Source organism: Nelusetta ayraudi, unplaced genomic scaffold (genome assembly GCF_046127955.1).
Source record: "Nelusetta ayraudi isolate G7.1 ecotype Tasmania unplaced genomic scaffold, CSIRO-AGI_Nayr_v1 ptg000011l, whole genome shotgun sequence".
Taxonomy (NCBI): Eukaryota; Metazoa; Chordata; class Actinopteri; order Tetraodontiformes; family Monacanthidae; genus Nelusetta; species Nelusetta ayraudi.
The window spans coordinates 907,830-1,029,725 of record NW_027466061.1 but is presented as its reverse complement, the minus strand read 5'-3'; the positions used below and the strand labels follow the sequence as shown (position 1 = coordinate 1,029,725).

Sequence of the window (121,896 nt, the reverse complement as noted above, 5' to 3'; positions counted from 1 at the left end):
CAAAATCTTGGGATAAAAATAGGAAATGTAACTTGAGTGTATTTTAAAATGGCAGTCAGGTACAACAATAGACTAGAAATTAAAACACAAGCATTTCTATGTTATGTTGTTGTGTGTTCCGCTATTGTCATTCATATATAAATGAAAGCTCAAATAAAAAAAAGAACATAGCACTGAAGATAAACTTAAAAAAAAAAAATAATAATAATAATAAATCCAAGACCTGGAAGTAAAAGATTCTTCCATTCATTGCAAAACTGAAAATATAACCCACATATAACCCACTGACAGATTGGTGGCTCAACACTTCGGGGACAAGAACATTTGTCTTGGACTTGGGACTGGGATTGTTTGTTCTAAGAAATATGGCCACTGACTTTTTCCCCAGTGGAACTGCACTGTTCCTCAAAGGCACATGGAGAAAGAGGATCCCTGACGGAAATACTAGAGGAGATGACATACTGTGATCCCAGACAATGTAGCTACTTCAAAACATGTGCTCTGTCCCTGGTGCAATAGATACCGCACAAAAGCCATCCGGCTACATTCTACTATGTCTCTAGTTCTTGTGTACACCCTTTCATATTGTCTCTTTCTGTAGGATGTAGGAGTATTGTTGTATCCGACCATTGTTGTATGGGTAGTATTCCAAACTTGACTACGTCAGGTGACAGTTACATCATCCAGTTGTAATAAAGGGAATGACAGACAAGTAGATTTTTCTTCTTCTTGGCATTACCACTTGTATTACTAGATCGATGAAAATACTCACTGTAAATGTTCCTATTTATTATCAACATGTTTGTGCCCCGCAATTCAAAGTGACACAATCCAAAACACTCTGTGTATACAGTATATGCAGGGATTTTCCAAACAGATGTGTGGCTTATTTTATTACGCTGGACAGGCAGAGTCCAGTGGCAGGATTACAGCTCATAAGGGACACTTGCATTGACAAATGAGATGATGTGTGTGTGGGAAAAAGCTCAGTAATGGCGCTGGTGTATGGCGTATCACTGAGGCCTGACAGTGACAGCAACACGGTGAGTGTCTCTGACCCAAAGACACTCACAGTGAATGACATCTGGCTTGTGGATGAGGTGCTGACGGACTGCAGCGGTTGACCTGGCCTGCTCCCACCACTGCCAGTAACGGTTGCTGAGATGTGCACGACTCATATCTCAGGATAGACACTCCAATCAAACAGACGAGGACTGTTTGGCCGGATACTATTTACATTTGTGCTGGATGGAGAGTGTCAGGGTGAATTCAGATTTCTCAAACGTTGGTATCACACGTGGCAATGTCAAGGCCAAAGGCCCCGGCAACAGGGCCCGTGTTTATTTTGTGAGGTGCCTGTGATGACAAACAGCTGAGTGAAGCACGCTGCAGTGAAATTAACCTAAATTCATGGGTTCAAAAATATTGAGATGGCCCTTTAGTAGAAGTAGAGCGTGGACGTTCTCATCGCAGCAGTTCTTCTGCTCCCAAACTGTCAGTAATAATGATGGTTAATAATAATTAATAATGTTTGTTTTTTTTATGTGTGGGTTTTCAATGAAAGGCACGTGGGTCGTTCATCAAAGTTCAAATAAAGCTTGCACAAATGACAAAAAAATCTAGTTGTGTGAATTTAATTTGGCTTTTACTCAGATCTAAAAAACATTTGGAAGAAAAAAAATGGATACCAAATATCTCAGGCATGCCCCCTGAAATGCAATTTTTTTTCTTGTCCCACCACATTGATGACCACAATGAATCTCAGATAAAACAATCAAAATGAAGCCTGGGTGCAGTCTATGAGGTGAAAATGTATGTCTTCTTTTATATTTTTTGTAGTTTGAAAACATTGTCAATCAACATCTTGACTAAATAGCTCACTTTACCTTGCTCAACCCTGTTACACCTAAACACCAACCAGGACAAGACAAGACCGTTTGTTTCTTGACTTATTTTGCTCTCTACTGAACACTAATACTTGACTTGTATTCCTGAGAAAAAGATAGATTTGCTATAGATTTGCGACAAACCCCTTCAGTTTTCTCAGAATAGACAAGTTATTATTTCTAACCAAGTTGAAAACCAAAAAAGGTGAGTAACCTGTTACTATTTTGTGATACGTCCAGTATGTAAGGTAAATTATCAAATCATAATAGTCAGGGACACTAAATTATATTATTAAGTTGTTATTCTGTTACAACATAAATATACATATATATATATATATATACATATATATATATATATATATATATATATATATTTTTTTTTTTACACCGCACATGTGACTAAGAGATGGGAGAACCCATCTCTTAGGACCGACTGACCCATGTTCAACTGCTGTTCACATGGAACCCTTCTCCACTTTGGCCTTCAAAGTTCTCGTTTGAATATTTGCTCTCTCTCTCTCTCTCTATATATATATATATATATACATGTATATGTATATGTATATATATATACATATATATATATATATATATATATATATATATATATATATATATATATGTATGGAGAGAGAGCGAGAGCGAGCGGTGTTCAGAATGCTGTTGCTGCAAAATGGCAACATCTAAACATCCAGTATCTTGTGTGTGTATGTGAATCCTCATATATATATATTACAAAAGACACACACATATATTGTATATATATACATACACACACAACACATGAGGAGAGAGATGTTGCAATATGGCAACATCTGAAGTCCATTTAAAGGGAATTAGAGGTAAATGAAAGGCACAGTGTGGAAAAGGTGAATGAGATCCACTGCGGACCTCATTTGAGATTACCATCATTCCTCCACCACAGAATATTACATCATGCCAAGTGGCCATTACAAAAGACATATGGAATACTGTGGTCGGCCATAAAACAATGAAGTTCAATACTTGGGCATCAGTCTTCTGAAACAGATGCAATGTTCTTTTTGTTCAAGACAACCTAATAAATGTTCTCATTTGAGAAATGGTGAGAGCAGAATGTTCTTAAAAGTAAATAAAGGAATATTTCTGTCCTGAGCTTTCGTCGATGACTTTTGCAAAATAAACTTCGTCAAAAATAATCTCGAAGTCCAACCGTTTCTCCAATTTCAACCCAGTTATCACATCATTTTCATTTTCTGACAATCCATAAAGGTGCTACTTGTTTTGGTCCAAGCCTCAATGTGGTGGGTCTGTGTCTCTTCCTGGTCTCGATCAAGGCAGTGTTGACTACATCACGACCTCCTTAATGTCACAGAAGCCTAATTTCCAGCAAGAGGAACTGTTTTGCTCAAGGGGCAAAACCATAAAAGCTTCGATCAGGCAGCAAACTCTCCAGAGTGACACAAAGGGCTTTGAGGATCATAGAGCTCACAAGCTCCTGCAGTGGAAAGACCTGAGGGTAAAATTAGAAAACATGTCACAGACATTTAAAGAAAAATAAAAAAGCTTTAGCGAGCCTAAAATAAAGCATTACAGCAAGGTTTCACACACCTGAAAAATAATCAAGGTTGAAAACCGTAACCTGCCTTATTTCACTAGGCACAGACATTAATCACAATCACTGTGTATGTTTTAAATGTTTAAGTTACACTTTTCCACTACTTAATGATACTTGGATCCCAGACAATAAAGTGCCATGTCCCACAAGGTTGGACTTTCTCTAAGTGCATAATGAGGTATGCAGACAGGCTTATTTCATTAGAAGCGCTGACTTTAAACACAGACGGCCTGGTAGGAACAGTCACATGCCTGCCTGTCATGCCTCCTCTGTCCATCTATCCATCGATCAAAACTGCATGATGAAAGGATGAAAAGATCCCCATCGTGAAAAAGTGACTTTTTCCAGCTCTTCAACTTGTCATTTTGCCTTGGCAGCATGCCAAGTAACAAACCAAGTATGAAAAATAAAAATACTTGTGCACTTTAGGGCTGGCTTTTTCTGTGTGACTGCGCTGAAATGAGACTTGTCACAGTATTACAGTAACACCGCTGCAGAATACTTTTTGCTTTGTTTTGTTGTTTTATGTTGCCGAGGCCTCACTGCATGCGAGCTATAGCCATCTTTGCCGCTAGCTAGCACTATCAGTGAACTGCTGGCCAAACACTGGAACAACTCCGCAAGAAAGAGATTATGAAAATATGGACAAACCTTAACAGAGCCACGAGTAAATAGCCTCTGATGAGATGCTGCTGAAGGGAGCAGGAAACCCCTGGAGTAGCCCTGCTAACTCTGCCGCTCGGGCCACAGGACGGATTTATGCTAGTTTTGGGGTGGATGAAATGAGTCCTTTTCAATAATAAACAGCTGATTAGAGTTGTTTTTCTTTAGCTATGTCTGTCACCTTTCTATCATCCCACCTACAGTATATGAAGTGAAAACACACACACACACACACACAAAGCAATACTTAAGCCACCATTACGTTCTTGTATGGTTGCCACTTCCTGCTCCTTGGTCCAGGTCAGTGCCATACACAAAGTACTATCAATAAAATAATAAGTAGGATTTATGGAATATTTCAGCAGGTGGTTTTGAGATCTTCATCCAAGGGTGGTGACTGAAGCTTCTCCCATCCAAGGCCCCACGACTCCCAGTCAGCATTAATAAATGCCTCGCTAGAATATTTGGTCACTAACAATTAAAGAACACAACTTAAGTTATTGTTGATGTTAGCAGATCAATCTTTGTGTTTCATGGTTGCAGAGATACCTCTATTCACCCAATAGTGAGTTGTGACTCTAATACTGAGATTCAGCATAACTGTAGGTAATTTATTTAGAACAGCAGAGAAAAAAAAATATATTAAAATTCAAAAGGAAATGTTTTTGTTTACTTCAAGATTTGGAATGGAGCGCGGCTGTACTTTTCCAGGACCACATATTCAGCAGTGGTGGGTTGTTGTTTTTTTTTGGTGTTGTTGTTATTAAGATGCAGGAATCTACAAGAAAACCACAGGCTCAAGACTTAAATGGGGGTGACATACATCCATGCCATTGGACTGAAAGTCTTTAATAGCAAAAAACTTTCAAAAGCCTACAAAAGTATATGTACATGGTCACTTATTTAACTTGCAATATATGGAAATTATCCCAGATGTTTCATCTTTTCATCATATTAAATACAACATCTCTCAAAAGTAAGCCACTGCAGTGCTGGATCGGAAAAAAAGTGTTCAGTTGATATATAGAGTCCATCTTTGTCGTGGTGGGAGAAGCAAAGCCGTTGTCCACGTCGGAACCCAGACACTGCAAATCTTATCAGGCAAGCATTTAACAACAACATAACAGTGGGCAGTTTCCCATAGGAACAGGGAAAAATAAGACATGATACATGATCTTGTGATTTCCTTGGGAAGAACGAGCACACGGCAACCGACAGACACAAATAAAGCATTTCAATTAGTTAACAGTGCAAGAATAATTTAGCACATTGGATAAAATCACACAATCACACAGATTTGAAAGAGACAATTGTTATTGTTACTGTACAGCCTGAGTATGGCATTCCACCAGCGTAAAGACAGGATGAGACTCTTCATCTCACAATATGGACCTAATGGTAACATCAATGTAAAGACAGATTGGATCCAATGGAAAGGAAACAAAAGAATTGCACTGTATCCCTGCTGTGTTCTGAGCTCTGGCCAGCCATGATCAAGGGGCTCCAAGGACAAACCCTTCGTGGGGGAAAGATTTGTGGATTGAGACAACGTCTCACGTAGGAAGTCTCCGAATGGTTCCGGTTCCCAGCTTCACTTTGTAGTCGCGAAAAGAAAGAAAAAGAAGGAAAGAAAGAATGCTGCCATCCTCAAAGGCCGATGCTGGGACCAGTGACAACCGGCCTGTGGTTCAATGCTAACTTGAGACCCCCCCTGGAACACACTTGCACGCATCATACTCGCAACCTGCGCACACCTCTTTGCAGCCAAGATAGAAGCTGGAGAAGTAGCCAGACATCAACTGGTGGAAGTTCAAGGACAATAAAGAGGATTCAGTCTAAAACATCCGGTTCTCCATATTTTCTCTGCATGTGTCAATTGCTGTCATTTCATTCTACATTTGATAACACTGTCCTAACACAGGAGCAAGGACAGTCCTTTCCATTAGCATTAAAATGCTAATTTAAACCCCCCCCCCCCCAAAAAAAAAAAAGCATCAGTGGTTTAGACATTTTGACCCATGACTGCAGTGCACTTGTGACAATAAAGTGCAAGAAAACAATACAGCTCGTAAAAACACATTAATGGTCCCCTGTTGTGCAAATCACTGACGCCAATATTTGGTAATGAATGCGAGCGACACCCAAGGCCAGATAATATAGCAAATGGAAAATGCATGTTGTGAACGTGTACATGGCCTCACTGTGGCAACCCCTGAAGGACGCAGCTGAGAAAGATTTGCCTTCGCCTGCGGATCTTGAATCAATCTGTTCAAGATCTACTCGAACACAACTGCGCTGTCCTGCTTCCAAACGCTCCTGTCAGCACTCATGGAATGCCTCATGTCCAATCATACTGCTCGGTCAGAACTCACAATTGTATAACATACTTTGAACTGTGACCGGCGCTAGCATAACTCTTATCAACTGACACTAAACTTGCACTTTTTTATTTAAAAAAAAGAAAACCATACAATGGGGGAAAAAATTTCAGGTTAAGTGCAATTGGTCACGGTCGATGTATTCTTGAGAGTGGGGGTCCCCTCCCCCACCGCCGACCCCCCCCCCCCCCCCCCCCCCACTACTCCCCAGTACTGCTCTGTGTTGTCCAAACCCTGCGTGCAAGTGCTTTTCCCCACAGCTCCCTCCAACACCTGAAGCTCCTCTTGGCCCTCACTTATCGGAGCCCTTGCGCGGCCTCCGGAAGCTGGACATGTTCTCGTTCAAGGCGTAGATGCGCCTGGAGAACTCCTCGAAGCCGGCGGCGTCCAGCTCGCCCAGCACCTGCTCGTCCGACTCCACCGCCACCGCGTGCTCCACGGGGATGCAGTGGTCGTCGTCCAGCTGGGCCTGCTCTGCCGTACCCAGGCCCAGACCCAGACCCAGACACAGACCGGTGGCCTCCGTGCCCATGATCTCCTCGGCCTGCTCCACGGAGCAGTGCAGCGGCGCCGCCTGTCTCTGGAGCAGAGAGCCGTTCATGGCGCCCGTGTGTTCGCCGCACGAGTCCCTCTTCTCGCTGCACGCGTCGCCCTGCGCTTCGACCGCCTCGCTGCTGGCGTCGACCTCTCGGTGCCTCGCCATCTTCAACGGGCCCTGCTCGTCTTTCGCCTCCGCTTGGACGTCGACGTTGGCGCCCGCCGCCGGGTCGGGTGACGACTGTTTGGACGAAGGCGACGGCTCCGCCGGCCCGTCTTTCCGCTGCTCCTGCCACGCGGCGGTGCTGTAGCTGGGCGGGGGGGTGGTGCCGGCCTTTAGCTTGTCAGCATCGGAGCTGGCCCGCTTCCTGGGGCCTTTCTCCGGGGAGCTGGAGTGACAGGGGAGGCCGATGTCCATGGCGGCGGACACTCCAAACTGTGACTTGGTCGGCACCGGAATGGAGCTGGAAGGGTTGTGTCTGTCGCTGGGACAGAGAGAGAAGCATTGACAATCTGTGATGTATCAGGTAAATGGAAAAAACTTTAGAATGATTGGGCGACTGTAGCTCAGGAGGTCGAGTGGATTGTCCAATGACCGAAAGGTTGGCGGTTCAAATCCCGCTCCATCCCAGTCTGCCGTTGTGTCCTTGGGCAAGACACCTAACCCGCATTGAACCCTCATATGAACGTGAGTGAACGCTGGGTGGTTGCCGTGCTTCCCTCAGTCTGCCCCAGGGCAGCTGTGGCTACACATGTAGCTCACCACCACCTGTGTGAGTGTGGTGTGAATGAATAATGGGCTCAATGTATCTTGACTTGTCTTGCGAGGACCTAGAGTAGCCAATCCATTCAAGTAAATCCAATCCAAATATCGAGAACTTGAGGCAACACGACAAACAAGTGGAAACGGCCAGCAACACTCAACTGGCCATCATAAAAAATTGGATTCACCTCACTGGCGTCAAACACCAACGTATTTGGACAAAGTCTTCCTGAGTGTTTCAAACTATAATGTGTCGGAATTCGAATAAAGATCAACTTCAATCAATCAACTTTTATATGTGAAAAACGCCATAGAACAACCAAGAGCGTCTCGAAGCGCTTCGCACAACCAGGGGACAACCGACGGAGCCCTCCTGAAGAAAGATCTCCCTGGAGGAAGACACCTGGAGCAGCTCCGGACTGCGCAGGGATGATTGAAAGACGATTGAACTCAGACGACAGTGAAGCGCAGAAAAATCTGGGTGGTCAAACGAAAGGCCTGATGAACACGGATGAGTCGTCCGCCCTCACATCCAAGCACCCGACCCGCTCCCTTCCCTCCAGGAGAGAAACAGCTGTGCATCACAGCGGGCGTCCGCACAACTATGCAAGACATTTGCCTCTATAACAGATAACAGACTTTGGGCTGTGACACGGCATCTCACTTCGGCGCTACAGCTATAAATTTACTTAAACGGAGGCCTCACTGGCTCACGCGATAGCCAAGGCCAAGATGAGACGGAGGGCCACGCTAGCGCCATGCTAATTGTGCGCGCTCTCCTTTCTGTAGTAATTGAAGGGTCTCATCAAAAGTACGGAAAACCTCTGCATATTCAGTAGGACATTTAACTTCAGGTTGCAATGGAGCTTCCTTATTACAGTAGAAATGCCTGGAGATATACAAGCACCATTTATGTTCCATTTACTGTGGTAGAAGCTTTGTCGTGAGAAAACTGCATCTGGATAGTTTCTAACCTGAATGGGCTATATTAATATCTTTGGGAACCACCCATGTTGACCCGCAATGCAGTGCTGGGAAAAGGTCTCTTTACATCTGGCACTTCAGTGCTTTTTGGGTGGACTAAGAACATGTTAAACACCAGTCAGGAGAGCACAAAGGAATAAATTAAACATGCACTTCAGATTCAACAGCAGGCAGTGCATTAGGCTGCAAAAAGCTTCAAAGATTATTGGGGAATTTTAGGGGAACCTTAAAATTCCCATGATTCCGTAAATAAAAATGTAAGCTATAGTAAAAGGAGCCCAAGAACAAGAGAATAAAAGCCAAGAATAAAAAAGAAAAGGAAACAAAACCAAACAAATCTCATTTTAAAATCTTCCCTCAAGTAGTTTAGTATCTTGTTTCCTCAATTTAGCAACTCGTTCTTATGATTTAGAAGCTTGTTCTCTTGAAGAGCCTCATTATGAGCACCAATGGTGGAATTGCGAGTTACTAAATCAAGAGAAAGATAGAATAGAATGAATGCAGGGGAAAAGCCAGGCAAAAGGGCTATTTCCCTCACCTAAGAGAGTGTTTCTATGAAGTAGGACGAGCAGGTCATGGACTTTCCTTGGCAGTTCATCATACCCAACGTTTTCTGAGAATGGCTGCAGCTGCAGCCTTAGAAGCACGTGGCAAAAATCCATCTTTTCTTTGGGTGACACATGAAAATACGAATAACTCATGATCTGTGACTTATCGGCTACTTTGTTGCCTTCTAAATGTATTTTTCAAATTCTTCTGAAATTGTTCCAGGGAGAAAAAAGAAAACTGAAGTAGTGCTGGATGGCCTCAAATTTGTCTTGTCTGTTAAAGCTGCATATTTTTTTGAAGCAGGCATGACATCACATTTTCCGGAGACCAGGTCATTTGCACTGTGAGCAATCTAGTTAAGGAACTGCACACTTGCTTTTCTATGGAAGCCTGTGACAACGTAGCAATATCACCTCATAGCAACAAGGTCACAGGTCTAATTTCCCCCCGGGTCTTCCTATATGGAGTTTGCATGTTCTCACTATGAATGTGTGATTATCTCTGGGACTCTGGTTTCCTCCCTAAAAGCATGCATATTAGGTTGACTGGCAACTCCAATATATAAATGTGAGTCTGGATGACTGCGTGTCTCTCAGTGTTGGCCCCACAACGAAAGGTTGACATTTCCAGGGTGTAACCCAACTTCACCCTGAAATAGCTGAGATAGGCGCCACCAGCCCCGGCACCCTGAGCGCAAGATAAGCAAAACAAAAAATGGATGGATGGAATGTTCCTTTAAATAATTTTTAAATAAGAATAAATAAGCCTGAGTGTATCATTGGCCAGAGGTGGAAGTCATTTTTACATGGGAATCACAAACGTAGAAATATTCCACAAACCCTTCCAATCATTGCTACAACACTAACTGACGAGTTTATAAATGAAAAATATGACTAAATATTACAATTAAAACAAATCAATTAAATTTGCAATGATTCTTGTACGCTTCCTGAATGTTCTCTTTCTTTCTTTTTTACTGCTGATTGTAAACCTGGTATTTTTCAGACAGACTGGAATTCAGTCAGTCAGATCCCTCGATGGTCCAACCCCCACCGACGGACTTCAGCCCTATAAGGGAGCCACGAGTTTGGGCCAAAAGCAACAACAGCAGATACGATTTAGTCCTTTGATGTGGTTTAGGGAATTCCCGGTAGAATAACAATAGCACACCTCAAAAATCTGATCTGTGCCATGCTCGAGACTAAGCATTTGTTTTCACAATACTGTATGCAAGAACACTGTACAAGCATATCAGAAAACTTACAATATACGGTTGTTATCCTAGTATTACAGTACTTATGAAGTTAAAAGCATGAATGCATGACTAAGAAGGATTTAGGAAACAAAAACATTGATGACTGTGTATTAACTATGAATGAATGCAACAATAGTTAACATTACACTCTCAATGGCTCAACTGGGACATTCATATAGGACTGTTTGGCTTGAACCATAGGAGTGTCATTGCTGCTACTGATGCTGTGTGAAAATGGTTAAATATCAAGCAGCGGCATTTATTGTTTTAATTGATCTAAATATTAATATATCAACTGACTAATTAATTAATAACCTCCTTCACAGTGTTGTTATGATTCATGTCGTCATACGTCATAGCATGTACATGCTACAATAGGGTCAGTGCTCAATTTTACATTAGTTAATTCACCAATCTCTCATAAGTATCAGAAATATTGGAATCTTTCAGCAACCTAATAAATATTTCTTTGGATGTGGAAATTAGTTGAAACATTGATCCCTTGGATTAGGGGGTGTATTATTAAAATGATAACTAATTAATACAAATAATGAATAAATATTCTTTATGATCACATCACCAAAAACAGCCTCATTTAATTGAAAACATGTTGCCCGGCTCAGCCCCTCGCCGCCCCCCCTCCCTCTGATCCACGCCGCTCTCCCCTCTAAACTCCTCACTTAACTGCACCCCACTGGCTCCGGGTTTCCTCAACGCATCAACTTCAAGATAATACTCCCCACCCACGAAGCCCTCCAACCAAGGCCATTAAACAATTTGGAGCAAATAAATTTGGCTGAGCAAACTCTGCTAACGTCATAGGACAGCACTGCATGGCCGCAGGAAGAGAGAGGATAAACAAAACCACCAGATAACTGGCCAGAGGAATTACTGTCAAAAGTGAGTTTTCCTTCAAATTTTGCTGCTACCATGAAATTTTTTTTTTTCTTAAATGAAAAATTATTCAAAACTTGCATTCAAAAGCTTCATGGAAACTCACCAATTAGCAGGGGGGGAAATAATGGCCTAAGGCTTTTTGGTCACTTCCTTTGTTGCTGTGCTTTGTGCTGTGCTTTATCTTGTTAATACAGCAGTAAAAGTCAATGGCAAAGTGCCAAATTGAACACGGCGAACAATGTGTGTAGACTTAACTTTGGAATTTGGTGAGAGGGAGATAGAGACAGACAGAGACAGAGGGGGGTGGGTTTGGGGACATCCAGTAAAGGGCCGCAGCCAGAAAATGACTTTGGCAACTGCGAAACAGATCAGCTCCATCTCTCTGGTGTGATCTTACCAACGGACCAGCAGGCCACTTTCCAGGAAGTTCTTCAAGTTGGGTAGCGTCTGCTGCAGGTCCGGGGTGGTCAAGCCATGTTGATATCTTAGCTGCAAGAAGAGACACACTATAATTAACCCCGACCTCCTACAATTATGCTACAAATCTATGTATAGTGTGTGGTTAGCGAGAGACACTGCAAATGACTAAGACGCTTTCTCTTGCTGAAAGAAGAAGAAATACCACCTACAGAGAGGGTTGTTAAGTTCTTTCAACGTGATTTCCTTTTACTATCCCCATCACATTTTTGCTCATCCAGGCCTACAGTGCACCGCTTTGAAGGCAGCAGACAAATATAATGTAATGTGTGTGAAAAGATCATTGATGAGCTGTGGGTGGCAAGAGAACCAAATTAAGTGTTACAACATCTGGACGAAATGAGGCAGAAACAGAACTTAAGAACCCCTATTACATTCTCCCACCAGCTCTTCTTTGTGTATGGAATGCCCACAAAAAAATTTGGCAATGAATGTTTCCTTGTACCAGAGCTCTATATTTTAAAGTGACAGAATTAGATGACAGAACATATCAACAACAACAACTTCAAGTTCCAGCGCTGACAAGAAATATTTGCAACATTTATATGAACAGTAAGCCAACTCTGGTCTGACGGTCTGTTTATTTTTTAATCTACATCACGACACAGCAGTGGAGTATCCTGTCACACATCCAGTTATTCTATAAACACTGTCCTTATTGAGACAAGTCATTAGGGAGGGAAAAACAAGTAGGAGGAAGAATCAGGAAAGGGCTTCACCAACAGAGTTCAGACAAAGCAACGAGTCAAGGGGTATTGCCACAACGCCCAGCTGGTGATAGAATACCCCAAAATGCTACGAGAACAACAACACAGAGGTCCATTCATAGCTCAGAGTAAACCTGAGGGCGACCGAATGACGGAGCTACACTGTCCACACGCCTGGCCGAACGGAACTGGGTTTGTAATAGTAGGCCAAGATCAATAATGGCCTCAGTCAAGCAGGTCTTGCTTGTTCTGTGGCTAGGTGCTAAAAAAGGAAAACCACAGTCTCATGGAAATCTCAAGGTTACAGTCTAGGGAGTAGGAATGAGAAACAGGTACATGATATGCAGCTTAAAGAATAAATATTATGGCCTCACCAAAGGTAAAAATCCATTTGTTGGGTAGACGATATACTTCCCTTTGTCCCAAGGCAGAGGGTTTGACAAAAGATTTTCTTCACACACTATTGCCTAGCCTAAGCCCTGGAATTTCTGTGCAATAACTACATCGGGCTTCTGCGTGGTTGAAAGAAACCCTATATCAGACTTAAAGTCTACAAGCCCTGGAGTGGGTGGGGCAAGCAAACATCAAGTGGCCATGCAGTTTATATGAGCACCGTGTCCGGAACCCTTTTCCTTACAGAGAAAAATGTTGCCCTGTGTAACACACAAATTACACTGAGCACATACAAAGGTGTGACTGATATCAGTGATATCAGCTCCTGGCACACCTCTACACTACAACTACAATGAAAAAAAAACAAAAAAAAACACCCGCTACAGTTAGGCAGCCTGGTTACATCAATACTCAAACCGCTCAGGCCCTCCTTTGAGTAAAGTAGCATCCGTACAGTATTGTAGCCCAGTATCCATTTAGTCCTCGTAAGCCTGTTAATGTAAGAGGATTTATAACTGGCTACAGGGTTCACTGAAATAGGACTAACCCAACTGTGGGAAGAAAATCCCATAGTACACTGCGGATGGCTGAAAGGCAAGAGGAGAAGGAAAAGAGGGGGTGGTGTGGGGGCACCGCTAAAGCCCTTCACATGATGACAAAGTGAAACCGATCCAGCCAGAACTCCTTGTTGCTCCTCCGAACCTTAAGTCTGGAGACTTCCTTCCGTGTTTACATATTCAGCAAAACCCAGTCAGGGCTTGAGGTAAGCAGCAGCCTGTGTAATGGGATGCCAGTTTATGTGCCTAGGGTTGAGTAGAATGTGAGCAAAAGCTCAGAGAAGAGGCTCAACGGTCCTTTCAGGTCTCGATTTGGGTGACTTAAACAGTATCAATCAATATCAAAGAAAAAACAGTGTTATCCTAAAGAATGCAGCGGTGTTTCCAGCCCCAACATACCAATCTGCTAGAGCAATGACCACACGTAAACATATTCAAGCTGACTAGAGCTGACAGGAACCAGTCAGTTTACAATGCGTGCCACCCATCATTTGGCAAATCTTGTATGTTTTTCCAGAGCTCTGTGCAGCAGCTAAACAAACAGCCTGGCTTATGCCACATTTTACTGTTTCCCAATGTTTGTCAGTACTAATCACAATCAGATCACACCACACTCGTGGGCGGATGCAGAGAGGTTTGATGACTATTGCTGATGATGTGTTGGCGGAGGGTGGCCCAGGTAACAAAGTCGAGCCTCCTATGTCGTGTAACCATTGACCTTCTATCAACACTCGGGGTCGGGGTTAATAGTGGTGGTGGTAGTAGTGGGGTGGAGGGGGTGGGTAGGGGTTAGCATGCAGATTATTTTCTATATGAAAGCTCTGCTTCATGTATTGAGGTTGCGCCTCTCAAAATAAAACCCTAAGGGGGATTTTGGGGGACTTTGTACATCACAAGCCAACCTGATTATCATAGCCTCTTGAGACTTTTTTTTCCTTTTTTTAAAGGGTTACTAGCGCTCACCACATGAGCTCTAGCAGCCATCTACCACCCTAGAAGTGAGCATCTAGCCAATCACAAGGGAGTGAGTTGTTCCAAGGCGGAGTCACAGATGCAGCAGGGGAGAAGCAAGACTTTTTGCAAGCAACAAACATTTGGTAAAATATCCATCTAAGATGCTTTATGGCCTCAGGCAAAAATGTCTTCAACTGTGACACATTAGCGCCTTCAGCGTCCTCTCTAGTTTTTCGGAGACATTCACCGCTTTAATAACTAGATACGAGTTAGTGGAGTGCTGTATTGTATTTGAGTAACTTTTTGACTCTCAGAGCAGCCGTATCCATGCAATATGTTTAAGAGCCAAGGCAAATCCATCACTGACATGTCCATGGAAACTCAATGGTTCATATAACATGTTTAATTGTTTCCTTAAAGGTGAAATATAATATTCTTTTCACTTCCTGTCTTTGTTGCCATTTTAAACAAGCATGTAATAAGATCATATTTAATAATACATACAGCTCTTCCACTTCATTAAACATCTTCTGACACTCCTTTGACTTTTCTTTTTATTTCTGATACACTGTTGTAATATAATGCAGGTGTGGTGTACTGACTGTTTGGGTCTCATTCACATGCAGTCATAATTCAAACCAGACTCCTAAGCTGCATTACTTATTGCTGCTCACTGCCGAGTATCACGTTGCTGCCAAATTCAGTCAACAAATTTGCATAATGACAGGAAGGGATGTAGGAGACGAAAAGGAAATTCAGTTTGAGTGAACAACCAATGATGAAGGGGAGAGTTGGTCTCCTATGACCATCATAATTGCAGTAGGTGTAAGAGGTGTGTACTGTCACACCGAAGCTATATATGAGAACTCTTAGGGCCTGAGCATGTATGAGTGAGTCAGTGCATTTACATGGCACTAGAGAAATTCAAATTATTGCCTTAGTCCGATTATGATCGGAGTTTGAGAACTCCGATTGGAATCGGAGAACTCTGATTGAGACACCCAGATAATGCGATTGGAATTCGAGTGTCTGTGTGTGTGTGTGTGTGTGTGTGTGTGTGTGTGCGTGCATGAGTGTGGATATTAGTTTTTGTAAAGAACAGGGAAAAAAAATAAAACATACATTAACGAAAGCAACAATAATTGCTTCAGCTATCAGCTGTCGTAATGCATGATGTATTGTTGTAATACAGTGACAAAAAGACGTAATGATGATGTGTTATCATCTACCTGACTATCATGTGTTCGCAATGATAAGGAAAGTCTTCATTTACAATGACAACAATCCTTCCCCTGGTTATAAAGGACTTTATTAATAAAGCAGGAAAATAAAGTTTGGAAACAGTATTTTAAACCTGGAGTCTGATCACACTCATTTTATTATTCAAAATGGGTTGTGGTAGGACTCAAAAATAGAAGGCCACAGAGGGGAATGAATATATAGTTTGTGGGCAGGTGCCTGTTCTGGCTCTATGCTGCCCACAGTTTATCTCCCTTTCACTCCCTGTAAATACATATATTACTGTCTTTTAGTTTACTCTTTATTCCGTGGCTGGTTTTAAACATTTGGGGTCACAGGGAAGACTCCAGGCTGGCATACAAGTGCATTTCCTTCATTTGCTAGTTACAAAAGTGCTTTTCTTTGAAAATGATGGTTGCTGAGAAACACGTCAAAACTGTGTGCTTACTTTGTCCCGGTAGGTCAATGACTCAAATGTGTAACTGCGTTGTAACAAGTCATGCACAATAAATTGAGTTTGTTTCCCACTTTTTCTAATCATTTTGTCTGACGCGAAATTCGGCAGATAACATGAACCTAAATGTCCCAGAACTTACTACAAAGAAACACGATGCCAATGTGCACATCTTTGAACGCAGCCTCGATGACAGTAAAATCATCTTTTCTAGTCTAAAGTACAGCCAACTGGCCAAGTATTAAAATTATACCAAAAGAACATTCCCAGAATTCCACAGCTCACAGGAATATACAGTAGGTTCATGCCGTATACTGTCAGTCTTCTGTCTTTTTAAATGATATAAACTTACAGAATGTGAAACATGCAACTCAGGCATTTTAAATTTTGGAGGTTTTAGGCATCAAACCTAAAACCTGCCATTATAAGAAAAGTAGATGCTGTTTGAGTTTTATTTTGGAGAGAGACAAAGCAGTTTGTGTTCATGTGGGTCTGTTTAACGCGGACCCTTGATAACATTAAGGCTTTTATTCTTTTACTTTTTACATTTCTGTGTGCCAGTGAGCTGCAACGTTCTTTGAACTGTCACAATCCAGTATAAACGCACACACACGCAGAAAAGTTCTCTGAAAATCTGAGTAAGGGAATGGTCCTTGAATGAACTGCTGTATGCAATATTAGATTTTACAAAGCTCTGGAAGACTCATATCAGAAAAATCTCTTGTGGAATGTTTTCTGTATTATTTGTTTAAAATCAGATCAAGATGCGTAATCTGTGATTAGTCGGGTGGATTGTGGCTGATGGAAGTCCCTCGAGGGCTGTCCCGGGTTCGGCCTCCTCAACTTTGTCTCATCATACAAATAATAGCTCATACCTTCTTATTTATTTCCACATTGTTTCAAATCATTTGCCAGCTGCCATTCCATATTTGACCAGTACACAAGAAACCAACGTATTGAAGCATATTAAACTTATACGTTGATCTCAATTTAAACTGCACATAAAAAAAATGTAGTATGATCATCCTTAATGATTTTAAACTCATCTGCTCCAAAGTCTTTATCTGCCATATCTTGTCTTTTATTTTTAAAAGAGCACCAAATCAGTAGGCAATTGAAAAGGTACACCGTTTCCCCACATGTATTTTCTTCCATTTTTTGGTACGACCTGATTCTCAAAAAACAAAATAACACTTCAAAATACGGGGAAAGGCAATTGTAGAATGATGAACGGAAAACAAACCGCTATTGTGCGGTCATGACACCTTCCCTCCCCCTCCCTAAACCATTTTAGTAAAATTGTTCCACTAATTCAGCAGGAAAAGAGTGCGAGATTGAATGTGTGGTTTCCCTCGCTCTCTAACTCTCTAATGAGCAGGAGGAATGCCAACAGTGAAATGAATGGAAGGTTAAATGAAATACTGGGTCAATCTGGCTCTCTTCACAACAGTTAAAAAAAATAACCACCACTTTTGCATTAAGAACTTTCTTTCTTTTGCCACATCAATGGTTGTTGTAATATAATCATGTACAGAAATGTTTTGAAAGACACAATTTCCACCAAATTGTTACTATCCGGTGTTGCATGACTTCTAAGGTCAGGAATTTAAAAATTGTTTCAGCATTTCACTCAGGTCATATCTGACACCCAGATGCAGCAGGATTGTTTTTGCTTTACCAAGTTTGTGCAGATCACTAAAATATGTGGCTCATAGTCGCACTCAACACAGACTATGGTGATCATAAAGTTTAGCTTGGCTCAATATCAGGTGTGACATGAGTCTGTAACGAAAGTAATCAGGGGCACTAATGACTGCTGCAACTGGGCCACAGAGGTGTAATTGAGAATCATAAGGAAACGCTGGTTTTTACCGACGCCCACATGTCCATTTTCTATGACAATCGTAAACATGTCATCAACAGGGTGGAACTTCACCCATATCCAAGACAGACAGTAATTGCACCTTTTTTACTTTGCACTTGCCATTTAAAATGTACTGCATCAAAATGAAGATATATCAGTATGTGACAGATTAAAAGTAGACAAATAGATATAAAGAAGCAATAGAATAATGTCATCAACAACAATGCCAATGGCTGTTGAAGTCAGTGCAAGTATTAGTTCAATGGCCAAATGGTAGCGTTTCTGCCTTGAGACTGGGAGGTCACGGCTTTTATCATTGGTTGGTTCATACCACAGATTGTAAAAACAGACTCATTGTCTTCCTGCTTGGTGGTCAGATAACCCAATGATTCCTTAGCATGGCACTGCTGCTGCTCACCACTCCCTCAGGGTACAGGTCAAATGTGCAGAACAAATTTCACATGCTTAAATATGTGACGCATTACCTGGGTACCGGGACTTGAACTTTTTTTTTTTTTTCACTTCTCCAGTGCTTTCAACACCATGAGGCCAACTCTATTGGGGGAGAAGCTGACTGTCAGACCACAGTATATGCACACCTTCAAAGCTGCATGTCAGACAGGTCCAAGGTGAGTCGCACCGGGACCTCACATGGGACGGGTTCTCTCCCCCTTCCTATTGACTCTACACTGTGGACTTCAGAGTTCTCCGATGACACTGCCAATGTTAGATGGTATCACCGGGGGTAATTAGACTTGAGAACAGTGTGAGCAGAATTGTCTGCAAAAAAAAAAAAACCCACAGGAGTCAGGTCTCCTCAGCAAGGTCCTTCTGTAGGACTATGTATGAGACCAGGTGACGCAATGTCTGAACGCCTTGACGACGCGAATTGGCTGATACTTTCACTGTATTGGAAATGCAGGGGGGGAAAATAATCCAACTCCGTTGGAATAAGAAATGTGTCCCTTTCTCGCAACGGAATATTTGCATTGAGTATGTAATGTGTATGATGGTATCTGGAGTTCCAAGGGACAACAACCTCGTGTGGACTAGCGAGACCATCATGTTTAACGTCCCACTGACACAACATAGAAGCGCCAAATTTTCAAATAATTTTTCATGGTTTAATTTAATGGAGTAAGATCTTAGTTGCTAATCGATTGTCAACGTCCTCAGAACGAGCCAGAAAGAAAATTAAAATTCCTGATGCAGAGAAGTCATCACTGATAACAGCAATGGTGAAACAGATGCACATTTTGCTGGAGGAGACAACAGACTCAGTAGCATAAGCACGTTCAGTAGTCTGCAATTTTTATTGTTGTCATCTGGATTGCGTATGGCGAGAGCCAGAGTCATACGCATGCACACGGTGGAGCATTCTCAGGGAAAACTTCTGCTGGCCAGTTTTACATTGGAACAATGGTAGAGTGGGAGGATGAGATCTGTTGTAGGGCATCTAAAACACTCATTTACTAGCAAAATCTCATAATCTCATGCTTGAGAAATTGAAAAAGCAATTAATTATTTTTTAATAAGTGTACAACATTACATGAACTGATTACTATTCAAATAGCTGTATCTCTTATACAATCCCGTAAATTGTTATAATTATGCTATACGTCATCAGGCCACATGAAAGTGAATACTTCTCAAGTAGATACAAGACTTGTGGAGGAACAGATTTCAAGATCCCTAACAAAAACAAAAGCACAGAACTTCTTGTTTATTAGTTGCTGTTTACAAAACTGCCCAACTTTTGTTTAAAATCTCTTGAGATTAGTAGCCTCTGCAAAAAGTTTTAATGAAACATTCAAATAACAAAGGAGCTTTTGAAGTTGAGTTTGTGTTTATTTAACAGCTGCTTTCATGAGCCTCTAAGCCCCATTTATCCAATAACTGCGTATACAATAATTTTGCCTGAGATGGTGGACCCTGGTCACGTACGCTTCATTAATAGAGACAAAACTGTGGCTGAAAGGCACAGTTTATGCCATGACAGCGTTGATATCCACCCTCGTCCGCTCTTTCCAGAGTAATGAGGGGTGACATGGGGTAGTGGGAGACACTGCCCTAATGAGGTGAGGTGTTGCGGGAAGGGAAGAAGAGGTGAAAAGTGACATACCGTATAGAGAGAAAGACCTATCTTGAAAGGTAAATCAAGCAAAAGATAGTGATGGTACTAGTGACCTGCTTCGCCAAGACAAGTTACCACCGAAGGAATCTTGTGAAAGCTACTGTGTTAATTCTGCAGGAAAAAAAAAACTGCAAACTGGCCAGAGCCAAAGAACTTTAATGAAAGCCAGATGTGAGCTGAAGCAACATCATGGACAGAGGGCCCGAACAAAGCGGCAACGACTGATATTTTTTCAAATACTGACCAGATGGGGCCAGTATTGTTTTCTTCTAAGACCTGTTTAATGTCACGGAGCTGCAGTATGGCCTGCGCTCGTGATTGAATACCTTTACTCCCAAACACCCATTGACAGCACAAAGCGTTTGATGAATTAACAAGAAAAACAAGTTTCTCCAAACTTGCTGAGATAAAATATACGTGGTCTTTGCCCTCCATTCTCATGACAAGTCGGTGGTGGCCCGAGGACGGAAACTGAGCGCGGCTAAGAAAAAAAGGCCGTAGAGCAGAGGAGCAGAGAAAATGATTTTTTGTGTTTGTGCTTAGGTCAGGTCTCGTCACAGTTGGAGTTTTTCTACTTACTGCAACTACAAAGAGAAAAACTGAAAAGACCAAAGCAGCGCAGTAACATACTATAACTCTGATCAAAGGAAAGACCATAACTTTCCATCTTGAAAAATATTTTTGCTGAAGTTTGGCGACTCCATTGGAGTGTTTTCTGTCCTTTTATCTACTGGGCACTTAAATGTAGCTTTCTTAAGAGTTTAAAGAGGTGAAATATGCCAGTTAGGCAAGGCGACTCACCCATTCATGGCAAATACTGTGTATTCAGACAATAGCGCTGTCATTTAGAATGTCAAAGCAGTCCTAGAGCTTGAACGCTCTTACTGATAATCGTGCCTAAACTTATTCTAAAATGACAAAGTGCCTGCTGTCTGAAACGTCACATTTTCATGTCTGTTTCCTTCCAGATCAAAAGATACAGATATCCCAATACATTTTTATTCCATGGAAAACTGGTTTCAATTGATTCTTCATCAAACCCCTGGACGTTTATTAAAGTATCAATGCACTGAACTCAGTCCAAAGAAATAGTTACGTCTGAGGAAATACGCATCAAAAAAGTGGCAGAAGACTGTAGAAAAGAAAAGAAAAATCTGTCTTAGCAGCCAAGACAAGTTGAAGCCTGTGCTCAGAAGCTGCCTTTTTAAGACCAACCAAGACTCTAATAGAGTAAAATACAAGAATTTGGCTAATTTTCCATTTTTTCAAAAATCTTAAAATCAAAACTTCAATCCAGATTTCATCTCACAGCAAAAAAACAAACAAACTTACCTTTATATTTTTATATTTTTTCCTCTCAATGAAAAATTGATAATAAAATTATTTCTAGACAACCACTCTTTCACAGACTGTTACCTCACATAGACAAATACTTGCATACATAAACACAAAATGATAGGAATAGTGTTTACTTATATCTGGGTGGAACTAGGTTACTTGGTAGCTCTTTGCATCTTGCTGAACCTACTAGCCACAAAATGTGGAAATACAATTACACAAGTTTTAAGTGTTTCATAAAGTTATAGCCGGCCGGCCAAAGGAATTCACATAAAAATAAGGAGCTCAGGCATAATCACAGTGTAGTAACGGCCTCACCATGCACACACACCCAGAGCTGGGAACCACACAACAGTAACAGACAGAACTTGTGGTCTGAAAGCCGCTCAGAAATCGCAACCTCTGGATGACAGCAGGCCGACAGACTACAAAGACCTTTTGGCATTGTAATGGTTTGGAGTCTGGACAATGACATCCACACCACTTCCCTATCAAAAAAAATGTAATTTTCAGGCCAGTGATTACAAAGTCACCAGGCTTTCATGACACAAAATAACTTCTCCCACAATTGATCGGATGCAGTGGCACTCACTAGATAGCTGTTGGAAGAGGCTGTTCCGCCTGCTGGCTATAAAAAGGGTCCCACCAACACAGTCTCCTGAATGAGTTGCAAATGATGCAAGCTGTAGCTACCAACAAATGTTTGTTGTGGAAAATAGGGGAAAGGAGACCACAGAGTGAGGCTATGAAAAACCATGAATACAGGGGTTTTAGTTTATAGATAATTTTAAGATGGAACTTTGGAGAACCACAGGGCAACTTGACACCACAGGAGTAATTTCTCTTCCAGGTCTTATCTTTAGTGTCTAAAAACGTTTTTATACAAGTAGAATTCACATAATGGTGCATTATGCTGAGATGGGCCTGACAACACGACAAATCTTTCTTTCAAAAATATCTTGTAAATGTTACTATTAATTCAAGTTTAGATTTATGGTTTAGGACAACCAGTAGAGATAGATTGTTGGCAGTACTTAAAGGTGCAGTGTGTAAAATTTGGCATGATTTATTGGCAAAAACTGAATATACTACCCATAAATATATTTGTGTTAAATGTATGATTAAACTAAAAGTAGTTTGCTTTTCCTACCGTAAATGTATAACTAACGTTTACAATTTACAGTCCCATCCCCCTCCCATTCCCACCACCCCGCAATGTTTACTGTTCCTATTCTAAGCAGGCTTTCACTTCCACTTCATCCACGGCAATGAAGCGGAAGTCAACTTGTATTATTTGTCAACGATAGTTCGAAGCAATCATATTTAATTGCACGATTAATTGCATGACTTTTAGTATTTAATACTGCATGACTATGCGAGTAACACAGTTAACCAATACTTAAGACAATAGATTCTTCTCCTTTTTCAGGTAACTACTGTATATGGATGACTACTTTTTACTTCTACTTGAGTATTTCTTTTGAAGTAACATGACTCTTTACTCAAGTATATTTTTTGGCTACTCTACCCACCTCTAGTTACAAGGGGCCAAGAAAGAAAAATGGATTTCAGAAAATGTACATGGTTTTACTATTTAGTAACAACCCAAGAATCCCTTTATTTTATATGCTTACTACACAACAAGCAAAAAATGCAGCAGGAAGACAAAAATCTGTACAAATGTGTCTTTTACAGGAGCAAATTGATTTTCATGATAATCCGCTTTCTTTGATTTAAGACAGCACAAATGTGCCCTTCCATGTCTCTATGCTATATCTTACATTGATGATCTAATGTCAAGGAATGTGTGAGGGGGGTATGTATTCATGTGTGTTTAAATGTGTGTATGTGGGCCTTTGAGTGAATGTGTGTTTGGGGGAGGGGTTAACAGTTGTATTTTGTTTTATCTTGTGAAGCACTCTGTGTAGTCATCCATTTTTTGTGCATTTTAAATGTCTGAAAGGTGCGACAGAAATACAGTTTGTTTTTGCACAAAATAAAACCAGAGACAAAAACATTAGATCATCTTTTCTCGTGACCACTGACGTGCAGTATTATATAATAGCTTTGTTCAAATTGAGGCTCTAAAAGTCTGATCACATTAGTCAGAAATGAGAGAACCTGAGCTGATGCCTCCTTCTGACTTTATACTGTAGATTACAGAATGGACCTGAAATAATAATGTGGTTTTGTTCCAGAATCAAATAGTTACCAAAGTATGTTAAAACTGTGTTTTGCACCTAACAACCCAAACCTATTTATGGGACTCTATGGGAATTTAAGTGTGTGAATTCTAGTCTCATCATACATAGATGGTATCCTAATACATTGGTGCATTGCGCTACATTCATTCATTTTATCTGTCAAAGCCACCAATCAAAGTCAGTAGGCGGGGCTAATGATAATTTGGTTCATTGCTTTGGTCATAAGTGTACAAAAAAATGGCGGCTACATTGAGGAATTTCAAAATTTATAAAATATTAAAGTGCAATAAATGTACCTTTGCATATTTGTGGAAATCTTAAATGCAGTGTTTCTTTTATATCATTTGCAATTCAAAACACTTTTAAGGTGTTGTAACATTCAAATATGAACATTTTTATATTTGTTCATACATTACCTGAGCAATGTTCTTGTTTAGCAAGTAAACTCCATACTCAAAATGAAAACGTTCTCCTCTGGAGTACAACGGGAATCTGTAAATCACAAGAAAGAAAATAAAAGCAGAGTGTTAAAGGATGGGTTTGAGCTCTCTTCATCAAATGCAAACAACAAAAGGTAAAACCTTGACAGAGACTAAATTGTAAAATATATCACCACAGTATTGTTTACAACAGAATAAATACAACAGAATATATACACCCACAGACATACATGTATATATACATATATACGTGTTTGTGCAAGCTTGTGTGATATAAGGGTGTATATCAAGTACGATGAAAAAGAAAGCTTTATCGTAACATTTGTGGGTTAAGTTGGAGAGGCGGGCATCTAGAGGGGGAAAAAAATCTATTTTCTATGGGGACTTGAGGCTGGACTCATTCCTTCCACTCATTATGAGCTTACGTCGACTCGTCTCCCATTGAGCAGGCAGAAGAAATTTGTGAATCCAGCCCCATGAGGAGAGCAGGGTTTTTGTCTGGTCTTGCATCAACACACTTGGAAGGTGACCTTCATTATCTATCCTCATATCTCATCTCTGTCTGGACCTCTGAATGGATTCACCTTCACCCTCAGAGTAACCTTAAGTCTAACCTAATCCCTTTTACCTCTTAGCCAAATACTCAGACAATTTCAATGTGAGTGTGATAGATAGATAGATAGATAGATAGATAGATAGATAGATAGATAGATAGATAGATAGATAGATAGATAGATAGATAGATAGATAGATAGATAGATAGATAGATAGATAGATAGATAGATAGATAGATAGATAGATAGATAGATAGATAGATAGATAGATAGATAGATAGACAGACAGACAGACAGACAGACAAAGAACAAAAAACAAAATTATTTGACTTGACAGTAAAGTGGCAAGTTGTTCCCAGAATTGTGTCCCAAAACATATTGAACAGACAACTGAATAAAAAAGGTTGCACCAGGGACAACTGGAGCCTTGGTGGGATTGTCAAGCAAAGCTGATTCATGTGTGTGGGACCCTCACAGAAAGTGGACTGTGGCTGGAGCCAGCGCATCAACAACCACCACGCACATGTCCAGGAAATGGGCTACACATGTTGCATTCCTTGTGTCAAGACGCTCATAATCAATGATAATATCATAAGCAATCATTCCTCAGGACACCAAAGTCCTCTTTGGAGGCTGAAGCAACCCATGTTTCCCGAGAGAAGCGTGCAGAGGCGCAGACTGCAAGTTGCTTGAAGTGCAGGGTGACATTTGCTGCATAGTCTGATGATTTGGGGCATCTGCCATTCGCCACAGTTACTAGGGTGAATTTCATCAAGTCCACATTTAATGGATATGGGTACGTTGAGCACCTCATGCATCTTTGTGTTGACAAGCTTTGTTGAGATGCTGATTTCCACTGGGACTTTGCATCTGTCCACAGTACCGAAACATCCAATAATTCCCTCGCTGACCACGGTTAATGGATTTGCTTGAGTAGCCATACTTGCTTGATCTAACCCCTACAGACAATGCATGGGGCATTATTAAGAGGAAGCTCAGAGACACTAGACTCAACAGTAGGGACGAGCTGATACAGTTGTTTTTTTATATGTTGAAAAAAGCTGTGTGTGTGTGTGTGTGTGTGTGTGTGTGTGTGTGTGTGTGTGTGTGTGTGTGTGTGTGTAATATCAGGGCGGGGGTGGGGGGGCGGGCTTAGGGACTGGGTCATGCTCTTTAGCTAATCTAGTGTGACAGCAGCTATGGGGCTATTCAGTCCCCTCATTCTCTGACCTATAAGTGCCTGTAGCTATAGGAGCACGAGGTAGAGAGCTTTCCTAGCAATGGAACAGTCCTGGCATTTTTGAGTCCTGACTTTACTTTGTCAGTGAAAAAAAAGACCAGTTTATAGGGCACTTCAATCAAACTTTTAGATGTATTGTTATTATTATTATAAGTTTTTGCCCGTGATAACAGGAACTGGAGGGGACAGGAAGGGAACTTCTGTGTGTGTGTGTGTGTGTGTGTGTGTGTGTGTGTGTGTGTGTGTGTGTGTGCGCCTGCATGCTTTAAATCAATTTCTTACTATTATTTCCTCTTTTCCAATTTTCTGAAAATCTAATACAATGTTTCCTTCTCAAGTGTGCAATACACACCGCTCCTTACGTGCACATTGCACCACAATAAGGGAACCAAAGGTAGTAAACCCATACCAGATGGGGTTGCCGCTATAAGGCTGGTAAGTTAAATGCAAAACATTTTAGCTTTGGGGCAACATATTCAACCACTGTTCTACCACAAGCAAAACGCGCAGCCCAGTCCCCTGACAGAGAGGGACATGCCAGAGGTCACATCTCAGCTATTGGAAATAAACAAGACAGAGAAGAAGAAGAAGAGCAGCAAACGTGGCATTCACTTGCGCCTGTGGCATTTCCAATATTACTTTCCTGTGAATTGATGGGATTTGTTCGCCAGTGGACGAACAGAACTACTGCCAACACATACATTCAGCCACATGGACATACATCACAGAAAAGTGATTAATGACCAACACGCGGCATGTCTGAAATCACACCAGAAAGAGTCTGGTTCACCAAACACCAGGAATCCCTTGTGGGCGTGTCCAGTAAAGTTAAAAAATATGATTACATTCCAGGGGGGGGGGGGGTTGAAAGAAGCCAATCTTAGGGCAAAGACAAAGCCGGATGTACCACTTTTAAAAAATTATATGATTAACTTTGCTTTTCATTTATTGTATTGTGGCAAAGTATGTCCACAATACTTTACTGTGAGACTGTTTCTAAAAAGAAACTTTAAGAGAAAGAGACAGACACCTGTTGTAAATCATTATTTACCAAGAACAAAGGCCAGCTCTAAAAAGGCTGCCGTTATCATTTCCACTCAAAAGGTAAGGAGACAAGGATGTCTAGAAAAGCAGAAGGCTAACCAATTACATTTACCTATTTTCAAGAGAATGGGAGGCTTTTCAAACCACTGTCCCTAAGAAATGACGTTTTCTAATAAACACACAGAAACAAGCTCAAGTGTAAAACCAGAAAGTTGGTGGGCACGGGTTGAGCATGCACGCATTGCAGTATTGCATTTTTCCTTCCCCTTCGCCCCAAAACAAACTGCTTTTGCGTTTATTCCAAACACGTCAATGCTTATTTCAAATTTAGCATTTCACACGCAATGCCCGTGGATTTTCTGCAATTGTTGAAATACAGGCAAATTATACAATCTCATCAAATTATCTCTTTCTCAGATGGCATGCAGCGATTTCTCATCTTTCAGTTTAATCAAGCTGGCTCTGCCATGTGATGACTTCTGTCATGATTCCCCACAGAGGCAGTTTCTGTTCAAGCTTCATGTCCTTTAAACTAGTGCAGGTCCACAATGTGTGCGTGCTCCAGATCGTGGTTGGGCACACAGAGAGGAGGCTGCTTAAGGGTCTAACATTGGTCAATTCTGCGATTAACTCCTTCCAGCCTTGTTTAATGCAGTGGCAAACAGGAACATGCAGGAACACTGGCTCTGCTAATTTCCTCCAGGGAACAATTATCAAACATTTTGCTTGCCAACTTCTCTCTCACTCATACGCGCATGCACGTGCACAACCACTCTCCTGTTCACACTGCTACACACCTTGCAGCCCAGAGCAGAGCCGGCACTTGCACAATATGACGCTTGCGATTAATCGTTCCCTTTTGAAAATGTGTCGACAATCTGGGAGTGACCCACCATCATCCAGCCACTGGGCTAGTCGGCCCAAAGGTTTAAACCGTGTATGTACGTGTATGTATATATGTGATATTCACAACTTTATGAGTTAAGGAGCATAAGTTTGTCATAACAGTGGGCTAAACAATTCACTGGGGCAAGATGAAGTGGGGCGAGAAGGAGCATGACGCGCAGCACATAGGCAGCCATGGTGAGTCTGCACAACAAGCATGTGAACAGGTCGAGCCGCAGGAGTTCTTGCAAGATCATGCAGACAACATCTGAGGGTGACGCAAACAGCCGCCATGCATGCACGGCATAACTGTGATCATGACCAGCAATGCAGCAGAGCAGTTTGGCAAAGTGGAAAAAGGGAAAACCTGAAGCTTACGACACACACAAAAAGACTTAAGCTACAGGAGGGTCACAGAAGGAAGGAGAGCCAAGAAATGAGGAGCATTCATGTCAAACCCTTTTGGCTTGGTTGAACAAATACTAGGAGAGAAGCTCAGTGGTCAACTCTCATACTTTAAAAATGGAGGTCAACTAGTTCCTCAAAAAACCACTTGCAAACTGAAGGACTAGCTGCTTGGATCCAGTCTAAATGAGATCCAGGAGGCAGTCAAAGGAGCATGGACAGCTTCTGCTGTAGGAACCAACCGTGTTCCATACATTTTACACCAAGAAAGACATTTCTATGACTCTTCGGGGAGCTGTGGAAAGGGTTGGTGGTAATTTGGAGAGGAGCGAGGGTATGGATGTATGAATTCCAAAGGAGGAGCACTCAAAGAACGTCGTCATTGGGTCTGTACCATCTCCCAGCTCAGCATGGAGGGCAAGGTTTCCTTTAGTATCTTGTCTCAGTATCAGCGTCAGTATTTACTCCAGAATGAGTACATGGATGCAGCTAGGTTGTGTCTTGTATGGGTTAGGAAGTTCCAGCATGTATGGAAGGATGGTGGGCATAAGGCAGCAAGGGACACAGAGTAGGAATCTGCAGAGCAACATAGGGTCGTCAGGGATTACATCATGCCAGCAGACTACTATAGAGTCTGCTTCTTGATCATAGATGTGCATGATGGTCTACTAAGCTTGTGTATGTCTGGGGTAAGAGCAAGACCAAGTCTTGCACTCTGGAAGATGATCTCTTGAAAACATATTGAGCAGTTGCCCAAAGGCACTTGCAAATGGCCACTACCGCTGGTGGTATGATCAAGCGCAGAAGGCAATAGCAGAGGTACTAACCACGGCCACAACAAACAATGCCACGTAAGTGGGATACTTCATAAAAGCTAGAGAGAGACCTAACCCAAAAGCAAAATTAGTGCCTCCTCCTCACCTCAGCAGAAGACTGGCAGCTGAGAGTTGATCTGGTAAAGCAGCTGAGCTTTGCAGATCACATTGCCCTAACAACACTGCATCCAGACATGGCCATCATCTTCAACTCCACCAAAAAGAGGTCAAGGCAGAGCTTACAGTACCCTGGGAGCAGTGCATGCAAATTACCAGGAGCTGACTGCGTGTTGCTGGAGGAAAGGTTGGACCACCCACGATGACCATGTCAAGGTGGGTTTCCAAGGCTTTGCTTGAAAATGACATTGCAAGTTCACTCACCAAACTAGGGATAGTGGGCCTAGCTAAGAAGAGGGCCATCAAATCAACATTGCATTCTGACAAACAAGGCTGTGGCACAATGGAAGCCTAGTGGTCAACTGCTGGGGACTGATGACCCCTGGTTGATTCATCTGTGCGAAGGCTTTATAATTCAATTTCCTTCATCATTTCTCTTGTGCAAACTATGGTTTATGTGCATGTGTATTGCTACACTATACGTTATGCAGAGACAACTTGCCGTTCCCCCTGGGCCCATCTTAAATGTTGGACTGCCAGAGAGGACAGCTATGCGGTTGGGTGGTCAGTCTACATTTTCTCTGCTGTATCAGAGAATGGTAGGAAGACTCCTGGCGAGTGGTTGACCTGCAGAAATGTACACACAGACCGAGGTATGCACGTGTTGGCCTGCCTGTTTAGACACCCTAATTAATGCTCCAAATGTGAGGGGAAAAAATGTTCAGGCTCAGATGTCTGAAAGGAGGCTTGGCCAGTACTTGCACTCTCTTTAATAATGTGAAGGCTTGAGGGTTTAAAGTGTCTTTAAAATGTGATTTAAGAGGACAGGGGACAATAAATCACATGGGCTTGCAATCTGGAAAAAAGCAATAACCAAAAAAAAAAAAAAAAAAAAAAACGCGTGCCGTGAAATTATGACGGCTGTATTGGCAATGCTCACTGTATAAATCCAGCTGAGCTGTAATCTTCAATATATGAAAACTGATTACGAAAAGCAACTGTTGTTAAATGCTATTTTAATGATCACTAATGGACTTGAGATTTAGGGTAAAACAGTTTTGGCATTTTGTCTTCAGGGTGTTGTGGAGGTTCCTTCCCCTGTCATCCTAAATCTTTATTATTTTGCTTAAAAATATATCCATCTGATTCCCGACCATTTCAAGCTTTACTCGCATCTTATTATCTGCATTTTTCTACAGCTTTAACCAAAAGTAAAACTAAGATGAAAGACAAAACTAAAATAAAACCTGACTCTTATTTACAGCTGATGATGACCACTATATCATCCATATTGTGTAGTTTCCCAATTTGGGATCAATAAAGTTCAATCTAATCCAGGCCCAATTGGAAAAAAGAAGAAAAACAGAATCTTAGACCTATTTCGGACTACAAAACTAATTACCTTGCCTGTCTTTAGTTAAAACCAATTATAATGGTGAGTGAAACACTAAAAGAAAGGCACACAAATCTAAACATTGTTTTACACTCTATTTAGAATCACACAATACCACAACTGCGCAGCAAAAGCACTGATCGCCACTGAGCATTTATCATTTTCTATCTTCAATATCTATACATGTATCTATGTAACACATTTTCTGTCGGTCTGTCTTCTTTTCAGTAGGAATTTGTTGATCATATATATATATATAAATAAAGATGATCTTTAATACATTTGTGCAAATGATATTTAAAGCAGTGCTTGCAGTTTAATGGCTGGGTTCTGGTCTCAATCAGACACTAGACATCTGGATCACATCTCCGAGTTCTCCCCCATGCAATCACTAACACTGGAACTGCACTTTTTGCAGGACAAAATGTGGGCGCAACATGTCGTCAGAGCGTACTGATTTCAGAGAGCTGCTCTGACTGGGATAGCAAAACGGCCAATTCACACAAACAGATCAGTCATATTCCACACCTTACTTTCAAACATTCTGACAAGGACAGTTTCCAATTTTGGCTTGTGCCAAAGTACGGCAGGGTAACACAGTTCAGAAAAGCACATGGCTTCGCTAGTTTTTCTTCTGGAGAAATATATGATAATATGTCAAAGAAAGCTGTCCAATACTGTACCCTTTAGCTGGACAAGAAAGAGCTGGGTTTAAAATACATTTGAATTGTTTTATTTTTTTTACATTAGATTATTTGATTGAAAACAAATCTTGATCCAGATGGAGAGTTCTGAAAAGAACACATTGCCTCATTTAACAACATATGAAAACAGTTTCCAACACCCAATGACACAAAATAAAAGATATAGACCAATATTAAATGTGACTTAGGGACTACAGTGAGTAGTAAGAAAAACATAAAAAGCAAGAAGGTTCACAAAACTACAATAGGATGGTTAAAACTATAGTTTTTAACAAGAATTTCCATGGCATCGTTGCACAGCTTGTTATTCAAATGCTGTCATTCATAAAGCATTGGAATAAGTGGCTTTAAACAACTGATCACATGCCACCTCACATATCACCACTGGCTGCCTCTTTCCGACACTTTAATCACCCTACTTTGTACACTTCTAGAGCTCCACTTCCATCTCCCCACACATCATTTCACTGCATGTCGAGTCTGCCGGGACCTTTGGGTTCATAAACATGTGGACTTGGAATTAAAGTGTAGGCTCACTCTGGGATCCTGACTGTTGTGCCTGTTTAACTCAAAGGTTTATTTTTGCGTAGCTCTCCGCCGTGGCTGATTTCCGGCATGCCAGGTCTCAAAATGGGTGAAGTGCCTGTCTCTGAGCCACTCCAGCTGTTGCCATGATGTATCACTCTCACAAATAGATGACTGCTCAATCACTGCATTGTCTTACTTTTCCGCACACACTTTCTTCCAGATGTTTTGGATGTTTATAATAGTGGGATGTAAAACATTTCCATGCCTGTCTTTAGGAAAAAGTAGCCACCACACAGCAAAAAAGAAATAACGGTCTTAACAGAAGTTGGCATGCGGCCATGGTTGTTTAATGTTTGCGGTGATGTTCAACAAGAGGTAAACATCAAAAAATTTCAAAAAGTTTCGGGCAGAAGCTAAAGAAGCGTCAGCTCTGTGGGTCTGAAATCCTGTTGGAATGACCTGATTTAACATGTGCCCTGCATTTGTTCTCCTATCATTACTATCATTACATATTTTCTATTGATTATAGATATAATATAAATAGTATTTACATATAGAAAAGGAACTTTCCAAACCTAGTGCCTGTTTTTTGTGAAGGTTTGAATGCGCAAAGGTGTGTGGAAACTTCATATCACATCCAAACCAATGTGCACAATGATCCATCACCATGCGCTGAAGACAAGGTCACACAAACACAATGGGCTGAGGCGAAACACATTCTCTTTGCTTATCAGTACAATGGACCTCAGCAGAGAGAAAAAAAAAAAAACTTCTTTGGAATTTCTTTGTCAAGTACAACATATAGCAGCAGCAAAAGCTGACTCCTGCAAAAATGTCCGAGGCTACATACAGGAAGTAGGAATGTACTTTTTTGTCATTAAGGAAACGCGGGCTGGCTGTGTAACACTATCCGTTAACTTGCCAGGAATCCTGTGACATGGTTGAGAGTGTAGCAGCACATTGAAACTGGAGGAGCATGTTGAGCGACGCTGCTACTATGCCGCCATCGACTGTTGAAACCGTTTTACATAATTCTAACACTCAGCCGACTACACTCGACTGTTTACCACAGAGCAAACAAATGACTGTTTCCTGACGCATCAGTTGGATTTTCCTCCATTAATCAAATAAGATTTCAAACACAATTGATTTGTTGTATTCGGTGATCCATGACTGCTGGCGTTTCCTTGAACACACACACACACACACACACACACACACACACACACACACACACACACACACACACACACACACACACACACACACACACACACACACACACACACACACACACACACACACAGAAGAAGATAATTGAGAGCTACTTACTCTCTCTCTCTTTCAGAGAGTCTGTCAGTGATGGTGTCCTTGATCGAGGAGCGGGAGCCCTTATGCATCACCGGATACCTAAGAGGGACTTGCAGGAGGCACGACACCATCAGGACCAAATGCGATGTGTAACCCAGGGCAACTGCCACACTCCCATCATCCTTTGCTGCAGGAAACGAAGCAAAGGAAAAGCTGAAATAATCAGACGTTCATGTCCATGTGATTAAAACCAGAAAGCCAATGACTTGGCTTGACTGATGATACACTTGCCAATTTTGTATTTGAGAAGGCAAAGCACACGAGAGCAACACGTGTACTTTGAGAGAAACTCCATTGAAACACAAGAATTCAACATTTTAATAAGAGAAGGTGCAAACATTGCAACAAGGCAATTCCAGCAAATTCCACAAAGTCCACCACACCTCACTCTCACACTGAACGTTGAGTGCAGCTGAGATGCCAAATTCCTATTCAATACAATATGCTTCTTAGAAGCAAAGGCACAAAACTGATTGAGTCAAAGTGGGACAAATACATCTTTGTCCTGCTTTTAGTGCGAGAACTTTTCCTAAAAAATGCCAGTTTGTATTTTTCCGCACTCTGAAAGTCCAAAGAAATAAGGAGCATGGAGATACCTTGGACTCACACTGTGACCAACAGGGGCGCCAGGTCAACTGAAGGACATGCAACCATGAGCGGCACCTCAGGGTGCAAGTGGAGACTGCGGATGTCAGGCTGACAAGAAAGGTTTGGCTCCATTTAAAGCACTTAAGGGCCTCAGTAGAGTGCTTCCATACTCCCGTTTGCTGCACAGTAGGATTAGGAGCTCCAACTAATCTTGACCCTGTTCTCTAATGTGGAACATCCTCCCCTATAGGCCCGTTCAACCAACTCTTGACATGCATCTGGACAGCTCCAGACATTGTGCATTTTTTCCTTCTTAATTTGTTTTGTTGTCTTTCCCTGGGGCAAGACCTCACACGTCTGACAACGGGTGTCAGCAACAGGACGTAATTACAGGGTAAAACTCGCGTTTCAAATCAGTGCTTTGAAAAGTTTTTATACGTCCGGGGCTTCACGCGGTGTCTAAAATAAAATAAACATCACTCTCACAAAGTCCAGTCAGGCTAACTAGCAACGCGGCTGTGCGTCAATAATGTGACATTGTGTTCCTGAGAAACCTGTTTGGAAAAATATACATCGTACCTGTAATCACGTTTGGAAAAAACAGCTTAGCAAGATCAAGTTTTGACCTTGTCGGGATGACATAATAAAAATCAACAACTGGCTAAAGGAAAATATTTTCTTGATTCTCCCTGAAATCATTCATTGTACATCATTTTTTCAGATTTTCTCACAAGTTGTATGACATGTACATACAATTGACATTGCTTCATAGTTAATGCAAAATATCTATCCACTCTGCCCTGATACAGCCTCTTCTTCTGAGCCGAGTACATGTTGCTGACGGACACCTCTGACAAGCGATGGGCCGACAGGGCGGCGACCACCTTCAAGGACACTGATCATCCCGCTCATGCCTTTCCACCATGCTGCCATCTGGAAACAGACTGAGGAGCATCCGCTGCTGCAGGACGAGCAGATGCTTGGAAAGCTTTTTCCCCCCAGGCTGCAAGAGGCCTGAACTCGACTCTGCTGCACTTCCGCACTTCTTACTAACCAATGTGGCTGATTTTGGCTCGATCTAGTCTACTTATTTTCTTCTTGTAGCTTCAAAGCTAATTGTTTAATTTTGGATTGATTCGACCTCATAATGACAAATAAAAACCTTTAACCGTTTTCAACCTTTGATGTTAGATTACCTTGAAAGTCCTCAGAATTTGGCAGCTTCACTCCACAGATGACGTAATCTGATTGGTTAGCCTAAGGGTTAGACAGGTTTTCATGAAAAAAAAAAAAGAAGCAATTTACCATTGAAAAGAGACTCAATATACTGTAAGTTGAAACAATAAGACCTCGGCACCAAAAAAGACACAACAAACATCAAATCTTGATTTACATCAAGAAAATGTTGTGCCGTTAACTTTCAAACGTGTTGCGCAGCACAGTCCGTGCAGCTCAAACTCACCACGTCAATGGGGTAAATGTAGGAGAGCTCAGAAAGGAGTTGACGACAGCGGAAGGTGAGCTGAGCATTGGACTTGAGGAACTGCTCTCTGAAGAAAAAAAGACAGAAGACAGAGCATGACGGCACAAATAGCAACCTGGCACAAGGAGACAAAAGTCGTGGTTAAGAGAGGTTAAAATAGAACAGTGACCAAAAATGATTCAAATTTGGCATTTAAAGCGCTTCTCATTTTTCCCCACTGCTTGTATTTTGGAAGTCCTTCAACTCTGCCGATGACGCTGCAAAAAGGACTTCAATCTCTGAACTGGTGAAGTTCTACTTCTTCATCAGCTTTAATAATTATAATCATTGGGCCGATAATTATGCAGATGCACAATTCTCATGAACACGGGCTCACTGACGCACAGGTGGAATTCATTGTGTTAAGAGTAATTTACACGTATATCTGAGGATAAGCGTTAGTTGGATCTGATGAGGCTCACTGCACAGCCAATTGCAGGGGTGGGGGGGGTGGGGGGGGGGGGGATAAGGCAAAGTTACGACAAGAACACAAAAATGTTCTTGCATGAGGCCCACTGTGTCTAATATTACTACATATTCCTATGGAACTGGTCAGTAAGCATACATAAGAGACATATGGATTTGTAAAAGCATTGAATACAACAATCGTGGTAAACTTCATCTAGGGCAAATCCTGTGTTCAAAATCCTATTTGACAAAAAGTACAGAAGTATTTAAGTATTATCACCACTAAGAGCTTAGCATAGCTTAGCACAAAGAGTTGTTGTAAGGGATTAAATGAACAAAGTAAATGTGAGTGTGCGGGTGACCAAGCTTTCAAGGCACTGATGGATTGGAATTGGATCGTCGTCATTGTTTTATTCCGTTTTTCATTTGACAAGTCGAGTTCTCCATCTTCATTATTAGTGCAAATGGAACCAAATGGCGTCAGCATTGAATTCATCATTTTAAAACATAGCAATGGACTGAACTATTTGGCCGCTACACCTTTTCAACTGTACTAGTGTCACATCAGACAATCATAGGGCAAATCATTTACTCAGTATATTCAGACATGGTCAAGAACACTGATTTAAGTTCAAATTAGACACAAAAATTGAGAACAGAGGCGTTTCAAGTAACTCTGAACACAGCAGAGTTGCTGTTGAAAGTATTTTTCTTTTACATATTACCACCACCATCTTTTTTTATGTCCACTGAAGGAATAAAAATACTTTGAAATACTTTGAGACTGAATAGTCTGGTAGCACTCAGCTATTTTCAGGGCTAAAAAAGAAGGCAGTGTGTGCAACCTTTCACTGGCAATTAAAAAGATAATTAAGCAAACAGAGGCTGAGAGACGTTTCCAGTCAGTAAATTTTAGGCAGATGTGCAAGTGTCCACGTTCATTTCCTGTTTGTTGGCTCTCTTGGCCCAAAGTGGCGTTCCTGGGGCTCAGGTTTACCCCAAAGCTGCCAGGTACTTCTCAGGTAAACAAAGCTGCATCCAAGATCGGCACTAACCACACATACCTCCACAGACCAAGGCAGACACAAGCCAGCGGGCTTTTAGCACAATGTGTAAGCTTTCAATAAAATACATAAACAGGCAGCGCACATTGAAACAGCGTGCGCTCTCCGGAGAGAGAGGAGGGAATCACAGCACAGCACGGTGCTGTTTCCTCAAGATTTATCAGTCGTATCTTTGTAAAGAGCTCTGAACAATGTCAAGGAGTGGATTTTATTTCCTCATGGTATATCAGCACTGCACTGCACAGCATTGACCTGCGCCAGTGGTCGACACTCGCTGCGGACCGCCAGGCTTGGCGTCGCACCGCGGACCAGGCCGTCTCCTCCTTTGAAGACTCCCGCAGGGCGCAACCTGAAGGAGAAACTCCGCAGGAGGGAAGGATCGGGACACTTCAGCAGCTGGACCAGACCAGACTTTTGACTGCACCCGCTGCGGCAGGATCTGCTTGTCCCGCATCGGACTAGTGGGCCACCAACGTGCCTGCAGCCGACGCGGACAGCCCCACTTTATAGATCTTGGCTCCCGAAGCCACGCCAACAGTATATCAGCACAGGTTAACACTTACCTCTTGGCAGTGCATTCCTTCTGTAGTTTGGCTAAGAACTCCTTTTCCTCCTTTAGGTTATTTTGCTGCATGGAAAATGCTTCCTCTAGCAGATACAAAAAGCAAAATGGGAGAAAACCATCAGGTAAAAGTTATGCAAGATCAAACAGTCCCTTAAATGAAAGAATATCACTTAGTTTTCACACAAGGTAAAACCAAACAATACATACATTCAACACCGGGTGCATACGTGTGTGTGTGTGTGTGTGTGTGTGTGTGTGTGTGTGTGTGTGTGTGTGTGTGTGTAATGAAGTTAATCATTGACATCCTGAATAATCACAATTTTTAAATACTATCCATAAAGGGGTCTTATTATCAAAAACTGAAAAATGACACACGTCTGAAGTGCTTTTCCCGTGTTGCTGTGCTGAAAGCAGCCATTTGGATTTTGGGCGGCTTTGGACACCAGGAGTCAAGGCAGAGCCACGGGTGGAGCTGACGGAGGGGAAAAGCCAAAATAGCCTCTTCAGGTTGAGTAATAGAAACACTTGTTTTGCAAGGCCTCTCCAGCTCAAACTAGGAGCTGATGGATCAAACAAACCTTGTTTACTTTTTATTATGAGTGCCCCACCAAAATAAATGTCTTAATTCTGGAAACGGTCATAATAGGGTTCCTTTATATAAGTTTGATAAACTGTTGTGGTGTTATTGGTGCAGAAATCAATGCATGAAACACTAGCACGTAAAGCCAAACAAAAAGAAATTCCCGCTTGCTCTTCTCTGATTTCCAGTCTCGTCTGAGAAGCAACAAACAACCACTGAGCAAGCAAGGAAACAAATCAAAAAAAACTAAATAAATAAATAAATAAATATTGACACTCTACCTTTCTTCTGAAGCTGCGACTTCTCCTTCTGCTGCAGGTCAATCTCCCTGCCGAGCGCTTTCCTCTGCCGCTGCAGTTCACTGCGCAGCACTGCAATGCGTAGCTGCATGCATTCCCGCTCTTTCTTCTGTTCACAGTACAGAAAACAGATGAAGGAAGGCGTCAAAGCAGCATCATTTAAAAATATCCCCAAAATGAGAACAAACTTGAGTAGACACATGCAGTGATCAATAATAAGGTGGGATGGGGGAGGGATCAACGTCAGAAGAAGGTCCAGTGTGTAAAATGTGGCTTTATTTAAGATTTCCATCATGGTAAAAGCTTAATATATTGTCCATTAATGCATGAATAAAAGTGTGTACTCGCAGTATAATAAGTCATTTGGTTTTCCTACCCTTAGACAGGTTCTCATATATTTAAGAATATAAACAAAGCTCCGACCCCACCTACTTTAGATGACTGGACCATTTCAGAGATATTTAGGATGGAAAAACTGACCTTTAAACTGAGATTCCTGAGATTCTGGATTTTTTTTTATATGTATATGTATATATATGTGTGTGTATATATATATATATATATATATATATATATATATATATATATATATATATATATATATATATATATATATATGTGTGTGTGTATATATATACATATATACATATATATATACATATATACATATATATATACATATATACATATATATATACATATACATATATATATACATATACATATATATATACATATATACATATACATATGTATATATATATATACATATATATACACGTATATATATATATATATATATATACACGTATATATATATATATATATATACACGTATATATATATATATATATATATATATATATATACACGTATATATATATATATATATATATATATATATATATATATATATATATATATATATATATATATATACATATATACATATATATGTATATATATATATATATATATATATATATATATATATATATATACATATATATATATATACACATATATATATATATATGCATATACTCCCATGAGAGCAGATTTTTTTTTTTTAAACGATTTCACTGGCAATACTTCATTGGTAATACTTTTTTTTTTTTTTTTTTCCAATTTATTGATTCAGCGGGTGACCCTTAGGTTTTTATTTGTTTGCTCATTGTTAATTGGAATTGTTCAACTCGTAATTAAGTTGTATCAGAGTTCTATACAAGTAGTCAACACATCTAACCGGTGCATGCTTCAGGAGGAGGACTCAAACAAAAAATGGAAGGACTTTTATTTTCATTACTTTTAATCTAATTAGATAATTAAAAAAAAAAAGAAAAAAAAAAAGGGATATTTGGGGTCCCAGTTCGCTGCCATGTTGCACTGCCATTTCTTAATGGTATTTAAGGAAGCCCACCTGGCAGTGACTTCCTTATAATATTTGCACACTGGACCTTTAAGAAGTAGTGATTATAGATGCTACATGATGACACGTCGATGTACGGCAATTTGTGAAAGTGAAAAAATGTGGTACGGCAACAGTGAATTATGTGAACATAACGCTTGGCACAAGAACAGAGCCTTCCACAGCCTGGTTTATCTGGAGGCTCCCGCGTAGCGACTCTTGGAAAAAAAAAAAGAAGAAAGAAACGGACTGGTACCGTGTGATAGCGATCAAAGGCTGGATCTGAGAAAATACAGACATGTAGATATCCCCCGTACTCAAGACTTCTTAGAGCCTTGCAGCAAAACATGGAGGGGCATTAGTGGCACGGAGACAACAGATAGCCGCTTCATCTCCTCTTCCAATCGTAGCCCTGATGTTTGCGCGTAAGGGGGAAAAAAAAAACCTCCAGCGTTGGCACGAACGGCGAGAAGCTTCTCGACTTTCACGCAGCGACGCCGTTGACGAGTGGCGCGCAGCCGCGTCATGTGTTTGTGAGCGAGCGTTAAGGCCGTGGCCCAGGGGGTTAACGCCGGGGCCTGTCTGAGTCCGACGGAACATCAAACAGGTCAGCTGAGTAAATAAGCAGCAGCCAAGCATGGGTTGGGGGGGTCGGGGGGGGAGTGGAAGGGTGGGAGAATTAACCCAACAGATTAATGCCTGGGCGTGAGTGAGAGGGTGAAAGGGTCCATGTGCTGAGGTTGGTGGCCCGCGCTCCCCCCCCCCCCTCCTCCTTTGATCCAGGCTCAGTAGGATGCACACAGAGGAACAGTAGAAAGCTCTTTAAAGGGGAAAAAACAGGGGGGGTGGGGGGTGGGGGGGCTTGGAGGGGCCAAACAATGATCCACTCACTGCAAGTTGCCTCGTTTTACAGAAAGGTAGAGGACAAGGATTATATGATTTATTAGCTGACGAGAGCTTTGAAAAGGGTATTAAGGAGTGTTTGACTCGGGGGAAATATCACAGGCAGCTTTTTGAAAGAGATCTTTTGTGGCAAAAGAATGGAGCCTCAGTGTTTAGTGGGGAAGGCTGGGGGGCGGGGGGGGGAGTTATGCAGCAGATATGGTATGGAGTTGAAATCATTTCTGGCAAAATGAACACAACGAGATGCGTATTTAAAGCTTGCGGTCAAACAACAGCGACTCGATCGCGTATTTTGAATGGATCGTTTTGAATTTCAAATGTTGGCTTTGGTGTAAAAGTCCACATTAAATGTGAAAAAAGGTAATCAGGCTGCATTTATGTAGCGCTTTCCAGCACCCCAAACTGCTTTACAATGGCCTCTCAGTCACCTTCTCACACACCAATGGGTGGCTGCTGTCATGCAAGGCGCTGCCCTTACATACACACAAAGCTGATTTTAAAAACTTGTAGGGATTAGTTCCCTGCCGACATTGAAACAATGAGCCAACTTAGTCTCACGGCAGTGGAGTTTCTTGATCATTCCAACACAGAATCCATTTTAAATGTATTGTACTCGAAGCTCCTGCAAGATGTTACATTGAATATAAGCAACTGTGGAGCGAGCACCTCACTTTAATAGTTGTACTGCACACGTTATCATGATGACACAGAGCTGCTGTACTCACCCGCTCTGTGCACGCTGCTGTAGTCCTGAGCTTCTCCTCGATCTCCTTCCCAATCTTCTGCACCGTCACCTGGTTCTGCTTGATGGCTCTCTGGGCCGTGTGGAGTCTACAGGTGGAGCGTTACACAAGGAAGCTCATCACAACATTCTCAGGACCAATTCTGGGGATTCCAATAAGCAATAAGCCATGCTGAAAGCTAGTCTATATTAATAACACACGCTCTCAGGCAGGATCTTCAATACCGGCTGCCTCACAAACAAGGCCACCCCCTTTGAACAAGACCCTTGTTATGTATACACATGTAAAATAACCATTCAACTATTATTTTTACTGCAATTCAACACTCAGATATTTATGGGTAGTTTAATAACATTGCCGATAAGTCTTAGTAAAATGATGACAGTTTTAATAATGGTACTGGTATGTATCATGTTTCATAACAATATGTTGAATAAGAGGAATCACTTCAAGCTATGATCAAATTGAGGCTGAAAACGCAAAACACACACTGGAGTTATTGAATTGTGATAATGTGTAATGTTAATTATTCTATGTACACATCAAAGTGAATCCCTGTGCTATTTGTCAGTGGTTTAATGCTGCAAACATTGTCACATGCAGTCATCGCTGAACTAGCAACACGGGTGCAGAAATGACAGATTTATTACATCTGCTTATGGTCTAAAATTAATATTTGCTTTGGTTTACTTTTCAACTGTTTTTCCCTTTTAATGGGGACACCTTTGAAATTCAAGAGATTTTTTATTAAATCAAACAATGTTTGTTCCCACCACCAATTACCAACTGGAATTACGTGATGAGAGTAAAAGCTGTGGCGGATTCTTGAAAAGTTTCAGATTTTTTCCCCCTTTTCTCGTCAGGTGGTGGCTACAGCAGCCAGAGATAATCCAATGCATCATGTTTTGACAGCCTCATCTTCGTGTGATAACAGCAGCAGAATCTGATACAGGATTCCCCCCAGGTGAGAAGTGTTATCTCTCTTTTCCTTTTCACGCATGTCTGCATCCTTAGATCAAGTCTGGGTCTAACGCCTGCCCTTCAGGCTTCTGTGAGCCGCTGGTCTCGCAGAGGCACCACACACCCTCATGACTGCAACGGTTAAATCGCTGGGCAACTGTCCAGAAAACACCTTGTCACGAGCAGCGAAAGCTTCCCGTTTGCAAAGCATGAGGGGTAACTTGACACGTTGCCAGAGGGGATGTGCAGGAAGTTATGACTGAAGCCTGTGCACTCAACCCTTGATAGCGATTAACATCAACAAAACAATAACATTTTCCCTTTTGGACCCCGATCTTGCTGGGGTGTCAAACACAAGTTGGTGTTTTAGAAAACACAGATTCCTTCTGAAAAAGAAGGTCGCTTTCTACATTTTCTCATGATAAAGGTTTTGAAGTTTTCGTCATTAAAAAATAAAACGGCCACCTGTTGGGATGCACAGTTGCCTAGGTTTAAATTGCGCAAGTGGAGGGTGAAAGCCAACAAAAAGGTGTGTTTCTCTCTTTATTTCTGAGGTCATCCAAAAACGACGGTCAGGATTTCTCTTATCGCACTGGATAAACCCTGAGGTCTGACATCTGGGAGATCCGGTGAACACAACGTATCACAACGATTTCACTACCCTAATGATGTCACCCAGAGGAAGGGCTCTTTGTTCTTGTGCAACCTTAAAGAGGAGAACGTTGCCAACTACTAGAACAGAGTCAGACCGACGAGTCAATAAAGTTTTGCAAAGTATGTCCGTCACGTCTGATGCTGCCACGTGCTGTCTGTCTGACAAGACTTTTGATACCGTGACAAGGCAGGATTTACAATACCGTGACATCCCTGCAATAAACCACATGTTCCAATGGCAGAGGTAGCCAGCAACAAAAATAGAAAATCATAGACCACTTTGCTTTCAGCACTTTTCATAGAAACAAAAAATGTATGAAAATCAAGTGATGGCATCTGTGTTATTTTGTCCAATGCATTTTATCTGGACGAGGAAAGATGCTTCATTAAAGTGGTTGTTGAATTGTAATTGCATTATAAGCTTTTCAATTCAAGCGGCAAAAGGTAACGGCGGCATCGTTACAAAAAACATTGATGTATTGCTGCACGGTATAGTTAGTGATTGGGATATCTACAATCCCACCAGCTTGATTAATATAAATAAATCTTGACAAAGTTGTTGGCTGGTCTTGTTGCCAAACTTGCAGTTATTTTTATTCACAACTGCAGTTATGTATTCGTTTTTTGTGTGTTTGAATTGTGATGTTTTCAATTATGAGACACTTCAAATAATTTCTTGCGTGTGAGAGGGTCTTGCCACTTTCACTTTGTTTTTCCTGCCTGCACTCTAGCTCAAGGGGCAAACTCCAGTTTCACAAACACATGCATGCCTGCACGCACACACATAGGCACACAGCTAAAATTGATATTAAAATAATACACCCCAGGTTTTCAGAGCACCCGGCTCCTTTTCACCATGTGCACATTGTTAATCTGATTCCGTTTCCAAAACTGATCTGACTTGTACTTGATTACCATCGTCTGAGACTCTGCAGTCTGGAACTAGTTAATCTGAAGTTGGGTAATACTTCAGAAAGACACTGGATTTGTGCGGATTCATTTAAACTCAATTAGCTTTGTCCGGGTTTTCACTTAAGCCATAAACGGGAAATCAAAATCCGTGAAGTGGGGGCCTTCATAAAACACATAAACCCCGTGGAGCGCAACATTAAGTTCACTCGAGAAGACAACACCAACAATTTACCATTCTGGACTGCGCTGGCCTCACAGAGGAGGGCAGAAGTTTCACTGCTTGAGGTTTACAGAAAATCCACCCACATAGACCAGTACTTACAGTTTGACTCCTACCACCTTCTGGAGCAAAAACTGGAAGTCATTGGAACCTGACACAACCGGGCAGAGAACATCCTTTCCATAGCACATGCATGAGGTCTTTCAGAAAAGCAAAGGAGGAGTTTGATCAAACCCAGCAGGCAGAAACAGGTTTATCAAACCCCGAGATAAAGAACTTAGCAACGCAGTCGCAGTCCAATGCAGTAAAGACTGCCCTTATCTACATATTGGTGAGACAGAGCAACCTCTTCATGAACACAGATGGGCTAGCTAGCACCTCAGGACAGCACGCAGAGGTACAGCTACATCTCTACACTCATCAAACCAAATGACTTGGATTGGGCGTGGGGTCGTCATCACTCCAAGTGTTTTACTTTATATAATCAGAGAATTGCCTTACTCCGTATGATGAGAGATGGACCAATACCACTTCTTCACCGAAGGATGAGAGTACAAGTACTTGCATTTTAGTACTCACCGACACTGAGTACTTCATAAGGCCATTGCACATTATAAAATTATTTTGATTTTTTTTTCTCCACAGACGTTTTTGAAGAACATGCCTGGGAATGTTTTTCTACAACACGTTTCACTTCTTCTGGCTGGAAATCATCAAAATCAGAGATGTCAAAATGACAGAAAGGGACCCAGATAATTTGATCATACTCCAATATCTCCTGCCGTGTATACAGCGGCCTTCCATAGTCTGCACTCACTCCAAAACTGTTACGCTAGTACAACGCCTTAAATCTATACAGCTCATTAACTGCTGTGTTGACTGTTATTTGGTTAATCTGACCAAACCAACTGAAATGTCATTACTGACTATTATGTGGAAAAATATGTGTCGACTGCATTGTTGGCATACTTTTTTTTTAATGCAGACATCTAAAAGAGCAGTCTGCACAGAGGGAAGTTGGCACTCAAATGATCTGTGATCCTCTTTGATCCTCTGACCACTGGAATGCCGAGGTGCATTATACCCGCATGCAGCACGGCTGCTTCTTTATAGTCGAGAGGCTACGACGCCAAGCAGCAAACTGGCGCTCGCTGTGGCTCGCTGTCAACAGCAACACGAATTGCAGGTGCGAAACATCACCACGATCAACATCCCCGTACACGGCGTTTTCCGTCTTTCGTGCAAAAGGTCGACCAGGGGTGTCGTGTGACGGCCGCAAAATGGGAGTACGGCGCCACCTAGCGCTGCGGAGGCACGCATACTTTAGTCAATAATCCGATTATGTCCTTAGCATATGAACGTGGAGCACGGACAGGTCTCCAAACTGATCCTTAATCGGAGAATGGCAGTAATCCGATTAAGCTGTGCATGTAAACGCACTGGCTGAGTAGGCTGCCTTGAGAACACAACCCCAGCCGCTTTGACCACCTTTCACTCCTCGGCACAGGTGAGCCTGACGACTCACATGATGGCAGGGTGGGTGGCAGGGCGGGGGGACGGCCTGCGGCCATTGGGTTTTTACAGGAACAACTCACATGGGTGAGTCAACGTAGCAAAGACCCCACGTTGATCGTGTGGGACAACCCTCGGGACCACCTCAAGGGTTGATTCCCAGAGGTGGATAAATACACGGGACTCTAACCAATTTTTTTAGTGTTTTATTATTGATAATAATAATAATAATAATAATAATAATAATAACTTCCATTTTTCGCGGCTTTCAGGAAACCCAAGGTTAATATCTGGGTTTGTTTGTCCATCAAAGTTTTTTCATTTTATTGGCCGGTCTGAGATATGGCTTTTGCTTTTCCAGCATTCTGAAGCCACCGCTCTACCATTGAAGTCAATGCATGTATTTGTTCAGTAGTGTGAGCAGTAGTCTACATCCATTACCCATATAAGCACTTTATAGTGGGAAAACAAGGTTTAAGGCTTCTTTAAAGTCAGACCAAAATTTGGCCTATATTAATAATGCATTGATTACAAAAGGATTTCTAATGTATTGTCTTGCCAGTACTTAGAAATGGCTGAAATATGTGTATTTACAGGAGCCTCATAATTAGATAGAAAACTCCACATGCTTTTTGATGTACGACCGCCGTTATTTTGATGGTGAGCAAATGAGGCTGTAATCCAAGATCTGATCACTAGATGACACAATTTTACACAGTGTACCTGAGGAGGATGATCCATATTGGAATGTACAGTATGTGAACAATTACACTATCGTACAATATAATAATGCAGATGGATTTGAGGGCAGAGCCAAAGGGAAAGGAAGGGTAAGAAACTCTAGGCAGAAAACGTTGAGGGAGGAGAAGAATCACTGAAGCTGCATTAAAGACAGCAGGGGCCACGTGGATGTGCACAGAAAGAGTGGATGTGGAATAAAATGCAATGATGTAATAAGCCAGGGCAAAAGTCATGTAAGTTATACAGTACTTAAGAGTGGCCTCTTTCTTTTACAAAGTATAAACCATTATCATAACTTATGGAAGGAGTTTTGGTTAAATTTGCTTTTTTTTTCCCCCCAGCAAAGAGCGTAAATTTAATTATATCACCATATTTAATTCTTAAAGTTTCAATAAAAGCCATGATAAAGCACATAATACAATGCTTTCAAAGATTTACAACTTAAACCTTCCAAATATACTTGTATTCAGCTGGAACAGGATGCAGTGACACTGTTAGGTGTGCGGCTATGACCAGCAGAGAGTTCCCTGGTCTGCTGGGAATGAAGGCAGCATTTACCTCCGACCTCATTTCATTTTAAATAGGGCACAGACTGGGAAACCCTGTCTTTCCCCCCCAACCCTTAATTGCTATCCCACACGTGCCCTTTCAGTCTGTCCGACGATCAATGTCTCCCCCTTGTGGTGTACACTGGCAGTGCAACCCTTTCAACAGTAAAAACGTGATCTGCTTGATTCCGATGCCAAATCTAATGGCGTCCAAACCAGCAATTGACTCTGCAGTCTCATTCCATGTCATTCCAGCACTTATAAGGGCAGGAGATGTTTTGACATTGTTATTTAGACATTAAACAATAAATTAAATATAGAAAGAATTTTATGAGATTTAGGCTAAACAGAAAATACACAGCAAACTTTTAAAGTCGTTAAAATCCATCACATCAGAGCACTTGAGCAGCCAATAACTTATAAAAAATATCTTTAAAAGTGCATTGCTGAATACCACAGGACTTAATTCTTACCTTAGCAAGGAGAAAACACTGTAGGAGTTCCTGACTGAACTCTGGTCGACCTGAAGCAAACTGTTTTTCTTCAGCTCTGACTGATCCTGGGAAAGCCACAGATATATGTTTAGAAAACAAAACAGAAGACAAACAGACCTAACAATGCAGTTCATATATGAAACCATTACGAAGCAAACAGAAGGCTGTACCTTTTGATCAAAGTCAGCTGCATAGTAGCCGTCGTTTAGTCCAAATATGATCTCATTTGGATTCCTGGATCGGATCTGGGAGAAGCGGATTCCAGTTAAGTCTCAGGTTACGTGCATAAGCCATGCAAACTGTATAGGTTTACTTTGCTGACCTGCTGTCCTGTGTATCTGAGACCATCCAAGTTGACCTTCCACTCTATCAGGAGCTGATACTGCTCCTCCTGTCCCCCCCATATCCTCACCACGAAGCAGGAAACGGAGGTGTCGAGGAGGTCTGGCAACATGCCAAAGTCCAGGCTCCTCCAAGTTGGATTCTGAACACACACGGTGACGCGAGTAAGGTTACCATGACTTATTAAAAGTAAAGAAACAGCTCGGTTAAGTTTCACATCATAATGTGACAGGGTCACAGAATTATTCTGTCAGGTGGGACCGAGACACCTCTGGATATGATTCAGTGCTTCATAAGGAGGAAAAATTGACCGACTGATTCATCTTGATCCCTGATTCTTGAGCTTTTTTATATATAAATGATGGACAATTTTCTTTTTTTTTTTTTAAACACAGAAAATCTTGCATCTCAACCTCACAAGTGAAAGTAGCAGCAAAAAGGAAATGACACAGTCGTCTGAAGGAAAACAGGAAGAAGAGTAAGAGGAAATGTTCCTCAAGACAACTGACAGTAGCAAACACAAATTACTACTACAGAACACACTTGAGCATATATGTTTGATTCACCAAAACACAGAAGGCAATGTGTTTGCATTATAGTGTAAGTAAAGTGCAAAGCAGCCCAGGTCAGCTCATGACTCGGCAGAAAGGCCGGACATAATGGCTCGCTAGCGCTGCTGGCAGCTTCGAAAGCTTTGCACACCACTCTGAAGCAGGGCTGGGCACTGATGTGCAGACCACGCTGCGTTTTTGGCTGTACGATATTACATTCGTTTCATGCTGGAAAGAGCACTTTCTTAAAAAAACAAAGAAACACCATAGCATTTTCTCCAACAAAGCACATTTTGAATTTGAATTTGAAATTGGTTAAAATAGATGAAAATAGTCACTGAAAGCAGCAATGCCTGTAGCATTATACTGATATACTGATGCACTGTGCTGATGACTTTCAAGGACTTACGGGTCCTCTTTAAAATGGCAGTCCACCAACCTTGCAATGCAACCAAAGGGAATGTGTCCTCCTTAATAATGAATACAATTCCCTCAAAAAAGATCCTTCAAAACATCCGCCTTGAAAGCAAACCAAAGGAAGTCCTTGACAAACAGGGCGGCTCATCACATCCCTTCTGGCTCCGCTGTTGTACGGAGCAAAGAGCCTTGGATAACCTTGCTACCTCAGCTGCAGCGCAGGGAAATGTCAAGCCCAACGGTCAGCTTAAAACAGCCTCAATCACTGTCAATCTTAGGAAGTCGCTGCCAGCGGACACTGTTTTGTTGATTAGCTCAGCACTGCAGCTAGATTTTTTAGTAAGGCTCCATCAGCAATCGCGTGGGGGCGAACAGGACCGAGTCTTCCCCAAGATTTCTGGCAGTCACATAAAAGCTGCCCAGCGAGTTTGACAAGAAAAAATTAAAATCATGATGCACGGGAACACAAAAGCCATGAAATAATTGCACATGTTTGGTCAGTGTCAAGTGTCAAGTCTCTTAATTGATAGAAGCAACAACAGGGCCTCCAGCCCTGCTCAAAGAAAATTCATAAAGACTGTTGAATTTTCCCTTTTAGCACTGACTTTTGTAAAGGCCAGCGCTCACACATTCCAAAGGAAAGCAAATTAGGACAACATTATTCAAACATCTCCCAGTAGGTTTAGGTGTTCAGTTGGAGTACTCACCAGAGAGTCTCTGATGACCTCACTCTTGTAAAAATCTAGAATGCAATCAGAGAATGATCATTAGAAGAAGTGACAACATTTTCACCTCTGAAGCACAGAGTGGTTGAAAAGACAGTTAGCCTGCCAATCAAAAACTTGATATTAAATGTCTCATAGTGCAAATTAGTCTTAAAATGAAGAGAGGTGTGCTGAAGCAAAACGGCACTGTTAAAAACAATGGAATGTCAATGGGGAGAAAGAAATTAACCATGGATTAAAGAATGCATGGCCTGTACAGCACTATTAGAGTGCGTTAAATCGGAAGGTGTTGACACAAACCTCTAGATATGCGGTCTCCTATACACAGGTGCAGCGTGAAGTAAGTGTCCAGCAGTGGGATGCCATTCTTGTTTACAATGTTTCTGGCCGCGATGCTCCGGAGGTGGCGCAATCGCCTCTGTTAAGTAGAGTGTAAGGGTCAGTCAAAATCAAGCAATCATACCAATGGTGTCAGTGACAAAAAAAAAAAATCTACTAATGTCTAATTTATATATAGCTTCAAAAAAAAATCTAATTGTCATTTAAATCCAGCCATTTAAATAATGAACAGTTTTGTTTGAAAGTTTTGTTTTAAAAAAAATGGGCCATTTAAATAAAGTATTATCATTATGTAGGAAACAACTTTTTTGCTTTTTCTGGTAATACATGTACTAATACACTGTGAAACCCATTAACATAATGATATGTATTTCTTCAAGGATTATGGCACAACAAAAATGTCTGACGTCTCTCTCACAGATGGTTGTGGAGGACAAGCTCAATCAAAGTTGAATGAAACTGCAATATAAATACATTTCAATCTGTTTTTAATTAGAGTATAATGCATAGATGAATAATACATAATACATGGTCAGCTGTGGTATTAGGTATAGTATTATATTACCACAATGTATGTGGAGCCCCTTTTACATGAGTTTAGTCACAGCCTTGTGCTGTCCATGTGGCTGATGATCCCAAACGTTCCGTGAGTTAAGCATGACAACAAATAGTGTTTCACAGTCGGTCATTTAATTTACTCTGAAGTGCTGGCTATATATATATACCACAGTACAGACAGTCCAGACTCAGTCAGATATTTTGAGGGACAGCCATAAACTGGAGTAGCACCATTTATTCAATGTGGGGATTAATCTGCTTCTCATCAAAACACGCTCACTGGATATTTTTCTCACTCGAACGAAGCTCAGAGCGTTGGGGCAGTTTGCTGCAAATAGTCATTTTTGATGTATATGTTGCAAGGTTTGAACATACCACTGGATTTCTCTCCCTTCTTGTTATTGTTCTCTTCTGTACCTGCTGCTGTTCAGACCTTTTGTGCCACCAAGCTTAATATTATAAATATGAGTGTATGTTTCTTTTTATTTCTGATTATCAACTGGGTTGATTGTGATGGTGTTGTGCAGTTTTCCCCTCTGATGAACGAGGTCCGACATGTCTTTGACCTCCATTTCTGCCAATGGTTGACCATGTGACTGCTTACCTGCTCGCACTTACCTGATTTCCTATTTTAACAATGAATGAAATAAACCGACAAACAATTTTTGTTCTAGCCCTGACAAAGCTCCTCTTTGTACGAAGAATATGACATTTTTTTTTTTTTTTTATGACAATAGCCATGGATTAGAAAAGACCTTTTAATTTAACCAGTGCAGTGCTGAAAACGTGCTCTGACGTTGACACTTTGATTCCCAGCAGGCTGAGTTGGGCTGGTACACTGAACGAAAATGGGCGTTTGTGTCAAAAGACAGTGTGTAAACCAAATGTCATACCACACGTCATTTTTTGAGACGCTTTGTTGTCCTAAATATGAATAAGACAGGTTTGAAAACAATCAAATAAGTGATGCAGCCTTGGCTGGTAAACTTTTCTTCCCAGTGCACCACCACAACGACAACTTGCTTCTCCAGTAAACCGGTGGATGGTCTGAATACTGACATGCATTTTTACGACACTAAAAGATGCTGTAAAAAGCCACGGAATTTACTCTTTTTTTTTTCTTTTCTTTTTTAATGTTTATTTATTTTATTGACCAAAACATTTTCAGAACGCGTTGCACCAGTTATTCCATATGCTGTGCAAGTTTACGCTGCACAGAGCTCGGACCTGCCGGTAGTAAAGAAGAAGAAAAACACACACACACACACACACACACACACACACACACACACACACACACACACACAGCTGTGAACCACATGACTTGAAATCAAGCACACACCGCCCAATGTCCCTCAACCTATTAAACGTGACGAGCGACTCATTTGTCTTTCATTTATTTTCTATTGCATTAGCACAGCAAGCGAGCTAACCAGCTAAGTCGCTGGGCTAACTACTAGCTGGCTAGCCCGACGGGCCCTGGCGGCTTGTACTTTTACCAGCAGTTGCAACTCGTGCTATGACCCGGCACATGACCGGCTGGGGCGGATTTCCTGCGTCTTAACGACGACTTCTCGGATATTCGAGTGTTTTCACTTGCCTGCTGGGACGTGAGCTCGACATGCAGAGCCCGTGAGGATGAAGCTCCAGAGTTGGTGACAGAAGCGGTGGGGAGAGCCCGACCGCTGATGGAGTTCATCCTCCCGTAGAAACCTTAGCGGCTCCGCTTCATTCAAATTAAAAGAAACAAACAGACAAAAACACGACACCCAAAGAGGCTCCCTTAAAGTTTACGAAGCTCCGCACAAGCGTACATTTGTGTTGGTTCGCGGCTGTTTGCGCGGTTAAAGTATTGAACCAGCTGTCAGCTACGCCGGGACGTAAACAAAGTAGAAGCTATTTCGCTGCTACATTTGCTTCGGAAATCCGTTTCCGGTGGGGGCGGGCGAGACGGAGGAAACGGATTGGTCCGAGTCGACGTCCATCACCGGAAGGCGGCGGCCTTTGCTGTAGGAAGGCGAGGTGATTGGTCAGAAGACGCGTTAATCTGCTTGGGCTGTTAGTCGGACGCTGTCAAAACTGCGAAACATGAGGAAGTTGCATTGCAGCACAGCAGCAGCATGACATTCAGGTGACAGCCGAGCCGTGGTTGCAGTGGGGACATGGAGTGGTTAAAAGTTACGTTGAATTACAGTTACAGTTTGCGGCTCTAATATATTGTTGGATTATATGCTGTAATATGTAGACTATATCCGTTTGTTGTTCAACCTTTGGGGGGGGGGGGGGGGGGGGGGGCACGTATTTTACATTGAAATTCCCACGGCACACCACCAACCAAATATCTTATAAAATTAAACTTTTTAGATAGTCTTTTAATTATTTTTAATACTCACTCAGTGTGAAACCTGGGCATGTTTAGATGCTCACAAAGATGAATTCCATGGAGGAATTGAGGGAAGAAACTTGGCTTAAGTTCCTTTTAAAGCACCATCACTGAAAATTGGAATAAAATAAATTGGACAATTTTTCACGGCACACCTGACATTATCTTACGGCACAGTGTTTGAAAAACACTACACTACACTATATAATCATACTATGTGGTACCGTGTACCTGCTACTGAACATTTAGTTGTTGTTGTTTTTGTTGTGTGTTATATTCTATTCTATTTCATTTGATACCTTTTCTTTGAACTAATAGACAAATTATCTAATCTGAATTGATTCTGTAAACCAAAAAATAATCAGCACATAAGTGAAATAAAATCAGGAATGTAATGTTTTAACAGCCCACAAATACAGGTCCACACATTTGGACACTGATGCAATCTTTATCAGTTTGGCTCTGGACACCACCATAATCGATTTGAAATCAAACACGCATGACGTGCTTTAAGTGCCAACTTTTCACTTTAGTTTGAAATTATCTTTCAAATTTGGCAAACATTGTAGGAATTTCAAAATGAATTGGACAAATGGGTGTCCTGCTGTTCTAGGGTCAAGTGTGTTCTATTTCCTCATTGTTTTATTTCCAAGGAGTAGAGTTTAAGTGCAGGACACTCATTTTGACATTGACCTAAAGCATTCTGCAAAAACAACCAAAGAGTTTTTCTTTAAGGCAAACAACTAAATGTTCTGCAATGGCCAAGTCAAACACTGAAACGTAATCCAATTGAGCATGCAACTGAGGCAAAACTGACGGGAAAATGCCGGAAGGACAAACAGGAAGGACAGTTGCAGTAGGAGCCTGTGAGACCATCACCAAGAACAAACCCCAGCATCTAGTGATGTCTATGGCTTGCAGACTCCAGGCTGTCATTGACTGCAAAAGATTTTCAATCAAATATTAAAAAAGTGACCATTTGACATATGATTGCATACGTTTCCAATTACTTTTGGTCCCTTACAAAGGTAAAGAGCACATATAACATCTGTTGTAATTTTTATACTGGTCCCCAGATTTAGATTTAAATGCCCTGGAATTAAAACTGGAAGTCTACACCTAGCGCATTCAGCAGTGTTAAAATGCATTGAGTTGGTGTAACTGTAGGTAAATGCTGATGAGGACATTGACACGATGCTGAAAATTGTGCCAATGTCCAAATAGTTAAGGACCCAACTGTGCATTGGAAAAACAACAGGGGGAACTTCCCCATCAGCCCTGTGCCCATTAGGGGGCAGCATTGCACATACCAGGGAATTCTCTCAGGACTTTATATCGGGTGTTACTCTCTCTGTGTTGTGTAGGACTCTTGAGTTTCCACCACATCTACTTCCTCTTAACGCTTCTTCTGAGCCTGTCCCAGCTGACAAAGGTAGGGTTACGCACAGAGCAAGTCGCCAGTTTATTGCAGGGCCACATAGAAATACCAACAACCATTCAAACTCACATTCACCCCCATGACCAATTTAGAGTTCCGCCTCACATGAATTTTTTGGACTGTGGGAGGAAGCCGGAGAACGCAGAGAGAACAGGGACAACAGGCAAGGCAAACACATGTCAAAGGCCTAGTCGTGACCACTCCACCACTGTGAGTCTCAAACTGTGTTGCCCAACTGAGTTTCAAATGTCAAAATACTTCTGTATGATATACCTGAATGTTTATGTTGCAGATCACAAAACATTTTACTGAAATTCTCCATCTCCAATTTTGAAAAAGTTGAGCACATTATAGCCACTAATCTTTCATTACCCTATATTGATAAGTCACATTTATTGAGGGCAACATTCGTCACATTTGTGACGTGTGATCACGTTGGCTTTACATTCACTGCACTGCTACCAGGCTGATATGGCAAACGCTTTAGCTTGATGAAGGGCACATCAGAAGAACGTTGTTTTCACTCTTCCATTTTATCAGTTTTTTATTGGTAGTGTAACACAAGAATAAAACAAAGATAAATAATTTAGGTTCGGTTTTGTATTTCCAAATACTAAACGCTTGTGTGGACGGAAAAGTAGTAATTTCTTGCATTGCAAGTATAAAAAACGAATAAAAACAAAAAACAAAAATCTTCTGAAAACATAAAAAAAAGTTTTATTTAAATACCAGCAGGCAGATGATTCCCCTTATCACAGACATGTCTCAGAGTATATTACTTGCAATTTCATGCGCAAAGATTACACAACTCCTTGTAAGAAGTCACTTTGGTGAAACCACAGGACACTGTGCTCCCAGTGACGATTTTAGACTTTAACGCCTATCAAATAGCAGATTTCTTTTACTTACTTTTGATAATCCTCAGAAATACCCCCCCTCTTCAATCTTACTTTCAAAATAACTGTCAAACCCTGATTTCAGAAATAACGAATAAAAATAAAAAGTAGTAGTAATCACCGATGACGTTGGACTGTGGACTGGAACAATAGAGACATTTGGGAATTTCACAAAGAAATCCAAATGGTTTGAAAATAAAGACATTTAGAATTCTGCTTTTGATTTCTTGTTTTTGTTTTTTGCTGCCACTGCAGCTGTTGAGTTTGTCCTGAGATGAGAAAACACTTGTCCAGCATTAGTACCAGTAGTATATCAAGAGAAATCAAACAACTGTTCAGTCTTGGAAAAATAATAACGTCTAAGGCATTTTTTTGAAGACACAAACCCCAGTCAGTAATCTGGAATACAAAAAGTGCCAAAGAAACATTCATTGATTGAGGCACTGGAATAGACTTCTCTCAGACCTGTTCACTGAATGCAATTAATACTTAATGGCGCTAAACACTTGCATGTTCTGTACATTGATAAAATAAAATCCACATTAGAGCTTGTCCACTCCTGGCTTTGCATACATCTAATCAGGAAATAGCTCTTTGGTTGAATTAATCTCGAGGCTTATTATGCCAAAGGCGGTAGTGGTGTCCTCCATCTGCATTGTCTGTGCATATCGTATTTGGTAAAATCTTAAAAAACTAAGGAATCATATGACATGAATTAGAGAAAATGTTGGCACTTGGTTTAAGTTCATCGTGTTCACATCCTGCTTCATCCCTTGAACTGGTCCCTTCTTAACTGAAAAGATAGTTCAAATGAGTCTATTTTATATAAAGGTACAATGGTTCATTTGGTATAACTTGGTCCAACTGAAACCTTTTAGCCCAAGGACAAACAATAAATTGTCACTTGAGAGAACCACGCCGGTCTGACTCTGAAAAAAGTGTGTTTTTTTGTTGTGTTTTGTTTTTTGTTTTTTGAGGTCCAGTCATTAACAAAATCCAGTGGCAGCGTTACAAGATAAGGAGGACATCGCTCTCTTTCAAGCCAAACCGAGTCTTGTACTTTTCAAAAAGGCACTGGAGGGATTTGATGTACATTTCGTGGTAGAGATTTACCATCTCTTCACTTGGGTTCTCAATTTTTGGCACAGTGATTGGTTCTCCAACTGAAACACAACAGAACACACATTGGCAGCCAAGTTAACCATTTTGGTGCATCTTTCACTATGTTGTTAGTTGTTGTTTCTACAGCACCCAGTCTTACCTATGGTAGTGATAGGATTGCAGTAAGGCACGATTCCCCAGGAGTTTCCAAAGAAGAGGCCACATCCATGAAAAAGGCAGGGGGCAAAGCCCAGGATCTTCTGAAACCTCTTCTGCAAGCTTCTCCAGTAGCTTCCCTCTTCAAAGATCACTTGCTTGTAGGCGTCATTCTCTCCGAAAGAATAGACTGGAACCAGGTCAGACCTGATGAACCACAGCAGGGGAATCCAAGTAGGAGTCAGAAAAATGACATGGCTCTTCTCATAATTAACACATTTAGTTTTGTTTATTTAGTTGATGCTGTTTTCATTATTCACACAGATATTCCTGGTTTAATTTGGCAATAGGATTGTGCAGGAGCACCAAAATGATTGGATCACCTCTGCCACGGGCACAGAAACTGACACAAATAGAGGATGTGACACTCTACCATACAGTTTATCCTTTCCAAACATTTCCAGAGCATCAGGACCCGCTCGAGGGCCATTTTAATTGGACGGCAAAATAGCAAGAATGTGTTTTATTTCACAACTTTAAATTACTTACTTATTGATTTGTTCAAACTCACCATTATTTGGGGGTTGTCTAAACCAAAAATCATTAATTTGTGTAAAATAACCCTATGCCATTTTATGACTCATATTGCTTATCTTAAAATCCTACAAATGCTTGTACAATAATGCTAATTTTATAGAGAGTTAGTAACAACAGTTGGTGTTTCACCTCAACTATAGCACATTGTCTGCAAAGATATCTTCTTTAAATATCTGGAAAAAAGACATTTATGAGCACTTCAGAGAATTTCTGTGCAATTGTTAAAAACAATAAAATATTAACCATTAAGAAGAAGAAAAAAGCCTCTGCAGCAAATTGTATTGCTTGAGCAGCTGCAATTGACTGTGCATACACAGGACTAACAGGACTCATAAGCATGCTATTGGACCTCAAAGTATTTACAAGTATACACAAAGTATACAAATTTGATGTTTAGCTCAAAAAAATTTGCATGTAGTTCAAAAGAGGGAAGCATTTGAAGCTACATCAAATGAAAGGTCTCAAAAATTCACTACTCTAGTAAGTCAGTCGAGCTGGAACACAGAACCATTTGTAACAAACTGTGGTATGCAAACATGTAGGTCAAGTTCTAAGCTTATTTGAATTGTCACCGCTCAGCTTTTGCTACCACTGGGGGTTGTTGAACCAGGGTTGTTTAGTTTATAAAGACAAACTGTGACCAATGAACGTGGCTTAACCTCCTTCCAAAGTTTAATAAAGGCCAAAAGGACTTCTGAGGAGTGAGAACTGTTGAAGAAATATCACACCAAGGTTGTTTTTGCCTTTAGCGACTAATAAATGTTAATAAATCACTGTCATTTACTGAATGAAACATTTGCAATCCAAAGCAACATGTCTTGTGCACTCACCCTTTCTGTAGCGCCAGTCTCACAAAACCTTTACGGTTCTTCAGAGTAACAGAATTCATGCCAGAAGTGCACTGCAGAGACTCCGCGGCACCTCCGATCACAATTATCACAGCATTCCCAGTCCCATTCTGTGACAAAAGGTAGTCTATGGTGTTCTTGTTGACTGGGCAGATACCTGAGAGTGTCAGAAAGGACAAGGCAACATAGAAAAGGGTTTGTTTAGAACGTTCATATTGGTCATTTTGCATATTCAGAGATTCCACTGGTGCTTTGGGGTCCGAGCACCCAGAGCGATCCCTGAGCAACATGTGCTGGTTATTTGGATTAGGAACAGTGTTGACCTGTACCACAATTTATACATAAGCCTTGCAGCAAAGGTAAAAGCATTTATTCATCCTCAGATGTTTGTTCATTTTTCTTCGAAAGTCCAGAGACACCTAGAAAGTCCTAACAGCACTGATTACAGCGTACAATAAAATGTCAAAACCCGAGTACGTATGTACACTATCTGTAGACAAAAAGATAAGGGACAGTATAGCAAGCAACAGACAAACAGAATCTCTACCAATCCAAGGTGAACTGACAAAACAAACGTCTGCTTCACATGTAAAGACTGACAGAAGACAACATGAGTCAAATGCCCTCACCTCCAGACATGAGGTAGTCACGGAGGACGGGCATGCGGAAGTTGCCCGCCAGGGTGGCGAGAGAAGGCTTGATCCCTGGGAATTTCTTGGAGAAGCCCGTGGCTTCAGTTCCAAAGTTGCAGAATGCGCCGAAGCAAAATATGCCGTGCGGATGGTAGCCGAATATGTAGTTCCGGCTTGGCAGCAGGTTGTGGGTTTTAATTAGCTGCAAGACATGGCCATAAAAGTGGGGCAGTGTGAGACAGCTTTCACATAAAGGCGCAATAAGAGACACACATCTGGTGGAACAAGTGGAATTAGAAGTTCCATATTATATCATTTTATAAACTTAAATCCTGTGCAATGTATTACTTCATTTACCAACTGTCCTGAGTTTGAGTTACATGATTTACTTTTTCATTGCCATCTATTTGGTAATTAGAGCTATTAAATTAATGTCTAGAGTTTTGCAGTTTTTGTATGCAGTTATTTTTTTCCATTGATGAGTATATTTTCTTCAAATGTGAGGCAAAGTTAAGTTTCGGCACACAGAGTTGGAATTTGAGTAGGTAGGTTTCAGTAGGATAATGGAAGAATCGTAAAATAATGACAGTATTCAATTTGGTCATCTGTGCAATCAATAGACAATATTGCAGTGTAGTGATGAAATATTTAAAAAGACAATACTTTAAAAAAAATGATTATTTAAAAAACAAAAAACAAAAAAACACTTGTTCAGAATCTTACATAGCAGCTTATTTTGTGTTCTGTCCAAAGTGTGGACTTAGATCCTTCACAATGTGTACATAGAACTCCCTCAGCAGTTGGCCTAACAACTGTTGCATAACCTCATTAGCAAAAGGAGATCACATCCCAGATCTCCACAGTACCATGCCAGGATTGCATCTGGCTGGCAAGTTACAATGGGACAGAAAACTGAACGCAACATTTGCTGTCTTCTATCACCAGAGGCTGAACAAAACACCCATTAGCGCTCAAAAATACTTTTAAAGTACAGAGATAAATTGCATTGATGCTCACATAACCATTTTCATATCAGTTCCACTTCTCCTGACTTGACTTCAAGACTGTTTTGGACTTTGAACCATTTGCTTCCAACTCACATTAATAACAAGTCATACGTGCAGCTATTGCTGAGAACACTGAGGCCAATATGACGGACTTGTGCCAAGTTAGAATATAGTAGCATAAAATTAATATGCACAAGACAAGTGGCTACTTTTTTAAGAATATAATTAACATCTAATATGGTACCTATTGTCATTTCATTGGAAAGTAATGTGTGCAAATTGTAAAATATATACGTATTGAGTAAAAATATTCAGTCACTTGGAATATAAATGTAAAAAAAAAAAACTGCCAGCTGCTATCAGGTATTTAAAGAATTATCTCAAACTGTTGAGACAAACAAGTGGCTGCGTGATACACACAGTACAAATCAATGTGATGGGCAAAGTTCAGCTGTAGACAAGAGACAAACTCTCCTCCTGTTGGCGGTTTAGCTCGTCCACTCTTGTTGGCTACCTTTCCAAGATACTAAACACACAGTCACAAATGTAATTGCAGCAACAGAACACAAGGCTCAGTTTAGTCCGATTAAAATTATTCAAACTGACTGACTGACTGCCAAAAGAACAGCTTAGCATTTCTGTAGAAATGTGTCGACTCCTGAATCTGGCACCTTGATTGACTGATACAAAAAAAAATGCATAAAATCACATGACTGCCTTATTATGGAGAGGAGCTCCCTATCAAGCTTTCTTTTAAACAGCCTCTTAACTGTTTGCCAGCTGACCCACTGATACCGTGCCTGCTTTGCAGTGGCGTGCGTGTGTGACTGATATGGTGGATGGATACAGGAGACAATATGACCTTAGCACTGCACCGCAGCTCAGACTTTAGATCGGACAAAGTCTGGAACTCTGAGCTGATGTCAAGTCACCTTCACAACCAGCCACAGCAAATTCATAGTCGACCTTCAGATAAGACTATTCAGTGTCAGCGTAACGTATGTATGGACGTTGATGGATAATAAATATTACATAATCATATATGTATCTAAATATATATATGTATATGTCAAATGTTCTCACAGAAGGTAGCAGCTGTTATACCCCAGAGATCAGAAAACAAATTTGTTATTTGTCTATTGTGTTTACACAAACCAAAACAGAATTACCCACCCGTATTGGGAAGTAGTCTCTGAAATACGTCCACACCGTCCAGCTTCGCACCCAGCTGGACCTTCTTCCTCCTGTGGAGAACATGTCAGGTTATTTTTGTCATTAATACTATGTAGAAATTGCTCACTCTGGTTACCACGCTGAACGTTTTTCGAAATTTCAAGATCACGTCGATATTTTTTTTTATTTAGACGTGGACAAAAATGACACATATGATGGGATGTACTTTATTGGCTTACCTCTTTTCGGAGTGTTCCAGTCAATAATAAGCCAAGCAGTGTAGATGGCAGCAATGAGCCAGCAGTCGGTCCAAAACATGTAGATAAGCAGCAATGTGCAGGCAGCACCTAGAGCGAGACGTTATAATCCATTAGGGGCAAGAAACAAGATCAGCTGGCTAACCTGGCCTACTTATGACACTAATAAGACTATGGGCTGAGTATCAGAGGTTTTCTTTTGCTTGTTACAGCTCAAGTACAATGCTAAACCACAGTCAACACACTCCCGGCCTCACTTACCCATGGCTAAGAAGGTAATTACCCACTGCAGGACAGAAATGACCTGCAGATGCTTTTCCATCTTGGATCTGCAAGGCCACAATGCCACGGGCAAGTCCTGCAGGGCTGAGAGGATGCTGGAGCCGGTTCCTGGATATCACGAGAAGACACACAGTGCATTTCCATTTAAACAGAAGTCGTGCCGTTATCCTGGTTCCAGCCGAAAACAACCTTGAAATGGGACGTCACCCTGAACACAAAGATGCAAATGTCTTGAAATGCAGCCGTAGGACTTCTACAAGGGTTCCAACAACGAGCTCACTCACCGGCTCAATCGAGTCACATGCCTGTAAAAGTGGGGCCACGCAGCGACAAGTGACAGTGAGAAAGAGCATGCAGACGGATCATGAAATAACAAGAAGCAGTCAAGGTTACACCAGGCAGCCAAGATCGCGCCACCAGGAAGCCAATGAGGAGGAAGATCTAACCAGCGAAACGCTGTCCACTAATCCCATCAGTTCACACTGAAAATAACCCAGCAGCACTTGAGGTGCTGCCTGCACAAGCAGTACTTTACGCCAGGACTCCGCAGAGAGTCGAGCTATCGCCACCTTAATCACAACTGGGAGAGATGGACGGGCATGGCGAGGGTTTAAAATAAATAAATAAATAAATAAAAATACACTGAGAAGTTGTTGAAACGCAATTTTGCAGAGAATAATTCTGCCCGCTAAATTCCAGTGCGATCCTCGAAGCCTCACTGCGAGACCAGATTAGACTGGTTAGCAGAGAGGAGGAGTGAGGACAGACACACTCAAACACAAGACATGAATATCACAGATGATGCAAAGAGTGAAGCAATCTTCAAGAGTTAAAATTAAAGTTGAAGTCCCACTGATTGTCACATCCCGAAGAATGCAAAATTTCTTCTCTGCATTTCAAACCTGTCCTTTAAGATACAAATTAACGCCAGGTCACTTCTCTCCCTTGAGGAGAATTTCACTGCTCTCCTCTTAATTCTCTTTTAAACTGCAGACTCCTCTCATGGTCCCCCAAAATCTACAAAAATCTGAAGTGGTTGAGGAGAAAACTTTCTGTACACTCATTTGGTAATGCTGTCCATCCCGAGGACAGGAGGTTTTCTCACCGCTCTCCCTTCCCCCTCATTGTTAAAATATATTTTAGGGTTATGAACTTTTCCTCACCACACGCAGCCAAGGAAGCCAACTGGATGGGGAGACAGCGAAGCCATGATGCCCTCAGCAAATTTGAAGGCATTTAACCTGATCGGCAGGCTGTGTCACAGACAGTCAGGGGACTAGCAGACGATCAATCAATCAATCAATCAATCAATCAATCAATCAATCGTGTGTTTGGAAGTTTCACGAACTACCATTTAATTACTGGCCGAAAATAAAATAAAACATGTTCTGCCCTTCACCTGTCGGGCGAACAACACCTGGAGAGTGCTCTGTCACTTTTCAAAAAAATAAAATAAAATAAAAAATAGATAAATTCAATCAACGTACCTTTGAGGACGCCAGAGTACGCAGCAAGAATGGTCTTCATAGCTGTTGCTTTACTGGGAGCCGAATGGAGCCGCGACACAAGAAAACACAACGATGTACGCTTCAGCCTGGCCTCGCGGCCGCTCCGTCCCTGCTTCTGGCTGTCTGTCCTTCCGTCTGTCTGTCTGTCAGCCCCGAGCCTCCGCCGATGCCACGGCCTTTAAACCAGACCGGGGAGGAGCCACCGAGCTGACGCTGAAGCGCGGAGAGGGATTAATAACGAACCCTGCAGCGGCTCGGACCTTCGACGAAACGAAGGCACGTACAGCTCTGCGTGACGGTGCGGCGCCTGCTTCGCGTCGCTCTCTATATATGACTCAAGTCACGTGAGCATCCGAATCGATCAGCTGGTCCTCCACCTGGTCCACACTGAGGTGCTGCATTTCCAGCACCTCCAGAGGAAGCCAGCAGAACCCCCACAACTGCCATGTGGCCCCAATGGAACTCTCTCTCTCTCTCTCTCTCTCTCTCTCTCTCTCTCTCTCCCTCTCTCTCTCTCTCTCTCTCTCTCTCTCTTTCTCTCTCTCCCTCCATCCCTCTCTCTTGCTCTTTCTCTCCCTCCATCCCTCTCTCTAACTCTCTATCCCTCCCTCTCTCTCCCTCCATCCCTCTCTTTCCCTCCACCCCCTCTCTCTCTCTCTGTCCCTCCATCTCTCTCTCCCTCCACCCCCTCTCTCTCTCTGTCCCTCCATCCCTCTCTCTCTCTCTCCCTCCATCCCTCTCTCTCTCCATCTCTCTCTCTCTAACTATCTCCCTCCATCCCTCTCTCTCTCTCCCTCCCTCCATCCCTCTCTCTCTCTCTCTCTCTCTCTCACCATCCCTCTGTCTCTCTCTCTCTCTCTCTAACTCTCCCTCCCTCCATCCCTCTGTCTCTCTCTCTCTCTCTCTCTAACTCTCTCTCCCTCCATCCCTGTCTCTCTCTCGCTCTCTCTCTCTCTCTTTTTAGTATTTCTTTACCAACTGGTTGCTCCTACTCATGTTTGGCATAAGAAAGAGATTATGGCCGTTTGCACTTTTCTTGATAATACAAAATATGCCGTCTCAAGAACTCCAAATGAATCATTACTGAATTCCTGCATAATGAAAAACAATACTTTTTTATATGTGAATCAAACTTATTCATGCTGCTTAATCTATGAATGTAGGCATGTTTATCTCTTTTCAGTGATGGTGAAGATACAGTAGAGTTTAGCTGAAAATGCCTGTGTAGCCAGCCAGGGAATTGGACCCAGGACCCTCTTGCTGTGTGCCTGCCGATGGGCTCCTGTATACTGTATGTACTGAAAGTGATTTCTACCCAAAACCACTGGCAGGCATGTTGGCATGGTTTGTTGTGGGAGTTTTTCCTGTCTTGGCATTTTGACGACCGAAGTGAAGTTTCATCATATTAATTTGGGTAGCAGGGATACATACTGCAATATTTGTTTTAGATCATTTCTGGTGTACGGGGTCTTTTATCAAGCTTATCATGCCCAGGTTATCTTCGTAAAGTAAAGAATTAAAGTCCATTTTTATGTTTAAAAAAATAACTTTTGCATCACATTCCTGCATCTGGTTTTCCTGTAGTCAGCATATTTAGTGGCCCAAACTATGATGAAATACACAGTTCAATGCCAGCCATTTCATTTGGAAATATCAGAATCCTCCAATCATATCCAAAATCTGCCAAAGTTCACAGACAATCTTATCATTTGGGCATAATCCACAAATGGACTTTTGCATGTGGAATTTAGACTTATGACTACGTGCATTTTGTTGAACCAAAGAAAAGGTCTAGACACTGAACAAACAATGTGAAAATGATTTTATTGTAATGTAAAAGTATGTTAGTAATAAAAAGCTCCAAAAATATTGTGAGTATTACACACATGATTTCATTCCATGGTGTTCCAGGGACTTTTAAGCAATAGCATTTAATGTATTCTTTGTGTGATGTTTGGTTTGCTTACTATTTAAATTATGATAAATTCATTCATTTTTCCAGGCCTCTTTTACATTGTATCTTTTGCAATATTGTATCACAAGTAAATGTGTTATTTGTAATATTACATATTTATTTTTTATTAATTATTTATCAAGTTACAAAAGGACAGTGTATTGGGTTGAATATGATTTTTATTTTTTCCTGTTGATTCCCAGAATAACAAATATTACATGACATGCCATTTTTGAGGGTAAGTTAATGTTGATATTTAAACTGAATATTTTTCAGATCTCTTTATATTATCACAGACTTGCATCTTATTAAGAAAATGTTATTAAAGTGGCTAAAAGCTATTTTTGACTGCTAGAGAGGGCAGCTGAGCACTTGATTTAAAGAAGAAAAAAACTAGGAAAAAAAACCCGCACAGCCTTGGGACCCACCTTTTCTCACATAGCGACCAGTCGCTGAGCAAGCAAGGGAAATTTTGAGTGGCTAATCAAGTATACAGTATGATGCCACAAGCATCATAATTTTGGGTGAACAAGCTGGAAGTGCTAATGTTAGCTAAATAACGCTGGATAATTTCGTCAGGTTGCTATACAGCTCCCTCGTGGGTAAATCCAGAGGGTCACCTTCGACGGAAAACTTCTTTCTGCTTTCTGCCGTCTCATTTTCATGAAAGGCGCAGTTGCTTTTTGGCATTTATAACAGTGGTGAGGCAAGTGATACCATGAGTAGGAGAAGGCGGAGATTCACAGGCGCTAACATGGACATGCTTTCCTGAAAGGATGTGTAAACAAGGGAACAGAAAACGCTGGAAATAAACAGTGAGGGATTTGATATCCCTCACTGTTTATTTCCATGATAAACATGATGCTCTGCCCCAGAAGAAATAAAGCCACCAGACCTTCACAAATTAATTTTGTATTTTGTTAAATTTGACATTAACAATATTTTTAGCTTTTGTGACGATACTACTATCACAGAGGGCAGAAAGAGGTTCATTGTAGTGTACAGTAAAGGTATAAAGCAGACTATCAGACTATTAGCGTTTATGTAAATTCCCCATATAATGTACTTCCTCCAGTACAACAGCAGAGACCCCTTACATCAACAAGTCCTATAGAGTCAATTAACTCAGTTAAAGTGTAAAACCGTTCAACAATCTTAGAGTTCCCAATTCGACTCACACTGTTTTTGGACTGTGGGAGGAAGCCGGAGAACCTGTTGAGAACCCACGCAGACGCAGGGAGAACAAGCTAAGTCGACACAACTGAACACAACCTTTCAAAGTTGTTCTTTACAAGGTTTGCACAGGTCTTCTGAGGGACTTTGGCCCATTCTTCCGTTGAAAATTGTTCCAGCTGGTTGAAATAACGTGGTTTCCAAGCATGGACATTCACTTTGAGCATCTGCCACAGATTGTCAATCTGATTGAGGTCTGGGCTTCAGGATCTTGGTTTTGGTATCCTTCAGGAACTGTCGGACTAATTTCAATGTATCCTTTGGGTTATTCTTTTGTTGGAAGGCTCAGCGACGGAATACGGATAGACAATGAGCTGATTTCGGCATATTAAACCCTCAAAATGTCATCTTTTTTTTTCATGATGTCATGCACCCAAAGAAGGATGAAAAACAGCCCCACACCATGATGCTCTCAACCTAATGTTTAACTGGGCACTGTGTTGTTGGGGTTAAAGCACTCTCCCTTTCTTCGCCAAACATAGGCTACCAAGGTCAAAGTGCCCAAACACTTCCAGTTTAGTATCGTCAGACCAAAGACTTCCAGAACTCATCTTTACCTTAAAAAAATATATATGTGTATATGCATGGATGCATACATACATCTAAAAGCTGGAACTAAAGCATATTAATATACAAACCATGTTTTTTTCACAGACTTTATTATGATAAACCATTGAGTCAAAACAATAACATTCATTAAGCAAAATCACCTGACTGAAATACTTTATTGATATGTAACTTCACGTGATAAGCCAATCAAAATTAGTATACACACTATAAGTACACGCCATTGGGCAATTTTAAAGAATTTCCTTTTGTCTTATTTTAAAACACTGTCTTTTAGCACAACAGCGATCACAAACATCTTCGTTGGGAAAAAGCCATGCTTGAGGAGTCCAACAAAAGATACAACTATCTAACCGTGCAGTCTTCGAGTGGTACAAATAAATAGGCATCGACATTTCCGCAGGTTTCTGTCCACTTTAGACAAAGTTCAGATGTGTGTCCTTGTCGATTCCATAGTTGCCTTTGTGCTCGTCAAACAGATCGCTGAGCTCCTCCATGTAGAACTGATGGAGCACGTCCAGTTCCTCTGCTGTCGGCTCCTTGTTTTTCTTCACACGGATTGGCCGCCCAACTGGAAAGAGGGCCGCCCATTGTCAGTGTATTAACGCACTGAACTAAGAATTGTACTTCTCAAATGTAAACCCAACTTTCCTCTAGTAAGTATATATAGATATACTATATATATGTGTGTGTATATATGTATATATATATATATATATATATATGTATATATATATATATATATATATATATATATATATATATATATATATATATATATATATATATATATACATATACATATATATAGACCATGCTGTATATACATTACATCTCCGTGGTAACTCACCAATAGTATGGATGGGTTTTCTGTAGGGCATGAGACCAAAGGAGTACTGAAAAATACCACGTGCGTGGAAGAGAGGCAGGGAGATGCCCATTAAGCCTCGAAGCTTTTCCTGGGTCCATCGCAGCCAAGTTCCTCGAGTGTTTGCCACTTGATCAAATACCTCATTCTCCCCAAAAGAGAAGGCTGGTACTAGATGAGCTCTGCAAGACAGACAGACAGACCAACAGACAGACAGACAGACAGACAGACAGACAGAAAGAGAATGTTATCTCATAACGGCTTCTCTGATATTCCCACCCACAAAAGTCAGCGAGATGCTCAATAGGCTTCTGTTGCTGCCTCCCTTGGGGCCAAATGTATGATAGATTATTTTTTTGTTCCAGAAAACAAGCTGTATTTCCCTGAAAATCCTCACATGACCCCCCTCTCCACCTCCCCCGCAGGTATCATTGCTCTTACCCATGCACCATGGCCATTTTAATAAAGCCTTTCTTCTGGGCCAAAAGCACATTGAATGTTCCAGGATGAGCATCAAGGGCCTCTGGTGCCCCACCCACTGCAATTACGACGGCATTCCCTCCTCCTTTTTTGGAAAGTGGATAGATGGCACTCTCCTTGTCAGAAGGTATAAGCCCTGCATTTTTTATGGGGAAAATTAATAGTGATAAGGATGTTGTACAATTTTTGGAAATAATATAAAAAATTAGGAAAGCAATTCCATGGAATTCATAAAAGGTACATTTCTGCAGGTACATGTATATAAAGCATTGTTGTAAAACATATCTTGCGCATATGTGGCTTTAATTAAAAAAGACACAAAGATAAAGAGTAATCCAATAGAAGAGAAATTAAAGTGTTTTGGCCCACACCTGCACACATAATGTAATCTCTGAAAAATGGAGCCCTAAACCAGAGGGGCAGCATGAGCAGGTAGCTGGTCAGGCCGGGGAATAGCTGGTTGAAGCCTGTTGCATTGGTACAAAAATTGGTAAACCCTCCTGCCACCAGCACCCCATGGGGATGAAAGCCAACAACATAGTTTTGTCTGGGATCCAGGTCAGCTGTCTTCACCAGCTGGGGGAAGAAAAGAAAAGATCAGATCACCTCAACAAAAACAAACACGTACTTTGATTTTCAATAGTATTTTTGACCCATTCAAATATATCTCAAATCTCGTGTCTAAATCTCGTGTCCAAAGTATTTGGAACCATCCAACCCTAATGGCCATATATTTTGGTGCACATGCTGGAATTGCGCATTTTTAAGAATGTAGGACAATTACATTTAATGTTTCTGTTCTAGTCTCTGCTATTTTAGCTCAATTCATGCCATTTTGCCAAACAACAAGCAACCTGTAAAGTGACATGTGTCATCAGCCTCCCTCTCAACATTTTGGTATGTTGAGTTTTGAATGTCAGTCAAAGCGTTCTTAGTTGTGTCCAATATCAGACAGCAACATTTAGACAGCTATTAAGCCAAATGATGATGTACAGTGTACTGCAAATGCCACATTGTTGTTGTATTTGTTTTTAATTAAAGGCAAGATTTTTAAAAAGAAGCTGAAATACAATGGATTGCAAAATATTTTTGCTTCTTATTGTATTAGAAGTCAAATGAAAATGTACTAACTAAATGGAGATTCAGATGTACAGTAGTGGCAGCAGTTCTTTAGTTTCAGTATTTCTGCTGGGGGTTTGTATCAGCATTTGGTATCTCATCGAAAGAAACAAGTCTGCGACCTCTTGAACAAAAACACCACAATTTACGGTGAACAGTGAGGTTCTGGATGCGTTTCTGGATCAGCTGTAAGTTTTTTGAGTAAAGGTTTAGATAACGTATCACACCTACGGAGGGTGTTTGTATGTTTGCAGAGATAGCGAGAAGCACTAAAGGTCACTGTAAAGAGTTGCCTGCCTCTCATTTGCTGTAGTTTGTTTTGCTGCTAACGGACAAATCACTGTGTGCTCTTTACTATTTCAAGGTCCAACTGCTCTCTAGCAAGCAGCGCTGAAATTGTGGATTCTTTTTTTTCTATTTCTCGTTATTTTCACCAGGTGATATATTATAACTATTTCAACTGTTCACCTTCGCGAAATGGATAATATGTTTTGACCACTTTGTTTGTGTCGTTGGCCCCTCCCAACATGTGCTAAAGGGGCCCTAGTTCAGGTAATCATTGGCTAGGTATACAAGAATGTTCAGATCTTTACAAACAGCTGTCCATTGGTGGACAGTCAGTGCCCCAGATAGACGTTTTTGAAAGATAAATGTATTTTATAACAATCCATCTTAACTGCGGACTGCAACAAATGCAGGCATCAAGTTGGTTGTGTCATGATATAATACAGAAGTCACGTAGCCCCTCCAGGTTCTCTGTTTGCCTCATCGTGCTGCTCAAATACCTTGTGTCCTTTACAGGACAAATCAGCTGCTGGATTTTTGGTCTGAACTGGTGATAGTGTAATTAGAAATGGTGGGATAAGATCCAGCAATGAAAGGGATTTTATGACAGGGCTTCTTTTTGTCCCAACACTGACACTCTGTTTCAGCCTTAATGTGGCATACAGTCAGATGCTGAATGGAAAAGTTCACATCAAAATTTTCTCCATGAGGGTTTTCCTGTTTTTACATTTGTGTATATTGGATCAAATACCTTTAAGGTTTTATCATTGATGTCTGTTTCACTTAATGTCACCACGGGGACTATGTTTTTGGTATATTTCAGTCTTTTAAGTGCTGACTGGTGATTGCATAATTGTACATTGTACAACTGATATGAAATACTGAAATAGTGATATTCTTATAGCTCATGATATTCCACACTGAATGCCATATTATGAAGATATATTAAATGAAAATAATATGGGTATAAAGCTTCATAAATGAAGTACATGCACTGAGGGGAAAATAGGACCCTACTATCACTAACTGGTAGTGTAAGCAGATCTTGGGTATATCTGTCCATGATTCATAAGGTATAAACTAGTTAAAATCAAACAAATAGCATTAACGCCGATGCGTCTTCATTGTTAAGGTAGGTCCAAAATTACAGTCTGACTTGGAGCCAACATGTGAATTCATGGTGCAGTTTCTCATCAATGCAATCATTTTCTGTTTTTCTCTTTTCTTCTATTCAATTCCTGCACAAGCATACATCATAGCAACAAGCATTATTTTTGTAGTACAAAATCTAATGAATTCATTTTGCGTCACTTCTGCTTGACCACAAGAGGGAGGCTATGAGCTGTAACGAATTATGTTTTATCTCACGGTCAAGAATTTATCTCCTCTCGCAAACTACAATTAAAATGACGTGTAAGTAGCTTGTTTGGGGGACCTTAGAGAATCCTGAGTCATTGGGTCATGTGGTCTTTGACAGTAACCAGGCTAGACCAAGCGTCACATGGACTTAAAATTTTCATCCTGGGCAGTGAATGCTGGATGTGTTTCTTCATGGTGGTGAGCTCTCGGTTCATGGATATGACTGGTAACAAAGTGGTGACTTATTTATTTATTTATTTATTTATTTATTTATCGTAATGCTTTTGGACTGTAAAACCATGTGGCAAGGAGGGTAATCTTAAACCACAGAAGTTACTTTATTTTGGGGGGAAACACGTTTCTGTTTTCTTGCTAAGCATTTCATACAACATGGATAAATGTTACATTTTCACAATGGTATGTGGAAGCCTTTTTGTGCTGTGATTTTAATATCCCTTCTTTATGTATACAGATTTGTTGTTTTTTTTCAGTTTTTCAAAAAATCACATATTTTTTGGGGGGTTTTTTTGCACATTAAACCTCACAATTTCCTGTGTGTATTCTCCAGGGTGTAAATTAAGCGTACTTAGTTAGTTAGCTAGCTAGCTAGTTACACTAAAATCTAAAAACAGGGACAGGGATTTTTTTATTTATTTATTATTATTTTTTTAATACAGCCACACAGGAATAAGTGGCGTATTTGATCAGACAACAGTAGGGGGCATGTGTTCCCTGAAGTCATGTACATACATGACACCAGAGAACACGCAGATAAATGAACTGCAGATTATTTGTATTTTTTTAGTTAGGATGAGTAACACAGCTAGGCTGACTTTCAGTCGACTGTCTTGCAGATGTCAATCTAACCATAACGCACATATACTTCAAGGTTCCATGTTGGTAATGATCTGAGAGTGCAGTACACAGTACATACGGTAAACAGTACATACAGTACATTGTTAGAGTGAAATGTTATCGAATGACAACAAGTGACATAAAGTTTTCTCACCTTGACGGGAAAGTAATCCCGCATGTACTCCCATACTTTGAGTCTGCACAAGTAGGACACCCTCCGGCCACCCCGGGAGGGAGTGTCATAGTCAAAAAACCACCAGATAGAGTAGAGCACGCTTATCACCCAGAAGCGTGTAAACAGCAAATAAAAGTACAGGAAGATGCATGTCGGTGCTGAGGAAAAGAGATTTGAATTTAGGTTTCTGTCTCCCTCTATTAGCTTGCCACACATCATAAAAGAGCATTTTCCTTTTTATTTCAATAGTGCCATTCACTGCGAATAGATGGCTGCTGTCCTGACATGCAAAAGAAAGAATTCACCCAATAATACAGCACCATACTGCAAGCATTACCCTATAAAAGTACCATGATACTGCAGATATATATATTCACGCAAGTTTTAAGTCAAGAGTTCTCTTACCTAGGCCAAGAAAAGAGAAGACCCACTGCAGCACAGCAGCTGTCTGCAGTCTCCGATGTATAGGCACGTCCAGTGGGGCAAAATCAATCATAGCTCGCATCATGGAAGACAGACAAATCAAAGTGTTTGAAGCCACAAGTAAAGAAGAACTAGTGAAGTGGGTTCAAAGTTTGCAGTTCTTTCCTCTCCTATCAAAAGCCTTATCTGTCAAAGCCGGGACTAAACCGGGCTGTGTTAGGCAATCCCTATCTGACACAATCTATCTAACTTTAACCCAGCAAGAAGGAAACTGCTGACACGCAGACAACGATGTGAATGATGTGAGTAACATACCTTGATGTGTACAAACCATAATCAGTGCTGAAGGGGGGGCATGGTGTTTTGTTGTTGTTTCTTTAAAGGGGCTTTAAGCAATTCTTCACCACTAGAGAGCGCAGCTGAGCATAGCAGCTAAATGAAAACAAGGAGGTTTTGGTTGAGGCGCTCATGCTCTTTTCAACACCCACTGAGCAGTCAAGGAAAATGTGGAGTCATACTGTATTTCAGTATTGAATGCCGCAAGCACATGAATGTCTGTATAAATAAACATTGTTGTGTAATTATACCCCAAATCATTTTAATATTTAAATAGACTTAAATGTATAATAGTGGACTGTTTTTGCCACTGTCCATACAGAAAGTATTTGTCCGTGATGGGAAGGCAAAGAATTCAGTCAGAGGGAAGCAGAACCAGGGAGGGACGTCTGAGTGCACTGAACCCTCCCCCACCGGATTGGGATGTACGTTCTCCCATTGAGTGTCCGTGTTATCTGTAGTTGTTGTTTGTTTTTGTTTTTTGGATTTTTTTTTTTTGTTTTTTTTTTAATTGTAAGTGGAGCCAAAGAGAACTCATCAGCAATGTAGACTGTAGATTGCATGATTTATACAAAGATAACATGAACATATGTCAAGCCTTTTACAAATTATCACAGCATTACTGTGTACATAAAGAGAATTTACTGCTGAATTTGTACCATATCTTTACTTTAGTTTGATGTAGATTTAATTATACGTACAGCAGATCTACATTAGGCGACACGGTGGCGCAGAGGTAAGCGCTGTCGCCTCACAGCAAGAAGGTTTCTGGCCCTGGTGCTTTACCGGTGTCTGAGTGGGTTCTCCGGCTTCCTCCCACAGTCCAAAAACATGCATGTGAGGTGAACTGGAAACTCTAAATTGACCATAGATGAGTGAGTGCAAAGTTGTTTGTCTTTCTGTGTGGCCCTGCGATGAACTGGGCCGACTTGTCCAGGATGTCACCCTGCCTTCAAACTATGACAGCTGGGATAAGCTCCAGCAGACCCCTTGCAACTCTGAGTGCAAGAGGAAGCATAGATTGAAGCCAGAAGATGGATCACACACTTTTTTCAAAAAAGTGGTCTGGAAAGTGGGATCCCAGATTATGAGATTACATCGGATTATGTAGGATAAATATAAGTAATTAGATTTTAGAAATGTTTATCAAATTCCCTGTCAATGATAACTGATCATTAGTTTGGCTTGTATTTTAACATAATAAATAACAGTGTAATTTGTTTAAAAGAAATGGGTTATGTTGTAGCAACTGTGAAAGGGATGAGGGGTTTATTCAATGTGAGGAAATTGACAGCAAGACACTTTTATCTGCATACGTTCAGTTTATTTTAGCTGCAGAAACAACATGCATACAAGTATTATGTGATGCATTCTAATAGCTGTTTCGCAGACTGCCATTCATTAAGTTGTGTTATTCCATGGCCCCTCCACTACCTCTGTTGCCTCACCACTGCCTTGAATTTAGCTGAAATCCCAGAGAACGTCCATCTACAATTTGAGTGTCTGTTAATAAGGATAAGAGCATTTTGATATTATTGTAAGGTTTTGAATGTGCCTTACGAACGTTGACCCTGGAACACAGAATGTCAATAAAATGGTCGTAAAATAACAGATGCACAGCATTTGCGAATATCAAGACTAAGCAGGGACGAACAAGAATGTTCACATTTCAAAATCAAAGCTTATTATCGAGCTTTGTTGCTACATAAGACGACTATTGGAGAGTTTTTTTTATTTATTTTTTAGATTTGTTTCCCTTCATGTAATTAATCAGTACTTGGCTTGCTTTTAGCATTTCGTTGGCTTGTTCGCTTGTTTTTGGGATGTCAACGTTTGACAGGAGGACACTCCAGGCTGGAGGGTGCACCGGAAATGGCCAGTGCCCCCCTCATTGCTGGGTGCTTGACGTTGTTTTTGTACGCCCCTGCTGGCTTGGTATCTCCGGGATGCTGAGCAGAGGGCGGGGCCGTTTTCCTGCCTTACAGTGATGTAGCAAGAAGACCGAGCAAACGTTGACACGGAATTTTTCCGGGAGGAGAAAAATAGCACAACATTCGGACGTTTTGCCAACGCAATGGATCCATTTGCAGGGTGATTTCAAGATAGCAGAACCACTCGCACAACCTGGAACTCAGACATTTTGTTTCCCATTTGCAGGAGCGTAGCTACAGATCCCTCCATCACCACCAGCACCTCCCCTTCGTCTTGGAGGTTGTAGCAGAGGGCTCCAGGAAGCGCTGCGCTGCAATTGACCTTTAATTACCTTCACCATGGCGTGGCCCTGCATCACCAGGGCGTGCTGCATGGCCCGCTTCTGGAACCAGCTGGACAAGGCCGACATCGCGGTGCCTTTGGTCTTCACCAAGTACACCGACGTCTCCGAGATGCAGCACGTCCAGCTGCAGCCGCCTCACCACCCATCATCCCAGGCCCGGGTCGCCATAGAAACGCAGCCGTCCGCTGCGGGAAGCTGCGCAGCGGCGGCGAGGCGAACCCCGCGCCGGTGCGTGTCCGAGGAGCGAGTGTGCAGCTCGGTGATGCGCGAGGACTTCAAGCACTGGAAAGTGCGACCCGAACCGAGCTGTAAGCCCAAACACGAATACCACGGACCGGAAGTGCCGTTCAACACCGAGACTCAGTACCAGAAGGACTTCAAGCCGTGGCCCATTCCGAAAAGGTACGACCATCCCTGGATACAGAAGCCGCTTCAGGCCGACGACCGGACGAGGTCGAAGCACGCCAAACATCAGGCCAAGGCGGTGGCGGGGGACAGCGGCGTGGAGAAGTGCGCTATTGCCGACAAAGTGCAGGAGAAAGACCTCGGCAGGGGCCAGGAGAAGAGCAGGTCCGCCAAGCAGGAAGGCGTGAAGAAAGTGGTGTTGAAGGTGGACGGGGAGGGGAAAGGCAGAGCAGCAGCCGATGTCGTCAACAGGCAGATTAAAGAGGAAATTACCGACAGCTCCTACAAGTGAGTTCTCTGTCCCGTAATGCTGTTCCTTGAATTAATGGGGGGTGTAAGAATATCTCTGAAGGGTTAACAAGCACCCAAACATTCAGTAGCTATTACTATTACTATTATTATTCATTACCAGTAACTACCACAACTGCAACATGGATCTAACAAACCTGCATGTGTGCACAGGTTACCCCACATTTCCAACACTTGGATCTTCATAACAGGTTCTTTGACTAAAATGATGCTTGAATTGGTCTCACAGTGTAATTTAGGACCCCAGTTTTAGAGGCCAGTCCAAAGAAACTGCCAGATTTGCAAATTGCCAAATGAAATGGCACTGTGGGTAGCTGGCCTAGCTTGGCTCAATGTTGAAATTTGGTCAAACACAGTATGTAGGTTTTGGGAACCGGTGGGGTTCTTGAAAGGGAGCCCCAAGAAGATCATTCTCACAAACGTCGTACAAAACATAGCAAAAATCCCAAAACATTGTACGCACAATTTCCACCTCCAAACACAATTGCGATGATGGTTCCCAGCAAAGGCTTGAATCGAAATAGGTAGTTATCTACCTATTTCCATCTGTCTGTTGGTAAAACTTTCAAAACTTGAAAAATGACTTGCTGTCTGCGTTTTCTCACAATGTCTTGAAGACAGCAATATGTGAGGTACTTGTCAGTTAGGACTTTCCATTTGAAATTTGCATGACAAAACAACTACCAACAATTTTGTTCATCACATTTAAAGCTTTCCTGCCCTACAGTGCTAAACTTCTGAATAGTTCAGTGTTTTAAGCAGTAGCTCATACAATATCTTGCCAGATTCTGCACAGTGCATCTTTAGGTCAAGGCTCTGCCAGCTAAAGCAAACCATCTTATGTAACTCACGTTATCAAGTTTGACTGCAATTAACTCAGAAGGAATATCTTCAGAACATGAATGTGTTGCATAAGATAATCTAGTTCCGTATCTCAGTGTCTCATACAGTTCACTTGTAACTGAAATCTGACCGCTGCAAATCAGTGTAAATCAGCGTAATCACAAAACAAACTTTGTGGGAAAGTAGCTCTCTAGTGCTTAAATCAACATTCAGCAATTTTCTCCTGAAAGGTCTTGATTAGCACACCTGTAGAAAATTATTGTTGCAATTGTAATGCACGTGTGTGTGTGTGTTTTTTTTTCACTGTGTACATCTACTGATTCAACAAAGAATTCCCATATTTTTATTGTTTTTTGTGAAGTGTTCCGTCGTGGTTCTTAGAATCAGCAGATCTATTGTGATAGAGAAGTTACCCCTTTGAAAGTCGCAGGTATTGACCAGAAGCCAAACTCTGTTTCGCCAAGGAACCGTGTGGTGTAGCTGCCTTATAGCGTTTGAACAGACTGCGTCCTTGGAAGAGGGCCAACATCTGTGTAGCATTAGAGCCCGAATCTCGTTTGTCTCAGCAGTGAACAGACCTATTTATGGCTCACTCGATTTCAAAGAGCTTTCTCACTGTCCATTTTGACCTGCATCCATATTTAGACTTATAAGATGTAGTTCTTTTCACTCTCAGAGGGCAGTAGCAATGGAGCAATCAGCTATACTTTGAAATAAATCTGTCCGAATATCCGGGGTTCAGTCTCGATATTTGTCTTTGCACGATAATTGTTTTTGTTTGCACATGAAAGAAAAAGATATTCTCCATAACACACACAGGTGAGTGCACTCCCAACAGCTGACTTGGTCAGAAAGTATCTTGCATCAACAAACACTTTGAATTCTGACAAAAATTCTGTGTGGTCTCTTCAAAAAGCATGGGTTCCAAACTGATAAATTAATGAAGTTGGGTGGAAAAAATGAAGAAAAGGCAGCATATGAAGACTTTAAGGTGATATTCAGTATGTTAGGTGCTTGTATTCTTTATTTTCTGTATTTGCGGCTGATAAGACAAGATGCAGGACAGGTATCCCACTGGAGGGGAAGTCTGTTAGAGCAGTAGTATGTTTCTGCAGACCCAGACACTGGAGATTCAGAACCACCGTTCGGCCAATGCATTTCTAACCCCTTGTTTTTCCTGTTCTTCACGACAGTGCCATCTACTTGTCAAACATAAAACTGCAACTACATCACTGCATACTTTTTTGAAATTCATTTTCCGTTTTCAATTACATTAGTTTTGTCGTTATTTTCTATCAAACAGTGTTTTTTAATCTATCTGTGAAATTAACTGCATTTAACCTGCCCCTGAAATAGTACTGGTGTAAGTTTTCTCTGTGCCACTGTAAGATGGACCTGAAACAGGCACACACTCAGCACCTGCTACAATTTATTTTCCAGATAAATACCTGTTGTTCCTCTGTTTTTAGTGATAAGCTTACGGTTTACGATTATGTTTTAAGGTTTGTTTTCATTATTTATTGAAGGCAATAGATATTATTTATTGTGCTAGGCTCTACAGTGCTGCATATCCTAACATATTTCTTCTTTCAACACAGAGCTGAGTACAAGGCTTATAGAGATGTTAAACCTACCAAAATGATACGGGCTAAATCCCAGTACCTTCCGCCGGTTGGAAAGACCAGCCGAGAAACCAGCTACAGCGCCACCTACAATAGTCATGCACCACTGCAGCCTGCTGACAACAAGGCCCCTGAGAGGAGAAGGATGCGTAGTTGGTACTGTGAGCCTTACGTCGAGCCTATCAAACAGGTGAGACCGACTGCTCTGACCTCTAATCATCAGAGCCAAACCAATTTTTGATGTTGTTCTCATGTTTTTATGCTCATCTTAAGCCTGGTTTTTGCTTCTGCGTCATGCACAAGTTGTTCTTTGGCACAGGTTTCTTCACTCCACAGACCCTGCCAACACCCTATAGTCCTGACCAAAGTGTTTCAGCAAGGCTCACTGCAACATATGAGTTGCAATCTGAGTACATCTGGATTCCTTAAATAACAGCATGAAGCAGGTTGATGGCTGATCACCTCTGAAACTAAAACTGAGAATGATTTGATTAATGTTTGACACCTACTGTGCACAGACTGATAAAATAAGAAAGGAAGATTGATAACTAGCCTCACCATCAGTCTCGACACATACCATCACACAATATGAATTCTCAGTTAACTTTAACTTTGCAACACTTTTTGAAAAGCACACAAGTAGCGCATTTAAAAGCATTGCTAATAGCATGTCCAGCTAGCCAGCTGCGTCTAGCGAGAGAAGCTCCTTGTTTGAGTTCTTCCTCAGTCACGGGTCTGTCGTTTGGTTTGCAACTATGGTCTTACAGGTCCATATTCCTCAACCTTTTTATATCTTTTCCTGAACATCATCCCAAAAAGTGTTTTTGGAGAGAAATAAAGTTAAAGTCCCAGTGATTGTCACATCCCGAAGGATGCAACATTAGTCCTCCGCATTTGACCCATCGCTCCCTCATGAGGGAGCGGTGGGCAGCAGCCCACCTGCGCCCAGGAATCATTGGGTGATCTAACCCCCCAATCCCAACCCTGAATACTGAGTGCCAAGCAGGGAGGCAATGGGTACCGTTTATACAGTCTTTGGTATGACTCAGCCGGGGATCGAACCCACAACCTACCAGTCTTAGGGCAGACACTCTACCACTAGAGCACTGAGCATGGCTATCTCACTCTGAGCTTCCATGCAATGATGGCACACCACGAGCTAGCTACACAAACCTCCAGCTTGATTTGTGCTTTGTCATCGCAGGGATCCCAATATGTACACGATAACGTGAGTGGGCCTGTGTTGGGCACAAAGAGTTAACCGATGAGAGTGCAGGCTCAGGTCACCTGTTAGTCTAGACCAGGGGTCACCAAGCTATTTGAACCTGAGAGCTCATTCACGAGTGCTGAGTCATACGAAGGGCAAGCAGTTTGCTACACTCTCCTGAAATAGCACTTTTTCTCAGTTAGCCTTTAGTTATATATGATTATTTAAGAAACTCATGCATGTAATGACAATGATTACATGAATGATCATCAACAATGACATCACAAGGTTGGATAAAATTACACTTTAGACGCAGCTCACCGAGTTGTGCTATTTTTAGAACAGGCTTGTTGCCAACTCATGTGGGGGAAACCTGGTGGTGCCCTTGTCGCAAATAAATCCAATGACATTTATTTGAACCTGAGCATTAAATACGAACAAACTGAGTAGAATGGTTGGAGATGTTTTTATTTTATAATTATGTTTGCATCATTTATTTAGTTATTTTTAAATGTCGGAGCAGAACTTACCTTTTTTCAGAGGTTGGGAGGAGCCGTGCTGTGTGCTAGCACCCTGGTCGGCTTTTACTAAGACCTACCATCTCCCGTGGTGGCGTCTCTCTCTCACAACGCGTCATCCAGACTTCACATCTCTAGTCCAGTGAGCCGAGCCGACTCACCCATTCAGACGGACATTGATGGGCCTCGGACGCCACCTCTGAAACTAACTGGCTGATCAGCTGCCACTCCACAAGCTGCCTTGCTGTGATTTAGAACATTTAACAGAACAGCCTAGCTGGAAAATAGGCTTCCGTGTGTCCAGCTTCAGCTTAGGACTTTGTTTTTACAGAACTGACGCAGAAGTATAAATCTGGTTTTATTGCACAACCCAGAGCGAGCCGTCATTCACCTCCAGAATCTAATTTTTGCTGTTCGACATTCCTAGGTTGACAGGTATAGTGCCCCTCACACTAAAGCCAAAAAATCTGGAGCGACAGCATCAGGCCAGGGCAAGCCCGTGAAGAGAGCCAAAGATAAGCAGGGCGGCGTGCCAAAGGGCTCCAGGAAGTCGACCGCAGAGAACCAGCTGGAGATCAAGCCAGCGGTGGGGGACAAGGAGAAAAGTAAAGAGATGAACAACAAACTGGCTGAGGCAAAAGAGTAAAAAACATTTAGCACTACTTTTTTTTCACTTCTTCATTTTTTGGGGGGGGTGGTATACGAAGCGCGGAGGCTGCAAAATTGATATTTTTCTTTATGTTTCTTTTGTTGACTTTTCTCCTTTTGCCTCTCTCTGCTGATTATTCTTCTTATTGATTATTTTCCTGGTATCCACACATCCTTTCTGTTTGCTCATTGTTTTATTAGAAGTTGCTGGGGTTTTGACATGGTATGTCAGCAATTCTTCCATCTCATGCTATGTAACGCTATGACATTTCTGTCTGCTTTCAATGCTAAATACCACCTGCTCACTTATGTTTGCCTGAGTGTCCAGGATGCCATGGCTACTGGAAACTAGGAAGGCTTTCACTAACTGAGCAGATTGCTTTGTTAACTGAATGATTGAACGGTTTTTCTTTTGTCTTCATTTATTTATTCATTCATTTATTTATTTATGAAAAGATAAGGCAGATTTGTTTCTTGGATGTTGCCTAAATTAAGAACAAATCTGAAATCTGTGCTTCTTGTCCTGCCTGATCACTAGTCACTAGTGTCTGAACCATAGTTTGCTTTGTCCCTGCTCTGTCTCACCCTCGAAAGCTTGTCTTGGCTGACATCGCTGTGCATTGCTTGATCATCGAAAGTGAACTCTGTTGAAGGTGAAAGGCCAAATATTCTCTCAGTTAATTCTTTTTTCCTCCCGTTTACTAATGTTAATGATTAATACGAAGATACTTTTTAACATCCAAATTCCTGCCTACTAATTACCACTAAACCCAGAACAGCAAACATGCCTGCGACGTGGTGTTCAAGAGTTAGCTTCCAACATCTCACCACTGATTTCTGTTTTTGTTTTTGTTTTTTATTTGGAGTTGGACTGTGTTATTTGCAGAGGTACAATTTCTAAACGGATTAAGATGTCACAGTCTCATGATTGGAATAAGTCAGTACAGTTCACAGCCACTTTGAAATTCTGACCCACGCTAGAATTGTTTTTATTTTTTAGAGAAATAACCTAATTTTGTCAGTGCTGTTACTTTTATGATAGAGTGATGTAATTCACCCAACCCCCCCACCCCCCCCCCACACACACACACACACACACACGCACACAGTCTTGCATTGCTTGCTATTGCTGGATTTTTGTCATTTTGTTTTGTTTGATCTGTGAAAGTGAGACCAGGTTGATGATGGTTTTTAATGAAACAATCATAATAATTTATTGAATAAACTGATTAATCTTTGTTACGTTCATGACAGTGCTACCTTTATAATGGTACTACTTTATATTTGTAAAAGTATGTAGTAAAGATAGCCAAAACAAAGCAAATACAAAAGAATTCAACACTAAAAAACTATATAGACAAAAGTGGACAAAAATTACGTGGCATTATTGCTGTTATTTCCGTAATTAGGATCAGAATTTTTGTGTATATATATTAATATAGTACCAATATGTGTTTGTTGGCTGGGTCATCCTTCTTTAGACGTACATGTACAGAGAGAGGCCCATTTGAAGTGTTGGTTTGTACTTGAAGTTGCGTCACCCTCACACGCGCTCCACTATGTTCATGAAGCCCACCATGTACGGCATTCTTCACTGCCTTTTGGTGCTGTCGCCTGGTTTTCGGGTGGCGTCTGATGGCGGCCAATCACCACCGCTATGTCAGTCTACACTGTGCATGCACCATCAGGCATGAGGGTCCTGCTCATTCACATTTTGCAGCCTTTGTTTGAGGGTTCTTGAGGGTAACTGGAAAATGATACTTGGCACGCCACGCGCAGTTTGTGCTAGTTTGGTGCTTGTTCGGTAACTGTTTGAAAGTATGGTGGAGAAAGTTATGTCTCGGGTAGAAATAACTGTTACGTGCTTGTGATTTTAATTGCTTGCTCATCTTGAATTATTCAAATAAACACTTAAAAAAAGAGGGGGAAAGCAGTGTCTTTTTGCTTTTTGTGAAAATAGATATAATTAGAAGATGCAGGTATCTGTCAGTGTTCCTCCTGTCTTAGTTGTCTGTTCATATGAGGTAGATAACAAATAAATCCATATGGAAGACAAGTTTTTTTTTTGTTTGTTTTGTTGTTGTTGTTGTTGTTGTTGTTGTTGTTGTTTTTGGGGGGGGCGTCGCCAGGGAAAATAAATTCTGTGTTCTGGCATGAGCTGTGACGTCTTCAACAGGCTATGCATGTCTTGAGAATGACAGAATATAGAATATTTGCATCATGTCCCAATATATTTTACACAAAATTCCATCATTTGCAGAGCAACATGCATGTAAATGGGACGACTAAAGACATATTCCAAAATAAGATGTCATTCTCAGACTCATAGCTATAGTATGATGTTAAGTATGCTTTAGGATGACGTGCTGTCTAGTTTGCTGTGTGCTAATGAGTGACCCTCTGATTCATTTGAAGGGTTGTGCTAAAACAGCACCACTACATACAACTCTGCCAGCCAATCCGAGATATTGGCTGGATGCAGACTCTAAAGCAACACCTGTGGGGCTGTGCTCTACCAGATCCCAGGTAGGCAAGTCATCAAGAATAACTTGGAAAATGAATGATTTGATTAATTAAGCAAGCAATTGATTAATTAAATCAGAGATCAGAAGTGCTACTTCAGATCAGCATTTTATGTACTCGTGATTTGCTTTTGCTTTCCGCTACTATGACGCCATTAGTTTTTTGGGTTTCGTTTTTTTTTTTTTCAGTTAATCATCACAGGTTTTCTGGGGTCCAGTCCTTCACAGCACTGAATTTCTCTACCATGGATTGGTGCTGAATTGGGTTGTGACCGCCAGCTGAAGCGTCCTACATGTACACTACATTAAGGGTCACCTTTAGCCTTTTATAATGGATGTTGTAATCCTAATTTTCATGGTCATTGTACATTTCACGTTCACTTAGAGCCAACATCCTAGCAGTTCACTTTTTAGATACCTAGAAGTTCCTACACCTTCTCTTGTTGCTAATGCTAATGTATCATTTAGCTTTATTGTTTCCTAAGTCATGAAAGCATGCTGCATTTTTTTTCCTGTTTGATCTGCATATGATTTTACATTTTGTAGTTAAGTCTAGATTCTGCACATATGGCTAATGTTGTTATTACTACATTGTAAGTGCATATTACTGATGTCCACTCAAACGTGTCAAGTATCCTCTTAAAATCTTACTTGTTGCCGCATTCTTTACAGAACATCCAAAGACTCCCACAGCGTACTGGATTTTTGCATTGTCTACAAATACAGTATTTAAATAATAATAATAATAATAGTAATAATAATAATAATAATAATAATAATAATAATAATAATAATAATAATAATAACAATAACAATAATAATAATAATAATAACAATAACAATAATAATAATAATAATAAATAAATAAATACATAAGCAGTACTGGTGTAGTATCAGTATGTCATTGGCTGTAGCCCATTTTCATTAACAGAAAATTGACGTGTGACAAGAAAAAAATACGAAAGCCCTGCTAATGCTAATGCTACAGTTTTGTTACTTTTTCAGTTTCTTCATCTCGCCAGCAAAGACCTTTAGAATATTCGGATGTTCAGCTTAACTGCAGGCAGTGACTACTGGCCGTTTGCACAAGACAAGTGCCTTATTGTGCTTTTCTCTGTGTCTTTTCCTTCTGGTTTCTTACCCGTGCTGCATCTTAGAGATGCTAAAGACGAGCGTCTGCGACCCGATAATCATCATTCCAAGGGTGCTGCTGGCGGAGAAGCAGCGCAGCTGCTGGACAGAAGCAAACCACGGAAGAGTGGTGGAGTCGTCCGCTTTTCCCTAGAAACAAATGAGACTGAGTAGCTCTTCACGTGGAAGCACTGTTTGGAACAGGGAACACTGCTTTATAATACAGACTCTGTATTTTTCTAGCAATGTAAATACTTAGTATTTGCAAACCCACCGTCCATAAAATAAAATAAAAACATGACATATTTATATCATGCATGCTCGGAACAGCTTTTGGCTCTAAGTTCACAGCTGTGTAAATCATGCCATTAATCAAAGGTGCTATATAATTTCTTCCCCCCCCCCCACACATGCACTCAAGCACGCGCGCGCTCAAGCACGCACACACACACAAGGACAGAATAGTATGTATATATATCAATATATCAGGCCGAAAACTGCTTACACAACATTTACTATAAGTACTGTACGCTTAACAGTTTAACTGTAAATAAACGAATGCAACCTGAAGATGTGTTTTCTGGACTTTTATTTATTTTTTTTTAATAATACTTCCTTAAGAAGTTACAGTGGAGGTTTGATTCTTTGAAGGGGTGGGGAATTTGATATGCACAAGATAGCTCTGATTCTGTGGCTCTATTAATTTCAGAGTACATACATGTAAAGAAAATTGGATACATAGTATATATATGGGTGCTTATAGATAACAGACACACACGCACGCACACACACACACACACACACACACACACACACACACACACACACACACACACACACACACACACACATATGGGTGAGTAGTGATATAGAAATGCTCACAACAGTGACAAATAAATCTTTATTTTCATTATTGTACTGGCAGATTCAGACTTTCACTATGAATACCGTGACAGTTTCAGTCTTTCCTTTTTTTCAAGTTATTGATCCTGGAAGTTCAAATGTGTCTTTGTCGAAGTCATAAACACACAGTTAAGAGTGACAATATGATCGGAGTGGTATGTATAATGCATCATTCATGGCAGAGTAGAAAAGACTTCCAAATCATTGCAGATTTGGGAGGATATTAGATGACACGGTTAGAGAGAGAATAGTGTCTGTGGTATACATGATGAGCATATTCTGAGAGTTACCTGTGAGGGCCGGGAGAGTAAACTAACACTGGGAGGAGCAGTAGGAACAACTATGGAAGCAGCTTCCGAAGATACAGAGCAGCACGTTCTGAATCTATAGTTGTAGTTTGCCACAAGTGCCAGAAGAGGGGGTACTTAGCAGGCACCAAGGAACGCCTACGTGCTGGGCAAGGCAGCCCAGAGAGTACTACAGACGATGAGGAAGAGGAGTACACTCTCATGCTTTACAATCTGGATGATGAAGAGATAGTGGATGTCACGATTGGCAAGGCTAATGTGAATAAGGACAAATGAATGGAAGGGTCCACCCCATCGCACACAGACAGAGTTGGAGAGCATTGGCCCCTGAGGTACAACACAAACAATGCTCAAGCGTGATGGAAAAATTATTTGCCAGTTTTAGAAACTGGTGTTGTTCACTAGAATAACTTCCAATTTTGTGGAGTTTCCATATGTGGACTTGACATATGGTTCCATTTTGTTTAAATAGATATCGTGCTTAATAAAGTCACATGCCTTTTTTGGATTTATAAAGAAGGTTCAAAAGGTTTTGAGTCTTTGCCTTATAAGCCGAAAGCATTCAGGCAAATGTACCTGCTATGCAAAAACCATGATTGTTATGACCTAAATCTGACTTGTTGGTGCTCAGCAGCTTTATGCATTAAAGACAAGGAAGGTACGGTTGTCCTGTTTAGGTGTGATAGTAAAGTTGTAGTGTCCGATGCGGTTTCTCTGACAGTATAAAAGACATATAAAACTAACCAAGAAGCACAGCGTCACACTGATTCCAAGACAGGATAGTCCAGCAATTTGAAGATCAGTGTATTTCTCATCGAAAGACTCTGCAGGAAAATAAAAAAGAAAACAACATGCTTAATGGAAACTGATATTACTCAGCATTGAAAACCCTTGAATCAACCTATGCATGGGTCTCTGCAAGAAAATCTTTCACTGCATGATCCCAGAGTTTGAAGCTGCTTTAAAATGTTTTTCACATTGCTTTTTAACAGGTATTGAAGACGTAATAGGCTGTCCAGGTCAGTGATCGTGAAATATCTATTTTGACTGCTCAGAGGGGTAGCAAAAGCAAATAAAACAAAACAAAACAAACACACTATATTAAAATAAAATAAAATCTTGCCTTCATCTGATTTTAGGAGTGGCCCAGAAGAAAGAAAAGCACTTCTAACTATGTTGCGAGAAGCCCTCCTTGTCCTTTGTAGACAGTCCTGAAGAAACAAACAAGGATGAGCAACTATCCATCATCAATATATTTAGTGTATGCATAGTTTTGTTTTTTTTTAGCCTTCTATACTCACTGGCACACAACTGTCCTCTCCTATCTGTACGCATATGTGGACCTGACAGTGCAGATAGATCACATTCATGTTGACGATGGAGAAAATCTGTACTGACACGCGAGATGTGCTAGAGTTCCCGTTCATCAATGCTTTGGCATATACGTTTGTAGGACAGCTGAAAGATAAATGGCAATTTGGTGACTGATTTATTACAAAACAGCGTGTTCACAACAACTCGTGAATGGCATCAGTTTACAGTACTTATAGTAAATCACCACTTTGAGACAAATTGACCTGCCATGTCTCGAGACACACCGTACGAGCAGTGCGGAGAAATGTTTTTCTACTTTTTCATTTTAAACATTGTGTGATGAAAAACAATTTCATTTTGGTAAAAAATATCAGTCATGTTTCAAAAACAGAGTCAATTAATTAGGTGCGGGATAGTTAAAGTTAGCAATAGAAAAGGTGGTGCAGACCTGCTTTCCAAGAAAGTGTGGCTGTAAGTGTCTTCGGGGTTGTGGGTGGGGGTGGCCCAGCATTTGCCGACAACTACTTTAATCTGTTCTGAGGACGTGTTGAGGCTGACATCCATCACTACAGCCTCTTTGGGAGACAAGGTGGAGTTGTGAGGAAGCGGTGCTGTGCCATTCATCAGCTGCAGTGTCATTGGGAATGAGCCTGAGCCAGTGATGACCTCTTTGATTATGTCATACCTGAATGACAAAAACATATACTTTCATCTAGGGAATACAAGCAATTCAAAAATATATATATAAACATGTACACATTCTTAGTAGTATTGAGTAGGATATACATTTCTTAGGATTTATGTACGATTGCGGTGCCAATACTAGAAAAATCTACTATCTCTCCATTTCCTATCACTGCTCACTCGACAGACAGGGTGGCAGGGTGCTGAAGCTTATCCCCATCAGTATTTCCAGTAAATTTGTGTAGCTGTAGCTGTGTTTTTTATCCTTAACTATTTTCACGAGTTTAGTCGTAACCCTGGTTATCCCTGGCACACCTGTGGCATGTTCGCAGCCTTTGTCTGGTGACCTGGCTGCAATTCTGTCAGGTGCAATATAAGTATCTGCTTGCATTATTTTGTGGATCTTGCCCAAATTTGACTTGATCCTGGACGCTTTCCAGTAATTGACCTCCTGCCTGAAAGACTCAATTTGCACCGAATTGACGCAGTTTTCAAGTGTCAACCCCCGGGTGCGTCATTGATGATGTGTCCAGGTGGCACCATAAGGTGGTGAAGGACATTTTTGTGTATTTTGCTTGTCGACGTCAAATAATGTGGGACTGTCAGAAAAGAAGACAAGGTATGCTAAATATGAATACAAATGAGGAGTACCCCATGGAACTGAAGTCAGCAGAGATAACCATGTTCTTCATGTAACCACACGATATTGGAAGCTCTAAACGTATTCTGGGCGTCTCTGCTGTTCCACCAGGTGAAATGTACTGATCCATTGTGCTGAACAGAGTTACAGATGCTGTGTAGTGAGTTTCATTCTGAAATACATATCACAAACAAAGGACAATGAGTCAGCTCATCAAATGTAACAACAAATGTATACAGTGTATAAGAAACGCTTACATGCACAAGCCTTGTGGAACATTCATTCCAGGCCACTGTCAGCTGGACATGAGTTGCGTTCCCTCCATCAACGCCACACTCTCGGAAGCCTAGATAAAGGGCGCTTTCTTGGATTTTGGTTTCCACAAGAAAATTCTGGGAAATTGTGACAGTGATGGCAGCAACCCTGCATTGAACAGAGATTCCGCCCAGCACAGAGGCTTTGGTTGCAGCTCTCAGGGCAGTAGTATTGGTGGTAAAAACTGAAATAGTATTTATTGGGACAGCACCAGCGGTTACAAGGTCAGTGTTGCTGCTTCCGACAGCAGTCGTGGTGGTTGTTGAGTCAGCGGTGGTGGTTACATGGGAACTTTTGGTATCCGTTGCAATGGCAGTGGCAGGTGGTGAGTCAATAGTTCTAACTGTAACTGCCGGGATGCTGCTGGGAGAAACATCAGTGTCTGAAGTTGTGGTATTTGTGGTAGTTTTCAGAACAGTGCTGGTAATTTGTGAAGCGGAAATGGCTGGTGTCGGAGTATTTGGAGTGATTGCTGGGGTTGCTGTGCTACTTGCAGAAAGAATGGCGACCGTTTTCAGGGCCTTTGTGGTGGTTTCCAAGGCAGTGGGTGTAATGCTTGTTAAAAGGGTAATGTGTGAAGATGAGAGGGTTTGGGGTGTTGACTGTGTGATTGTTACAGAACTTGAAGGGGTGGTAGCTTGAGCATTAAATTGATCTGCTGGTGTGACAAAGGGTACGAATGTAACGAGTGGGGTAGATGAGGCTTCAGCTTCAGTAACCATTTTCCTTGGCAGTGTAATGCCTTGGCTTGGCGATGCTGGTCGAGAAGAGGTAGTGCCAAATGTGTCTCTCGTTGACTCCAAGGTATGGATTGCTACAAATACAAAATAGTTTAGCTACAAACGGAATATTGTCTCTGTATTGTGCATCACAAAGTAAAAGCTAGCTACACATTGTGCAGTTATATATTTTTACTCTCAAATGTCAGGTCCCTCCTTCGGCAGACTCGTCCAGGCCTCTCTGGGTTGTTGTCCACAAATCCTTCCAGACAGGCACAAGTGTAGGAGGCAAAGGTGTTTGAACATGTTGCCCATGGAGAGCAATCATTTTCACCAGTGGCACATCCATTAAAATCTGCAGAAAGCAAAAATCTGTTTTAACAAGTGAAGCTGAAGAACAAATGACGACGACGAGTGAGACGGTGAGTGATCGCCATGGCAAGTGGCTTTGACTCAGATTGCTTGTGTCTGCAACCCAGTCAGCATCGGGTGTTTAGCTGAAGTTGATATCTGCCTCTCAAAGGTGCTAAATAACACACTAAAATTGCACTGGCAATCAGTTTCTCCTTTGATAAATCGCATTGTGTGCACACTAAAGTTTCAGTATTTTGTCCGTTCTGTCAGAAATGCCTGCATCTACATGAAGCCAAACACGCTGACTGAACGGCGCTCACTATTTTGCCTGTTTGGCAGACGCAACCGTCATTGCACCCGATTAGCACATCAGCTTTGTCATTAGTTGTGCAATATTGTACTTTTTGTGTGTCTTATAACATCTGTAAATCAGGCCTTAAATGCACATTCACAATGATTCGTAGGTGACTCAACAGTAGAGCTCAATCTGAAACATGGTGAGGAACTTGTACTTGTTGTGCATGTAATGAACTCTATGTAATAGAGGCTGTGTTCATTGGAGCTGTAGCGATGCTTATTGATTGGGGTTAAAGGGAGTCCTGATGCTGTTGCACTGATGCTCTGTTGTGTTTGCAGCAGGGCTTTGCTTTGGCTTCAAAGGTGTTCCAGAGATGAGCTGGAACATAGTTTCTTTTTCAATTTGCTCTGATTCATTATTTTTTGACAACACAAATAAAAAAAGATTGAAAAGGACAAAGTATTTACATAACCCACCCACGCACACACACTAACCTGCACAATTTGTTCCAGGGTTGCTGGGGTCAACATCAGTATATCCTTGATGGCAGGTGCAGTGGTATGAGCCCACTGTGTTGTTACAACGAGCCTGAGAAGAACACTGGTGGAGTACAGACTCTTGACACTCATCGACATCTGACATAAGCGAGACGTGTGAGAAGAATTGAAGGATAGGATAGAAAAGGTGAAGAATTTTTAAGTTTGAGAATATTTTTTTTTTAACATGAAAGAGCATTTGTACAATTTATTCAAGTTTATTCTAAAATACAAATAGACTTCATTCAGACATTGTTACACATTTATTTATTTATTATTTAGTGTAAGCAAGTTGCATGTGGCCAAAAACAATCTAATTCTTAAGTGAAAAATAATCCTCATCACATCATCATGTGTGTGTGTTGTGTGTGTGTGTGTGTGTGCGCGCGTGAGTGTGTGTGTCTGTTATTTTCCATGTTTGCAGGAAACATCCCTCAGATGACTGTCACTCAAACAAAAGTCGTGGGAGAAGGAAAACGGTGCGTCTGAGTCATTTTTTCCTGTACACTGTGTTCTGTGCAAGATGAATCATTGTCAAAAAATCACACAAAAGCACATTTTCCTCACCTTCCACTCGTAGGAACGAGACCTGTACGCATTTGAGGAGAAGATGCAGCTTTGCTGTGACGTTGTACATTGACAGAGGAGAATTACTGTCAATCAGCACAGAGGTGGCAGTTCCATATGGATACACAGGCCAAGAGTTGAGGTAATACACTGAGACGTCAAAATGCAAAGCTCCAGTCACCTATTGGAAAAATCCCAAGACAAAAACTTTGATGAGCATGAATCTTTCTATGTGGCAAAGAGAACAGATAGAATAAATGTAAGAAGAGACCATTGGTCTTGTCCTAATGGAATCACTGATATTACCATTGTTTGAAGTAATTTTGTATGATTCACAAGACTTTTGTCATTTGACATCAGTTGCGTAAAATCCATCCTCATTGTCATTGTTACATTAAATCTGTATCCTCTATTCTGAGTGAATCTGGCTGAGCCTGAAATGCAAGTGGACAGTTTAAAAATCAGTTAGAACATTATGTCATAGTTATGGAATGTGGAAAGGGATCTTATGACTACTTTTAGGAGGCATATGTTCTCACATTTATAGTATTTGCTACTATTATAGTAGGCAATCAGAAAAGAGTGAAAAGACCTTGGCCTTCACAGAGTTGGGACAAAAAAAGAACGAGCCAGAATCTGCTTCAAAACAATAAACAAATCAGTATATTCACTCTCTGATGTGCAAAAAAAAAAAAAAATGTAAAAAGAATAAGTGCTTAGTAGTTTGTTTGGTTTGGTTTGGTTTGGTTTTGTTAGTTTTAAAAAAAAAGGTTTAAAATGGGTTTGCTATGACTAGGCCGGATGGATTGACAAAAGAGCATGAATTATTGGAGTCTTATATTTGTGCTCAAGTATTTGTTCGTGGCTGACTGGCACTGTGTTAAACTTCACCCACGTGGTAAGATATTCTTATGGAGTTCACAGTTGGCCAGAAAAAAAACTGACATTACCTGAAGAAACCAATGTTTCTAAACAAACAAACAAATGTTTTCAACTCTACTTAACTGGCTACAGCCCAAATGTGTTTCAAGAAAATACAATTTTTAAATTAAACCCAACTAAGTCTCCAATTTATTACAAATGTCAGAGAAGATGTCCACTAACTTGCGTGACTGCAGACAGACTGATGTGATCTTTGGCAGCATTTTTGCCAGCCTGGACAGTCTAGGTCCCATTCACAGTTCTCTAAACCAGGATACAGTTTACCAATTGTCGGGCACGTCCCCGGCTTGGCAATGAACTGCTCACTACTGTCCACAGCTTCAGTCAAAGAAAAAAAGCACATTAAAAGCAACATATTAGTATTAGCAGATGGTATATGTAGATAAGCAGTTTCATCTCTTTGAAAATCTATTAAAGTTTGTTAGCGGTCTGTCTAAAGACACATCATCTGATTTTATATTTACTAACAGAAACAACAACTAAACAAGCAATAACTAACAGAACACTCTCATTTTTAATCTTTCTGACAGATGAATGCTGTGCAGTAGACGCACCCAGGGCACTGTAACGACCAACTTGTACGTATTATAGCAGCACCTGGTCACCTGTTGCATACAGTGTGACTCTATAGGACTTGCAGAACAGCCGCCCCAACACAAGGCTGTGTCACAGTATATGGAACCTGATGCAGTGTCAGGAAATTCACAGTCCTCCCTTCATTAATATAAGAGAGACAGTAGTCGTATGCTGACAGGCTACTTACTAGTATAAAATAATATTTTGATATTGATTTATCTGACTGTATGACAGCATCATCCCCAGACTGTACAACTGAATGCATAGCAAATCTTAAAAATTGAAATAGTAGAAGCTGACGTATCGACTTAACACTGTCGATACGTTAAGGTATAAACTGCATACAGGCTTACCTTCATGCAGAATGTCTTGCCTTTCACTGAGGACCAGCACGGCCGCAGCAACCTGGATAAGGAGCATCCGGCTCATTTTCCAGGGATCAAGATTCCGACCAAACATTTACCAACCATATTACAGTTGATGTTTTATCCTTGAGATGATGTTCAATTATTGTTGGGGGTGTTCTAAAAGAGTAAATCCGCCGTGACTCTGACTTAGTCCTCCCCTCGCTGCAGCAACAGTCCCAGAGGGAACTCATAATCAGAGCAGTCGGCAGGCTGGGAGTGTTTCACGAATCTGGGTCTGTGTGTTAGAAATGTGATTCCAGAAAAACTATTGTTATACTTACATAGATTAGTACAATGTGGTGAATGAAACGTGGTGAATGGTTGAATAACAGGCACATCACATCATTAGTTGCGCTACTGTATATACTGTAATTTTACTGGACTTATTACCCACTACTTCCTTGCATCACTGACAATAACCTCCCTGCACTCATGTACATACTGCAAACATCAAAATCACTGTATATTACTAAATTCAGACAAATCCGATCTGTATATTTTCAACCTGTTATATTCTGTGCATACTTATTCCGATATATACTACTAATTTTTCATGACTTCATACCTGCACTTTATAGGAACAGTTCCATTGTACATTTGTACTATATATATATATATATATATATATATATATATAATATATATATATATATATATATATATATATATATATATATATATATATATATATATATATATATATATATATATACATATATATATATATATATACATATATATATATATATATATATATATATATATATATATATATGTATATACATATATATGTATATATAAATATATATATATATATACATATATATATATATATATATATATATATATATATATATATATGTATATGTATATGTATATATATATACACACACACACACACACACACACACACACACACACACACACACACACACATATAGTATTGTATTTAGTTGGATGCTAACTGCATTTCGTTGCAGTGTGTTTGTGACATGTGCAATGACAATAAAGTTGAATCTAATCGAATCTTATCTAATCAATCGTTCAGTACAACCTCAGAAAAATATCTCACCCTGATTGGATATTGCATAAGGTGCTCAAATAATCGAATCAGGTCATCTTTATTTGATGACGTTTTCCTCTTCATCTCAGGTGGAGACAGTAAACATGTTTACCGAGTCAGTGACAGAGCTGAGGTATGGGAGGAGGTGAAGTCCCTGATGACTTGATGTCTACACTGGTAACCATGGCGCTGGCTGCTGTGTTGCCATTTTTAACAGCCCGTGTCGGGTGGTTTCTTTGGGGCGTGGGTTGTGAGAATTTCCCAGCCATTTCACGCGTCTGCGTTCCTCCTGAACGAGGAAAAACACTGTTGTTGTTTTCAAAAGACACGTTCCACGGAAAAACTAAACAAAGCAAAAATAATAATAAATAATAATAATAATAATAATAAAAACATGACGTATCTCTTTAAATTAGCCACCGTGTCGGATGCGCCGTATGCCACGCCTCCTCCGCTCCTCCACCAGCCTATGAGAGCGCGGCGCACGTGACGAGCGTTCTTTGCGATGACCTCATCCCTACTGTGGGATGACGTCAAATTCAAGATGGATGGAATCACGACCAGCGCGAGAAACCCTTTACAACACGCGCGAAAAGTCGCGGCCGTGTGGTGAGAAAGAGCTGCGAAGACCAAAAAAAACGAGATGGTAAGTGTCGCACGCGCTGCGAAAAACATTTCCTCGCTAGCCTTAAATCGTCTCGACGCCGGGAGCAGAAGACACTTGGCCAAGTGCGAGGAAAGAGCAGCTTTTTCCACCCTTTCCTGCCTGACGTAACTCTTAAGGGGTGATACTGTGCTGCCATCAAGCACGAGCAGCCCAAGGCTGTGTTTTATTTAAAGCTAACAACCGCGCCGGCACAGGCCACATTGGAACGTTTACACACCTAAAAAAAAAAAACAAAAAAAAAAACAGCACATTCTATCAATTATAACGGCTCCAGTTCACTAGGCTACATATCCGCTTTCCCGTCCGCATACTGTTTTCATTCCGGATTAGCATAGCTAAGTCCAATTACAACAACGCGCAACTTTTTACTTTTCAGTTAATTATAAACCGCTGTATTCTGACGCATAGGTGGCCGTTGCAACGGTTTGCTTATGTCACATAGAAAAAATACGCACAGCTATTTATAAAAGCACATTATGTGAACTGTCATGACGGACTCAGCCACGTCTCACGCATGACCCGATGCTGTAAAAACCTCAGGGGAAATTCCTCCAACCCGACGAGGAGGTCTTCCAGCCCTTGCTCGGGTGTTTTTTATTGAATGAATGAAGCGACTTCCAAGGAGCATATTATATCAAGCGGCCGTTTTGTTAACCATTTGTTTTCCGGTCATTTTCGTTTTCAAATTAAACGCCCTGAAGAGCGACGTCTGTTGTGACTGTGAATTACTAATAGTAAATATTGCATTAAAACAATCTGGAAAAACCATAACACAATTTTAAGAGGAAATCCGCAGGAACTTTAAAAAAAAAAAATGTTTTGTTTGATTTTGGAAAAGTAACTCAAGGCAAGACTTTCTAATGAGATTTTTTTTTTTGTTTAAAATAATTTTGTGATTGTGGTAGAGGCAACCAAACAATTCAACAGATTCTCTAAAACCAGCCATATATGCCATATTATATTAGCCCAGTAGCTGATGACTGTCATCTAACTCCTCTTGGGAGGCAATGTCTTCCAAGTCTGTTTTTTTTTCCTCTTCAAAATGGACACAGTTATTTGCATAATCACTTCAGAGTCCTGATACTGGTGATAATTTGATGCTCATGGCTCAGTAGCTTTGTGAAACCGATACTAAAGTGTAGCTTCAAAAGTTGCTCAATACTGCTCATTTAAACACAGGCAGCAGACTGTTCAAGCAGCACAGTATTTTACCCCAAAACAATGGAAGATGTACAGAAATAGCTTAACGGGATATACAGTGTGTTGGATGGCAGGGTGAGTCATGTACTTCCTTAAACATACAAACATAAACTGCATTGACTTTGACTTTGATAATGTTCCTGAGGAGCATGCACCAGGCATTTCACAGATGAAGTGTTTGAATGTGGCAAAGAAATGCGTTTGTCAAATACATACAGAATCCATAAAGTTGCAGAATAACTTCATTGTTATAGAGTTATTTTATTACAAAATAGTATACTGGTAGTAGTATAATAGTATAATAACAAGATTATATTTAAAGTAAATAGTTAATACACAAACCTAGCAGATATGTACAGATGTAACCTCCCACTCCCTTCCATCCATCCATCCATTTTCAATACTCCCATATTCCTGAGCTCAGGGTCATGGGGTCTGCTGGAGCCTATCCCAGCTGTCATAGGGTGAAGGCAGGGTGACACCCTGGACAAGTCGCCAGTTCATCGCAGGGCCACATAGAGACAAACAACCATTCACACTCACATGCACACCTACGGACAATTTAGAGTTTCCAATTCACCTCACATGCATGTTTTTTGGACTGCGAGAGGAAGCCGGAGAACCCGGAGAGAACCCATGCAGGCAGACACAGGGAGAACATGCAAACTCCCACTCCCTCTTTCTCACCATCACCTCACACATGATATGGTGCATCATTTACTCTTCCAAATAATTGAACTTGTATAAATACAAATCAAATTGTGAATCCCTTTGCAGACTTGAGGTAATCATCACCACATCGGCGTCAGGGCTATTTATGAGCACAATTTGATGGTCTTGTGCATGCAAAAACACCCTGTTGGTACATTCCTCGTGATCACGTGCCATATCAGTAACAGGTTGGTTGACAATTAGCCTTACTTGATTGTTTCACAGAAGAACCAATGTGGAAGGTTGCTTCATTTCCATAAGAACAGTTAGATGTGCAGACAAACACGTGATTTTGGCCCATATGCCTAAAAGGTTTGTCCACCCCTGAACTAATGGCATACAATATACAATTCTGTATTGTTGTATAGTGCTGTACTTTCTAAATGGGCAATGTCAGTAAATTGACAATGCTATGCGGGTCCCAATACTACAGTCGCCTTGGTCAAGAACCTGGTATACTGTTTGTAGCAGGACTTGTGGTACTACATTGCCAGATTTCTGCAACTGACCTTTATACAAAAAGTGTAAGTAAATGTGTTTTGTCTGCCTATTGATAACGTTTCTGCTTGACAGTGGCATTACCTCCACCTTTTATGCAAATAATGCACAAGGCAGGAAATACTGTGCTAGGAGGTAGTGGCAGAACCGTTCCAGACCAAAGTGTTGTTCTGGAACTTTACCGCTAGAGCCTTACCTTGTACAGAGCACACTTTTACTCCCCTGAGCTTCTTCAGCTGCTGTCCTTGTGACATGTGATTTGGGCACAGTCAAACGCTTTATGTCTGCGGAATGGCTGTAGCATGTTCAGTGATATCCAGCGTCCCCAGGAAGTTATCAAAGTCCAAATCAAGACTATGTTTGGCAAGTACATGGCTCACATAATCTCACCCTGCAATCCAAGCAATGGCCACCCTGTTGCATGTCATTCCTAAGCATATTCATTTATACATGTATATATGTGTATGTGTTGAAAAGCACTTTGTGGTACCATGGAGGTTCTAGAAAGCACTATGCAAGTGTAGTCCATTTACCATCACTAGACTGTTGAGGTGTTTTAGAACCATTGAAAATGTTGCTTGTGGTTCGTATGAGCTATACCATACCAACCCCTACACTGCAACCCCTGTGCAGGTAATTAGAGCAAGGAGGGTGGTTTGTATCAGGAAGCAATGATTGAAAATAAATGGTGCTCATGTCGTTACAAAGGGGTTCAAGACTTTTGTCTTAGTGGTGATTCTACATGCCAACAATACCAATTCACTTTTTAAGAGAGCCGGTAGCATACTTGTGGTGACACATGGCAATAACACATTAGAAACCATTGACCGTTTCTTTCCTGCTGCACCCCTCATTGATTCAGCCATTTGTATTGATGTTTAGTTGCTGTTTAGAGTCTTTAAGTGTTTTGTGTAACTTAAGCTGTGATTTAAAAACTAATAATTGACTCCAATTTACCATGTCAGTGAATTTAACTCCTTTGGTGTTAGCACCAACATTTTAAAAATCTTTTTATGTGCTTTTGTTGCTCACCTGTATGATTGGCATTATTGTAGTTAATTGTAATGTTTTTGTTTTTCAGCTATGGAGAATCTAGTGCATTACAGCAACCCTTTGCATGCCCTGTCAATGCTTGGCACTCTGAATGAGCAACGTCTGCGAGGACAGATGTGTGATGTTGTCCTGGTTGTGGCGGACCAGAGGTACCAAGCCCATAAGAGTGTCTTGGCTGCAAGCAGTGAGTATTTCCAGAGCTTGTTCACAAGGATGGATGCAGAGACACTGAAAGTTGTAAACCTGGACTTCTGTGAGCCTGATGCCTTTGAAATAGTCCTAAATTACATATACTCCTCTTCACTGTTTGTGGACAAAGGCAGCCTGGCTGCCATTCAAGAACTGGGCTACAGCCTTGGGATTCCTTTCCTCACTAACATTGCATCAACACGGGCACATGCATCCTACTGTGTGTCGAGGAAAAGGCTTTTATTCTCGGACGGAGATGAGAATGATGTCCAGACGAGGAGCGTCATTATGTATCGTGTAAATAATGATACAACCCACCCTTCTTGCTCCAATTACCAGAGAAAACCGGAAATACCATTGGCTCATCCCCCTTCAGCAAACAACTTGTATGAATCATCCAAAAATTCTGAGTCTATCAGCAGGAAACCTTCTGTACCGAGTGCAACTGCAGAAAAGAAGTCCACCTTCCCTTATGCCACTGTTTTGAAGGGAAATCTATCAAGCATCACATCTGTCAGACCCCAGCTGACATCCTCGGTATCTTTCAGTGATGCTGAAGTGCAGCACAACAGGTTGCAGTCTGGAACCGGTCTAGACACTAAAGATGAAAATGAAGAGCAGGTGCCCTACTATCACACTGAAATGGGTCAAGTCAGTGTGCCAAGCAAGACTATTGACAGGAGTGGGCCACTCATAAAAAGCCTTCTCCGGAGATCGTTATCTATGGATAGCCCAGTTCCAGTCTTCTCTCCAACGCTTGAGCTCAAGGAGCTACAGAATCACGAACAGTCTGTTGTCAAAACAGCATCCAAAGCATCTGGCCCGGAGGCTTCGGCTCAGAATTGCAATTCAAAGAGAACATCTCCCCTTGTTATTCGCTCAGAGTACTTGGCAAAGTATGATGAAGAAACCAGGGTAGAAAGAGATGTAAGCGTGAAGGGTGAACCCAGTAGTCCTCTCGCTGACCCCATGGACATTATTCGAATCACGGTTGGCGATTCTTTGCCGGTCAGTCTTAAAGACTTGCAGACAAATTGTGACCAAGGCTCTAGGCCAGACTTGAATTATTTTGGGAAAAGAAGGGAAAGGCCAGACAACAGAAGATACCCGTTTAAGAAGAGTAAAATATTTAAAGAACAACATTCCCTCCCATTTGATGGGGGAAAAAACGCAGTATCGCGAAGCACTAGTGGGGATCTGAATCGGGACATTGTGGAATCCCCTCAAAGCAAGATGTTTAAATGTTGGAATTGTTTGAAAATGTTTAGGTCCAGTGCTGGGCTGCACCGTCATGTGAACATGTATCACAATCCTGAAAAACCGTATGCTTGCGACATTTGCCACAAACGTTTCCATACAAACTTCAAAGTGTGGACTCACTGCCAAACTCAGCATGGCGTTGTTCAAAACCCAGCATCCTCTTCCAGCTCTTCAGTGCTAGATGACAAATTTCAAAAGAAGTTAATTGACATAGTGCGCGAGCGGGAGATAAAGAAAGCCTTGCTTTGGAAGTTGAAGAGGAATAAGCACAGTTTGCAATCTCCTGTGCTCAACAAAAAAAGATTGAAGCCCAGTTTTATATGCCCTTATTGTGGAAAGGTTTTTGTGTTCCAGTCTCAATACAGGCAGCATCTACGGACACATCCTGCTGAAAAAGCTGATCAGGATATTGAAAGTGACAGGAAGGAACAAGATGGGGTGATTCAAAAAGAGGAGACGCCTGTCAGTACATTTTCCTGTCGACTTTGTAACATGAAGCTGTCGTCTCTCTTCGAACTGGGTGACCATGAGAGGGGCTGTCGACATGCCACGGTCTGTCCCTACTGTGGCCTTTGCTTTTCAAATCCAGCCATAAAGAAGGACCATGAAGCACATTGTAAGTACAAGAAACTAACGTGCCTGGAGTGCATGCGATCCTTCAAGTCCTCCTTCAGCATATGGCGACATCAGGTGGAGGTTCACAATCAAAACATCATGACTGTTAAAGACCAGCTTCAGTTGAAGCAGCAGGAGGACGACGACGACGAGAAAGTTGAAGAGCTCAGAGAGGACCGTTACAGTGACACACACCTCGAAACTGAGCGCTCAAGAGAGACCATCAGCTACAGTGACTCTTCAGTACCTCCCATGTACGACTCAGAGGACTCATCATCCTATGTGCCTGAGGACTTGAGTGTGGGCCACTACAGCAAACTGGTCGTGAAGGAGGAGCCATTCGAGGAGGCTGTGAGCCAGGGGGAACATTCTGACACAGCAAAGCCTGGGCCCGAGGAGCCAGGTGTGTGGCCATGCGAGAAGTGCGGCAATCTTTTCGGTTGCCGCAAAGACTTGGAGCGACACCAGGAGCTCCTTTGCCACATCAAACCATTCATCTGCCACATCTGCAACAAAGCCTTTAGGACCAACTTTCGCCTCTGGAGCCACTTCCAGTCACACATGTCATCAGCGATGGAACCCGGAGTCAAAGACATTGACCGGCAGTTCCCACCCCAGTCCCCCTCCCCTCCTTTGACCCTGCCAACACTGCAGCAATCCACCTCACAGTCGTCCACGCTCAAATCCACCCAAGCACCGCCGGCTGCTGCCGCAGTACCTGAAGATCGAAGCAGCCCAGAGCCTTGCAGTTCATCAGTTAGCATGACAAAGCAGCCTGAACTGGAACGACAGCCTGGCAGCCACAGCCCACTGCTGCGATCAAATAGCGTAGAGAATCAAGGTGGCCCTCAGGAATCAGATACGCTCTTTTACCACGCGCCATCTCTCTCTGTGCTAACATTCAAGAGGCAGTACATGTGTAAACTCTGCCACAGGACCTTCAAAACAGCCTTCAGTCTGTGGAGCCATGAGCAGAGTCATAGTCACACATAAACAATTGGCATGTAGTACTGGTCAATTTCTCTTTAGGAAAGAGACTTTAAAACATGCCTACCTACAAATAGAAGACTTTGAATGTGTAGCTTATTCATTTGCCTGTGTCCTGTATTAAAGATGGTGGTTTCAAAAGCGTTGAACATGAATGTGCAATCAAGTGCTAGAATTCTCTGTTAGACATGACACAGATTATTATAAATTGTATATTTTTTTCCTGTAAAAATAAGATATGAGATTTATTTTTTCGCCCTTATCCCTTTCCAGTTATCTTTGTTGGGAAGACAAGTACTGAGTTGCACCCCATTGCAAGTTTTGGCTCTGAAGACACAACAAAATCAGAATACGTTTGAAATTTCATTTGTTAAATATAAAAAAAAAAACCTTAAGCCTTTTCTGTACTTTAAACAGTTTTTTTTCTGAATTAAGCAAATTCACGAACCACAGTATCCAAATACTAAAAATTTCAAAGTAGTGTCACATGAAAAATACTTGCAGAATCAAATCAATGTTCTTCAAGGTTTAATCCCTCAAGTTGTTTTCCTGTTTCATTTCAAACGTTACACATTACATTCATTTGCAGTCCTATATGCTGGCTGGATGTGTTTAAAAATGTAATTGTTACAACTCTTGAATGAGGTTTGACATTTTCAGTTGTACGTCAGGTTCAGGTTGTTAGTTGTTCTAGTTCTTGATGAGAAGTGCGCTATGACATGCGGGGGACTTCGGGCTCCTGAAGCCCAAAGGCACATGAGGTTTGTGTCACATGAAAAATAATGACATGTTAACATTTCACCTTTTATTGTCATGTGGCACTTGCAGCAGTTTGTGGTAAACGGGTGAGGCCGTAGATTTGATGGCTCACTGTGAGAAAAAGTGCTTTATACCTTCAGAAGCTCAGTCGGATTAAAATGCAAGAGGCCTATTTCTTGATGAAAGTGATATATCTTAGTTTGGTGACCCAGTGAATATATTTTATGTGCAATTTGTTAAACAGATTGATTCTGTGATTGGAGGTCAGAATATTTTAATTAAACCTTTAACGGCTGTGGTTTTATGCACGTTTAAAATAGGCCCAATGTTTTGTTTTTTGTCTTGTTCTCGCCATTTTCCATTTTTCTTTTTGCATAATTGAGTTGCTATACGCTGTGGATCAAACACATCCGCAACACTGGACACAGTTGAACTCTCCAGCATTTCTACATGGCTTTTTTTTTTTTCTTGAAGACATTGAATTTGTAGTCCTCATTGCTTGGTGGGTTTATCTTACACGTTTACATATTACTGAGATAGTGAGCTCATCAAATTTAAAAGTGTTGCTTGTTGATTATGTGGAGAAATGTGTTGCTAAAGGAAAAACAAAATGGCACACAAGAATCTCAGACCAGCTTATTGGTTAAAAGTGGAACAGAAGGGTTCATTTGATAGTGAACTTGATAAAGTATTTAGCTAATTTCACCAGTGACCTGAAATCTGTTTCAAATATTTATGAGTAAAGAATATTGCAGTATAGAAAGGCAATGTAAAATTGACCTAAATATTACATTTACATGTTGTGTAAACGAGTCTTGGTTTCTTAAGAACTTGAATTCACAATACCTGTGTAACAGCAGTGTTATGTAAATACTTTTGCTGACTATTATTATTTTGGTTCCTTGCCTAGCTTTACAATGTTTTAATGGCCTTATGCAACTTGTTATTCTTTCACAAAAAAAAGCACAATGGTGTTGCAGATTACTCAGGCTTGCAAAACTTGCAAAATCAAAAAGTATAAGTTATGTAAACTCGCATCAATTAATTGAATGATATAAATTTCCTTGATTCCTAGAGATTTAATATTTATTATTTGGATTGTACGTCTGTTATTTCACATGGATATTATTTTGCAAGTTTAAAAAGGTTTACTTCTGCTTTGGCAAAATAGATTAGACATTCTGCCACAAGTTATGACTGCAACGCAGCTTTCAAAGGGGTGCTCTATGCACATTGGGGTTACTTGTTTTTCATCAGATAACAATGCCTGTGGTGTGACGGTTGTGGAAAGCCTGTTTTGAAAATAGTGCTCTTAATTTCTTGTCATAAAAGCTTTAGAAGTTTTCAGAATTGTGTATATGGAAGTGTTTGTACCTTTTGACTTTTGTACAAATTTTGTTAGTAAAAGTTATATCTTTCTAGTAATACTGTGCTCTCACTGCAATAATTGATGAAAATTTGTATTAACACTTATTACGTTATCGTTGCTTTTGGAGACTTGAGCTGTATTGTGATAAAAGTTTTTATACAGTTTTTGTGCTTCATTTCAATAATAAAGAGTAACAGTGGAATACATATAAAAACCAGTTGTATGTAACTTGGCCCTCCATGAGGGCGTAACAGTAAGGTAAACACAATACGCTTCCCCCGACAAATGTTTAATTTTCAGTTAAACTGGTGTACACTTCACTGTTTTCATTACATTTTCCCTAACAAACTGATTAAAGGCTAAATGTCAACAAACATTTGCCTCTTATTAGCAGTATGGGTTTGCTTAATCTACCCTGTAAGTCCTTAAAGCATGTGAAAATGGACAAAGTCACTGAAAGGGGTACTTTTCATGCTGTAGGTAGAAAAAAAGAAAGGGAAAAACAACTGGAGCCCTGTTCTGCCCATTTTAGTAGTCACGTTTCCACCAAAAATGTGTGAAGAGTTTGCATTGTCACTCAGGTTGAGCCTTTACTATTTCCACTGTTATGTCACATTGTTATTGTACATAGTAGCTCTCATTCTATGACAGTGGCATTTGTTTTAGTTACAATGAACAATATATTGCAATTACTAAAACCCACAGACTCTAACAAGGTCGACCCTTTATACAAACATGCAATATTGCGTACAGGAATTTCAAAACAAATCAAGACAGTGACCAAGAAACAACTTGGAAAAAAGAATCAAAATTCAAGACATGATCACAAGTGATATTTAGGGAATATTGTACCAAAATTAGAGATAAATAAATACCTCATAGAAGCTTGCAAATCATACCAAAAAGGAACAAATATCTTTTCCAGGCACATGGGTAGACGAAATATGGATATTAAGACTGATATTTCAGTTTCCGTCTTGACATGCCCTCACAGAGCCAAGGTGTCCTTGATCAATCTTCTCATTGTTGTACTGACGGAGGTGCCCAGAGTGTCAGTGATCTGGAATGTGATTTTGTAAAGGTACGGCTGGACATCTTTGAGACTGGTGTCGAAAACGTTGTCCACCTCGGACTGTGTGGGCATCTTTGGGAGGTATTCGTGGCGGTTTATCACCTCCACAACGTTTATCACCTTATCGCCCAGCTTCTCCCCGACTTTCTCCCTACAGATCTGTCTCTCCTGCTCATTGGCCAGGTTGACCACATTAACTTTGATGCTCCAAACTTCCCAGGGAATGCACTCGTCTGAGAAAGGCCAACGGGACTTCTTCTTCTGGTAAAATTCCAAGGAGATCTGGCCCATGCCGTCGCTGCCAGAGTTGCCCAAAGCATTCTGAAATAAAAAAATTTAAAAAAAACGAGACGATCAACAATTGTTATCTATGTCTATTTGGGTTCAGTCGACAATATTAAACCGTTTCTACCTTAAATTCTGCGACGGCTCTCCTGATAACTCGGTCCAGCTCCTCGGACGACACTCTAACAAAGGTGAAATCGATGAAGTCACAGTCGATGTCCAGCGTTCCAACGGTGCCAATGGAGTACGTGCCCTCCTTTTTGTAGTGAAATTTCCCGGTGCTGCGGTGAAGCAGGATGGTGTGTAGTAGAGCCAGCATGGCTTCCTCCACTTGCCTCGCCTCCACAGTTACTTCAAGAACTTCCGAGCGGCAATTCATGTCGTGACGGTGTTGCTTTGTTTTTGTTTTTGTTTTGTTTTTTTAGCAAGCGACGAAGCCTGTACCTTATCACGGCTAGGACGGCTGGGTCACGTCATGTGACGAACGAGCACTTTGATTACGTTGACGAATGAAAAGTATGTCCCACTCCAACGCGTTGCGTTAACACGCTATAATACTTTTTGGGGAAACCAAGACTACGTTCCACTAGAACAGCTCGAGTGCACGGTCATTTTCAAAATGGCTAGCTCTGTTGCTATGGGTCTTGAAATGGGACAGGAAAACATGGAGTGACGATCTACGGAAAGCCATTGGGGCCAGTAAACAACTTTTCCATTTTTCTAGGATTTTAACATATACAATCTATGTATATTACTTTATCTTTTTTATTTGAATAAATTTCGCAGTTTAGCGCCCCTCATCCTATCATAAGTTAATCATTGGACAACTTATATTCGCGTAATCAACTGAACAACGCGCTCGAGTATTTATCGCAATGGATGATGGGACATACATTCTGTGCCACATATCCGCTTCAAAACGGTAACTTAGTTTGTACAGTCAGACTGCGCTACAAATCAAGTTTCTGGAGCAAGCAAGTACTACACACCGGGGTTTCAAGATAATTGCGCGAGGCTTTTTGTTCTTAAGTCTAAGATGGTTATCTGTAAGAACCCAGTCGTAATCGCGTGATGTCGTTTCTCTCGGAAATCTTTTACGACTGCGTTGCTGCTGAGTGAATGGCTATTTCAGCAAGCCGCCGCAGATTTAGCTAAGCAGCTAACGACCGTGCTCATTTACAACAGCCAGGGGCGCTTTCCTACTAATCCGTTTACGCAGAGACACCACTTTTTCTGCTTTGCAGTCTTTTTCTAGCACACTCGGGGACCTGTGTGGCGCATTTCAGCCTCCTGTGTGGAGTATCGCAAGATGTAGTTACAGTCCGCACAGTTTTGGTTTTTGTTTTCGCCCCCGGAGTGGAGAGCTGTGTGCGGCTAACAGCTATGGAAGGCTGCCCTCGTCGTTTCGTCCCGTCTCTTTGCCGAAAACACAACACGAACTTGTGGCGTAACTTTGTGGCAGAGGTGTGCTGAGCCGCGTTCCGCCGTCTTCAAGTGCAAACAATGTCGGAGGCTGAACCTTCCAGCTCGTACCCCTGGGCGGAGGACCCGCTGTGGCTGTGCATGGTCACACTGTTCGTCGCCTCCCTGGCTACTCTGATACTGTATTTCGTACAGTATTTCCAACTAAGGAGCGACGGTGCCGAACAGAGACTGTTGACAGGCAATGCGGCAAAGGAGGAGGAGGAGGCCGCCTCGCTGCTGGGCTGGGCGCTGTCGCTGCAAAGCTGGAAAAGTAAATGGAAAGGATCCTGGTGCAGAGCTTTGAACGCCGAATCAAAGAGACGTGGAGTAAGTCTCATGACAAACACACGAAGCTCTCAGGTTTTCTTCCGCAGGTGGCTGTGGACTCCAGGAACGTTGTGGTTGTTGAGGGACGTCAACTGAACGAAACCTCCACATTAGTCATGTTTTAAGTTAAAACGTGACTAAAGTGCCATCTGGTCGACCACACCAACAATATGCTTTAATCTAACGCCACTTGAGCACAGTCACAAAAAAAGGTGCATTTGCGTTCCGCCCCTGTTGGTTTGTTTTTTCTGCTTTCAGTTTAAGGCATCGCCTCCAGACTGACAGCAAACTCTGATCCTGTCATCAGCCAGTTCCAGCGTTTGCGTTGGCCGTTCCGAGCCGCCCCTGCGTCCACGCTTTGCGGCGGCGGTGCTGGGGGTTGATCCGGCTGTCACTGGCGTTCTCTGGCGCCTTTGAGGCGATACAAGTTCAAAGACTAAAGGATCAAAAGGAAGTCACGTGGCTTGAGACCAGAAATTGAGATTTTAACATTAAGCCGGTTTCATCGCTCATTCATAGTATTCTGTTATTCTGCATGGTAACCACTGGTGTTTGGGTGATGATTTGACAAAAGGCACTTCCACACTAACGAGCTGTTCAGACTGTCGTCCAAATGCTATTTGAACGACCTCCCGAAGGTGGTTTCAATGCGTTTTGCAAAAATCGGATTTCTTGTGATTTGTGACTGTTCAGACTGCAAAAGAGCCATCTGGTTTCATTCTGGATGGGCTAAAAATCAGATTTTGGCAGGTAGTTTGAACGCAGCTGAAAGCATCTCAAGTCATATTTCCTTTGTTGATTAATGTACAGTATTTTTTTTTTTTAGAAAAAATGTTTTAATATGTGTATTTATTTAAAAATGTAATGTAAGCTGATATTAGGTTTATTATTATTAACATTAACATTGGTGAAGATTTGCTCTCCTCTAATTAATAGGAATGGTGACGGTCCTGCGGTTCTCAGGTCACCCTGAAATTATTCAATAAATACAGAAAACTACAGTAAGGATTAGAGTAGTACAAACAGCCATGCAGTCATTTCAGGTATCTACTTATCGCCACCCCGGTGGGAGTCATGATCTCACCCTGCGGCCACCCCATGGAAGTGTTTGTCTGGCTCTGCCACTGTCTTGTTTCACTATTGGGGCACTCTCATTAGTGCTGCCAAAGGAATTCACTCATGTTTGAACCTATCCATTTGAATGAATGGCAGCAAATACCCGGGTGCAACTCATGCCAATTTCTTATTATGCTAGCGTGAAGCATCACTGCCAACATCATCGCTATCACTTGGCTACATCATCTTTTGCTGCAATGCAGAATGCATAACCCGCATTAAATGACTGTGTGCACCTTCCTTCACAGGATCCTGTTCTCCTGACATTTGAAGAGGATGAGTCAGAGACCTCGGAGCTCACCGTCACCCAAGTGTCCAGTTTTCAAAAGTCCGCCAATGGCAAGGTATCAGAGGAAATGACTTTCTTTTTCATACTGCTGGTGTGCGTTTCATTAACATCGGTATGGCTGTCAGGTTTTTTATTTTCATTTTGCCGAGTGCCAGCCACTGCTGCACCTTCCAAACGCAATACTGATCATTATCTTCCTGTCTCTACCAGCGGGAAGTATTTGTGTATTGATCTCGGATCAGTCTCCCTTCCAACATTTCTTCCAAGAGGAGGTTTTTCTATTGCTAGTGCTACATTTCAGACCTAATTTTGCTGCAAATAATTCCCCTTATGATCCAGATCTGCATCTGCAATAAGTCACAGTATGGTTATGGGTTAAAAACCACCACCTTCTAAATCAAACACATTATGTGGCAACCTGCAACGCACTTTCCAAACTGTGAACGGAGGTTTTATCTGTTGGTGAGGTCAGTAAGGGACAAAAGGGGCTCGCTGCGTTGTCTGCCTGGTCAGCTTGCAATGTGCTCAATGCAAACTCAGCCCTTCCTTTGTGCTCATTATGATATGGCGCAGAATACCACCAGGTAATCTGTGAACACAGGCTTATTTTTACCCACATGCCCTATATAGAGTATGCAAAGACGCTTAAGCTGTTGTCAGCTCAGCCTTGAGGAGTAGCAGGCTGGCCGCCTTTCTTTGATTAGGGCGTCCCTGCCCTCTTGTGATCCCGTGCTCAGCGAGGCACAGAGGCGTTTGCTTCATGCTAAACACTGTGCAATATAAAATGTGTTTTTCATTTTAAAGGTGTAGTCAAAGCGTTGACAATGAATGAAGATTTGAGTGGATTTTGAAGCACACAATTTCAAAGGTTTTTCTTTTTAATAGTGTTGTTGCATGCTTCTGAAATTTCGATCTGATTAATTACGTGGATCAATATAGGATCGGATCACCTTGGTCCCCTCATCCATCCACAACTAACTAATGGCCATTTCCAAGCACTCGTTATGGAAACATCAATGAATCAATTTCAATTTTTCAGTAACAAAATATTAACTCTGATTAAGAAAAGACAGGAACCACCACAATTGAGGCTCCAACTGGCTCCAAGTTGTTTTGCGTTATGCAGTTTCTGAAATGAAATTTCTAATGTGGATGTCTTCTTAATGCACATTAGATGGTTTTATGACAAGTGAAGCGATCCGTGAAATGTTGTTTGTCTAGTTTTGGAGCAACATCAATCCCCCAGTAACAGAGCACTTGATTCCCTTCACATTCTATTTGGCACTAATGACCCACTGTCTTGACAGATCACTTCCTGCACTGTGACTGGGGAGAGGCTCAAGTTCACCGTTTGTGCACTTTCAGCCATGGCACCATCCGGTTGCTGTAAATACACCGTGTGCATAGCTCCACTAGAACTGCAGGTTAGTATTTTATACTTTACAATGCAGTGTTTTCTTGTTGTTTTGTGAATGTTTTACTATTATGTTGCAACCATTGCAACAGTCAAGAAGCTCATTTTGGCTGCTTGCCATACAAACGCAGAAAACACATCTGTTTAGTCTCTTCTTCCCTCTTTTCTCCCTTTGGTTGCCAGCAATGTTGATCCGTCACACTTTTCTTCATTGTCAGACACCCGATATGTCGCCTGTGGCGTTCAGCGTGCTGTGCTTTATTTCCGTTTGTCAAATTGCAACTGGATAGTGGCTGTTTCATGCGGTTCTGTTGTGCAGCGCTGGCGTGATGGTGCAGTGATTCAGCGCTGCAGCCTCACAGCAGGAAGGTCCTGGTTCTATCCCAGCTGTCAGCGGACAAAGGCGGGGTTACGCCCTGGACGCGTTGCCAGTTTATCACAGGGCCACATAGACACACAAACAAGCAGTTTGCATTCTGCTCGCGCGTGCCGACAATTTAGAGTTCGGTGGGAGGAGGCTGGAGCGACTGGAAAGAACCCACGCAGACACGGGGAGAACATGCAATTGTGTGTGTGTGTGGGACTTATTACCTGTGAGTCATGATCTCTGAGTTCAATTTGTATTTCTTAGATTGATCTTCACGTGAAAGAAGCTGACGATGAGGTAAAAGTTGACTGGGGAATGTCAAATCTGAACACAACTCAGCTGCAGGTGATGCCAGTCTCTGCCGAGGTAATTTAAAAAATACATTGTTTTTACTTTCTGTGTTCGACAGCAACTAAGCTGCTAATTTTCCTAAACATTTTATTAATCTGTATCCATGGATGCCATTGTTACGGAAGAGGATTAGGGCCACAAGAGAGAACAATTAACATAGTTTTTTTTTGTTTGTTTTTTTCAAGTTTCCAATTCGAGATTAAAGTTGAAAATTCGAGAATGATGTTGACGTTAAAAAGACAAAATTTTGTGAATAAAATTGGAATTTTGCAATTAATGTCAACATGCCGGGAATAAAGTGGAAAGGCTCTGCGCGCAAGTCTAGTGGAGTCCTTGTGTTTTGGCCGGTTTCCTGTTTACTGCAGTTTACTTTTTACAATGGGTAACTGGGTTAATCCACCATCCAGCCAGTCTACTCACCAATTTCCACTTTATTTGCGTCGACTTCCTCGATAGAATTTCCACTTTATTCACGAAATTTTGTCTTTTTTTTAACAATTTTTTTTGTCCTTTCTCTTGGCCAGGACAACGCCATTGCGTGCAGCATGGCAGCCATTAAGGAGCAGTTCAGGCAGCTTCTCTGTGAGACGCACCCCTCTGTGCTGCTGAGGTGCAGGCCCCTGCAGGCCTCAGACGTAAGTAGAGACCACTCGGCACGTTTCAACATTTCCTCTTCATTTTCAGTTGGCACCCAAGTTTCTGCTGCTGTGCCGCTTTTGTGTAGCGTTACATCGAAGTGGTCGCTTCAAGTTTAGCAATCGAAAGCAAAACATACGTTCAACATGCATTCGAGTCAAATTGGCCATTAGACATGCTTCCTCTCTCAGCCACATTTTGTATCAGTTTACTCACCTTGTACATGGCAGTTGTGCCTTTTATACACATAGCAATACTTCAAAAAATATTTCCTTCTTTAAGTCTGTGCTGCCCGGTGTTTTGTTTTCTGCTGTAGGAAGTCTGCAGCAGCCTGCTGTCACCACCAAAACCCCCACGTGCCCACGACTGGAAGCTGCTCGTTAAGAATATTCGGGTGACGTTTAATCAGCAGGAGGATGCTGCTTGTGAGAGTCAAGTTGTCCATACTCTGATGAAGATTTCACGGTTGATTAAATGCCAGGCCTTTTGTGCATTTCAGAACAAACTGCCTGGGTGGTTGCCAACAGGCTTCGCTTTAGAAGGGAAATAAAACTGCTGCATAGCCTTCCATGAAGACACAATTTAGAGTTTTGCAGATTTAGCCTCTTCCATAAATAAGCTGATTATTTTACTGGATGCTGACTAATACCAAGAGTTTGGACAAAAAAGCAAATGAAAAACATTATTTAGAATGAATTACAAGTCTGCACAGCATTGTTATGTTAAATTTCTAGCTGCTGCCATAGGAAATAATGTAATGATAGACAGTAAATGTAAACATCATACTGAAAAATAATCTTACTCTGATTATCTTGGTCAACCAAGTTGTGTGTAGCAACAAATTGAACGCTTATCACAATATTATGTGATATTTGTTTGATCTCAGGTTATTATCATTCTTTAATCAAATCAGAGTTGTGTTACTACGCACTTGCTTATTTGACTAATGTCCTGCAGTCAGTGCATCCTGGCCACTCCTTAAGATAAATGAGGTAGCAGTATTTGCATTTTTCAGTACTGTCTACCTTCAGTGTGCACATCATCATCATCACAACTGTATTGGTCAGACAGACTGGTGTTGTGAGACTGAAGACAGCAGGGCATTGCAACTGAACTCTCTGTTCAGTTTCTGATGAATGAGGAACTCTCATATTTACATCATACACTTTGTCTCTCTTGTGTAATAGAAACCAGACTTGAAGCTGTTATAGATTATTGCTCTTTAAGACTATGTGTGATGCTTTGATATAACGTAATGCCCGACTTGCAGATATATGGCCAATAAAGCCAAAGCTATTGCATAATTCATCCCACACAATGTGCTTGTGCTGTTGGGTCGTGGTGCAGAGATGCCACAGATTGACGTAGTTGAATAGAAGCTGCTGTAAAATTTCAACGTCGGATTTTTGCTGCTTTGACTTCACACTGGGACACAGTTTGCTTTTATCTTTTAACGTGATGCTGAATCTCTTCATGTGTCTCTGTAGGCAGCACAGGTCTTCTGTGCGTACTACAGTTAGATGATCCTCCACAGAGGTTTAACACTTCTGTTCTGAAGAACGCGGCAAATCCTGCTTGGGATCATCCATTTATTTTGTGAGTTTTACTTTGGGGCTCTGCCAACGCACTGTGCGCATGTTTTCCTTTTATTACGGCCGTGAACTCTTGATGTGTTTTGCAGTGAACTGAACGGACTTTCAAAAGAGCTGAACATCAAACTCGTGAATCAAGAACAACTGGATGAAAGTAAGGAAACGGCCGAGCGCTTGTCATGCTGGGATTTCTGCCTTATCGTGTGCTTCTCTGAGAGTAACTGAAGCGTGTGGCGGTTCCCCTGCAGATTTCTTACTTGGACAGGTGTCTGTGCCTTTTGACCTTGTGAAAAAGCATCCCAAAGGACAGCAAACATTTGCACTTCAAACCAAAGATGGAGCGGTTGGATCTCTTACTACTGAAGTAAGAACTGTAATGTTATCACACACTAACACTGACATGCACATTAGCTGCGTTTCCATGACCTTAGAATTGCGCAAAACCTAAATATCGCAATGAAAAGCTGGTCATGGAAACGGCTAAACTTGGAAAAACCTCTCAGATGTGGCTAAAAGGTTTTGACGCTCTCATGAGGTGTTTTTCAGATGTATCCATATAGAAGTACATTGCAAAAGTGTCATGGAAACACTTACATGCATTTACACGTCAGCAGACGTGACGTACGGGGTCATGTGACCAGTTCACTTCAAGTGAAAAGGGCGCGTTATGTTTGGAAGGAGGAGCAGACGGAATATTTTTTTACAAGGAATCAAAGAGAAAAATGTAACAATCATTCTTAACAGCAAACAAACAAAACGTAATTCACGTCAAAGCTCGCAGGACGAGGTTTTAGGAGAGTTACGGCTTAATGCGCTTCACACCATTCAGTGGAAACACCAGCAAATCACAATTGTACTTTTATGTTGCAAAAAAAACTGCAATGGAAAGGCAACTATTGATGCTTTTGTCAGTGTTGGTGCATGATCACAATTTTTCTCATGCTTGAAGTTTTAAAGGTAATAATTTTCAGAGGTTAATCGTTAGAACTCCTTTGCTCTAGTTTACCTACTTGGATCCCAGTGAGGTGAGGTCCTGGCACCCTCCCACCCCAGCCTCCAGCAAGCGGGTGGAGATGGACCGCACCGTCATGCCTTGTGGGACGGTGGTCACTACTGTCACTGCGGTGAAAAGCAAACCGAGCCGACTGGTCGCTGCCGGACTCTGCACAGGTACGGCACTGAGAGATGCAGAGAGTTTCTGCCTGTCTTGATGCAGCTAATCAAACTCTGGCCCGCTGCTATTATACGGCACATGTACTGCTAATACTCTGCTGGTATTTTGGCGCTTCAATCAGCAGAGGACCCTCATTAAAGAATATTATTATTTAATTGCTTTGTTGTTGTCATTTTATTTTTACATTTATTATTAGCCCATGGAAAAAGGCATACGACACAATTTTTATTTAGATTTTATTTATTTTATTTTATTTTTTAATTTGAAATTCGATTTTGCATGTGTGCAATATGAAGTCATTTATTGTATTGTATTAAGCTTTACTTGTTCCATGTTCAGGTTGAAGCAAAACTTGTTTGGGTCCATGTAAAAAGGTTCACTGTTAATATCTGCAGGAAGATTTTTTTTTTCCATAAATATCAATGTTGACCCGTGACTTGTTTTACAAGAATGTTTTACATTTTGGCCCCACTGTGTATAAGAGGTTGGCACCCCTGCTTTGCAAAGTAACAGTTTTCGACTGGGCAGCTGGTGATGTGATCGTTTTGAAGAGCGTACCGACAGTTTTCTCTCCCCTCAGCTCCCAGCCAGAAACCAGCGGACGCTCAGCCTAGGCCGCCAGGGCCTGCAGGGCCTGCAGGGCCTGCAGGGGCTCCAGGGCCTCCAGTGGCTCCAGGGCCTGCAGGGCCCGCAGGGCCTCCAGGGGCTACAGGGCCTCCAGGGCGTCGGGTTTCAGAGCACACCTCGACCCTGGGGACGGCCGTCAGCAAGGCCCTGTCGTCCTCTGATACCGAGCTGCTGATGCTCAATGGCACCGATCCAGTGGCCGAGGCTGCAATCAGACAACTGCATCAGTCTGCCAAGCAGAAACTCAAGTCTCCTGTGAAGAAGAGCACCATCATCATTTCTGGCATTTCCAAAGTAAGGATGTCTTCTAGTACAAGCTGGATTTTTATGTGGCGTATGTTACTGTTCTGTGCTGTAAGGAAATAGTTGTGTTTAACAAAACTTAAAGCGTCCAATGTATAACATTTTTATTGCACTGCCAGTATACTTTTTTATTCATGTATTTATGGGCAGTATGTTAAGCTTTTGCCAATATAAAAATCATAAATATATAACATAATCCGATTCCATGGATGGTGTTTGTGTGCTTTCCTAATCTGTCAACCGTGAAAACAGAACTGGAATATAAAGGTGAAGATGATACGGACTGCAATAATTTATCAGTCATCGACATGTGTTGAAAGTCTGAGCCATTTGAACTTGTTTCTCACCACTGGACAAGCACCAAACATCTGAACTTCTGGCAACAACGTGCCTCGAACTGAACTGTGAATCATCACCATTTATTTTCATTTTCCCAGACACCTCTGTCTCAGGATGATGAGTTGGCTCTGATGGCGGGCTACGCTGCGGCGATGGATGCATCGATGTCGGAGAGCACCTCCATCCAGGACGACACCACGGCCGTGGCTTCAGGGCCCAGCAGCCTCCCGGAGGAGTCGGAGCCGCAGGGAGGCCCCAGCGGAGTGGGCCGTCCCCCGGAGGACTGGGACTGTCAAGCAGCCGAGCCTCTGGACCACTCCTCGCTGTCCATGTGTGTGTCTGAAGCCACCTGCAAGAAGAATAGAGGTAATGTAGCCCTGATCACATGACCCAAAGCCCTGAAGTTACTCTGGACATGGCAGTGCTGGCCTGAAGGAAAAAATACAATATATGGTTTTCAAGTTAGCAGGTGATTAGTGCCCATGTGTCATTGGCTGTGCTGCTTATGATGCACCTGCTCCTGTGTTCTGCTCTCACCTCTCCCTCCTGTTTCAACCTCCCGTTTTAGTGGAGCACATATTATGTACACACGAGTAAGTCACTTCATCAAGTTCTTTTCAGTCTCTCAGTACTCTAGTGTGTAGTGCAGTGTAGTGTTGAGTAGCTAGTAAATGATTGACATTAGCATTCGTAGTCACAACTTGGATACATTAAAAAGGATTTAATGCTAGAACAGATTGCTGCTCTAGTTTAGAGCAGCAATAGTGTAGAGGATGACAATAATGATGATGATGATGATAATAACAATAATAATAATAATAATAATAACCATTATTAGTAGTATTTTAATTAATTTATATATTTGTTGATAAAGTTATTATCATTATTTTATATTTATACAATTTTTAATCACCACAACGCACAAAAAAAGCCTGTTTCTCTAAACACCCTAATTTGAATATATTTCTAGAAAAGTTTTAGCAGGAGGGTTGAGCACCCCCTGCTGGGGGCTTTTGCGTGCTGCATTTGTCGCTATCTTGCGCCGACAGTGTTGGCCAGATTCACACCAAAATATGCCCAAGAGGGCGCAGACGTGCTCATCCAGTGTGCTCGCAGCTGCAGTTGCTTTATAGTCAGTTGGTTTTTCATGGAACTTGTGTTGCAGAAGGCTGGTCGTTGTTAAGAAATGTTTACATGTGGAAAAATAAAAAAAAGTCCCCGTGATAAGTTTATTGTTCCTTACCGTTACCTTTCAAAATGATGTCACCTGGCTTAACAGCCTCTCCTAAATCCTCGTTTCAAGATGTATTTGCATCATGTTTCCATTTCACGTTTGCTTCTCACCCACAGGCAGTTTTCTCCGCAAGAGTGCCAAGCTCTTCTTCCGGCGGCGGCGCCAGCACAAGGACCCGGGAATGAGCCAGTCGCACAACGACCTGGTCTACCTGGAGTCTCCGGCTGCGGTGGAGCGGGCCAATCGCACGGCCACGCTGGGCCGCGTGCTCACGCGCAAGAGCAAGAATAAGAGCAAAGCCAATGGCGCTACCTCGGTGGGCTTGCCATGACACCCCCGCCTCCACCTTCCACAAAAAGAAAAACTAGCATCAAACCCTCCACCTCAAGCTTGCACTAGAAAACTAACCGGGCAGGATGTTCTCCCTTAGCTGCCGTACAGAAAAGGGGCGTCGGTTCCGCCGGCGGTGAGTGTGGGCACGCGCGTGTGGGTGAAGACTGCTGTTGATCAGAGTCATTTCACGGGATATTATTCAGCATGTGTCTTTTTATTTGATTGGATGCAATATTTTTAAAATCTCAAAAGTGCTTTTCTGAAAATGCTGGTGTGGGCTGCTGCTCTTCCTGAGATTGTAGCTGAAACTCTCGCCACTCCTAACTTTGAACTCGTTTTGGATGGTTAGACGGTCAGGACCAAAGACAAAGAGTGTTTTTGGATGATTTGCACAGATACCAATCATTCATTTTCAAAGTGCAATGACAGAAACCACCGGTGGAATTACAGCAGCTTGCAAAAGTATTCATACCCCTTGAGCTTTTCCACATTTTCACGTTACAGCCACAAACAGAAAACTGTTTAATTGGAAATTTGATGTGAAAGACGCAAATTGGCACACAGCTGTGAATTCGAAAGAAAACCAAACATGATTTTATTTATTTATTTATTTGTTTTTACAAATGTTACTAAAGTCTTCAGACCCCTTTTCTCTGAGTGCAACCAATTGCCTTCAGGAGTTGCGTGGTGATTGCTGAATGATTGAGCGTTGACCTCTTGACTAAATAGAAGCCACCTGTCCTCTAATCTCGGCACAAATACAGCTGTTGCGGTCACGGCCTCAGAGGCTTGTTAAGAGAACATTGGGAAGCAAAGAGCATCATGGAGTCTCAGGAAACCACCAGAATGTCAGTAGCCTGCAGGCCTGCAAAATAACACAGCTCGATTGGCTGCGTCTAAAATTTACTTTTATCCAACCTTGTTAAGTCATCGTTGATAATTATTGAGAACTTGTTAACGTGATGAGTGTCTTCACATAGATCATTATCGTTAGTAATAGTGTATAACTAAGAAAGTTTGTTATTTCATGAGAGCATAGCAAACTGGTTGCCCTTCATACCACTCTCAGGTTGGAAATGGTTGGGGACCCCTGCTGGACGAACTGCAGAGATACACAGCTCAGGGGGAGGGATGGGTCCATTGTACGGCTATTGGCTGCGCACTGCACCAATCTGACCTTAATGGAAGACTGGCGAGAAGAGTACTGTTGTAAAAGGGAAACCAGTTCCTCAGAAGCCATGAGGGGGACACGGTAAACATGTGAAGGATTATGCTCTGGTCAGATGAGACCAAGATTGAACATGAAATCCAACAAGCAAAAGACTTGCGATGGACTGCAGGTTCACCGTCCAGCAGGAGGTTCACCTTCAGGACCCTAAACATGAAGTCAGGGCTTCCACAAAGTATTGATTCAGGAGGGCTGAAAACTTCCCAACGCACTTTTAGTTTTTTTTTTTAACTTCAAATTCAAATCATGTAGCAGTTGTGTGCGTCTTTGCGTTGGCCTTTCACATAAAAGAAATTCAGACAAAATATGTTTAGGTTTGTTGTCCTAACGTGACAAAATGTTCAAAGTTTCAGGAGGTATATATACTTTTGCATGTCACTGTATATATATATATTTTATTTTTTTTGGAGGGGGGTTGTTGGGGTGTTGACACTAATACGATAAGGTTGTGGTATTTACAAAACAAAATTATGTCATACTATTTTATTCAATATGAATCAGGAGCAGAAGGGCAACTATATGTAATGTGCATATAAAAGCTTGTACGCAAACAACAACAAAGACAACATAATACTGGCAGGCATTTCTGAATGGCCATTTAAGATTGTGAAGAAAACCACACACTGAGGTTTTAATAAACGAGGGGCGACACTTCAAGAAAAACTTTAGCTTTAAACCAGCAACTGTTTGCTTCTTTCAAATGACATGTATCCCTTCTTCTTTGTCTTCCTCTGAGATTGTTTTCCCTCTTCACTACCTTTATCACCAGGATTGTTCTAGTCTCAAAAGGGAGTCTTCCTGCAGGGACGGCGGCGGTGCAATTGGTTGCGCTGTTGCATTCGCACACGTGAAAATGGTTTTGCGCCTATTTTAATTTTTTTGCATTTTAGCGTGTAGAGATCTGCTCTTTTAATTCATGTTTACAATATTTTTTTAATTTGCTTTTGAAAATATTAACAAAAGAGAGTGGCTGCCCTTTCTTACAGTGTATATTCTTTATTTAAACAGCTTGTTGAAGATCATTTTTTACACCACGTCCGCTTATGTTGCTTTGATAATTGAATAAACTACTCTGAGAGTAAGTGAAGTACACTTAAAGACTTAACATGAGATTGCCTTACTGTTGTCATGCGGATAATGCCACTGTGAGACAAGACGTGACTTTGGTTCCCGAGGCTTTATCCACCATCACTGGACCGAAGGAATGTAGCAAACTGTGGGAAAGTGGAGGAGATAAGGAGCCTCCCGCCATTTTCCTGCGCCATTAGTAATGTCTGTCATCAGGAAACCCAGCTGCGAATAACATATCTGCTCACCTGTTTGTTTTTTGTATCATTTGAATATAAGAATAAAAAGCGCTGACCTCTTGTCTGTACAACCATGTACAACTAGCGTGGCTGTCTTTTGTATTCCAGGTCCAGTTTTTGCCACTGGTAACATCTGTCTTTCACATTGCAGTTGGTAGAGACTACAAAACAGTGAATTTATTCTAAAGTTGGCTATTTTGCTAAATGTATTAATAACGTGTGAGGCTAGTGACACCACCGCTAGCAAGCTGTTGCATCTATCCTCAGCGACCATAGACAACCTTTTTTATTATTATTATTTATTTATTTTTATTTCCATTACAAATGTGGAATGTTCTGTCCTGAAACTGGTACAGTACATTCAGTACAGCACATAGTTTTTGCGGGGGACTGCAAAGGAGCCTAAACATGTTATTGCACTGCTATGGACTTAGTGAGACGACTTGTTCACAGTGGGAAAATTCAGTTATTGTTATGGGATAGTGACATTTTTGTTTATATTGTATGCGTATGTGTCGGACACTTGGCGTGTCTGCTACTCAGACCCTACTTTTATTTTCTATCGCTTCATTTTGGCATTTCTTTTTCATCCCCACTAGTCAAAGCAGACGATGGCCCTCCTGACTTGGGGTCTGCTCGAGGTTTCTTCCCACTAGGTAATTTTTTTCCCTGGCTACTGTTCCTTCATGGTACTATGGAGGGACAAGTTTCTTTTTGATTGGTCAAAGCAATTTGAGACGCCTGAGCACTCGGTAAACAAACCTGACGTGATAAATAGATTGAAAAAATGATGTATTTTCATAGTTGGGAAGGTGACTTTTCTGTCATTAGGGACAGATGTATTAGGATTAGTTAAGGTCTGTGGTTGCTGCATTATTAGTGATGTGTCTTCAATATCTTTACCGACAAATTTGGAAAATTTACAATCCATTCAACCTTTTGGTATATCGTCCCACAGAAGTAACGTGAACATTCAACATGTACTCGTAAGTCTTCAAACACAAAACAACTCGGTTAAAACAAAAATGGCATCACTGACAGTGTGTTACAAACTGACTTGTTCATATTTCATACAATACGGATAGCCATACCAAAAAATATATGTGAAAACGTAAAAGGAAACTAAACCATAACCCTTCTTTGTGTGCCGCAATCACTGATTGACCCGCTCGTTTTCGGGCCGCAATCGTTTCTGTCGAACCTACACTTCCCAGAATGCATTCGGCTCACTTCGCTTCCGGTCTTGCGCTGTTTCTGGAGCGGATTGGAACCCGGAGTCAGGATTGGATAAATGAAGGCTCTTTTGCACAAAAGGTAACGTGTTTTTCTGTCAATGTGCGCCATTTAACGAGAAATTGACGACGCAGCGTTGTAGTCGGGATGCAGCCGGACCGTCCGGCGAGCACTCGCTCGTCCTCCGCCTCGTCAGCTCCGAGCAGCTTGGCGCCGAAGACCGTCGACTCCGGTCGTGTGGTTTGCGTCTCCGGTCCATCCGCCATGCCGACTGTTCTTTGTTACAATTTTCTGAAGAGAGGCGTCGCTCAGATCGGAGTTAAAACCCGGCTACACTTTGGGAGCCACTCAACTCCTGGATCGTATCTCCCGACTGGACTTACATGCATTAATATACATGATCCGCTGATTTGCTTCAAACTCAGATGAGCGGCAGTCGGCCTGTCATTGAGCTAGGAAGTCCTGTACATTCAACATATCTGACCACGTCTGTCGAGGGAAATGTGTCACATTTTTATTTTTGCAACTCAAATCAAACTCTTTGAAAAGTATCACATCACATAATACAAATGCACTCTGTGGGGTGCTGTTTAGAACAGTGATCAGTAGTGCTGTTGCTATTACAGTACATTGCCATCACCAAACAATAATTAACCATGTGTCCCCGCAGCTTGACATGATGACTGAACAGACGCCGGATGAGTACATCTGTGAGTATGAATCCAGCTCTTGTTGTGTTGTGAGAGTGTGGGAGCTCACTGTGGTGACCGTGGAAGTGTGGCTGTGTCGCAGGGTGTGAGGACTGTGGGCAGTACCATGACTCGGAGTGTCCAGAACTGGGACCACTGGTGACCGTCCAGGACTCTTTCGTCCTCAGCCGGGCCCGGTGAGTCGCTGGTTCATTAGTTGATCATGATTCTGATTAGGGTGCGCGCCACTTTGATTGCACGACTCTCATGGCTAACTTTATGACCATCACGTCAGAGTTGCCAGTGTCCATTTAATTTGAATAGAATTTCAAAAAAACAGAAATGTTGAGTCGTTTGTATGAAGCATCCTTTCAACACGTTGTCCTCGTGCATCAGGTCATCTTTGCCAGACAGTCTGGAGATCAGACGGGCCGCTGACGGCCAGGAAGGGGTGTTTGTGCTGCGTCGACTTGTCAAGAGGACGCGATTCGGCCCCTTTGAGGCCAAGAGGGTCCCCCACCTTGAGAATGAGGGAGCGTTTCCCCTTAAGGTGCGGCCTAATCAATGCTAATCAAGTCTGCGTGTCGAGATGACACAATCCATGCTCCCGACTGCTGCAGTTTTCTTTCTGATATCACGTCATTTTGGCATCATTTCATGTGAATGAATGTGGATTGTCAATGGGCAGATCTTCCAGAGGGACGGCGAGGTAGTGTGTTTTGACTCCAGCAGTGAAAATGATTGCAACTGGATGATGCTAGTGCGACCTGCCACTGATCACAAGGACCAGAATCTTACTGCCTACCAGCAGGATGATGACTTATACTTCAACACCTCCCAGGTATTAGCCACTAAATGCACCTCGTTTGGGAACTTTCTGTCGGGGCAAGATTTAGGATTTCATGCACCACATGTATCCTTAAAAGAAGCAGCATATTCTTTTTTTTTTTCTCTCATTTACTATTGATATGTTTTAGGACGTGCTACCAGGAGCCGAGCTGAGGGTTTGGTATGGAGCCTTTTATGCCAAAAAGATGGATAAACCCATGCTCAAGTCTGTACATTTGCCACAAATACCCCTCCCTCCACCAGGTAAGTGACTTAATAGCACCAGGGTTCATTTGTATTAGCGTAACGCTAAATTCTCTACTCTCCTTTTCTCTCCTCTAGATGGGGAATCCGCTAAATCGGACGCCTTAGAAAAAACTGACGTCCAACAGTCTTTAATGGGTGCGGAAAATGACGCTGGTAAGACGTAAAGATGTTGGTTTTGCTTCCAGGCAGTGAGTCTCAGAAAAGCTGTCTTCTTTGATTGTGATGGAAGCTAGTTGTAGTTTGAGTGGGGGTCAAAGTTCTTGACCCCCCCTCACAACATCTTCTGGCAGAGGAAGGTAACCAACACTGTGTCCCCTGTTTGCTGTGTTGATCGCAGGTAAAGTGCTGAGCTGTCTTGACAACAGGAATACTGTACCTGTGCTCCAGGTTGACCCTATTCTGCCACTAGAGGTCAACGCCAATGAGGGGGTTGGGGGTGAACCCCCTTCAGTTCAGTCAGAACCCAGGAGGGGGCATGGCCGAGGGAGAAAAGCTAAGGGACGCAGGCCTGGAGCCACAGCCGCCTCAAACAACGGCAAAGGTGAGGAAACTAGCGAAGGATCGGTCAAAGTGAGACAGCTAGCTAGCTAGCTAGACTGACAGATAGGTGCGTGGATGCACTTTACTGTCTTAATCCCATCAATAAAACCGGCAACCTGTGGTTTATACATCGCGTTTTGTAGACATGTTATA

The 121,896-nt window shown here is 41.5% G+C and overlaps 9 protein-coding genes across 11 annotated transcripts in view; 4 read left to right on the top strand and 5 right to left on the bottom strand.

Annotated features, from left to right (window-relative positions):
• Positions 1-4,958: 4,958 nt before the first annotated feature.
• uvrag (UV radiation resistance associated gene) lies at positions 4,959-52,325 on the bottom strand. The gene is made up of 16 exons (XM_076019901.1): positions 51,983-52,325; positions 49,786-49,903; positions 49,468-49,502; positions 47,773-47,934; positions 47,621-47,695; positions 47,430-47,515; positions 41,392-41,497; positions 38,338-38,464; positions 37,475-37,559; positions 35,380-35,467; positions 35,114-35,174; positions 33,291-33,456; positions 24,250-24,325; positions 11,910-12,001; positions 6,729-7,549; positions 4,959-6,689 (listed from the first exon to the last, which is right to left on the bottom strand). The coding sequence occupies exons 1-15, from the start codon at positions 52,079-52,081 to the stop codon at positions 6,820-6,822; spliced, it is 2,106 nt and encodes a 701-aa protein (XP_075876016.1). The 5' UTR covers positions 52,082-52,325; the 3' UTR covers positions 4,959-6,689; positions 6,729-6,819.
• A 2,572-nt stretch (positions 52,326-54,897) lies between these two features.
• Positions 54,898-62,962, bottom strand: dgat2 (diacylglycerol O-acyltransferase 2). Its single transcript, XM_076019893.1, has 8 exons — positions 62,640-62,962; positions 61,132-61,260; positions 60,853-60,960; positions 60,614-60,684; positions 58,431-58,635; positions 57,784-57,958; positions 56,361-56,563; positions 54,898-56,262 (listed from the first exon to the last, which is right to left on the bottom strand). The coding sequence occupies exons 1-8, from the start codon at positions 62,677-62,679 to the stop codon at positions 56,108-56,110; spliced, it is 1,086 nt and encodes a 361-aa protein (XP_075876008.1). The 5' UTR covers positions 62,680-62,962; the 3' UTR covers positions 54,898-56,107.
• A 3,533-nt stretch (positions 62,963-66,495) lies between these two features.
• mogat2 (monoacylglycerol O-acyltransferase 2) lies at positions 66,496-73,212 on the bottom strand. Its single transcript, XM_076019891.1, has 6 exons — positions 71,961-73,212; positions 71,535-71,713; positions 68,134-68,338; positions 67,724-67,898; positions 67,265-67,464; positions 66,496-66,985 (listed from the first exon to the last, which is right to left on the bottom strand). Exons 1-6 carry the CDS (start codon positions 72,061-72,063, stop codon positions 66,831-66,833), a joined length of 1,017 nt encoding a protein of 338 aa, XP_075876006.1. The 5' UTR covers positions 72,064-73,212; the 3' UTR covers positions 66,496-66,830.
• A 1,157-nt stretch (positions 73,213-74,369) lies between these two features.
• Positions 74,370-84,212, top strand: map6a (microtubule-associated protein 6a). 2 transcript variants are annotated; one of them, XR_012926161.1, is made up of 5 exons: positions 74,370-75,282; positions 77,745-77,958; positions 79,921-80,098; positions 82,557-82,667; positions 83,821-83,848. XR_012926161.1 is itself a non-coding variant. In XM_076019890.1 (5 exons), the coding sequence occupies exons 1-5, from the start codon at positions 74,585-74,587 to the stop codon at positions 83,966-83,968; spliced, it is 1,386 nt and encodes a 461-aa protein (XP_075876005.1). In that variant the 5' UTR covers positions 74,370-74,584; the 3' UTR covers positions 83,969-84,212. The 2 variants fall into 2 exon arrangements, 1 of the variants encoding a protein (XP_075876005.1); XM_076019890.1 differs by having other exon boundaries at positions 79,921-80,135; positions 83,821-84,212.
• Positions 84,213-85,071: 859 nt separating this feature from the next.
• On the bottom strand, positions 85,072-91,729 carry umodl1 (uromodulin-like 1). The gene is made up of 11 exons (XM_076019782.1): positions 91,537-91,729; positions 90,739-90,866; positions 90,433-90,613; positions 89,824-89,964; positions 88,874-89,032; positions 87,901-88,772; positions 87,655-87,815; positions 86,768-87,004; positions 86,307-86,463; positions 86,129-86,216; positions 85,072-85,829 (listed from the first exon to the last, which is right to left on the bottom strand). The coding sequence occupies exons 1-11, from the start codon at positions 91,727-91,729 to the stop codon at positions 85,642-85,644; spliced, it is 2,505 nt and encodes an 834-aa protein (XP_075875897.1). The 3' UTR covers positions 85,072-85,641.
• zbtb21 (zinc finger and BTB domain containing 21) lies at positions 90,448-103,223 on the top strand. 2 transcript variants are annotated; one of them, XM_076019886.1, is made up of 3 exons: positions 90,464-90,574; positions 93,837-94,066; positions 97,578-103,223. In XM_076019886.1, exon 3 carries the CDS (start codon positions 97,580-97,582, stop codon positions 100,604-100,606), a length of 3,027 nt encoding a protein of 1,008 aa, XP_075876001.1. In that variant the 5' UTR covers positions 90,464-90,574; positions 93,837-94,066; positions 97,578-97,579; the 3' UTR covers positions 100,607-103,223. The 2 variants fall into 2 exon arrangements, with proteins under 2 accessions (XP_075876003.1, XP_075876001.1); XM_076019888.1 differs by lacking the exon at positions 93,837-94,066 and having other exon boundaries at positions 90,448-90,574.
• Positions 103,002-104,822, bottom strand: atg101 (autophagy related 101). The gene is made up of 2 exons (XM_076019892.1): positions 104,213-104,822; positions 103,002-104,121 (listed from the first exon to the last, which is right to left on the bottom strand). Exons 1-2 carry the CDS (start codon positions 104,462-104,464, stop codon positions 103,717-103,719), a joined length of 657 nt encoding a protein of 218 aa, XP_075876007.1. The 5' UTR covers positions 104,465-104,822; the 3' UTR covers positions 103,002-103,716.
• A 31-nt stretch (positions 104,823-104,853) lies between these two features.
• Positions 104,854-118,267, top strand: c2cd2 (C2 calcium dependent domain containing 2). Its single transcript, XM_076019889.1, has 13 exons — positions 104,854-105,876; positions 107,241-107,336; positions 108,589-108,705; positions 109,327-109,428; positions 109,938-110,048; positions 110,366-110,474; positions 111,537-111,645; positions 111,731-111,795; positions 111,890-112,005; positions 112,643-112,811; positions 113,396-113,736; positions 114,183-114,450; positions 115,435-118,267. Exons 1-13 carry the CDS (start codon positions 105,589-105,591, stop codon positions 115,647-115,649), a joined length of 2,106 nt encoding a protein of 701 aa, XP_075876004.1. The 5' UTR covers positions 104,854-105,588; the 3' UTR covers positions 115,650-118,267.
• A 1,066-nt stretch (positions 118,268-119,333) lies between these two features.
• The window catches only part of prdm15 (PR domain containing 15), an 11,522-nt gene continuing 8,959 nt past the window's right edge, over positions 119,334-121,896 (top strand). Inside the window, exons 1-8 of the mRNA XM_076019885.1 lie at positions 119,334-119,500; positions 120,090-120,129; positions 120,212-120,305; positions 120,505-120,658; positions 120,797-120,949; positions 121,086-121,200; positions 121,279-121,356; positions 121,541-121,744. Of these exons, the coding sequence (XP_075876000.1) occupies positions 119,402-119,500; positions 120,090-120,129; positions 120,212-120,305; positions 120,505-120,658; positions 120,797-120,949; positions 121,086-121,200; positions 121,279-121,356; positions 121,541-121,744 (937 nt within the window). The 5' untranslated portion in view covers positions 119,334-119,401. The remainder of the gene's footprint in view (positions 119,501-120,089; positions 120,130-120,211; positions 120,306-120,504; positions 120,659-120,796; positions 120,950-121,085; positions 121,201-121,278; positions 121,357-121,540; positions 121,745-121,896) is intronic.

What these genes read in the sequence shown, in the direction of transcription:
- dgat2 (XM_076019893.1), bottom strand. Translation starts at nt 62,679, where the DNA reads ATGAAGACCATTCTTGCTGCGTACTCTGGCGTCCTCAAAG. An exon ending in GTACTCTGGCGTCCTCAAAG is followed by an intron (nt 61,261 to 62,639) that starts GTACGTTGATTG and finishes CGTGATATCCAG; the next exon opens with GAACCGGCTCCAGCATCCTC. An exon ending in AATTACCTTCTTAGCCATGG is followed by an intron (nt 60,961 to 61,131) that starts GTAAGTGAGGCC and finishes GTCTCGCTCTAG; the next exon opens with GTGCTGCCTGCACATTGCTG.
- uvrag (XM_076019901.1), bottom strand. Translation starts at nt 52,081, where the DNA reads ATGAACTCCATCAGCGGTCGGGCTCTCCCCACCGCTTCTGTCACCAAC. An exon ending in TCAGATACACAGGACAGCAG is followed by an intron (nt 47,696 to 47,772) that starts GTCAGCAAAGTA and finishes CGCTTCTCCCAG; the next exon opens with ATCCGATCCAGGAATCCAAA. An exon ending in TAAACAAGAACATTGCTCAG is followed by an intron (nt 12,002 to 24,249) that starts GTAATGTATGAA and finishes CTCTTCTTGCAG; the next exon opens with CTAAGATATCAACATGGCTT.
- atg101 (XM_076019892.1), bottom strand. Translation starts at nt 104,464, where the DNA reads ATGAATTGCCGCTCGGAAGTTCTTGAAGTAACTGTGGAGGCGAGGCAA. An exon ending in GAGCCGTCGCAGAATTTAAG is followed by an intron (nt 104,122 to 104,212) that starts GTAGAAACGGTT and finishes TTTTTATTTCAG; the next exon opens with AATGCTTTGGGCAACTCTGG.
- mogat2 (XM_076019891.1), bottom strand. Translation starts at nt 72,063, where the DNA reads ATGATGCGAGCTATGATTGATTTTGCCCCACTGGACGTGCCTATACAT. An exon ending in GGGATTACTTTCCCGTCAAG is followed by an intron (nt 68,339 to 71,534) that starts GTGAGAAAACTT and finishes TTCTTCCCCCAG; the next exon opens with CTGGTGAAGACAGCTGACCT. An exon ending in AAAACCCATCCATACTATTG is followed by an intron (nt 66,986 to 67,264) that starts GTGAGTTACCAC and finishes CCCTCTTTCCAG; the next exon opens with TTGGGCGGCCAATCCGTGTG.
- zbtb21 (XM_076019888.1), top strand. Translation starts at nt 97,580, where the DNA reads ATGGAGAATCTAGTGCATTACAGCAACCCTTTGCATGCCCTGTCAATG.
- map6a (XM_076019890.1), top strand. Translation starts at nt 74,585, where the DNA reads ATGGCGTGGCCCTGCATCACCAGGGCGTGCTGCATGGCCCGCTTCTGG. An exon ending in ACGTCGAGCCTATCAAACAG is followed by an intron (nt 77,959 to 79,920) that starts GTGAGACCGACT and finishes CGACATTCCTAG; the next exon opens with GTTGACAGGTATAGTGCCCC. An exon ending in TGTGCTCTACCAGATCCCAG is followed by an intron (nt 82,668 to 83,820) that starts GTAGGCAAGTCA and finishes GCTGCATCTTAG; the next exon opens with AGATGCTAAAGACGAGCGTC.
- c2cd2 (XM_076019889.1), top strand. Translation starts at nt 105,589, where the DNA reads ATGTCGGAGGCTGAACCTTCCAGCTCGTACCCCTGGGCGGAGGACCCG. An exon ending in CCGAATCAAAGAGACGTGGA is followed by an intron (nt 105,877 to 107,240) that starts GTAAGTCTCATG and finishes CTTCCTTCACAG; the next exon opens with GATCCTGTTCTCCTGACATT. An exon ending in TCATTTCTGGCATTTCCAAA is followed by an intron (nt 113,737 to 114,182) that starts GTAAGGATGTCT and finishes TCATTTTCCCAG; the next exon opens with ACACCTCTGTCTCAGGATGA.
- umodl1 (XM_076019782.1), bottom strand. Translation starts at nt 91,729, where the DNA reads ATGTTGCTTTTAATGTGCTTTTTTTCTTTGACTGAAGCTGTGGACAGT. An exon ending in CAAAATTACTTCAAACAATG is followed by an intron (nt 90,614 to 90,738) that starts GTAATATCAGTG and finishes TTTTTCCAATAG; the next exon opens with GTGACTGGAGCTTTGCATTT. An exon ending in GAGAGGACAGTTGTGTGCCA is followed by an intron (nt 86,217 to 86,306) that starts GTGAGTATAGAA and finishes TTGTTTCTTCAG; the next exon opens with GACTGTCTACAAAGGACAAG.